The sequence below is a fragment of the Anomaloglossus baeobatrachus genome, unplaced genomic scaffold, assembly GCF_048569485.1.
Source record: "Anomaloglossus baeobatrachus isolate aAnoBae1 unplaced genomic scaffold, aAnoBae1.hap1 Scaffold_106, whole genome shotgun sequence".
In the NCBI taxonomy this organism is placed as follows: Eukaryota; Metazoa; Chordata; class Amphibia; order Anura; family Aromobatidae; genus Anomaloglossus; species Anomaloglossus baeobatrachus.
Genome location: NW_027441876.1, coordinates 586451 through 702500, shown reverse-complemented (window position 1 = coordinate 702500; position 116050 = coordinate 586451). Strand labels below are relative to the sequence as shown.

At 46.4% G+C, this 116050-nt stretch overlaps 1 protein-coding gene across 3 annotated transcripts; it reads left to right on the top strand.

Annotated features, from left to right (window-relative positions):
* The first annotated feature begins 19320 nt into the window (after positions 1-19320).
* LOC142260446 (uncharacterized) lies at positions 19321-70545 on the top strand. 3 transcript variants are annotated; one of them, XR_012728652.1, is made up of 2 exons: positions 19321-19416; positions 70332-70545. XR_012728652.1 is itself a non-coding variant. In XM_075331923.1 (2 exons), the coding sequence occupies exons 1-2, from the start codon at positions 19338-19340 to the stop codon at positions 26484-26486; spliced, it is 1407 nt and encodes a 468-aa protein (XP_075188038.1). In that variant the 5' UTR covers positions 19321-19337; the 3' UTR covers positions 26487-27048. The 3 variants fall into 3 exon arrangements, 1 of the variants encoding a protein (XP_075188038.1); XR_012728651.1 differs by lacking the exon at positions 70332-70545 and adding an exon at positions 47993-48877; XM_075331923.1 differs by lacking the exon at positions 70332-70545 and adding an exon at positions 25159-27048.
* The last annotated feature ends 45505 nt before the right edge of the window (positions 70546-116050 follow it).

The window sequence follows — 116050 nt, the reverse complement described above, 5'->3', positions numbered from 1 at the left end:
GAGCCCGGTGTGTGTGTGTGTGTGTGTGTAGGGGGTGCTGAGCCCGGTGTGTGTGTGTGTGTGGGGGGGGTGCTGAGCCCGATGTGTGTGTGTGGGGGGGGTGCTGAGCCCGATGTGTGTGTGTGTGGGGGGGGTGCTGAGCCCGATGTGTGTGTGTGTGGGGGGGGTGCTGAGCCCGATGTGTGTGTGTGTGGGGGGGGGTGCTGAGCCCGATGTGTGTGTGTGTGTGGGGGGGGTGCTGAGCCCGATGTGTGTGTGTGTGTGTGGGGGGTGCTGAGCCCGATGTTTGTGTGGTGGGGGGGGTGCTGAGCCCGATGTGTGTGCGGGGGGTGCTGAGCCCGATGTGTGTGTGTGTGGGGGGGTGCTGAGCCCGATGTTTGTGTGTGTGGGGGGGGTGCTGAGCCCGATATGTGTGTTTATGTGTGTGTGTGTGTGTGTGTGTGTGTGTGTGTGTGGGGGGGGGGTGCTGAGCCCGATGTGTGTGTGTGTGGGGTGTGCTGAGCCCGATGTGTGTGTGGGGGGGTGCTGAGCCCAATGTGTGTGTGGGGGGGTGCTGAGCCCAATGTGTGTGTGGGGGGGTGCTGAGCCCAATGTGTGTGTGGGGGGTGCTGAGCCCAATGTGTGTGGGGGGGGGTGCTGAGCCCGATGTGTGTGTGGGGGGGTGCTGAGCCCGATGTGTGTGTGTGGGGGGTGCTGAGCCCGATGTGTGTGTGTGTGGGGGGGGTGCTGAGCCCGATGTGTGTGTGTGGGGGGGTGCTGAGCCCGATTTGTGTGGGGGGGGGTGCTGAGCCCGATTTGTGTGTGTGGGGGGGGTGCTGAGCCCGATTGTGTGTGGGAGGTGCTGAGCCCGATGTGTGTGTGTGTGTGTGTGTGTGTGTGTGGGGGGGGGGTGCTGAGCCCGATGTGTGTGTGTGGGGGGTGCTGAGCCCGATGTGTGTGTGTGTGTATAGGGGGTGCTGAGCCCGATGTGTGTGTGTGTGTATAGGGGGTGCTGAGCCCGATGTGTGTGTGTGTGGGGGGTGCTGAGCCCGATGTGTGTGTGTGTGTGGGGGGGGGGGTGCTGAGCCCGATGTGTGTGTGTGTGGGGGTTGCTGAGCCCGATGTGTGTGTGTGTGGGGGTTGCTGAGCCCGATGTGTGTGTGTGTGGGGGGTGCTGAGCCCGATGTGTGTGTGTGGGGGGTGCTGAGCCCTATGTGTGGGGGGGGGTGCTGAGCCCGATGTGTGTGTGTGGGGGGGGGTGCTGAGCCCGATGTGTGTGTGTGGGGGGGGTGCTGAGCCCGATGTGTGTGTGTGGGGGGTGCTGAGCCCGATGTGTGTGTGTGTGGGGGGTGCTGAGCCCGATGTTTGTGTGGGGGGGGGGTGCTGAGCCCGATGTGTGTGCGGGGGGTGCTGAGCCCGATGTGTGTGTGTGGGGGGGGGTGCTGAGCCCGATGTGTGTGCGGGGGGTGCTGAGCCCGATTTGTGTGTGTGGGGGGGGTGCTGAGCCCGATTTGTGTGTGTGTGGGGGGGGGTGCTGAGCCCGATTTTGTGTGGGGGGTGCTGAGCCCGATGTGTGTGTGTGTGTGTGTGTGTGTGTGTGTGTGTGTGTGTGTGGGGGGGGGGTGCTGAGCCCGATGTGTGTGTGTGTCTGTGTGTATTGGGGGTGCTGAGCCCGATGTGTGTGTGGGGGGGTGCTGAGCCCGATGTGTGTGTGTGGGGGGGTGCTGAGCCCGATGTGTGTGTGTGTGTGTGGGGGGGGTGCTGAGCCCGATGTGTGTGTGGGGGGGGGTGCTGAGCCCGATTGTGTGTGTGTGTGTGGGGGGTGCTGAGCCCGATGTTTGTGTGTGGGGGGGGGTGCTGAGCCCGATTGTGTGTGTGTGTGTGTGTGGGGGGTGCTGAGCCCGATGTTTGTGTGTGGGGGGGGGGTGCTGAGCCCGATGTGTGTGCGGGGGGTGCTGAGCCCGATGTGTGTGTGTGGGGGGGTGCTGAGCCCGATTGTGTGTGTTGGGGGTGCTGAGCCCGATGTGTGTGTGTGTGGGGGGTGCTGAGCCCGATGTGTGTGTGTGTGTGTATAGGGGGGTGCTGAGCCCGATGTGTGTGTGCGGGGGGTGCTGAGCCCGATGTTTGTGTGTGTGAGGGGGGTGCAGAGCCCGATGTGTGTATGTGGGGGGGTGCTGATTCCGATGTGTGGGGGGGGTGCTGAGCCCGATGTGTGTGTATGTGTGTGGGGGGGGGTGCTGAGCCCGATGTGTGTGTGGGGGGTGCTGAGCCCGATGTGTGTGTATGTGTGTGTGTGGGGGTGCTGAGCCCGATGTGTGTGTGGGGGGGTGCCGAGCCCGGTGTGTGTGTGGGGGGTGCAGAGTCCGGTGTGTGTGTGGGGGGTGCTGAGCCCGATGTGTGTGTGGGGGGGTGCTGAGCCCGATGTGTGTGTGTGTGTGTGGGGGGGATGCAGAGCCCGATGTGTGTGGTGGATGCTGAGCCCAATGTGTGTGTGTGTGTGTGTGTGTGTGTGGGATGCAGAGCCCGATGTGTGGGGGGGTGCTGAGCCCGATGTGTGTGTGTGTGTGTGTAGGGGGTGCTGAGCCCGATGTTTGTGTGTGTGGGGGGTGCTGAGCCCGATGTGTGTGTGTGTGTGTGTGTGTGTGGGGGGTGCTGAGCCTGATGTGTGTGTGGGGGGTGCTTAGCCCGATTGTGTGTGGGGGGTGCTGAGCCCGATGTGTGTGTGTGGGGGGTGCTGAGCCCGATGTGTGTGTGTGTGGGGGGTGCTGAGCCCGATGTGTGTGTGGGGGGGGGGGTGCTGAGCCCGATGTGTGTGTGGGGGGGGGGGTGCTGAGCCCGATGTGTGTGTGTGGGGGGGGTGCTGAGCCCGATGTGTGTGTGGGGGGGGGGGTGCTGAGCCCGATGTGTGTGTGGGGGGGGGTGCTGAGCCCGATGTTTGTGTGTGGGGGGGGGTGCTGAGCCCGATGTGTGTGCGGGGGGTGGTGAGCCCGATGTGTGTGTGTGGGGGGGGGGTGCTGAGCCCGATGTGTGTGTGGGGGGTGCAGAGCCCGATGTGTGTATGTGGGGGGGGTGCTGATTCCGATGTGTGGGGGGGGGTGCTGAGCCCGATATGTGTGTATGTGTGTGGGGGGGGGGTGCTGAGCCCAATGTGTGTGTGGGGGGCTGCTGAGCCCAATGTGTGTGTGGGGGGCTGCTGAGCCCAATGTGTGTGTGGGGGGGTGCTGAGCCCAATGTGTGTGTGGGGGGGTGCTGAGCCCAATGTGTGTGTGTGGGGGTGCTGAGCCCAATGTGTGTGTGTGTGTGGGGGTGCTGAGCCCAATGTGTGTGTGTGGGGGTGCTGAGCCCAATGTGTGTGTGGGGGGGTGCTGAGCCCAATGTGTGTGTGGGGGGGTGCTGAGCCCAATGTGTGTGTGGGGGGGTGCTGAGCCCGATGTGTGTGTGTGTGTGGGGGGGTGCTGAGCCCGATGTGTGTGTGGGGGGGGTGCAGAGCCCGGTGTGTGTGTGGGGGGTGCAGAGCCCGGTGTGTGTGTGGGGGGTGCTGAGCCCGATGTGTGTGTGTGTGTGTGTGTGTGTGTGTGTGTGTGTGTGTGTGTGTGTGTGTGGGGGGGGGATGCAGAGCCCGATGTGTGTGGTGGATGCTGAGCCCAATGTGTGTGTGTGTGTGTGGGGGGGGGATGCAGAGCCCGATGTGTGGGGGGGTGCTGAGCCCGATGTGTGTGTGTGTGTGTAGGGGGTGCTGAGCCCGATGTGTGTGTGTGTGTGTAGGGGGTGCTGAGCCCGATGTTTGTGTGTGTGGGGGGTGCTGAGCCCGATGTGTGTGTGGGGGGGGTGCTGAGCCCGATGTTTGTGTGTGTGTGGGGGGAGTGCTGAGCCCGATGTGTGTGGGGGGGTGCTGAGCCCGATGTTTGTGTGTGTGTGTGTGGGGGGTGCTGAGCCCGATGTGTGTGTGTGTGTGTGGGGGGGGTGCTGAGCCCAATGTGTGTGTGGGGGGGGTGCTGAGCCCAATGTGTGTGTGGGGTGCTGAGCCCAATGTGTGTGTGTGGGGGGGGTGCTGAGCCCTGTGTGTGGGGGGGGGGGTGCTGAGCCCTGTGTGTGGGGGGGGGGGGTGCTGAGCCCGATGTTTGTGTGTGTGTGGGGGGTGCTGAGCTCGGTGTGTGTGTGTGTGTGTGTGGGGGGGGGGGCGGTGCTGAGCCCGATGTTTGTGTGTGGGGGGGAGCTGAGCCCAATGTGTGTTTTGGGGGGGGGGTGCTGTGCCCGATGTGTGTGGGGGGGGTGCTAAGCCCGAAGTGTGTGTGTGTGTGTGTGTGGGGGGGGGGGGGTGCTGAGCCCGATGTGTGTGTGTGTGTGTGGGGGGGGGTGCTGAGCCCGATGTGTGTTTTGGGGGGGGGGGGTGCTGAGCCCGAAGTGTGTGTGTGTGTGTGTGTGTATGTGGGGGGGTGCTGAGCCCGATGTGTGTGTGTGGGGGAGGGGGGTGCTGAGCCGGATGTGTGTGTGGGGGAGGGGGGTGCTGAGCCCGATGTGTGTGTGTTTGGGGGGTGCTGATGTTGAAGCCTTAAATTTAGATTGATGCCATTCATATGATACGCATCTATCCCTTTGACACCTGTATTCCAAATTAGTAATTAAAGACCTTTATCGCATGCGATATCTATATCTACACAAGTCAAAGACAACCAGTCATGACCGATGCAGAAGTCTGAATTTATTAAAGGAAGTGAAGGGGATAATATCCAAAGACCCTTGGCTGAGGGCCAGAGGTGCCTACTATATTCCTATTGGTTAACTTGCAAAAACAGCTTACATCGAGTAATATATATGTATGCATTTCATAATCTTATATTAAGCTAACTCAGCATGTATTAAAATAAAAGTATGTCTTATGATAAAGTGGAAAGTCCCATGTCTGAAATTACCAGACATGGGTGTGTTTAGATAGATCAAGCTAAATCAAATGCCATTTTATTAGTCCAGCATTTTCTTGATTATATTCAATATGTAGTAAATCCCATCCATAAAATCCCCCCCCTTTGAAAGATAACCAAAAAATCTTTTTCATAAAGTCCATCCATCAGTCCCGGTATGTTCCAGCGTGTCTTTGAGTATACATTATGCAGGGTGTTCCTAAGCTAACCCTATGACTGGGGACCCTGTACTATCCCTCATCCCGACGGTAAACCTAAAGGTGGTCAGGGCCGAGCCTCCAGCGTACCCCTATCTCCTAACAGACCCTGATCTGAAATCACCATACCATGATTCTAGGACTAGGCAAGACACGCTGTATATCAAAAGGACAAAACAAATAGACTTGTTCAGCAAATGATCAAAGGGGAAGTAGAAATCACAGGATGGCAGAAATAAATCACTTCCTGTCCCTTAGGTGTCCTCTTGGCCATGTTCCACAGTGGCATACAGGATCCGAGGTGAAGGGGGAGGAGTAGGAGGCGGTGGTGGTGGTCCTCTCATCAGTTCATACTCATCGGGGCTGGTTGCACTCAGAGCCTCATACTCCTCAGGCGGTGGTGGAAGATCATCAAAAGCGGCATGCATGGTCATCGTCTCATCCATGGATTTAGATATCATCCTCCTGATGCATGGAGCTACGCAGCACATGGTCAAGGCCAACACTGTCAAGACACAGATAAGAATTATTCCTAGTTTAATAAGCGCATCTTGCCACCCGCTCCACCACCCAAACCAAGTGTCCCATTGTTGTGTGCCTGAGTTTTTGGCCAGTTCCTCGGACAAATAAGTGAGGCCTTTTAGGGCTTTAGTTATGCTACCATCGGGGCCAGTATTATTGGGTATGTAAGTACAGCAGTTAGATCCTATCATTTTACAGACTCCCCCCTTTTCTGCCAGTATCATGTCGAGGGCCATCCTATTTTGAAAGGCCATAACTGAGGTGGGTCCTAGTTGTTCAACAATTCCTTTTAGGGCGTCTCTGGTGTAATTTACGAAGCGTTGTTGGTTGTAATACAGGTAGTTTATCCAATCTACATTTTTGTTTACCGTTATTATGGGGATGATTGATTCAAAACCGGCTGCTACTTGATTTCTTTCTTTAAATTCATCCGGCACTCCTCTAGGAACACCAATTGAATAGACATAAACATGGGGGTCAAAGGATCCTTTTATTTCTGATTCCCTTTTCTGTCTGTTTAGGGGCTGGCGTTCCTGAATGGCTTTGTTCACTTCAGGCAAATCAAATATGTGGAATGGCATGAGTACTTTTACTAGGGCACATTGCCCGGTCCAAGGTACTTGTAAACGGAGTCTTATTTTCATGTCTCCACAAAGCCAGTATACATCGGGTAATTGACTATGTTGATTGGTAAACAGGGAATCATCATAAGGGCCATTGTATATTTTTATGGTATTGTTACAGAAATTTGGTGGCAATTTACCTATTGCTAGTCCCTGGGCAGTGCGTTCAAAACAGGCATAATTTCCGGGATAGGGGGTGATCCCATGCCCAACAGGTTCGTTCCACTGGTAGGAAGGGTGGAAGGGTACATATGTGCTACATGTCGGCATCTTTTTAAAAGGGCTGTGGTGTTATTGAAAAGAGACAATATGCAATAAAAACCTTTTTCATCTGTTCTGGGATCTATGGGGAAAGGAACAGTACCCAAGTGAGGCCTAGCTGTGGCACACACAATACATGCTGACCTGTTGTTACTTGTTGCGGTGTACTTCAACCACTCTAACCAGAGATTTGAGTCTGAATACCCGGTTTCCAGAGCAAGTTTGTCTTCATAGGTCATGTCTGTCATGTATCTTGCTCCTCTTATCAGTTCCCTTATCTGTATACCCCAGGTGTGGTGTGAAGGCTTGTTCACTATATCTTTGAGCCAAAACTTTCCTGTCGCAATAGGTACAGGTATGTCCCCATATGTGCTTAGTACGTACAGTCCTTGGTCACCTTCAGAGGGATTCTCGATGTTTAAAAACATGGTCTTTCACCCGTCTATTGGACAGTGAATGTCTGTGTCTTCTCCACCTCTTATGTCCCTTTCTCTTCTGAATCTGCCTTTGGTCAGTGTCATGCGAGCCAGTAAGGTTTTCCCAAACTTGTCTTTGCGTTCTACAGCTTGAGTGGGCATGTATCCCCAGTTTACATTGCCAGTGGTCCACCCGACAAAGGACCATTTTTCACAATTTGAACCCTATCCGGTTTCAGCAGTGGTTATACATATGTAATGTGTACCCCGTTGGTGTAGAAGATATTGGTTAGTGGGAGTAGGGCATGTCACTATGTCGCAATAGTCAAACTGATATGAGGCAGAGGGAACGGACACATTAAACCAGAAAGTAACCACACCATTTTCTCTGGATATTGCCCCTTGGCCAGTCACCACCCCCAAGAAAATGGAATGTAGCAGACTTAGGTAGAAGAAGGGAGACAGCCGTCTCCTGCTCCTGGGTCCGGCATTTTTTGCAGTGAGATGCGTGGATCCATGTGGGTCTTCCTTCAACTTTGACAGTGGTAGTAGTCGTCAGAAGGACCTAGAATGGCCCGTCGTATCTGGGCTCAAGGGTACGTCTGGTGAATTTCCTGATGAGGACCCAGTCACCTGGTTGGATCTGGTGTGAGCCCTCTAGGTCCTGAGGATCTGGAATGGAAGAGAAAACTCGAGAATGTACTTTAGTCAAATGTTTAGCCAGCTTAACAACAAACTTAGTCAGAGTATCGTACTGCAAGGATAGCTGTTGTGGAAAGTACAACCCTAATCTGGGTGCGCTACCAAACAAGATCTCATAGGGGCTCAACTTGTGGGCTCCGGTTGGGGTGTGTCTGACACTGAACAATCCAAAGGGAAGACTCTCATGCCATGGCTTCCCTGTCTCCTGTGCTGCCTTAAGCATTTTTACTTTCAGTGTCCCATTTAACCTCTCAACTTTCCCACTACTCTGAGAGTGATACGGGGTGTGTAGAGCCAATTCAGTACCCAAGGCCTGCCATATCTCTTTGGTCAAGTTAGCAGTAAAAGCAGGCCCCTAGTCACTTTCTATGGTCTCCGGGAGTCCATATCTGCACACTATCTCCGTGAGAAGTTTCTTCATCGTTGTTTTCACGGATTGGTTTGTGACAGGAAACGCTTCAAGCCATCCGGAAAAGATATCTATCACCACCAAGACGTATTCGAATCCTCCTGAGTGAGGCATCTGGATGTGATCTATCTGTATGCGCTGGAAGGGGTACAAAGGCTTGGGTGTACACTTCTGAGGCGTCTTCTCCGTTTTCCCAGGGTTGCATCGGGCGCAGACCAGACATCCTTTCGTGTAGTTTGCTGCTGCAATGGAAAATCCAGGTGCATGATAGTATTCTCTCACAAGATTGTGCCTCTTCATCTTTGACTGATGTGTAATCCCATGGGCCCATCTGGCCACCATCGGGTAGAGAGCACGCGGAGCACTGTAGCCGCAAGTGACGAGCGGAAGAGAGATGTTTCGGCTGAGTCTGTGTCAGGATGGCAGTAATGTCATGCGGAGCCTTGATGTTCAACTGGTGACCTAAAACGATGTCAGAGGTCTTGTCCAACAGCAGGTGGGTTGCAAACACAGCTCTCATGCAGGATGGTGCTCCTCGGGCGACAGAATCCAGTCTGGCTGAGTAGTATCCAATGGGCCGCTGTCTTCCTCCATGGGACTGGGTCAAAACCCCCGTTGCATGTCCTGCTTTCTCCATGACGAACAGGCAGAATGGTTTTTGATAGTCCGGCAAACCCAGGGCTGGAGAGGAAGATATATTTTTCAGCTTGTAGAATGCATCTATAGCCTCCTTTGTTAAACTGAATGGCTGATTCTAAAAGCATTCATATAAAGGCTCCATCATCAGAGAGGCATCCATTATCCACGGTCGACAATATGACATCATCCCTAGGTAGGATTGCAGTTGAGTGTGATTTTGGGGAAGTGGTATTTGCTCAACGGCTGACTTCCTGTCTGCAGTCAGATGTTTAGTTTGATACGAGATGCAGTGTCCCAAGAACACGACTTTTTCCTGGCAGAACTGGAATTTGTTTTTGGAAGCTTTACATCCATTCAGTGCAAGGAATTGTAGTAGTGAGATTGAGTTTTCTTGGGCTTCCTCCAGGGAATCACAGCAGAGGAGAAGATCATCGACATATTGAAACAGGACTACATTGGGGTGAGTGATCCTCCATGGTTCTAATACATCAGTCATTGCTTGGCTGAACATGGATGGGCTGTTCTGGGCCCCTTGGGGCATCACTGTCCATGTATACTGCTGACCCTCATGGGTAAAAGCAAAAAGATGTTGACAATCTGCACTTAATGGGACACTGAAGAAAGCATTAGCTAGATCCACTACGGTGAAACAGGAGGCAGTAGATGGGATGCATGCCAGCAGAGTATGTGGGTTAGGCACTCTTGGAGTGTCCAGTACTGTGGCTTCATTAACTGCTCGCAAGTCTTGGACCATTCTGTAGGTGGCTGGTTCTCCCTTTCTTGTTTTCTTTTTTACTGGAAACAAGGGTGTGTTGCAGGGAGATTTGGTTGGTATGATTGTTCCATTCTTGAGATAGTATTCTAACTCATGAGAGATAGCAGCAGACTGTTGAATTGAGAGTGGGTATTGTGGCTTGCGGGGGAGTAAGGCTCCTGGTTTAAGCTTCACCTCCACTGGTTGGACTGGCAGTCTTCCAACATCTTCTGGACCTTGTGACCAGAGTATATCAGGGACCTGTGATAGCCAGGTGTCAGAGGTAGGCTTCACATCTTCGGATACACAGAAAAGACCGAACACTTGCGACACTTCATCCTGATCCAGGGGGGTAGTTAAAGGGAAGGTATCGCGGTTTTTTATTTTTGTATTAAAAATAGTGATTATGAAATCAAGTATTTCTAATACAAAATGAAAATCACAGCTTATTTAGTTCTTATGTAATTCTTATTTTACTGGAGGCACTGGGGGCTGCCATGCTGGATTTGCCTTGTGTGTAACGACAGTAACTCCTTCCTTTATGGCAGCCCCTGTGCATAGACTCTGATAGTCGGGCTCCGACCCCTTGCCATACGTTACAGTGGGCGTCTGCTGTGATGTGGACGCACCCCCTGGGCTGTCCAGAACACAATAGAGGGAGGAGACCAGCGTCATCATTGTGGAGCTCACAGCGTGTGCTGTTTGCTCCACTTTACCCCTGTCACCCGCCGAAATGTGTGAGTACGGGCCGCCTCCCCTCCCCTCCCCTCGTTACTGTCTCCGATGACATCCCATCCTTCCGTTCTCCCCAGCCCCTGCTCTGCCCCAGCTACTGCCGCCGCTGTTACCGTCTCCAATGACACCCCCCTCCCTCCGTTCTCCCAAGTCCCCGCTCTGCCCGCTGCCGCAGCTCACCCGGCTCTGCCCGCCGCTGGTTGTGTGTGTGTGTGTGTGTGTGTCACAAGGTCCCCATCAGGGGTGATTGTGAGTGTGTGTCGGCGCTTGCGATGCTGTGCAGTGAGCTTCCAGGACCTGCGAGAGGATCACATGGGAGGCATGTGATATCTCCGGATGCTGTGAGTGTGTGCGCGCGATTGTACAGGTATGTGCGATATCGTGAGTATGTGTGAGTGTATGCGATCGGATATGTGAAATGTCGGCCGGACGCAGGGGAGGATGGCATGCAGCACAGCTGCCTGGAGCGCCCACCGGAGGTCACAGGGAGGAATGATGTGAAAGGTGTGTGTGTGTGTGTGTGTGTGTGTGTGTGTGTGTGTGTGGCACAAGGTCCCCATCAGGGGTGATTGGTGTGTGTGCACGCGCGCGCCACTGCATGTGAGTACCTGTGTGTGTACCGGTGATACTGTCTGCAGGGTTGTGTATCTAATCCTATCCTGTGTGATACTATCTGCAGGGCTGTGTATCTAATCCTCTCCTGTGTGATGCTGTCTGCTGAGCCGTGTATCTAATCCTCTCCTGTGTGATACTGTCTGCTGAGCTGTGTATCTAATTCTCTCCTGTGTGATACTGTCTGCTGAGCTGTGTATCTAATCCTATCCTGTGTGATACTCCTGCTGTCCTTGGTGACACTTTAGGCATTTCTGGTCACCATGAAAATGGCTGTGCACTGTGTCCCTACATGTCATTCTCTGTTATCTGTTGTAAACACTCAGATTAGGAGGGGGGAGGCGTGCCATCCCACACAGGAGAGCAGACTCCGCCCACTTTACGGCAGGCTGTAATCTGAGCTTTTTATACAGTGGAAATTCAGTAGGATTTCAGAAGCTGCTCCCCCTAGTGTTTAACAGTGGAAAATATCAAACTTTTAAATTTTTTGCACAATTAAAAAAAAATAATAATAATATTTAAACAAAACATTTAAACATTATTACTTACATTTTTTTCAGTTATTATTTTATTTTTTTTTGACGATACCTTCCCTTTAGGCCCGTTTCACACGTCAGTGAAAAACACTGACGTTTTTCACTGGCGTGTAAAACACGCACATGTCCCTCCGTGTGCCGTGAATCACGGCACACGTGGGTTGTCTAAGTGCAATCCGGGCTCCGTTCTCCGTGGCCCGTGATTGCACTTAGTAATCAACTCACCTGCGCCCGCTCCCGCTCTCCATGGTGCTGATCGCTCCCGCGGTGCAGCATCCGGCCGGCGCTGACCCCCGCAGCAGCTGCTTCCGGGTCGGCTGTGTCGTGCATCATGAATATGCGCGACAATAATGAGCCGGCTCAGAAGCAGCAGGGAGAACGGGCTGCAGAGGACATCGCTGGACGCCGGGTGAGTAAAAATGATTGATTTTTATTTTAAAAGCACGTTTTTTTCTGGCACGTGTTTCACAGATCACACCACTGCGTGGTCCATGGAACATCAGTGATGCCAGAAAAAAATGGACATGTCTCCGTGCGGCAATCACGGACACGCGGGTACGCCGCACGGAGACATGGTCAGTGAAAAATCACTGATGTGTGAGCAGACCCATTCATTATAATGGGTCTGCGTATGTCAGTGATTCTGGTACGTTTAAAAAAAAGCACAAACGTACCAGAATCACTGACGTGTGAAAGGGGCCTTAAAGAGAGAAGGTCCATACACAGACATGGGTACAATCCTTTGTCTCTAGTCTCCGAGAGCCCATACGCAAACAACTGCAGCTAGTAACCCCTGATTACAGAGTAAAAGACCAAGACACCCTCTTTCAGGTAGCAAGAGGTGTTGAGATGAATCTAGCAGTGTCAAAGTCCACACCACGTACAAATGTGTTACTCGCACAGTCACCTGGAGAGGATCAGGGACGTAAGAAGTCTGACATCATCTGCTATAGATGTAAAAAACCTGGGCATATCAAAAGACATTGTAGGAAATTCTCTCAGCACAACGACCTACAGCAGCAATCACCAACTGATGTGCCACCTCCCCCTCCTCTCCAATAGGAGATTGGCAAGCTGGGTCCACCACCATCTTTTAACCTACTCTACAATCATACCCCCAAGCAAGCTAGCGGTCCTCCTCCTACCATACAGGTGGAAGTAGAAGGGAAATCCATTCCCTTTTTGGTGGATACCGGTGCAGCCAGAAGCGTCATTAGGTTTGCAGATTTACCTGACCCAGATTGTCTCACAGATGAAGTTGTCCCATGTGTGGGTATTGATGGAACCACCCAAAGTACTCCCATGACACGTCCTTTGAATCTCAGCCTGCAACCTACACACAGTATGCTTTCACAGCTCGTGGTATCCAATACATGTCCGGTGAATCTTTTAGGCACAGACCTGCTCAGGAAACTGCATGCTCTTATCTCTTTCAACAATGATGGTACCGTCTCCATAACACTGAGCCCAGTGTGTGTGTGTGTGTGTGTGTGTGTGTGTGTGTGTGTGGGGGGGGGGGGTGCTGAGCCCGATGTGTGTGTGTGTGTGGTGTGTGTGTTTGGGGGGTGCTGAGCCCGATGTGTGTGTGTGTGTGGGGGGTGCTGAGCCCGATATGTGTTTGGGGGGGGGTGCAGAGCCCGATGTGTGTGTGGGGGTGCAGAGCCCGATGTGTGTGGGGGTGCAGAGCCTGGTGTGTGTGTGTGTGTGTGTGTGGGGGTGCTGAGCCCGATGTGTGTGTGTGTGTGGTGTGCAGAGCCCAATGTGTGTGTGTGTGGGGGGGGGGTGCAGAGCCCGATGTGTGTGTGTGTGTGTGTGTGTGTGGGGGGGGGTGCAGAGCCCGATGTGTGTATGGGGGGTGAAGAGCCCGATGTGAGTGTGGGGGGGTGCAGAGCCCGATGTGTGTGTGTGTGGGGGGGGGGGTGCAGAGCCCGATGTGTGTGGTGGGGGGGTGCAGAGTCCGATGTGTGTGGTGGGTTGGTGCAGAGCCCGATGTGTGGGTGGGGGGGGGTGCAGAGCCCGATGTGTGTGGTGGGGGGGGTGCAGAGCCCGATGTGTGTGGTGGGGGGCGTGCAGAGCCCGATATGGGGCTGTTATTTCCAATGCTAGAGTGATAACAGTTCAGTGCTTTTTTTTTTTTTTACTGTTTATCCAGCGGCCGGCAATTATGAATGATCAGCTGATAGCTCACAGAAGGCGGCTGCCGGGTGATCAGCTGATCGCTCACAGAAGGCGGCTGCCGGGTGATCAGCTGATTGCTCACAGAAGGCGGCTGCCGGGTGATCAGCTGATCGCTCACAGTAGCCACCCACCGGGCGATCAGCTGATCGCTCACAGTAGTCGGCTGATGATTTCTTTGTACGCCTCTGTCCACCCTCTTAAAGGGGTTATCCGGCTTATTTTGCCTTTTTTTGTAATTACACTATTGGGCTACATTAGGGCAGGTAAGTAGACAGTAACTCCCTACCTGCCCTGCTGTCAGCCCCTCTCCCCCGGCTCAGAGCGGTCATGTGACCGCTGCTGCTGTGATTTTGCTGCTTCCTGTGGATGTCAGGACAACAAGTGCAGGAGCTTATGTTCTGCCTTGTCGACGGGCATCACAGTCGACGTCATGTAGCCTCCTTGCTGGGCAGGTACAGTGCGTGGAGTCCCCGCCCCCTTTCCTCCGCATCCTCCCACACAGTCCCCCGCACCCTCCCCACACTCCGTCCTCTCCCCTTCCACTGCTGGGGGCCCGTGAGCTGGGGGGAAGGCACCTGGTGGTGGCTACCGTGCGGTCACCTCCAGCACCGGGCCCCCTGCTCAGGATTGCACGTTCAAATGTATCGGCATCACAGATGTTAATACATTTGAAAGCACAGATGACAGGCAGCACCTCGCTGCTTCTCATCACTGTCCCACTGTCTGCTCTGACAGTTCAGGACAGCGGTGACGTCACTACTGTGCTGATATGTCCCGAGCACAGACAGTGGACGAACAAGGAGCAGCGGTAGGGACCGAGGAGAGGTAAGTATGTGTTCCCTTCACGGTGGGTGTGGGTATGCAGAGCACCATGTGGGGGGGGTGTGCAGAGCCCGATGTGTGGGGAGGGGTGCAGAGCCAGATGTGTAGGGGGAGTGCAGAGCCAGATGTGTAGGGGGGTTGCAGAGCCCTATGTGTGTAGGGGGGTTGCAGAGCCCTATGTGTGTAGGGGGGTTGCAGAGCCCTATGTGTGTAGGGGGGTTGCAGAGCCCTATGTGTGTAGGGGGGTTGCAGAGCCCTATGTGTGTAGGGGGGTTGCAGAGCCCTATGTGTGTAGGGGGGTTGCAGAGCCCTATGTGTGTAGGGGGGTTGCAGAGCCCTATGTGTGTGTGTGTGGGGGGTTGCAGAGCCCAATGTGTGTGTGTGGGGGGGAGCCCGATATGAGTGGGGGTGGTGTAGAGCCCGGTGTGTGTGGGGGGTGGTGCAGAGCCTGGTGTGTGTGTGGGGGGGTGGTAAAGAGCCCGGTGTGTGTGTGTTGGGGGGTGGTGCAGAGCCCGGTGTGTGTGGGGGGGGTGGTGCAGAGCCCGGTGTGTGGGGGGGGGGGTGCAGAGCCCGATGTGTGTGTGTGTGTGTGTGTGTGTGTGTGTGTGTGTGTGTGTGTGGGGGTGCAGAGCCCGATGTGTGTGTGTTGGGGGGGTGCAGAGCCCGATATGTGTGGGGGTGGTGCAGAGCCAGGTGTGTGTGTGTGGGGGTGTGTGTGTGTGTGTCTGTGTGTGTGTGTGTGTGTGTGTGTGTGTGGGGTGCAGAGCCCGGAGTATGTGTGTGTGTGTGTGTGTGGGTGCAGAGCCCGATGTGTGTGTGGGGGGTGCAGAGCCCGATGTGTGTGTGTGTGTGGAGGGGGGGTGCAGAGCCCGATGTGTGTGTGTGTGTGTGTGTGTGTGTGGGGGGGTGCAGAGCCCGATGTGTGTGGTGGGGGGGTGCAGAGCCCGATGTGTGTGGTGGGGGGGTGCAGAGCCCGATGTGTGTGGTGGGGGGGTGCAGAGCCCGATGTGTGTGGTGGGGGGGTGCAGAGCCCGATTGTGTGTGGGGAGTGCAGAGCCCGATATGGGGCTGTTATTTCCAATGCTAGAGTGATAACAGGTCAGTGCTGGCCTGAATACTGACAGCTAAGGCTATGTTCACACTTGCGTTGTTTTGCATCCGTCACAATCAGTTGTGTGACTGATGCAATGGATGCGTTGCAGATAGTGGCACAACTTTTTGTTGTTTTTTTTACTGTTTAACCAGCGGCCGGCTATTATGAATGATCAGCTGATCGCTCACAGAAGGCGGGTGATCAGTTGATCGCTCACTGAAGGCGGCTGCCGGGTGATCAGCTGATCGCTCACAGTAGCCGGCAGCCGGGTGATCAGCTGATCGTTCGGCCGCCGAGAGAGACGTTGGTTTGAATAATTAAACACAAAATTTGACCATGCGCAGTGAAATCAAAAGGATTCCGCTGCACAAAAACGTTAAATGCTGCGTTCCTGCTGCCCGACGTTCCACGACTGATCAGTCGCGCGGCAGATGCAACGCAATGGCATCAGTCACAATCCGCCACTTATACAAGTCTATGGGAAACAGCGGAATCCGCCAAACGGATTGCGTTGTTTATCAGCAGCAGAATGTGACGGATACTAAATAGCGGAAATGTGAACATAGCCTAATGAGTGTGCAGAGGGTGGGAAGAGGGCGGGGTTGGACAGTGAGGCCGGGTGGGGCCAGCTCTGACTGTGAGTTCGGCATAGGAAGTTTTCATGTTTGGTTGAGCTGAAGGTAAATAAACTGTCTGCAGAGAATGAAGGGATAATTCAAGAGGAAAAAAAGTTAAAAAAGAAAAAAAATGTGGGGGTGATTTAGGCTACATGCGCATGCTGCGTTTTTGTAGTGTTTTTGACGCGTTTTTTGGTGCAGTTTTGTTGGCAGAACTTTCTGACCTCTGACTTCCCAGCAAAGTCTATGAGAAGTCAGATTTGTAATGTGCACCTTGCAAGAAAGAATGAATATGCTGCATCTTTTTTTGTCACAAACTTTTGAAAAAAAAAAAACCGCTGACAAATAAACTGCGTTTGTTTTTGTCAACATTTGTCACCCATTGAAATCAATGAGGGCATCAAAAAGGCAAGGAAAATGCATGCTATCAAATTGGTGCATTTTGCATGCGTTTTACCTGCGGTTTTGTCAACAGAAACGCAGCTCACCAACTTAGTTCCAGAATGACAAAATTAATGCTGGAGTGAATTTGACATGTCGGTGGCTGTGTTGGTTTCTCTGTCTTTCTTGCGCTCTCTCTCTTTCTCCACAAGCAGTACATACTCACTGATCACGGCTGTCACACTGCTCCCCCGCCTCTCATCTTCTTTCGGACCCGCTCATTAGCCTCATACATTTTGACTCCTCCCCCTGTCTGTGATTGATTGGTTGCAGTCAGACGAGCCCCCATGCTGAGGGACAGCTGTCTAACTTCAACCAATCACAGCCGCGGTGGGCGTGTTTACATAGAGCGACTCTCTTCAGTGCTGTACTATCAGCAGAGGAGGACTCAAACTGTGACAGCAAACATCTGAGTGATGGCACCGCTGACACTCGGTTGGTTTTCTGTGACAGCTGGAGGACATCAGGCTTGAACCGCAGTGAACCTGTGATGTCATTGCTGCGACACCCGCTGTACTGCTGGAGCTGTAGCTGTGACGTCAGGAATTCACCCTAGTTCATTCTGATCGCTGCGGCTCTGTCCACACTCACAGCTGGCAGCCATGCTGTATGACTGCTATCTGTGACAGGACAGGGATGTAGCAGAGCGGGAAGCCTCGTGGGACCTCATGTGGATTACTTTGGACCTCGAGGGGTGTTTTGGGGGTTAATAAAGTGGTGAAAGAAGGTGGCTTTTTTTATGTGATGTGGGGTGTCTCATAGACGCATAACATCACTAACTATATAACTAATAACTAATAACTATCCCAATTTGGGATGTATTCCATCTGTCTAGATTTTGGCGGTTGGTGACTGTTCACATTAAGTCATCAGGCTTTGTCCACAGGCTATTTACTTCATGCAGCATTTGCTTGGACCTGTCCCGCCCACAGCCATGATTCAGTCATGGGTACGGGATTGAAATAGACCGGGTGAGTGCTGCTGAGAGCAGTTCTACTATTCATATGTGAGGCCGTATGGCACATTTTATAAAAATATTTTAGTGTAGGACTGCTTCAAATGAGATTTGCCGTGACGTGGCGAAGCAGCTCAAGAAATTGCAATTTTTTGCCAAAAATCTCAAAATTTTTTAAAATAAGTACAGTTTGGAATGTTTAGTGCTGTAGTGCACATTTGGTGCTGCTTTTTGTTTTTTCTTCATTGAATTGGTCGGTGGTTGACCTCCACCTTGCTTTGCACCCCAATTTGGGATGTATTCCATCTGTCTAGATTTTGGCGGTTGGTGACTGTTCACATTAAGTCATCAGGCTTTGTCCACAGGCTATTTACTTCATGCAGCATTTGCTTGGACCTGTCCCGCCCACAGCCATGATTCAGTCATGGGTACGGGATTGAAATAGACCGGGTGAGTGCTGCTGAGAGCAGTTCTACTATTCATATGTGAGGCCGTATGGCACATTTTATAAAAATATTTTAGTGTAGGACTGCTTCAAATGAGATTTGCCGTGACGTGGCGAAGCAGCTCAAGAAATTGCAATTTTTTGCCAAAAATCTCAAAATTTTTTAAAATAAGTACAGTTTGGAATGTTTAGTGCTGTAGTGCACATTTGGTGCTGCTTTTTGTTTTTTCTGCATAACATCACTAACCTAGGGCTTAGTGGCAGCTATGGTCTGCCATTAACCCCTTATTACCCCGATAGCTACCGCACCAGGGCAACGGGAAGAGCCGGGTCCAGCGCCAGAATTTGCGCATCTTATGGATATGCCACTTCTAGGGCGGCTGTGAGCTGCTATTGTTAGGCTGGAAAGGGCGAAATAACGATGGCCCTTTCCACCCTAATATTATCAGCCCCCAGTTGTCTGCTGCACCTGGGCTGGTATTAGAAAAATGAGGAGATCCCACGTCATTTTTTTTTTTTTTAATCAAATAATAAAAAAACGTGTGGGATCCCCTCTATTTTTCATAACTGGCCAAGGTACAGCAAAGAGCTGAGGGTTGCAGCTGCTGCGGTTCCTTTACTGTATCTGAAAAATGGGGGGATCCCATGTTGTTGTTTTTTTTTACCCCCCCCCCCCCCCAAACAAAACAAAAAAACAGCTAACCAAGCTAGCTATCCCTCTTTCAAGCTATTCTATTATTTCTTTCTATGTATTCTTTCTGTTCTTTCTTATTATCTAATCTATATGTTCTTATTATCTATCCATCTAGCTATTCTTTCTATTTTTTACTATTTATCATGTATTCTAGCTATCTATCTATTATCCTTTCCTATCATATTTCGTTTCTCCTTCAAAAAAACGCAATGACTAAAAACGCACTAAAAACGCACCTACATTACAAGCGTTTTTGGGACATTTCCAGGCTCACTCTGATAAGGTGCAGTTTTGGTTGCAGTTTGTGTGCAGAAAAAACTGCAGCGTGCGCATGTAGCCTTATATGACAATACAGCACAGAATAGCTTACAAAAAATGTTTGCGCTTATGTCGGACAACTTTAAAGAAAAAAAAATTGAATAAAACTAATGTACCTCAAAAAGAAAGCTTTCAAAAATACAACATTGTTGACTAAAACAATTATAAAATGACAGAAAAATAAGCATTAGGGCGTCCAAATTTTGAAGACAAAACAATGAAGGAAATCCCAATGTCATAATGTACCACACTAAGTGGACCCTGCCACGTCTGCTTCTATCCCTGCTGAACTGACTCTGGGGCAGCACGGGGGATATAGGAGGCGTAGAGGCCATGCATGGATTGGTCTCAGGGGCCACACGGCTCTGGTAGCAGAAGCGTCCATCTAGAACCTTCCACATCACTTTTCCTTCTGTCCGTGACTTTTACATTATTTATTTTACAGCTTTGAAATTCAGGGAAAAGATATGCAGAACGCTGCAGACACAATGGAAAAAGGAGGAATGGATGTGCGGAGTGATGAACGGAGTAGAGACCTTTCCACAGGTAACCCTCCTCAGTGAAGAGTCACCATTAAATAACAAGGAGAACAGTCACATTCCCAGCTGCAAAGAGAAAATAAAGTTATATTTTCCCTGCTGCCGCTCGTATACAGTCACTGATGCAGTGCGGGAAACAGTAACACTTACCGCTCACAGGCTGTCAGCCAAGGAACAAGAGGGCTGATTACTATGCACTCACTATGTAGTGAGTGGTGACTGTTGCAGTCACCAGCACAGTAGGAGAGGCTGAAAGTGAGCAGCTGCTGGGAGAATGTAACTGCATTTTCTCCTTGCAGACACTGTGTCACAATCTCTCCGTTGTCTTGGGCGCAGTGAGTGACAATTTTGCCTCTCTATGGAATCAGGGCCGTGCCAAGCTGTTAGTTTGTTGAGCGACAGCTCAACTGTCCAATCTGAGACTGGGAGTTGTTTGGTTTCTTCATGGGTTCCCTGTTCTGAGTGATTGATCAGTTACTTAGCTGAGTAGTTAATCCCAAAGCCAGGGTATCACAGAGGTGTCGGGGTAACTGGAGAAGAGACACCCCACCCTCCCCCGAAACAGGCCCTCAGACTAGGGACTTTGTGCTGTCCCTTATTCCAGGGGTAGGCTTGATGGTATCCAAGTCTGGACTGCCAGCGTAACACTAACTCCTGTCCAAAACCCTGATCTAACACCCCCTCTCCCCCCCACCGGGAGTGGAGATGCAAACCCCACAAAGGATCGCCACAAAGACCGGAATCACAGGAGCATAAACTGAAGGTATCATCTGCAGTAACAAGTAATATCTCAAACCTTAAATAGGGAGAAGACAGCTGAATAGAAATTAGCCCCCTGAGTCTCAAGGAGCCACAAACCACTCCACAGGACTGGAAAACAGTGTAAAACACTCAGCTGAAGCTGAGCAACTAATTTCAGGTTGCCTGTGAACAGAGTCCGTCGCCACCGCGGCTCCCTGCGAATGTGTGACTTGGTTATCGTGCTCTGATCTATAGCTCGGAGACCTTGGACCTCCTCTGACAATCCATTTGCCCATATCCGCTATCCTCCTGATATTCTGACCTCAGAGCTGACTATGCCTTTGTCTTTCCCCTTAGTTCACGGCATGCTCTCTTTGTATCTGACCCCGGAACGTTTGATAACCCTGCCTCACGGCTTGTCCATGCAGTGACTAGCGTCACACACTGTTCTAATAAACCAGATAGATATCATTTGAATGCCAGGTACTCAGATTACCACTATATCTGCAGGTAAATAATGTTTTTGTAGCTGCCAGGTTTTCTTTTAACTCCTTTTCGATATGTAACATATTATTACATCCTATTGCTTGCGGCTCAGAAGCTGAGTCTCCATTATTGCCAGCAGATGATGTCTATTCAGTGGAGGTAAGCTTCACCCACTGCTGTTAACTTTTCGACAGCAGCATTTGCAGCTCGCAGCCTATGGGGTACAATGTTCCACATATCCAACGCCCCCAGCAACATTTATCATTGGGTGCATATGGGTCGCCATAATAGCTGGGGGTCTTCTAAAGACCCCTTGCCCTATATAAGGGTACTCCTATGATCTCCACACCTAGATACATTACTTCAGTGGTGTAGATTTCAAAATGAGAATTTATGGGGTGTTTCCACTGTTTAGGCACATCAAGGGCTTTACAAACGTGACATGGCATCCTCTAGTTCAGCTAATTTTGTTCTCCAAAAGTCAAATTGTGCTCCTTCCCTTCCGAGCCCTGCCGTGGACCCAAGCAATAGTTTTACAGCATATATTGGGGTATCAGCGTACACATGAGAAATTGCACAACAGAATTATATGGTCCATTTTCTCATCTTACCCTTGGGAAAATGAAAATTTGTGGTTAAAGCAACACTTTTGTGGGAAAAATTAAAATCTTTATTTTTTTCCTTCCACATTGCTTTCATTTCTGTGACGCATCTAAAGTGTACTTTGGCATTGCATTACTGCTGTAGGAATATTACAAAAAAGGGATAAATACATTGCTAATGTGAAAAATGAGTAAAAAGACATAGGTATTGCATTACTGCTTCAGAGATATTTGCAAAGAGAGATTCTTAGCTTATGTATTGGCCAATCCATGTGAGCCCAATAACTTTGACAAGGTGATCTCATTATATTGGGAACCTAACCTTAAATGTTTCTGTGTGATTAAAAATCTGCATGTCTGCCTTCTGGCTAAATAAGATGGTGGACACACCCTGGCTATAGGGCAGAGTGCTTGGTCAGGTGCTTGTCAAGGTTATCGGGCTCACATGGATTGGTCAATACATAAACTAAAAAATTGTTTTAAAGAACTGAAGTCCTCATTGGTTGATACCTTTTTAATGGCTAACTGAAAAGATGGAACTAAAGACACTTCTGAAGAAACGTGCACAACTGGACAGTGACATATTTTTCTTATCCAAATGCAAAAAGGAGAATCTGATCCCCAAAGGACTCTGGATTACAAACCCAATTCTACATACATAAAATACCCATTATGCACAAAACCTTTGTCACAGGACTTCTGAGAGACTAAGGAACCACCTTTTGCATGTCTTCTACAGCATCAAGAGTAAAATCCAGAGGGAATTTGAAACACAAAGGAAGACGCTTCCAGAAAGCACAGAGCAAAAAGTACAACAATACTACTACAGACTACGAACTCTTCTGATCCACAACAAGGAAAAGAAACTACATTGACTGCGCCTCAATTCTGGACTTAATACAAACAGGTTGAGAACAAAGCCAAAACCTAACAACTTGGACAACCACTCCATTCAAGACACAAAAGGATCTGTTTTATCAATCTCTGGGATTATAAACCCAACAAAGTGGAATTTGCTGTGCTTTCTAGGGGACTCTCATTTTGTCCTACTAAAGCTCTAGACAAAACTGAACTCTGCAGTGACATGGAAGATTTCTTCAGGAGACTACGTCTGAGGGAATATTTTAACGATGCAGATGTTTGAGAATCCACCCAGACTAAAGGAAGACTGATCTTGACAACCAGGAAAATGTCAGATTGGACACCTCCACCAGGACGCAACCTTCATTTGGATAACTATATAGACACTTCCAGACATTTGGTAAAATCCACTATCCAGATATAGCAACATGTGAATCCACTATCCTAGACACACACGGGAGGCAACCATCCAACATCAGTGCCCAGGAGAGAAAGTCCATAAAATCTTTGAAAACCAACAAAGAAATCATCATTAAACCTGCAGAAAAAGGGGTGCAATAGTCATGATGAACAAATCAGACTACATGAATGAAGCAGACAACTGATGGACACACGCTACTATAAAAAATTGGAGTCTGACCCTACACAGGACTATTACAAGGAACTTAACAATTTGGTCTCTTGTCTGCCTGACATATCCTCAACAGCTGATGAACTGATACCGGTAAGTCCAAGAATAGGCACATTCTACATGCTTCCCAAAATTCACAAATCTGGAAACCCAGGAAGACCCATCATTTCATGTGTGGGCACTCTCACTGAACAAGTGTCTGGATGGGTAGAGGGTATCCTTAAACCCTTGGTAAGGGATACAACCAGCTACATCCAGGACACTACTGACCTATTGAAAAAACTATCAGCAATAGGTTCTCTACCAGAGGGAACCATCCTTGCCACCATGGATGTGGAATCCTTGTACTTTAATATTCCACACCAGGATAGATTGAATGCCTGCAAAGTCTTCCTGGAAAATACAGGAACTTATACCGATTCTGTAGGGAAGCTTACAAAATTCATCCTCACCCATAATTACTTTGCATTTGACAATAACATATATCTACAGGAGACTGGGACTGCAATGGGAAGCAAAATGGCACCACAATATGCAAATCTTTTCATGGCCAAGCTTGAGAGTGACTTTTTATCCTCTTGTCCTATCAGGCCTCTGGCGTACTACTGTTACATTGACGATATTTTAATCTTCTGTACAGAGTCTGAGGAGCAGCTGAAGACCTTCCATGAACACTTTAATCCGTTTCATCCCACCATCAACCTAACACTCAACTACTCCTGCACTGAAATCAACTTCTTGGACACCATCATTAAACTACGGAACAATGAAATAGAGACATCCCTGTACAAGAAGCCAATTGACCGTCCAACATACCTGAAATGGGACAGTTTTCATCCAAAACACAAACTCTATAGTGTACAGCCAGGTTATCGGGTACAATCGGATATGTTCCAACAGTACAGATAGAGACAATCACCTTGAGGGCCTCAGAAAGACCTTTCTAAATCAAGGCTACCACCCAAGAACAATTGAAAACCAGATTACAAGAGCCACCAGAATATCAAGAAACCATCTCCTACATTATAAAACTAAAGAAAACAACCGGGTCCCGCTTGCAATCACCTACAATCCACATCTGGAGGTGTTAAGAGGAGCTGCACGGAAACTACAACCATTACTGCAAAAGGATGCCCGGTTAAAATCTATCTTTCCAGATCCCCCCCCACTTCTGTGTTTTAGACAACCCCCAAATCTAAGAAGCTTCATTGTCAAAAGCTCCCTGTCCTCTCAAACAGGAACACTTCCCTGCAACCAGAAAAAATGTAAGACCTGTCCATTTATATTGACAACGGACAAGATAAAGATTCCCAGATCACATCAGGACTACAAGATCCCAGGTACCTTCAGTTGCACCACAACCAATGTGGTGTACTTAATTATATGTACCAAATCTCCAACTGGGGGTCTGTATATAGGGGAGACAGGACAACCACTCAGGACAAGAATGAATTCTCACCACCACACTATTAGAGAAAAAAGGATAGATCTACCTGTGGCCAAACATTTTTGTAACCTAGACCACAGCATCATGGACATGAAATTGCTGGTATTGAAAGGTAACCTCAAGTCCCAGAGAGAGAGGAGACTATGGGAGTACAAACTTATGATGACCTTTGAAACATTCAGAGGAGAAATGAATGTCTCATGGATTCATGTTTTTTTACATCAATTAAGAGATGTGCTCCTCAGACCATCCGGGGGCATCACAGCCCTGGACCAGACCTCAATCAGAGGTCACTAAAACTTTCACACTGAACTGCAGAAATATTTATGGCCACAACAGTTTGTCCTCTTGCCATAGTGATAGTTCTGCTTCACATAACTTTTTATTTACTGCCCCATTCTTTGTCCTGTTGTGTATAAATATGTGACTCTTCAGATTTTGTGTTATATTGAGCCTGAAGAAAAGAGCTGAGTAGTCTCGAAAGCTTGCTATTATTACCATCTTTTCAGTTAGCCATTAAAAGGTATCAACCACTGAGGACTTCAGTTCTTTTAAACAATTTTTTATCTCTACTGGCTAACACGGTACAAAGATATATTTTACCTGTGCATAAACTAAGAATCTCACTTTGCAAATATCTCTAAAGCGGTAATGCAATGCCTGTCGTTTTATTCATTTTTTCTCATTACCTATGTATTAGTCCCTTTTTTCTAATATTTCTACAGCAGTAATGCAATGCCAAAGTATCCATATATTATTGAGTGCCACTGGATATGCTTTTGTAGATATGTTTTATTGAATGTCGTTTTAAGCACTTCAAAGGGTGCAGTTTTTAAAATGTCATTTTGGGTGTCTTCTGCCGCATAGGCCTTTTTAAAGTAGAACACTACACACTTTGGAATTTGTATGGATTTATGTGTGTCTGTGTATGTTTGAGGTTATATTATTAAAAGCTTATAACTTCAATTTTATTTATGGCAGATGACGGTACCAGGAGTTCCACACAGAATGCTAAGGGAAGTGAAAGTAACACAGAAGCGAAGCCATATTCATGTTTAGAATGTGGGAAATGTTTTGCTGAGAAATCAAATCTCATTACACATGAGAGAATTCACACAGGAGAGAAGCCATATTCATGTGAAGAATGTGGGAAATGTTTTGCTCTGAAATCAAATCTCATTACACATGAGAGAATTCACACAGGAGAGAAGCCTTATTCATGTGCAGAATGTGGGAAATGTTTTGCTCGGAAATCAAATCTCATTACACATGAGAGAATTCACACAGGAGAGAAGCCTTATTCATGTGCAGAATGTGGGAAATGTTTTGCTCTGAAATCAAATCTCATTACACATGAGAGAATTCACATAGGAGAGAAGCCATATTCATGTTCAGAATGTGGGAAATGTTTTGCTCAGAAATCATATCTTGTTAAACATGAGAGAATTCACACAGGAGAGAAGCCATATTCATGTTCAGAATGTGGGAAATGTTTTGCTCAGAAATCAGACCTTGTTAAACATGAGAGAATTCACACAGGAGAGAAGCCATATTCATGTTCAGAATGTGAGAAATATTTTGCTTTGAAATCAGATCTTGTTAAACATGAGAGAATTCACACAGGAGAGAAGCCATATTCATGTTCAGAATGTGAGAAATATTTTGCTTTGAAATCAGATCTTGTTAAACATGAGAGAATTCACACAGGAGAGAAGCCATATTCATGTTCAGAATGTGGGAAATGTTTTGCTGTGAAATCACATCTCATTACACATGAGAGAATTCACACAGGAGAGAAGCCTTATTCATGTGCAGAATGTGGGAAATGTTTTGCTCTGAAATCACATCTCATTACACATGAGAGAATTCACACAGGAGAGAAGCCATATTCATGTTCAGAATGTGGGAAATGTTTTGCTCAGAAATCAGATGTCACTACACATGAGAAAATTCACACAGGAGTGAAGCCATATTCATGTTCAGAATGTGGGAAATGTTTTGCTCTGAAATCACATCTCATTACACATGAGAGAATTCACACAGGAGAGAAGCGATATTCATGTTCAGAATGTGGGAAATATTTTGCTGAGAAATCAGATCTTGTTAAACATGAGAGAATTCACACAGGAGAGAAGCCATATTCATGTTCAGAATGTGGGAAATGTTTTGCTCTGAAATCACATCTCAGTACACATGAGAAAATTCACACAGGAGTGAAGCCATATTCATGTTCAGAATGTGGGAAATGTTTTACTCTGAAATCACATCTCATTACACATGAGAAAATTCACACAGGAGTGAAGCCATAGTCATGAATAGAATCTCTGTTTTAGTATTTATTAATAGACTTTTAATATCTGTTGATAAAGAGTTCATTTTATGTCATTACGGTTGTGTACTTTTTATAATGGTTCATTTACAAATTATTCATCTTTTTACACATTTTTAATTTGGAGAATTTTTGTTTTTGTTATAGCCAAGTTGTACGCATTATTCATCCATTTGTATATTGCTTGAATGAGAGCAGAATCCATTTTGTTAAATCTACACTCCATTTTGTCTTTGTGTAATGGTCATGGTACACACGACAGCGACGACGACGTCGCTGCTAAGTCACCATTTTGTGTGATGTAGCAGCGACCTTGATAGCGATGTCGCTGTGTGTGACATCCAGCAACAACCTTGCCTCTGTTGTGAGGTCGCCGGTTGTTGCTGAATGTCCTGGACTATTTTTTTCATCGTTGCTCTCCCGCTGTGAAGCACACATCGCTGTGTGTGACAGTGAGAGAGCAACGAACTGAATGTGCAGGGAGCCGGCTTCTGCGGACGCTGGTGACCAAGGTAAATATCAGGTAACCAAGGTAAGCTCCTTGCTTGGTTACCCGATATTTACCTTGGTTACTAGCGTCCGCCGCCCTCACGCTGCCAGTGCCGGCTCCCTGCACACGTAGCTGGAGTACAGATCGGGTTAATAAGCAAAGCGGTTTGCTTATTAACCCGATGTATACTCTGGCTAGGAGTGCAGGGAGCCAGCTCTAAGCGGTGTGCGCTGGTAACCAAGGTAAATATCGGGTAACCAAGCGCTTGGTTACCCGATATTTACCTTAATTACCAAGTGCAGCATTGCTTCCACGCGTCGCTGCTGGCTGGGGGCTGTGAGAAACCAAGGGAAAAATTGTGAAAACATACCCTGTTGTAACTAAATAAAAGCATAGTGCATATAAACATAGGGTACTTAGTAAACACTGTTTTTGATCAAAAAAAGCATAAAGCTATCCCACCAACGCCAAGGTGTACCCAGTTGGGATAGTACTTACACTCTCTAATATTAAAACCTTACCATGGGTCTAAAATAGGCCTCAATGTGGCTAAGGGCTGAGAGCGACCGGGTCCCAACAGGACACACACAGTCAGGGGGATTCACAGAATGAAATGTCCAGCTCACCAAGAGGGAGGGCCACACCCCATTTGTACTGAATACAATATGTTTTTATGGCTGGGGGCTGTGTTGGGAATGTCAGTTATGCTTTGGCTGCTGTGAGGCTCCCTCTTGTGGCTAGGGATGTTTTGGACAGAGAGCAGGTGTGCTGAGCAATGGGCGTTTCCATTGCTAACTCTCTGCTTATTTAACACTAGAACTACTGAGGTAGTCATTTTGACTACTTTGCACCATGTATTTCTATATAGGTGTGACGAGTCCAGTAGTTCTAGTGTTAAACCCTGGTCTGATAGCAGGCTATGCCGGATGTCAGTTGTTCTTTGTTCACCAGCATGCTTCATCCTGCTCCTGACCACATCTACCCCAGATAAGTGCTTGGCTCTTTATTTGTTGTTTGGCTCTTTTGCTCTTATCTGAGTTTGTCATTTACTGTGGTTATTTTCAGTTTATTTGCAGGCAGGGATCTTCCCTCTCGGTTGCTTAGCTTGGAAGCTCCCTGCAGCTATGTTTGGATTATTGCTCTTATAAGTCCATGTGTTTGTGGCTTCTTGGATTTGTAATGGTTCCTGCTTTCTGTTCATTGGTATGAAAAGAGCGCCTGGTATAGGACGGAGTTCAGATCTAGCGATCTGAGGGGTTTTTTGTACTATCAGGAATTTGGAATTTTGTAGGGTTTTTCTCTGGCCACCATCAGCCCCTTTCCTATCCTGTCCTATTTAGTCAGTAGGGCCTCACCTTTTGCTAATCCTATCATCTATCTGTGTATTGTGTTTTCCTATATCACCGCAGTCTTTGAATGTGGGGGGCTTGCTATTCTTTATCTATTTTCTGAGGCAGAGAGTTATTCATCCTTCCTTCCTTTAGGATAGCTAGTTCTCCGGCTGGGTTCGCGGTGCACAGGATGTTAGTTCACTCCTCGGCTACTTCTAGTTGTGATGGTTAGTAAGGGGATGGTGGCCAGATTAGTTGCCAATGCTCTTGTCACCTTTTACCAATGATTTATGGTGGTCTTCCATGGTTCCGGATCATAACAGCACTGGTCGCTGGTGAGATCTGCCTGTTTGACAGCTCACCAGCGACCATGTAACAACGCAGCAGCGATCCTGATAAGGTCAAATTGTCGTCATGATCGCTGCTGCATCGCCACGTGTGACCTAGGCTTAAGAGCCTGTACTGTATCTCCTTTGGTGTAATGCAACAGAGACCCTCTGTTTACTTTAGATAAGGACTTGTATAGTATCAGTTTCTTTGTTAAAAGTGAAGTTCAGGAATGTGAAACTAAAACGTTTATATAGTCTTAAGCTGGGTTCACACTAAGCGACAACGACGTCGCTGTTACGTCACCATTTTCTGTGACGTAACAGCGACCTTGTAAGTCGCTGTTCTGATCGCTGCTTAGCTGTCAAACACAGCAGAAGCAGCAGCGATCATAACGTCGCTGTGCTACATGTGCAGAGAGCAGGGAGCCGCGCTTAGCGCTGGCTCCTTGCTCTCCTAGGTACAGTACACATCGGGTTAATTACCCGATGTGTGCTGCAGCTACATGTCACAGTGCAGAGAGCAGGGAGCCGCGCACACTGCTTAGTGCTGGCTCCTTGCTCTCCTTGCTACAGTATACATCGGGTTAATTACCTGATGTGTGCTGCAGCTACATGTCACAGTGCAGGGAGCCGCGCACACTGCTTAGCGCTGGCTCCTTGCTCTCCTTGCTACAGTATACATCGGGTTCATTACCCGATGTGTACTGCAGCCACATGTGCACAGAGCAGGAGCCGGCACTGGCAGCAAGGGCGGAGGCTGGTAACGAAGGTAAACATCGGGTAACCAGGGAAAGGGCTTCCCTTGCTTACCCGATGTTTACGCTGGTTACAGCTTACCGCAGCTGCCAGGCGCCGGCTCCTGCTCCCTGCTCGCTTCATTTCGTCGCTCTCTCGCTGTCACACACAGCGATGTGTGTGTCACAGCGGGAGAGTGACGACCAAAAAATGAAGCTGGACATTCAGCAACGACCGGCGACCTCACAGCAGGGGCCAGGTCGTTGCTGGATGTCACACACAGCGACAGCGACGGGACGTCGCTGCAACGTCACAGAAAATGGTGACGTAGCAGCGACGTCGTTGTCGCTGTGTGGCACACCAGCTTTATATAAATGAGTGATGATGATGTAATCTTTTATTTGTTTGAGACAAAGGGAGAGCTATATCTGATACTTTATTGTCTCAGAGGGGTGTCTCCTATATATACATACATACAAGATCTTTATAATTTAATTTAATTAGGACCACACACGCAAAATCTTATATGTCCCATGCTGATTGGCAACAATAAATCTTGTGCCTGAACAGCGACCCACTATTTCTGAGAACCGCTGATCCAACCGTCTTGCCTTCCTCAAAAAGGCAACTCAAGCTGTATCAAAAGGTAAGAAGCTGGGGGGGCGTGGCCTGGCAATGGCTCGGAGCAGACTTGTGTGCTGAAAGTTCCTGGCACCCACGGGGGAGTCTTACCCTGCAGAGGAGCTATTTCACCGGAGAAGGACTGTGCACGATCAGGGGTTAATGCTGGAGCTGCAGTGAGCTGCGGGGGCTGGTGGACAAGCATGATATGGGATCCCCAGGGAAGAGGTGAAGTGGAGCAGAGAGTCTGCAGGCTTGTGACCTAAGCAGGCCTGTACCTCGTGGTGGAGTCTGTGGCCTGCAGTCTGTAACGCTGGGAGAGCTGGTTGGTGCAGTCTGGAGTCCTCCATACAGGTACCAGTGAAGCTGAGCAGTGTGGATGCAACCTGTTATATTGCCGGCAGCTGAGCACATGTAGCTGAGAGAGGGGGGGGTGAAGTGCAGGCCCATAGCAAGGGAAAGAAGTTTGCAGGAAGCTTTTACAGGTGCTAAGTGTAGCTGTCATGAGGAAATATTTGCATTGTCCAGAGTGAAGAGATAACACTAACCCCCGGCATCCTGGAGCGCTGAGGCTGACTCCTCACAGACGTGTGGAAGAATCTGATTACTCTGACCCCCCTACTATACACCATAAGGCTATGTGCACAGGCTGCATTTTTTTGCGCGGCAAAAAACGCATGTGTTTTTACCGCGATTTGGTGCATTTTTGGCTGCGTTTTGCTGCGTTTTTGATCTCTGCGTTTTTCCAATGCATTGCATGGGGGGAAAACGCAGAAAAACGCAGGAAAGAACTGACGTCCATTTTTTTTTTTTTTAAAAGCTAAAAAACGCAGCTTAAAAAAAAAGTTGTGTGCAGACAGCAAAAATGAAAACTCAGACTTTGCTGGGGAAGCAAAGACATGCAGTTTTGAGGCCAAGAACGCACCCGAAAAACGAGCAAAAACGCCGCGAAAAACGTACTGTGCGAACTTACCCTAATATGCCTGGATTGAATTTATTACTTTCCCCATGGTGAAGAGAGGTTGAAAACTCACTGGCACCATCCCCAGCCCCAAGAGAGACCCAGATCACAGGCTCCCAGGAGAGCATCAAGACATTTTTTAAAGAAGGAAACACCCATCTTAAAGCTGCGGATCACAAAAAGTCGGCTGCAGCCCAATCTAACATTCCAGCAAATGCACAGAGGGAAGAACAAAATATGGGGCAGTCCTTGCCTATTGAAACCAATAATGCAGAAGATCATGTCAGCAGACCCTTCGCGCACCGGTCCCCCTGGCTATCCCAACTGTAGCACCCCAGAGACACCTGTTGCTTGTGTTTGAAGAGTTTAAAGATCTCAGATCCCAAATGATGAATTTTCCAACTAAAGCAGACATGAAGTGCTACATAGGGAGACTTGAGAATCTTTATAAAGCTGAAATACAGGCCCTGAATACTTCTGTGGCGCAGATGTCAGATCAGGTCACCCGACTGGAAGCAACTTTGACCTCATTGGCGGTGGAGCAGAAGACACAGGGTGATATCCTCACTCTTCACTCAAAACAATTTGACTTCCTCTTCGGTACAGTAGAAGAACCGTAACCGCCGCAATAATATTAGGATCCGAGGACTTACAGAGGCAACTCCTGCAGCGGAATTATTCTCTACCCTTAAAGGTATTTTCAATTCACTGCTCGGAAGGGAGCCCACAGAGGAGCTGCTGATTGATAGAGCCCATCAAGCTCTAAGGCCTCGTAACCAGGACTCTGACAACCCTAGAGATGTCATTTGCCGAATCCACTGCTTTACAGTAAAGGAAGAAATAATGTGACAAGCAAGGATCAAGAGTCCGTTTGATTTCGACGGAGCCCGCCTTATGTTTCTTGCAGACCTGTCTAGAACCACACTTTCTAAACGACGAGCCCTGAGACCGATTCTGGAGGCATTGAAAGAGAGAAATATTCCCTACTCTTGGGGGTTTCCGTTTCAACTGCAGGTCAGAGATCAAAGAGGTATGGTGACCTTGAAAGATCCAAGTGGCTTATTAGAGTTCTTAGAGCACCTTAATCTACCGCCAATACCAAATCTGGACTGGCCATCATTCCCATTGGCACCTCCTGAGAGGCCTACTACCCGCAGAAGAGCAGCACAGCAACAGTCGCGGCCAAGAAACGAAGAATCATCGATGATCCGCTGGTCTACACGTTCATCTGGACTGTGAATATGGGTTTCCTTTAGATTTAGAATTAGTGATGAGCGAGCATGCTTGTCACTACTCGGTACTCGCACGAGTATCACTGTACTCGGGCTGCTCGGCGGGGACCGAGTAATCTCGCGATACTCGTGCTTTACTCGTGGTCTTCATTTCTGCATGTTGGCGCTCTTTTGAGAGCCAGCCCTCATGCAGGGATTGGCTGGCAGACCACTGCAATGCCACAGCCCTGTTAGTTGTGGAATTGCAGTGATTGGCCGGCCTGCACAGCGTCACCGAGCCTTTATATAGGCCGGCGCGCTGTGCTCTGCTCACAGCTATTCTGACAGTGAGTGTAGGGAGAGTGTCGCTGATTCAGGGAAAGCTTTGCGGCCCTTTATAGTTAGTTCCGGAGCAGGGCTGCAAACAGTGTGACCAGAAGTCCTTCTCAGGACTATTCTAGTTGTATACAGGCAGGCAGGGTATAGCCAGGTCGGAGTACAGTAGCAGAGTCCTTCTCAGGACTATTGTTGCTATATACAGGCAGGGTATAGCCAGGTCGGAATACAGGCTAGTGACCAGAAGAGTCCTTGTCAGGACTATTGTAGCAGTATACAGGCAGGCAGGCAGGGTATATATAGCCATTCCTAGTGGTGACCGTATACCAGCCTTCATCATATCTGGGGCTGGTGTACACAGTGTAAAACAGTCCAGATAGTGTCAGACTTCTCAGTAATTGTCGCTCCTAAAAACCAGTTAGGTTCTTATTGCGTCCGTGCTTGCATTTAAAAACAGCACGTGTGTGGCAGTCGGTGGCAGGGTACAGGTGCGCGTTTTGCACAAACTATTATATAACGCACAAGTCTAGTGTATAATACACGTCAGTCAGCAGTGTCTGATAGTGTCAGACTTCTCAGTAATTGTCGCTCCTAAAAACCAGTTAGGTTCTTATTGCGTCCGTGCTTGCATTTAAAAACAGCACGTGTGTGGCAGTCGGTGGCAGGGTACAGGTGCGCGTTTTGCACAAACTATTATATAACGCACAAGTCTAGTGTATAATACACGTCAGTCAGCAGTGTCTGATAGTGTCAGACTTCTCAGTAATTGTCGCTCCTAAAAACCAGTTAGGTTCTTATTGCGTCCGTGCTTGCATTTAAAAACAGCACGTGTGTGGCAGTCGGTGTCAGGGTACAGGTGCGCGTTTTGCACAAACTATTATATAACGCACAAGTCTAGTGTATAATACACGTCAGTCAGCAGTGTCTGATAGTGTCAGACTTCTCAGTAATTGTCGCTCCTAAAAACCAGTTAGGTTCTTATTGCGTCCGTGCTTGCATTTAAAAACAGCACGTGTGTGGCAGTCGGTGGCAGGGTACAGGTGCGCGTTTTGCACAAACTATTATATAACGCACAAGTCTAGTGTATAATACACGTCAGTCAGCAGTGTCTGATAGTGTCAGACTTCTCAGTAATTGTCGCTCCTAAAAACCAGTTAGGTTCTTATTGCGTCCGTGCTTGCATTTAAAAACAGCACGTGTGTGGCAGTCGGTGTCAGGGTACAGGTGCGCGTTTTGCACAAACTATTATATAACGCACAAGTCTAGTGTATAATACACGTCAGTCAGCAGTGTCTGATAGTGTCAGACTTCTCAGTAATTGTCGCTCCTAAAAACCAGTTAGGTTCTTATTGCGTCCGTGCTTGCATTTAAAAACAGCACGTGTGTGGCAGTCGGTGGCAGGGTACAGGTGCGCGTTTTGCACAAACTATTATATAACGCACAAGTCTAGTGTATAATACACGTCAGTCAGCAGTGTCTGATAGTGTCAGACTTCTCAGTAATTGTCGCTCCTAAAAACCAGTTAGGTTCTTATTGCGTCCGTGCTTGCATTTAAAAACAGCACGTGTGTGGCAGTCGGTGGCAGGGTACAGGTGCGCGTTTTGCACAAACTATTATATAACGCACAAGTCTAGTGTATAATACACGTCAGTCAGCAGTGTCTGATAGTGTCAGACTTCTCAGTAATTGTCGCTCCTAAAAACCAGTTAGGTTCTTATTGCGTCCGTGCTTGCATTTAAAAACAGCACGTGTGTGGCAGTCGGTGGCAGGGTACAGGTGCGCGTTTTGCACAAACTATTATATAACGCACAAGTCTAGTGTATAATACACGTCAGTCAGCAGTGTCTGATAGTGTCAGACTTCTCAGTAATTGTCGCTCCTAAAAACCAGTTAGGTTCTTATTGCGTCCGTGCTTGCATTTAAAAACAGCACGTGTGTGGCAGTCGGTGGCAGGGTACAGGTGCGCGTTTTGCACAAACTATTATATAACGCACAAGTCTAGTGTATAATACACGTCAGTCAGCAGTGTCTGATAGTGTCAGACTTCTCAGTAATTGTCGCTCCTAAAAACCAGTTAGGTTCTTATTGCGTCCGTGCTTGCATTTAAAAACAGCACGTGTGTGGCAGTCGGTGGCAGGGTACAGGTGCGCGTTTTGCACAAACTATTATATAACGCACAAGTCTAGTGTATAATACACGTCAGTCAGCAGTGTCTGATAGTGTCAGACTTCTCAGTAATTGTCGCTCCTAAAAACCAGTTAGGTTCTTATTGCGTCCGTGCTTGCATTTAAAAACAGCACGTGTGTGGCAGTCGGTGGCAGCGTCAGGCTCCACGTTGTCCCTGGATAGAGACGTGCATGAGGGCCTCAAAACATTGTTCCCATTGCAAAGGAGTGGGTCTCCTGTCGTTGTAATGTCCATTCTGCAAAGAATGGGCGAAAAAATTTACCACTGGGGGTATACCTGAAACAAAGGCCTAAGTATTGCAATTTGTAACGGTCATCATCATGGTGGCGCATGAGGAGAAGGAGGAGCAGTCCAGCGATTAGCCAAACTCCAGAAGTGTGTACCCATGGGTGAGTGGAGGTACATGGCAAACTTTAAATTCCGCTCTCATTTGCTGGTGGTGTGGTGAAGTCTGGCCCAATCCAACCCTTGTTCATCTTGATCAGAGTCAGCTTGTCAGCATTTTCAGTTGACAGGCGGGTGCGTTTATCTGTAATGATTCCACCTGCGGCACTAAAAACACGCTCTGACAAAACGCTAGCAGCAGGGCAGGCCAGGCCTTCCAAGGCGTAGAGAGCCAATTCATGCCACGTGTCCAGCTTGGATACCCAATAATTGTAAGGCACAGAGGAATGTCGGAGTACAGTTGTTCGATCTGCAAGGTACTCCTTCAGCATCTGGGCAAACTTAGGATTTCTTGTGGCACTACCCCGCACCTCAGGGGCTGTGGTACGTGAGGGGCTGAGAAAACTGTCACACATCTTAAAGACTGTTCCCCTACCTCTGGCGGATTGGACTTGTGCCTCTCTCGGCTGTACGCCTCGGTTGTCCACTGATTCATGACCTATGCCGCTAGCGTTTTGTGAGGGGAATGCTTTGCCTACTTCCGTGACTATGGCCTTCTGGAACTGCTGCATTTTGCCTGACCTCTCCGCCTCGGGAATAAGAGACATAAAGTTCTCCTTTTAGCGTGGGTCTAACAGTGTTACCAACCAGTAATGATTGTCGGCCAAGATGTTCTTAACGCGAGGGTCACGAGACAGGCAGCTTACCATAAAGTCAGCCATGTGTGCCAGACTCTTAACAGCCATCACTTCAGTATCCTGACCGACACGATGACTGAACATGCTGTCCTCCTCCTCCTCATCATCTACCCTGTCCTCTGGCCAGCCACGCTGAACCGAGGATATGACTGCATGTCATATCCTCAATTTGGCCAGAGAGTTGCTCCATGTCTTCATCCTCCTCCTCGTCATAGTCCTCCACTGCACGTTGTGATGAGACGAGGCTGGGCTGTGTGTTATCATCACCCACACCCACTACTGTTTCTTGCTGAAACTCATCGCGCTCCGCCTGCAATGCATCATGTTTGTTTTCTGAGCAGAGACCATTTTAGAAGGCAGAGAAGCGGTATGGTGACGCTAATAATGTCGTCATCGCCGCTCACCATCTTGTTGTAGTCCTCAAAGTTTTGGCGGATGGTGCATAGGTCGGACATCCATCTCCACTCCTCAGGTGTTATGTGTGGAGTTTGACCCATTTCCCGACGGCTTAGGTGATGCAGGTACTCAACAACTGCCCTCTTCTGCTCACATATCCTGACCAACATGTGCAGAGTTGAATTCCAACGCGTGGGGACATCACACACCAGTCTGTGTGCCGGAAGATGCAAACGGCGTCTTAAGGCGGCAAGGCCGGCTGAAGCAGTAGGTGACTTTCGAAAATGTGCAGACAGGCGGCGAACTTTTACCAGCAGATCAGACAGCTCTGACTATGACTTTAGAAACCGCTGAACCTCGAGGTTGAGCACATGGGCCAAGCATGGAACATGTGTCAGCTGGCCTCGCCTCAAAGCCGCCACCAGGTTCCGGCCATTGTCACACACCACCTTTCCTGGCTTTAGGTTCAGAGTTGTGAGCCAGTGATCTGCCTGCTGTTTCAGAGCTGTCCACACCTCTTCTGCATTGTGGGGTTTGTCACCTATGCAGATTAGCTTCAGCACTGCCTGTTGCCGCTTCGCCGAGGCAGTGCTGCAGTGCTTCTGTGTCGCCCTGGACAAGCCAGGGGCCACAGAGCACAACACTTAAACACCCCACACTCCCTGCAGGCATATCATAGTCAAAACACAAAATCCTTGTTGCCTTCCCCAGGGGCTGTTGTCCACACCAGGGTGTGGAGCCAGGCGGTTGGTCTCCACCCACCGAGGAGGAGGGAAAACACAGGCAGTGAGAGTTAAGCTAAGGAAGTGGAAGGAGGAAAGTAGTAGAGAGGAGAAAAGTGACAGCAAAGAGCCTGAAGTTGGTCCGGGTGTGTGGCCTGGACAGGACAGCAAGGTTGGCAGGATGTGGTGACCGTCTGCAGTGGAGGCCGATTGGAGTCTGCCGTAAGGACCGTGGACGGGTGGTGACCCGGCCGTACCGGACCGGTATACAAAGCGAAGCCAGCACCATTGGCAGAGGACTTTCGGATCCCGGCAAGGCTTGGTGTCGCCGTGAATTTGCCAAATCCGTTATTGAAGGGGACCTCAGGGTTTCCAAACAGCCAAGTCCAGATAGAAGGCAACCGTACAACCGTGAAGGGGAGACACAGCCACCGGCAAGGGCAACCGTCTCCCAGGGCCAGCGCCTGTGGGCAAAAGGGGCTCCTCCGGCCCATATCCAGGTCAGGGAGCGGGTTACCGTTGGGAAACCATCACTACCAACACTTAACTTCGGTGCAGGGAGAGACAGTCATCACTAACCTGCAGGGAGGAACAACCGCAGCCGTCCGAGTGACCTGTCCATCCAGCCACTTGTTTTACCCTGAACTGTGTCATCATCATTGGGCTGAGTGAGTACCTCCGTGCCGTGCGGCACAGCGCTGCCCCTGCGACCATGCACTTCATCAGGCCCCGCAACCCGCCTGTCATCCATCTCTACCCCATCACCAGGCCCCGGGACAACCAACCCCCCTACCCACGTAGGGGAGAAATAACAACAAAGCTGCTCCCTGTCACAGGCTCCCGGGATCCCCGTCCAGAGCAGCGGTGGTGTCCACACAATCACCACAACCGTGGGTGGCGTCACGGACAATATCCCCAAAACCCAAACCACCCCTTTTCACTCACGGGCGAGTAGCGCCGCTCGAGTCCCCGGGATCCGGCCATCGCTCGAGCCAACGAGCAGCAGCAGCCGTAGAGCTGCGTCAGCCGGACCCGAGCAGTGGGAGAGCGCACCGTCCCCTCCTCCGCCAGCGACACTTACAGCTTGGGACTGGTGTGGAGGGTAAAGTGGATCAGGATGCGCAGGAGGAGGAGGAGGCTGAGGAGCATGACATTCCGGAGCTGTAGAGTGTGTGTGAAACCCTGACTGAGGTAGGGCCTGCAAAACTTGGTGTGTGAAGGACGTATTCCGTCCCTCGCTCAGACTGGGTCCCAGCTTGCACAATATTAACCCAGTGTGACGTCAACGAGATGTAGCGGCCTTGCCCACATGCACTTGTCCACGTGTCTGTGGTTAGGTGGACTTTGGCTGAAACAGCGTTGTTCCGGGCACGTGTGATGTTTTGTGACACGTGGTTAGTTATGCAATGCGGGGACGGCACACAGGGAGAAATAGTGGCGGCTGTGGACCGAGTAACGTGGGACAGCTGCCACCATCAGTTCGCGGAATGCTTCTGTCTCAACCAGCCTAAAAGGCAACATTTCCAGCGCAAGCAGTCGCGAAATGTTAGCATTTAGAACTGTGGCATGTGGGGTGTTGGCAGTGTATTTGCGCCTGCGCTCAAAGGTTTGCTGAATGGATAACTGAACGTTGCGCTGGGACAAGGACGTGCTTGATGATGGTGTTCTTTCTGCGTAGGCAACTGCAGGTGCAGGAGTGGAGGAGGCTTGTTCGCAGGCAGCATGGACAGGGGATTGGCTCGCATGCACAACCAGCGAAGACGTAGCAGTGACATCAGCAAGCACTGCTCCTCGACTCTGTTGTACTTCCCACAAAGTCGGGTGCTTGGCTGACATGTGCCTGATCATGCTGGTGGTGGTCAGGCTGCTAGTTTTGGTACCCCTGCTGATGCTGGCATGGCAGGTGTTGCAAATGGCCTTTTTAGAATCATCTGGAGCCAACTTAAAAAACTGCCAGTGTCAGAGTTCCTGGTTTTCCAGTTTTCTTTTGAAAGAGCTTGCCCTTTGTTAACATGGAGTTTTCTGTTATGTTGCCCTACTTCCTGTCCATCTGTTTAAAAGCCGCCCCTAAAGCTTAGTCCAGTGCCTGAGTATACTGCTTCCTGTGTGCTCCTGCCCTGCTGCTTTTGGTTCCTGATTGTTATTCGGATCCTCTTGGAAAACAACCGACACCGACTCTGGACTTCATCTGGTATCATCTAGCTGTACCTGGACTCCGTTTGCCGTCTTTGGTCGGAACTTCTGCCCGGTTCCTTCCGTTTAATACCACTCTGGACTCACATCACGTACAGACATTTTTCGACTTACCTATTGCCCTTTTGTGTCCCGGCTGCTGCGCATTTAGGGCTTCTGGGGTGATTGCCAGACAGTCCCTGTATAGGGGTTTGCTGTTGGTGGTCTCCCTGGGGGAGTCCGGTGCGCGGTACCGGGAATTCCCTTTCGCTCAGTCCCTGGAAGGTATTTCCTGTATTTATGTTCTACTGTGTTTTTGTTCCGTTTATGTACATATTTGCTGGTTGCATATTATAAATGTCTTGCACCAAGAACTCGTCTCTGGTTGTCATTGCCCTAACGCAATCGAAATCCTCAATACATACAATAGTATTACAGCCAGACTCGGGAAGACCTAACATTTGTACAGGCACCTTGTGTCGTGTTGTTCCGGGGAACAGTTGACTGACGTCTGCCTGGGGCCACCACTCTGCTTCTTACTGCCTGTTGTGATGCTACGCCTCCCTCCCCCTGTGCACTGCTGTCCTCGCTCTGCATATCCTCCTGCCAGGTTGGGTCAGTTACTGGATCATCCACCACGTCGTCTTCCTCTTCCGCACCCTGCTCCTCCTCCTGACTTCCTGACAATTGTGTCTCATCATCGGCCACCCCTTGTTGAGACACGTTGCCAACTTCGTGAGAACGTGGCTGCTCAAATATTTGTGCATCTGTACATACAATCTCGTCATGGCCCACTTCAACAGGAGCTGGCGAGAGGCCAGAATTTGTGAATGGAAACGTGAACGAACAGCTATTCCGAGTGTCCAAGTGTGGGATCAGTAATGTCCGTGGACGTGTACTCGGCCTGGTGGTAGGAAGGAGGATCAGGTTCTGAAATGTGCGGTGCAGTATCACGGCTACTGACACTTGACCGTGTGGAAGACAGAGTGTTTGTGGTGGTGCCAATCTGACTGGAAGCATTATCCGCTATCCAACTAACAACCTGTTGACACTGGTCTTGGTTCAAGAGGGGTGTACTGCTGCGGTCCCCAAGAATTTGGGACAGGACGTGCGAGCGACTAGATGTGGCCCTTTGTTGTGGCGAAATTAGAGCTTGCACACAACCTCGGTGTCTGCCTGCACCACCATCACGTCCACTTCCTTGTTCGTTGACAACGCCCTTGCGCATTTTGCAATGCTGTGCTGATGTGTATTCACTAGACTTGTGTGTTATATCCAAGTTTGTGCAAAACTCACACAAATGCAGCGGAAAGCTGCCACCAACAGGCACACACGTGCGGTTTTTAAATGCAAGCACGGAGGCACTAAGAACCTAACAGGTCTCTATCCAGGGACAACGTAGAGCCTCCCAATGTTTGGCTTCCCTGCCTAAGGGCTATACTATAATACACCCACTTCCTTCCAATGGGCACTTCAGGTTTACAGGCCTTCATGCACGTCTCTATCCAGGGACAACGTGGAGCCTCCCAATGTTTGGCTTCCCTGCCTAAGGGCTATACTATAATACACCCACTTCCTTCCAATGGGCACTTCAGGTTTACAGGCCTTCATGCACGTCTCTATCCAGGGACAACGTGGAGCCTCCCAATGTTTGGCTTCCCTGCCTAAGGGCTATACTATAATACACCCACTTCCTTCCAATGGGCACTTCAGGTTTACAGGCCTTCATGCACGTCTCTATCCAGGGACAACGTGGAGCCTCCCAATGTTTGGCTTCCCTGCCTAAGGGCTATACTATAATACACCCACTTCCTTCCAATGGGCACTTCAGGTTTACAGGCCTTCATGCACGTCTCTATCCAGGGACAACGTGGAGCCTCCCAATGTTTGGCTTCCCTGCCTAAGGGCTATACTATAATACACCCACTTCCTTCCAATGGGCACTTCAGGTTTACAGGCCTTCATGCACGTCTCTATCCAGGGACAACGTGGAGCCTCCCAATGTTTGGCTTCCCTGCCTAAGGGCTATACTATAATACACCCACTTCCTTCCAATGGGCACTTCAGGTTTACAGGCCTTCATGCACGTCTCTATCCAGGGACAACGTGGAGCCTCCCAATGTTTGGCTTCCCTGCCTAAGGGCTATACTATAATACACCCACTTCCTTCCAATGGGCACTTCAGGTTTACAGGCCTTCATGCACGTCTCTATCCAGGGACAACGTGGAGCCTCCCAATGTTTGGCTTCCCTGCCTAAGGGCTATACTATAATACACCCACTTCCTTCCAATGGGCACTTCAGGTTTACAGGCCTTCATGCACGTCTCTATCCAGGGACAACGTGGAGCCTCCCAATGTTTGGCTTCCCTGCCTAAGGGCTATACTATAATACACCCACTTCCTTCCAATGGGCACTTCAGGTTTACAGGCCTTCATGCACGTCTCTATCCAGGGACAACGTGGAGCCTCCCAATGTTTGGCTTCCCTGCCTAAGGGCTATACTATAATACACCCACTTCCTTCCAATGGGCACTTCAGGTTTACAGGCCCTCATGCACGTCTGTATGCAGGGGCATTGGTGAACCTCACAATTTAGGACTGCCCTGGCAAAGGAAAATACTACAAAGACTCACTTCCTCAAAATGGGCACATTAGACTCAAGAGGCCTTCATGTACGTCTCTTCTCAGGGACATCGGAGTGCCACACAATGTTTTCACGTAAAATCTTTCATGTATTGATCTCAAAAAGTAACATACACCAGCTCTATCTCACTATTGGGTATGTGCCCTTAACATTTCCGCCATGAAAAATCATTTTGGGGTCATTTTGGAAGGTTTTCTGGTGAGTCCGTAAAAATGGCGTAAAACGCGGACAAAATTGTTCACAGCTGTGACTTTTGAGTGATAAATGCTTCAAGGGGTCTTCCCCATGCTGTTGCCATGTCATTTGAGCACTCTTCTGAGACTTTTGTGACATTTTTAGGGTTTCTCCATGCTGCCGGGAGGTCATTTCACAAAAATACTCGGGTCTCCCATAGGATAACATTGGGCTCGTTGCTCGGGCCGAGTACACGAGTATCTTGGGAGGCTCGGCCCGAGCTTCGAGCACCCGAGCTTTTTAGTACTCGCTCATCACTATTTAGAATACTAGGTTGTGTGAGCTTTATTTGCTGGGCGGGAAGGCGGGGGTGACCCAATAGGTAAGCGGAGGGGCTGGAGATTTATCCCCTTTTTTAGGGGGGGGGTGGGCCCTCTTTCCTTTTTTTTTTTTCCCTGACCTTCTCCCAGTGGCCCCTCTGACCCTCCCCTCTCCTTTTGAGGGTTGGGGGTTGGAGGAGGGCATATGGTGGGGGATGAGGGTTGGGATGGATCTAGGGTCACCCGGCGTTTCCCTTTATGAAAACTAAAATGTTGGGATTGTTTTATCCCCAAGATACTTACTTAACTAGTTGGACTTCCTGACAGGATGTTTCATTCATGACATAAAATAATGGTTTCAGAGAGAGGGGATAGGTTATGAGTCATTACGGGTCCTTTTCTGTGTGTTTATACAGTACGTTATGTGATATTGTAGGGGATCCCCTGTGGGTGTTTGTTCTGGTTATTGAAAGACACCCCCCACTTACTAAACTTGTTTCAACAAGTAGTGGATCATCTACCCCACGCAAGTGGGTTGGATTCTCCATAAAACTTCTCCTTGACATAGTGTTAAGGAGTTTGCCTATTCTCTTTATAGGCTTGCTATTCTAGTCTTTTTTGTGGTACCTTTCTTTCTCACCTTTTTTCTTATCGTACCCCTTGTGTGTACCTTTCTCTACTTCCCAGTATCCTCTCCCTATCCTACCCAACAAGTCCCTTCCGTGAGGAGGAATAAAAAAATCAACATGTCAGCAATTAAGGTGGCCTCGCTCAATGTTAAGGGTTTCAATACCCCTCAGAAACGTGCAGAAATATTATATGGCATGCACAAGATGGGGGTACAGGTGTTATTTATTCAGGAAACACATTTTAAAAGCCAACACTTTCCAGAGGTCAAAAACAAATACTTTATGCAGTGGTACCATAGCTCCAACCCCGACTCCAGATCTAAAGGGGTGAGCATAGCGGTGCATAAGAATTTGCAACAAAATGTGCTAGGTATAGACCTGGATGAGCAGGGACAGTTTGTGTTTTTAAAAATTTCAGTGGAGGGTCAGACTTATACTTTTGCTAAATTATATTGTGGAGGTCGCCTGAGTTATAGCTTGTTTGTTCAAACGTAGTAAGAATATCTGTGTATATAAATAATCAAAATGTAGATGTAGTTGTATAATTATCTGTCTGTCTATGTAGCAATTGCACAGACCTATAGTATAATTCAAAGTTGTATAATCATGAACTAGTTAACCAAAGATGATGAAGCCAGAATGTGAAGCTGTAAAAGTGTTATCAGTAATGTTCACACAAAAGTAATGTACGGGAGAGCAGGCAATGTGATGTGAGAAATTGGGGAGTGAAAGCACTCCTTGTTCAGTTTCAAGGTTATTCATGCTTACTTACTGTATAATTGGATCTATCGAATTAAACTATCTCAGTTGATGACGCTGGCTGAAAGAGAGCATGTCTGTGTGTTCTTTGTCTTATATACATTGATATATATTGGCAATGATATACAGCTAATACAGAACCGTCTCTGGATATCCCAAACGAGGACTCCATTAGCAGTCTTCAACCAAATTCCTCCCTTGACAGTTTGGCGCACCAGCGTGGAGCTCCTTCAAGGACGCATTACCGACCTGCAAATACCGATCGTTTGGATGTCACGGACTGAGACCTCCCTCCGCTCCAACCAGGCTGATCCCCCTACAACCCTCGGGGAGTGTTACATATTTTGTATTCACTGCTGTTGTGGTTGTTCTTGGAGAGGAGGGAGTGACGGGCTGTGTGTCCTTATCGGTGTTAAAAGGTTCCTGATTGTGACTCAAGGGTAGTGCCCGCTGGAGCTCCAAGCACGATCCCAGCCCTGAGGTGTGGATCGAGTGTCACACGGGATCCAGAGGACGGTTGTTAGGGCAGGAAAGACGGTGGTGGCTGGATATAGCTAGTTAGACTGACCCGGTCTGTAATTAAAGATGCGGGGGGATTCCCGTGACTGAATATGGGGATTAGGACATTAAATTTGATACAGTTGACCAAGTCGGGAGGTCGGGACATTCTTGTATATGCATGTACATTTTTGTATGTCCTCCTTTCATGAGACAGATCCTCAGTGAAAGAAGATAGGGATTAGGACAATAAAAAAATATTGGTGCAGCTGATCAAGTCCAGAGGGAATACATTTTGTACCCCTCCTCCAAGCGCGGGATACCCTTATTACTATATAGTTGAGGAGTTGCCAGCTAGTGTAGAGGTGTGGCCTTAAGTTCCGGCCGGGCTTTAACGCTCACCGCATAGTCCTATATTAGTGTAATCCAGACACCACCAAGATAGCAAAAATGTTTAGACAGAAAGCTGAGAAGCCTGAAGGTAACAAGAGATTGTTGATTGATGCTGAATTGTTTAACAGAATAACGCAGATATTGCTATCGAAAGGATATATTGAGGTCAAAGAAGAGGATGAGCGAGGAGATGTGTTTTCCTATAGGTCACCCAAGTCTGAGGATGGTTTTAGGGGCACTCAAGAAGGTTGTTTTGTTGCTATTTCACAGTCCAATTCTGGACAAGTTCCGGAATTATTCACAGATGCTGCAGTCATTAGACAGCATCCCTTAACCCTTTCCACACCCATACCCCTGGTCCCTCCCATACCTGCAATGCCGTTTCTCCCCTTACCGGCCAATCTGGCGTCACGCTCCCCAGTTACCAATCCCCTCCCCTTGGATCCCCCTTTTTGCCCTGGGACGCATAGTGAGCCTTACCCCGAACCTACCGAGGAACAGCCCTCATTTAAATATGTCCCTTTCAACCCCATCCAGTCAGCGGCATTAATCCCCCTGCCTGCCAGATCCCGACATTAACACCATGCGATTTTATAGGAAGATGCTACAGGTCCACCAGTTATATTCAGCTGCTCGGAAGGACCTAATTAATCTCATCAAAGTAAAAGCAGGAGACAGTTTTTGGCCCTTAATGAAACACCATCTCACAATGCCCCCAGGCACTGATGACACCACTTTCCGAAGTGGACAACAGTATTGTGCCGCTTTAAAAAGATGATGGGCTCAAGATCAATTTGTGTATACAACCGCGCCGGTGCAGCCCCCACCACAGCCCATGCCCCGACAGGGCCCAAACCCCGTATACGTAGCTCCCAATCAACAAAACCAGCAGAGCCAGCAACAGAATTGTTGGCGTTGTGGTCAGCCCGGGCATTTCCGGAGAGGATGCAGTGGCCCACCATTCCAATCTCCTGTCCAAGGCCCCAAAACCAAAGCCAATCGCCCATAAATTTATACTGTAATGGTCAGATTAAATAAGAAGTATTGCAGGGGCCTCTTTCAAATTTATAGTTGACGCTGTTGTAACCAATTCCATTAATAAAGTGTCTGATATAACTCCCGACCATATTTTGCTATTTTTGCCCCAGTGGGAGTTGCTGGTTTATTTATTAAATAAATTAAAGGCCGCCATAAATTATGATGGAGAAGGAGGTATTACTCTTACCGTGACTAAATTATATTTCCCAGAAGGGTGTGGGGAGATTTGCCTCCTATGGGCATTTTCTACTGTGATGCTCTCTATCCCATGTGCTAATAAATCTGATGTGGACTATTATAGTCAAAAGGGCCTAATGTTGTGAGTAAATTCCCTGTAGATCCAGTAATGATCTACCTGAAGCCTGGTTGCTTTTTCCCAGAGTATCACAGTATCCCTTTAAATCAGTCCCAGGAGATCTCCCAAGATACTGCCCACAGTCCGGGCTACACCCACGAGTCTGCCCCAACCTTCCCTAGTGATACAGAGGGGAGCCCCGGACTGTTTGCTTTTTTTGCTGCAGTGATTTCCAGTCCCAAGCTACCTACCCGCTCTAATGATGTTCTCCATTCCACTCCATCAATCTTAAGGCTTCTGTAATATATGTCTCTGTAGTACTTTTGTTTTTGCTGGCTGACACGGTACAAAAATATATTTTATATATTCCTGTAATGAAAGTTCTGCCCATGGTTTTTTTTCTTGTATCTGTTTTTCCCACCAGCTGTTCTAACATCGCGTACTCTGAAGGACAAGGGGGGGGCATAAGCCTGCTAAGCCAGCAAAGATATGTGGGAGGGTGTACTTATTACAAGTTGTAAAAAAAAAAACTGACGAAGTAGAAAGAAAAAGGAAAAAAAAATGGTTTCTGCAGAGATTTGCAGGACTATATGTGTTTTATATACTAACAAGTGCTTTTTCCGGCTGGTGAAGTAGATTTTATTTAATCCTTAGGGGTACTTTGCACGCTGCGACATCGCAAGCCGATGCTGCGATGCCGAGCGCGATAGTCCCCGCCCCCGTCGCAGCTGCGATATCCTTGTGATAGCTGCCGTAGCGAACATCGCTACGGTAGCTTCACGTGGACTCGCCTGTCCTGCGATCGTCGCTCTGGCCGGCGACCCGCCTCCTTATTATGGGGGCGGGTCGTGCGGCGTCACTGCGATGTCACACGGCAGGCGGCCAATAGGAGCAGAGGGGCGGGGATGAGCAGGATGTAAACTTCCCGCCCACCTCCTTCCTTCCGCATAGCTGACGGGAGCTGTGGTGACGCAGGTAGTAGATATTCCTCGCTCCTGCAGCTTCACACACAGCGATGTGTGCTGCCGCAGGAACGAGGAACAACATCGGACCGTCGCGTCAGCGTAATTATGGATTACGCCGATGCTACACCGATGATACGATTACGACGCTTTTGCGCTCGTTAATCGTATCATCTAGCCTTTACACACTACGATATCGCCTGCGATGCCGGATGTGCGCCACTTTCAATTTGACCCCACCGACATCGCACCTGCGATATCGTAGTGTGCAAAGTACCCCTTAGAGTTCAAAATTTGACAAGAAATTATCAATAGTATAATGCTAATACCTAAATAATTAAATTAATTTTGCAGGGAAAAGTATATTTCTTAAAATATACACATTTAGGTTTTTTTGTTTTTATCGTTATGTTTTTGTTTTGTATTATTTTTGCATACAAACTGCCAATATTGATTACTTTCCTTTTTTTTGTAGATACAGAATATCTATGAACCGTGTTTATAAGGTTTCAAAATTCCCCAGTAAAGTATAAGTTATATTTATCGGTTGTTTTATTATATTGTCTTCTGTTATAAACATAAGTTTTGTCAAAGCAGTATATAAAAACAAAACACGAAAAGGGGGGGGGGGAAGTAGATATCTATTATATTTTTCCAGCAGTAAAACGCACAGCAGACATATTGGATAGGCTTTAAAGCTGGCCTTTCTTTTGCAACAGTTATGTCATGTTTATTGGACTACTATAAAACATGTCTATTATAAGAATGATCTCATGCATATTTCTTTTAGTTTTTGTTTTTATATATGGAATCAAATGGTGGTCGATTCTGCACTGGATATTCTACGGTTTGCACGACATGAATTGGTCTAAATTTAGGCCACTCCCTCCTCTCCTATCGGTACAGGAGGAAGTGACGTAAGTGCCTCTCTAGATGGGTGGAGCAGAGGTAGTTAAGATAGTCAAAATGTATGTAGCATGTAGATCTTTCCTGTTGTCAAATGAGCTAGGTACGCCGAAAAGAAAGTCTAGATCTGAGCTGATGGAATCAGATGGAGATCCCCGCACAGCTGCAGCTGACCAAGAAGCAGTGAACGGGCCTAGAGTTGAGGAGTCCTTTACCATGCACAAAGACCATGCCTCGGTGACATTTGTCACGTCAGTGACTTCTGTCAATCCTTGTGTTCTTAAATCCCTACAGGATCAAGTGAACCAATAAGGAGTGGAGTGCAAGACGCAGGGAGCCGGCTGACTGAGGAAGGTCTGTGGATGAAGAGCGGTAAGCTTTCTCTGCCATGAGATCTCTTCTTAATGATGGCCCAAGTAACATGGACTAACATCTGTGAAAGTTGGATATCAGTGTGCGCTTTGGTGACGCCAGGGTTCAGTACCCAGGTAGGCAAATTCACCCAGTCTTGTGAAGCACGTTCTTAAAACAATGAGGGAAAAACTGTAAAGAGTCCGTAGAAATACCCTGCACCTGCTCTACCCATTCTTACAGACTGCAAACTGATTATAGATGTTTATCATGAGCACATTGTATGCAAGTCTGTGTGTGTTGTGTAGATTTCTTTCCAAGTCTGGTCAGAGGCTTTCCAGTGCAGAAAACTATGTCATTGCTGAAAATCCACATAATGCAAGTGGTATGTAAAAAAACAAACTAATAAGTTGTAAATCAATGCGTGTTGTGTTTCTCCTTAGTGTGTGTTGTGTTTCTCTTTAGTAATAAACAGGTTTCAATGTAAAATGTTTTTTTTTTGGTCTAGCGCAAAGCACGTATAATTTTCATATGATTGACTAATTAGAGAAATAAACAAGTGTATTTTCTAATTTCAGATCCTAAATCAGAGTTAGTAGTATATGGTTTTCGGTCAGGAGACTGATTAATCCTAAAATGACACAGAAATTTCGATTAAAGCTCAACGGCAGGACAACATGGATTCACGCCCCGCATTGCAGAAGGGTTGATCCACCGGAGCTGCACTAAGCGTCCTCCTCATATTTATCCTTTACAAAAAGACCTGTACAGTCCCAAACCATCATTGCCAAAACAGTTAGAAGAGAGGACTTAAGGGTACTTTACACGCTGCGACATCGCTAGCGATCTCGTTAGCGATGTGAAATTCTAGATCACAAGTGCGATCTTTCGAGGTCGCACATAGGTCATTTTACGCATGTGCGATCTCAAAAGATCGCACTTGCGATCTAGAATTTCACATCGCTAACGAGATCGCTAGCGATGTCGCAGCGTGTAAAGTACCCTTTAGAGAACCTTGAGACATGGGAAAGTCCAACTACAAAGGGTGAGGACTCGCTTAGGGGTCCTTGGTCTCAAACCGGTGAAGAAATCCCATTCCCCTTTCCACCCATGCCTCAACGTTCAGTCAGGCAGGTTTTCCAACAGATCTTTCTTCCTCTTTTCCTAAGGGAACACGGTACCCTTAGTATTTGGAAATGGCAGAAGTGAGTCAAAGGGGGGACTGTTGAGGGTACGAATTGAGTAATCTAAAATACTTAATTCAGCCATTTCATAGACCCAAAAATGTGGTTTGGTTACTGTAATCTAACCATTTACAAATGTTTTTGTCACCTACTAACTCATATGAATATATTCAGTGATTTTCCTTAATATAAAATACTAGCTATAGATTCTTTCATTTCGGGAAAAGGTTTGGAGGAGCCTATCCCATCAGGCTGATGTCTCCCCGGCCTAGTCTGCTGAGCACTGGCAGTGACACAAGAGTTGACGTCACATCTCAGAAACCAATGGACCCGTCGCAACCGAAGCAGAAAGCTGCCGCTATTCTACCCATTATCACAGAAGGTTTTTTCCAAGTCTGTGCCACAAACTGTATACATGAAGTTTCATCATGTTTTGTTGTTTTTTTTTATCAAGAGCAGATTATCCAGGTTCACAAAGTGGCCCTAAGTGGACTAGCACTGACCAAGTATCTTCCTTTTTGTTTTATATCTGGAAAGAAGAACCATGGACAATTTGTAGCAAATGTTCTTTTGTTTTTTGTTTTTTTTAATTATGTGCTAATTTTTAAATAAATTTTAGATTCAATCTTTGATAATCAGGATAATGTGCCCTCATAAGAGTAATAACGTCAATTCTAATAGCCCCTATAGATCAAAAAGTTATTTTTAATGTATAAAATGAGTACTTAAGGGGGGAGTTAAAGTCTGTAGTGTTAAATTAAACCGATCTCATGAAAAGCCCGCATATATAGATATTTATATAATTAAAGTCCCAAGGGCAATAAGTCACAAATAATAAAATATATCTCAATGGTAAAAAATTTAACGTTAATAATAATCACAGATATTTTATTAAGGGGGGACTGTAGAGGTCGCCTGAGTTATAGCTTGTTTGTTCAAACGTATTAAGAATATCTGTGTATATAAATAATCAAAATGTAGATGTAGTTGTCTGTCTGTTTTTTTTAAATCAGATCTTTTTTATTAAACAACTAAGAATCAATACAGAGAGAATATATTGCATCTTATATAACTAGTAAAAGCGTACATTGAAAAAACATATGTTGTCTATAAATTAGGTTCTTCCTCTATATAAAAAAAAAAAAGAAAAAAGGATTCTTAGATCAGTTATATAAATTGAGCCTACAAACAATATGGCTCCACAGATAATAAAAAGTTTAAATTATGCAATAATACCTCAGTCTAATAGAAAAGTCTCCTCCATCAGCCGTGTCGCTGTGCATCATATTTCCATACCCGCTTGCCTTTCTCTCCCCGTTTAGTCATTAATCACACCCTTCCGGCCCTCTCCCACAGCGCCGCTCAAAGTGCACTTCGCCACTTAAAACACTAGTTTTAACTTTTACTCCCCAAACATTCCATTCACTGCAAGCACAACAGTTACTGGTCCAACATTGCATTCTGCACTAGTGCCCCAGAGGGGAGACCCGGCGACTCCATCCATGGCTGTCAGATTTTGTAAAACTTTCTCAGTGTTTTTCTCTTTAAATAAACTCCCCTTTCCAATCTAATGACGTTATTTAATTTATTTTTAAGCTCTGATAACGGTGGTAGAGGATCTAACCAATGGTATGCCAGTATCTTCTTTGCTTGATACAGGATACGTGCTATTCACAGGGCTGTTGGAGAGTCCGGATCTACTCCTCCCTCCCACAGACTCAACAAACATAAACAAGGTGACGGCTGTATTGTGATATGATATATTTGGTCTATGAGTCCCAGGGTTTGTTTCCAGAAATCACCAATGTTTCCACACTCCCACATAACATGCATCAAATGGGCATCATCCTGTCCACACCTAACACATTGTGCATTTGGTCTAAGTCCCATTCTGAATGGGACTGGGAGTTTTATATACCCTGTGGATGAGATTATACTTGAGAAAGCCCTTGGCACTCAGACCGCCAGTTTAGGGACCTGTTCTAGAATGTCAGACCATTGGTCTTCCGTCAGGGGACCAACGTCCCGTTCCTATTTACTTTTAACAGTCAGTGGATATGTCTCCAGATGGGCAGGTAGTAATCTTTTGTATAGTTCGGAAATAAGGCCTTTAGAGGACTCGGATGTAAGTAGCATATGTAATGTTTGATTAGGTGTCACTGTCACCGGATTTGTCCTCCCCTGTCTTTCCAGTGCGTGCCTCAGCTGTAAATGCTGATAAAAGAAGACATGCGGGAGGTGAAACTCCGTTCTCAATTGCTCAAAACTCTTAAGAATATTATTTTGAAGTACTTGTGACACTAAATGGATCCCTTTATCTTCCCATCCTCTGAACCCCACTAATTTTTTTAATTTCTGGCAAATCCGGGTTCCGCCACAGTGGCCAGAACTCCGTAGGCCCATTTATCTTCAAAAGAAACTTACCTCTGTCCCATACCCGAAATATCATAGCCAATGTAGGATATTGTGCCCCATTAAGGCTGCTTTCACACTACGTCTTTTTAACATGCGTCCTGAACGGTTTTTTGCTGCAAAAGCGGATCCTGCTTTTACAGCAAAAAATGCATGCAAACGCATGTGTTACTTTGCAGGATCCTGTCACTGGATGTTTAGGGGCGGGCATTGGAGTCATGTGATCGGGAGTGAGGGGAACTAAACGTGCCAGACTGGGAGCCGGCATCTGACAGCTGCGAGGCTCGTAACCAAGGTAAACATTGGGTATACTTGCTTGGATACACGATATTTACTTTGGTTACGAGCGTCTGCAGCTGCTAGGAGCCGGGCTCCCTGCACACGTAACCAACGTAAACATCGGGTAACTAAGATAAGTGGTTACCCGATATTTACCTTGGTTACGAGTGTCCTCAGCTCTCAGGTGGGGGAGAGGGAGGGGGAGAGACAGAGAGGGAGGAGTGAGAGGCGGAGAGAGATAGAGGGAGGAGAGAGAGAGACTGATCACGGGCTGGTTTCTGGGCATGCTCAGTAGAGCAAGCAGGATCCTGCCTATCAGCATGCCAGCGTTCACCTGCGTTTGCGTGCTGTTTAGTCAGGATCCAGCAATTTGCAGAAGTTGGACGCAGCTCAAAAACGCTACAAGTAGCGTTTTTGAAAGATGTTAAAAAACTGCAAGTCGCTGGATCCTCACTATAACGCACGCAAACGCATGTGAACGCATGTTAACGCAAGTCCATTACAAATGCATTGAAATGAAAATGCATTTGCAATGGATCCGTTTTTGCATTAAAAAAACGTTCAGGACGCATGTTAAAAAGACGTAGTGTGAAAGCAGCCTTATCTGTCTTTGTCTCACATCCAACTGGCAACACGGATATTTCCATACCGATCCCTCTCTCACTATATCACCACTATTATCATACGCTCCTTCTTTGCCCCAACCCCTAAGATGTTGCATTTGGGAGGCTGTATAGAATATAAATGGGTTTGGTACCGCCAGTCCTCCCTCCTCCTTTCCCCGCTGTAGCACTTCCAGTTGAATCCTAGCCTGTTTTTTTTCTTCCAGATAAGTTCCCGGAATAATGTATTAATTTTTGGAAAAAATTCCCTACGTATCCACACTGGAGAATTATGTATGCGATATAGTAATTGTGGCATCATTACCATTTTGATTAAGTTGCATCTACCGATATTTGATAGCGGGAAGCGACACCAGGTGTGTACCTTTGCTCTGAACAACTGCAACAGGGGTTCCAGATTTAGGGCCTGGAAATCCTTCGGATTTGGGCTAACAGTTACACCCAGATACTTAAACTCTCGGACTACAGGAACTGGTATCTGCAAGTCCGAGAAATCCACCGGGAGAGGGTCTATCGCCATTAAAGCCGATTTGGACCAATTAATCCGAAGGCCAGACCTCCGCCCAAATTCTTGAATGATATCCATTGCCGGCAAAATCGAGGAATGTACCCTGTCTAAATATAAAAGTAGGTCATCCGCATTATAATGATATTTTCTGCTCCACACCTAAATCCCGTTATCTCCCTGGACATCCGTATTGCAACTGCCAATGGCTCCACTGCAGTAGCAAGTAGCAAGGATGAGAGCGGGCACCCCTGTCTAGTACCTCTTCTGAGAGGAAAAGACTCCGAGACCCTGCCATTAGCCCTAACCTTCGCCACCGGTGAGTCATATAGCAGCTTCACCCAATTTATAAATCTGTGTCCAAAACCCATTTTCCGAAGTACCGCCCACAAATACCCCCATCTGTCTGTCTATGTAGCAATTGCACAGACCTATAGTATAATTCAAAGTTGTATAATCATGAAGGAGTTAACCAAAGATGATGAAGCCAGAATGTAAAGCTGTAAAAGTGTTATCAGTAATGTTCACACAAAAGGAATGTACGGGAGGGCAGGCAATGTGATGTGAGAAATTGGGGAGTGAAAGCACTCCTTGTTCAGTTTCAAGGTTATTCATGCTTACTTACTGTATAATTGGATCTATCGAATTAAACTAGCTCAGTTGATGACGCTGGCTGAAAGAGAGCATGTCTGTGTTCTTTGTCTTATATACATTGATATATATTGGCACTGATATACAGCTAATACGGCACTGTCTCTGGATATCCCAAACGAGGGCTCCAATAGCAGTCTTCAACCAAATTCCTCCCTTGACAATATCTCCCAAACAAAGAACAGGTTAAGTCTTGCCGGAGATATCTGCGTCGACTGGAAAGCTTTTTGGAAGGATTCTTAATATTAGGAGGAGACTTCAACTTGGTCATGGATAAGGAGATGGATTCTTCCTCTGTAAGTCAGCAATTCCCCCCTCGCAACTATCCGCTTTGAAATCCCACTTGACCCGGTTACAAGTAGTTGACATTTGGCGAGCCCTTCACCTGAAGGAGAGAGATTACACTTACTATTCACCCATCCATAACACATATAGCAGAATTGATAATTTCCTCATCTCTCATCTTCTCGGATGGAACCCAACCACTTCCATTGGCACCATGACCTGGTCGGATCATGCCCCAATCTTTGTCTTTCCAACCACCCGGTCATGGTGCCAAGGCCTGGAACTGGCCCCTGAATACCAATCTTTTACAAAATGAACCCACGGTAACTGCAATTAAACAAACGATTGAGGAGTTCTTACTTATCCATGAGCATGATGAAACTTCACGTCCTACCCAGTGGGAAGCCCTGAAATGTGTGATAAGAGGTATTTTCATAAGAGAAGGAACCAGACTAAAAAAATAAAGATCTGCACATATATTTCCAAGCTTCTGGATCAGATTAGGGAGCTTGAAGGGTTACATAAACGCAATCCAACGAATGATGTTTTGGCTACATTGAGTAAAATGAGAGATGATCTAAAGCAACTCATTGACCAAAGATTGATATATTTCAGCCTGGGAAAAAATGCAGGGCTTTTTCTATGAGTTCGCAGACAAATGCGGGGGACCCATGGCAAGACACTTACATCCAAGGGCACCTAACACCTACATCCCAAAGATTAGAAACACTGGAGGGAATGAAGTTCATGAATCGGGTAAAATAGCTCAGGCATTTAAAGAATATTATGAATCTCTTTACAATATCAAAGGTAAATATGCAGATATGTCTCCAGCACGACAGCAGTTGAAAATTAATCAAAATATTCACAAAACAGCGTTACCTCAGCTATCGGAGGAGACTAGTGACGAATTGGACCAACCGATAACATTAGAAGTAAATGAGGCAATTTCATTGGCTCCACTGAACAAATGCCCAGGCCCAGATGGGTTCTCGGACAAATTTTATAAACTCCTGTCCCCGACCTTGGCACCCTTCCTGGTTAAAGTGTTTAATGAGGTCTCTTCAACTTGTACGTTCCCCAAACAAACATTAGAAGCACACACATCCCTTATTCCTAAAACTGGGAAGGACCCAAACTTATGCCCCAGCTATAGACCTATTTCTTTAACCTGGATATAAAATTGTTTTCCAAAATTATAGCATTAAGATTAGCTAGTCATTTTTTGCCATACTTGATTCACAAAGACCAAGTAGGTTTTCTTCCAAGAGAGGCCAGAGACAATACTATAAAAACCCTTTTGCTTATGTCTCATGTTAAATCTAAACAAATACCTTCATGCATTTTATCTATCGATGCTGAAAAAGCATTCGACCGTGTGAGTTGGTCTTTTCTACAGCGCGCCCTAAAGCAGATTAATATTGGCCCGAAGCTGCTTGATAAAATAATGTCTCTATATCAGATCCCATCAGCAAGGGTTAGATGTAACGGGATGCACTCGAGCCCCTTCGGGATCGCAAATGGGACCAGACAGGGATGCCCCTTGTCCCCATTACTGTACGCTATAGTGATGTAGAATTTAGCGGTAGCCTTGAGAAATAATCCTGACATTGGGGGCATCTGTCGGTCAGCACAGCTATAAGTTGTTATTATACGCAGATGACTTATTGTATGTCACAAATCCAAGAGTGTCTATGCCAGCGATCCTGAGGGAGTTCGACATGTACAGTGACATGAGCAATTTTAAAGTTAACCTAACGAAATCTGAATTTTTAAATATCAATTTACCATCCTTGGAACAGATTGCTCTACAAAAAGTGTTTCCTTTTAAGTGGTGCTCTACTTCAATGCAGTATCTGGGGGTACGATTGACAGCAGACCCCACACAACTCTCCCGACTGAACTACAAACCGATCCTTGACAAAATTATGACTGACATCCAGAGGTAGAAAGGGGCGAAATTATCGTGGTTCGGGAAGATTAATGCCATTAAGATGGATATCCTCCCGAAGCTGCTTTATATTTTCCAGGCGGTCCCAATAAAAATACCAAACAATTTTTTTGAACAACTCAATACAGTATGTTCCAGCTTTGGGGGCAAAAGAGACCACGATTGGCCCGTAGATTTTTATGTAGACATAAAAGTAAAGGGGGGACGGGTCTCCCGGACTTTCAAGGCTATCACAGAGCGGCAGTATTGATAAGGATTGTAGACTGGTTCCATGGGGAAGCTGGAAAGGAGTGGGTCTCCCTTGAGAAAGACATGTCACCAGTCTCTTTAACCTCACTACCTTGGATCTCTAAAAAAAAAAAAACCCGTCAAAATGTCTCACTTACTGTTTCTTTAACTCGGGATTCATAGAAAATAAATATCCAGCGGATCCAGGCTTTTTTTCTTTAAAACTTTACCTTTATTTAGTGCATATAAAAATTCTTCAGGAGACAGGTATCAAACAGATAAAGATTGTTCATTACATCCAAAACGTTTCAACAGAAATATGTCATAATGTCTTATTCATGGATACTTTTACAACAGACAGCTTTAAATACCTCTTAAAAACCCCATAATGCATCAGGTTTAGTGCTACCACACCCAATGAAACACAGGTGCATGCATATAAAATGTCCTACAAAGACAGAATTGGTAGCATACACCACCTATATACTCGTACAAAAAATAGAAATAAAAACATTTTCACATGAACAAACATGATAGACCACTTCAATTAATCCCTGGTGTAATTCCATGTATATTTTCTCTCTTATCAATATAGCATGATTTCATAACACACACATAAAGGGCAGGATACTGATAATGGTAAACCATGAAAAAATTCCAGAAGTCAACTTCTATGATGGGAATGATTACATTTTTCTATAACCCTATATACAATATTAACTTAAGGAATCTTCCCTGGTCTGCACCATATATCAGCAATATCCACATAGCCTTTATCCCAGCGTGATACAGCTATTGTTCTCTGTTAGCAACTTCAACTGCATGGGGAAAAAAAAAAAAAATTGGTATTAGATAGCTCCAATCACTCAGTTATATTGCATTATCATGTCCTGTCTGATGTTTAAACCATCTGGCACTCTTGTGCCTTGTTTAAACATCCAGAATGTCTCACGGTTTAATAATTTTCTATGAAAGTCTTCCCCTCCCCCCCCTTGGGGGCTTACTCACCTTTTCAATTGCTTTAAAGCTGAAACTTCTAAGATCACCCTGGTGTATAGTAGTGAAATGCCTGGATACCGCTGAAGAACCACACATAAGCTTCTTCCCCACATCTGACATGTGACGTCTTATACGGTTCTTCAGCGGTCCTCCCGTACAACCTACATATTGTTTCATGCAGATAGTACAGTCAACAAGATAGATTACCCCTTCGCTGTTACAATTTAGATGCCGGTCTATGAGATACTTTTGTTTCTTTTTCTAATTAAACATCGGATTACTTTTATCTACATATTGACATGCCTTGCAAGGGTGATGTCCACATTTGAAAAAACCTTTGTATGTTAACCACGTACTCTCACTTTTCCCTGTCTCACGTGTAACATTACTAGGACTGGAGTATATTCCCCAAGGTTTTTGCCCTCATAGAAACAAAACGTATAGAGTTAGATTTAATAACCTTAGAAAGAATGTTATTTTCATTTAGAATAGGCAAATATTTTTTTAGAATTTTTACTATATTAGAATATTGAGGGCTATACCTAGTAGAAAAGGTGATCGGTGCAATATAACCAGCTTTCCTATCTTGAGTAATTTCTTTATCTGATAATAATTTATCCCTATTTATATATTTGTCCTTGTTAATAGCTTTATGTATGGTCCATTTAGGATAACCCCTATGGGAAAGGCGATCACATACTTTTTCTTGCTCTATTCTAAATTTTTTACTGTCACTGGTGTTCCTTTTTATGCTAATTAATTCGCCTATAGGGATGTTCTGTATAATATGGGCAGGATGACAGGAGCTACCATGCAATATTGAATTGCTATCTGTAGGTTTCCGATAAGGACAAATCTCTACCTCACCCCCTTCATCATAGCCTATAAATGTAATGTCCAAAAAATTAATATTTTTCTGGAGATTATAGGTAAACTTTAAATTAAATTTATTCTTATTGACTTACGACATGAAGAGCCTGCATTGTTCTTCCCCTCCCTGCCACACAAAGATCATATCATCTATATACCGCCCATAAATTATATTATCACGAAACAGATTTTCTTCATTAAAAATATATTTTTCTTCCCACATTGCTACCACTATATTTGCTAACGAGGGTGAATATTTTCCTCCCATGCTTACTCCTTGTTTCTGTAAATAACATTTCTCATCAAACTGAAAATAATTGTGTTTCAATAAATATTTGACCGAAAAATACAAAAAATCTTTTATGGGTTGAATATAACAGCTATATTTATCCAAAATTTTTTTTTAGGCTATCCATAATTATTGTATGTGGGAGAGAGCGGTACAGGCTCTCAATGTCGCACGCCAACCACCTATAGTTCTCTTTCCAAAGAAAACCATCAAATCCCTTCATAATACTTTTTGTGTCCCTAATATATCTAGGCACTGTACATACTAAAGGTTGAAGATATAGATCTACCCATGATCCTAATTTTTCGTTTACCGACCCTATCCCTGCAATAATTGGCCTAAAAGGAGGAGGAAATGTGTTTTTATGAATCTTGGGCATGGCATGATAGGTCGGAATGACCGGATGTTCTACCATAATGTATTTTTTTATATTCTCATTTATAGCTCCCATGTCAATACCCTCTTGCAATACATTTTCTAGTTCTTCTTTAAATTTAATAGTGGGATCTCCCTCTATCAAATGGTAGATATCACTATTCCTCAGAATTTCATTGTTGCACTTAAAGTACAATTCTACATCTAAAACTACAATTCCTCCTCCCTTATCAGCTTTCCTTATTGTAATATTTTTACTAGATTTTAATTCCTCAATGGCTACTTTTTCTAATTTGGTAAGGTTAGGTTTATCATGTATATGGGTTTGATCTAATACCTTTAATTCTTTTTCAATAAGATCTTGAAATTGATCCAAAATAGCTGGTCTTTACCGTGTTTTTCCAAAAATAAGACCTCCCCCAAAAATAAGCCCTAGCAGGGATTTTCAGCATTTTCGGAGAAAGGCTTAAATATAAGCCCTCCCCCGAAAATAAGCCCTACTCCCGGATCAATAATGAAGTGTCCGTGCAGCTAAAAATACAGATACTGCAGGACACTTCATTATACACAGCGGCACCCGGCAATTACACTCACCCGACACTGAGCGGCAGGAGCTGCAGTGATCACACACCCACACACATCAGCTCTCTCACACACACACACACCAGATCTCACACACAAACATCGGATCGCACACTGTCAGATCGCACACACAAACCTCGGATCACACGCAAACATCAAATCACACACACAAACATCGGATCGCACACACATCAGATCGCATACATACTCACCTCATCCAGAGACACCGATCTCTTCTCCTGAGAGGCAGTACAGTGGAGCGCAAGGAACAGGACCTGCGGCCAGATACGTGACTTGCTCTCATTCTCTGCGGCCGTAAGTGCTGGATGTGATGTGATGTGTGTGTGTGTGTGTGTGTGTCTGCGAACGGCTGTGTTTTTCTGCGATCGGCTGTGTGTGTCTGCGATCGGATGTGTGTATCTGTGATTGGCTTTTGTGTGCCTGCGATCGGATGTGTGTGATCTGCTGTGTATATCTGCGATCTGCTGTGTGTGTGTGTGTGTGATCTGCTGTGTCTGTGATCGGCTGTGTGTGTGTGTGATCTGCTGTGTCTGTGATCGGCTGTGTGTGTCTGTGATCGGATGTGTGTATCTGCGATCGGCTGTGTGTATCTATGATCGGCTTTGTGTGCCTGTGATCGGCTGTGAGTGCCTGCGATCTGCTGTGTGTGATCTGCTGTGTATATCTGCGATCTGCTGTGTGTGTGATCTGCTGTGTTTGTGATCTGTGTGCCTGCGATCTGCTGGGTGTGATCTGCTGTGTATATCTGCGATCTGCTGTGTCGTGTGTGTGTGTGTGTGTGTGTGTGTGTGTGTGAGATCTACTGTGTGTGATCTGCTGTGTTTGTGTGATCTGCTGTGTGTGCCTGTGATCTGCGTGTGTCAGCGTGTCAGCCAGCAGCAGGGTAGGACGGCGTGCAGCACCGACCGGAGATCACAGGAGGACCTTGGAATCACACAGACGTCCTGGTCTGGTGAGTATGAGTCTCCTGGGAAGTGGGGGGGGGTCTGCTTTTTTGGGGGGTAAACTTACCCTCAACCGTGTTTCTCCAAGAATAAGACCTCCTCCAAAAATATGCCCTAGTGCTTTTTTGGGGGGCAAAAAAAAATATAAGACAGTGTCTTATTTTTGGAAAAACACAGTATTTCAATGGATAATAGTAAGGGTTTGTAATAGAAAAGCATTTCTTCAAATCAACATCATTTACAAGGCTTTCAGATTGTAAAGATCTTAGGGTAGATAGGTTACACAAATCTTTAAATTCTAACATTTCCACGTTTTTTTGAATATCAAACATTTTTCAGTATCAATATTTGGTGTTTCAGTCCCCACATCGAAATGACATCTCAGGGTCAGGTTTCTGGCCAATTTGTTGACATCCAAAATAGTTTGAAAAAAATCAAATTTTTTTATTGGTGAAAAACCTAGACCCTTTGACAGCACTCCGATGTGATCCGCTGTTAACACCTGTGCAGACAGAATGACAGGGCAATTCCATTATTTTTTTGTCTTGGTGAACTCCTGGTGACTCCTATGTTTCCTCCCCGCCCTCCTCCTGTGTTTTTTGAACGGTAATTGGAGGAAAGCGGGGGGAAATTTTTTTTCATATGTATTTTCTCTTGAATCCATGCTGTCTTCAGGTTGTTCCTCTGATGAAACCGAAGAGATATCTGAAAAGCTTACTTTTCTTCTTTCTTGATTGCCATATTTAAGAATGGATTTTTTGGTACGAATTATTTTCCAAGTATAAACGTTATTCAACTCATAGTCCTTAATGTCTCTTTCAAATTTTTTTCTTTATGTCCACAATTTTTTCTTCAAGCTTTTTTACATTAATGTCCATTTTTTCTTTAAGCTTATTAATTTCTTCTGTTTGATCATGTAGTTCTATTTTATTTTTAATATCCAATATCTCAGTATCAATTTTACTTAATTCCATTTTATCATATTTAATTAAGAGTTTCATCAATTTATATGAGCATGAAGACAAAACATCATTCCACTCCTGTATGAATGTCTCGGGGTATTGTGAGGTAGCAACTTTGTTTAAACGAAGTCTCCTTGGGATCATGCTTCTATCAACATATGATTGAAGGGTTGTAGAATTCCACCAGAGTCTGCTTTCTTTCATTTTTAGGGTTTCAAGATTTTTATATTATATAGAAATGTCATTTTTACCTTTTTATCCGTGGATCCGGAATTTCCACCTGGAGTGTCTCTATTAAAGATAGATGCTAATAATCCAAGCCTGTTGCTGTGGTCGTCCATCTTGTGAGTGAAAGATTACTTGCCTTGTTCCATCAATATAAGATGAATGCAGGAGCACGGTGAAACCTCCATTGATATATGCACATAAAAAACCGGCTCTACTGCTTGCAGTATACTCAGGACTCTTTGACCACACTGATCCTGCATGGAAATTCCAGGTCAGGATAGGCACAATTCATAGAAAATAAATATCCAGCGGATCCAGGCTTTTTTTCTTTAAAACTTTACCTTTATTTAGTGCATATAAAAATTCTTCAGGAGACAGGTATCCAACAGATAAAGGTTGTTCATTACATCCAAAACGTTTCAACAGAAATATGTCATAATGTCTTATTCATGGATACTTTTACAACAGACAGCTTTAAATACCTCTTAAAAACCCCATAATGCATCAGGTTTAGTGCTACCACACCCAATGAAACACAGGTGCATGCATATAAAATGTCCTACATAGACAGAATTGGTAGCATACACCACCTAATACTAAAAATAGAAATAAAAACATTTTCACATGAACAAACATGATAGACCACTTCAATTAATCCCTGGTGTAATTCCATGTATATTTTCTCTCTTATCAATATAGCATGATTTCATAACACACACATAAAGGGCAGGATACTGATAATGGTAAACCATGAAAAAATTCCAGAAGCCAACTTCTATGATGGGAATGATTACATTTGTCTATAACCCTATATACAATATTAACTTAAGGAATCTTCCCTGGTCTGCACCATATATCAGCATTATCCACATAGCCTTTATCCCAGCGTGATACAGCTATTGTTCTCTGTTAGCAACTTCAACTGAATGGGAAAAGAAAGGTGCTATTAGACGGCCCCAATCACTCAATTATATTGTATGTGTGTGTATGAAAAGCAGAGGGGAGTTATCCATAGAAGAAAACCAATGCAGGACACACATATTGGTAAATCATGAAAAAAATCCAAAAATTTACTTCCATGATGGAGATGATTCTATTTTTCTTTAACCATATATACAATATTAATTTAAGGAATTTTCCCTGGTCCACACTATATATTAGCAATATCCACATAGCCTTTATCCCAGCGTGATACAGCTATTGTTCTCGGTTAGCAACTTCAACTGCATGGGGGAAAAAAAATTGCTATTAGATAGCTCCAATCACTCAATTATATTGCATTATCATGTCCCGTCTGATGTTTAAACCATCTGGCACTCTTGTGCCTTGTTTAAACATCCAGAATGTCTCACGGTTTAATCATTTTCTATGAAAGTCTTCCCCTCCCCCCCCCCCTTGGGGGCTTACTCACCTTTTCAATTGCGTAAAGCTGAAACCTCTAAGATCACCCTGGTGTATAGTAGTGAAATGCCTGGACACCGCTGAAGAACCGCACATAAGCTTCTTCCCCACATCTGACACGTGACGTCTTATACGGTTCTTCAGCGGTCCTCCCGTACAACCTACATATTGTTTCATGCAGATAGTACAGTCAACAAGATAGATTACCCCTTCGCTGTTACAATTTAGATGCCGGTCTATGAGATACTTTTGTTTCTTTTTCTAATAAAACATCGGATTACTTTTATCTACATATTGACATGCCTTGCAAGGGTGATGTCCACATTTGAAAAAACCTTTGTATGTTAACCACGTACTCTCACTTTTCCCTGTCTCACGTGTAACATTACTAGGACTGAGTATATTCGCCAAGGTTTTTGCCCTCCTAGAAACAAAACGTATAGATTTAGATTTAATAACCTTAGAAAGAATGTTATTTTCATTTAGAATAGGCAAATTTTTTTTTTTTCCAATTTAAAAGTTTTATTGAGTTTATAATAAGAAAATAAAGAAAATATACATCCATGCTTTGACAAATGAAATAGATCAAAGGTCTAAACGACACAACACCATCGTAGACCTGAAGGCAGAATGTAAATGATTAACATAGTACATGGGAATTCAATTGAAACCATGAGAGAAATAAAAAGAAATAATGAAACAGAAAGGGAAGATGAAGAAGAGCAGCAGTCATGATATTTAGAGAAGGAGGGATAAGACAGCAAAACAAGAAGAGATAGAGGAAGAAAAAGTGTGTCGGCCGGGTCTGATACATAGTCCGTTGGACCAAAATTTGTCGGATGGGTGGAGTATGATAACAGGGGGAAAAGGGCCAAAGTACCCAGTCACCGGAGATTAAATTAGGTCAAGAAATTTTCCGCCAGATAGGAATGATTCCCACTGAAACCATTTAGTGGCCATCCCTACTGTCTGTCCACGTGACTGGGCCATCACCATCTCCATACGGTGAATCACATTCACTTCCAATACCCACTCATCTAACGTGGGGGGAGTAGGGTCCTTCCAACGCCTCGGGATCAACGTCTTGGCTGCCTGAAGGAGGTGACCCAGGAGGGATTTTTTGTAGATCTTTTCTGGTACATTAAAGATGTACAATAAGACTGCCTCTGGACGACCAGGGACTGTGATCCCGGTGACCTCCCGTATGGCTGTTAGTACTTTGTTCCAAAAGACCGCTAGGCTCGGGCAATACCACCAGATGTGGGACATGGTGCCCCCCTGCGCTCCACAACGCCAGTAGGTATCAGGTACTTCTGGACACCAAGCATGCAAAAATGCTGGGACCCTGTACCACCTGGAAAGTATTTTATAACTAGTTTCTTGCATCCTGGTGGCAACCACGGACCTGTGTGTCAGACGGAAACAGCGCTCCCACTGATCCCCCCCAAACGTCTGATTGAGCTCCTCCTCCCAAGCCGTACAAAAGCGGGGAAGAGATACCTCTGTCGCGCTTGTCATGAGTTTGTACACTTTTGATATTGCATGACGTGTATCGGAGGAAACCGCGCAGAGGTTTTCAAAACATGTCGGAAGCGAGGGATGGGCCATAACACTGTCTTGTGAGGTTATAAAATGTTTAAGTTGACCGTATTCAAAATGGAACCGCAATTTAAAAGTACGATTCTCTACAATCTTCAAGAGTGGTAGGAGGGAACCCTCCGGGGCTACCTGGTTCAGTCTCAAAGGGTTTTGTTTTGAGCTGCCCAGAAAGTTGTTGGATGATGCCCCTGGTATAAACTCTGGGTTATCCGTTAGGGGCATGAGGGGACCCCTGGGCTGGATCAGGCGATCGCGAAGTGGTGTAGCGTGTATAGATTTCAGTGTTTGTTTGGTGCTATAAGACATGTTAATCTTATGTTTAGTAAGGAGTGGCCAGGTCCACGGCAGGGTCGGCTCTGATAAAGGGCATAGATCCTGTGCCAGACTAACCCAAAGCTTGGAACTAGAGTTATGTAACAGGTCTAAAACTCTGGCGTAAGCGGTTGCCAGATAATACCGCCTACAGTCGGGCAACCCTGCCCCACCCGCGTTCTTGGTCCTAGACAGGACGCTACTCCTTAGACGGGCGCGTTTCTTCGACCAAACAAATTGATTGAATAAGCGCTGTATCCTGGCCCAATATGCCGCCGGAACATAAACCGGGACCGTTTGTATCAAATATAACAGTCTTGGCAGGGCCGTCATCCGGAGAGCACTAATCCTGCCGAACCAAGAAAGAGTACCCCTTTGCCAGGAAACTAAGTCTCCCTCAAGTTTTGACAGAAAAGTTTGATAATTCAGTGCGAAGAGCCTGGTCAGATCGGATGGGATATGAATGCCCAAGTAACCAATACTGCCGTGGGGTGGCCATCTAAAGGGGAAATTTGGTTTTATAGCATCTATAGTTGTTTGAGGCAAGGAAATATTTAGGGCCTCTGATTTTTCAAAATTGATTTTGAAGTTGGACCACCTGCTAAAGCGGTTTAGTTCCAACATTAGTGACGGGAGAGATTTAAGGGGATTGCACAGATAAACGAGGAGATCGTCGGCAAAAGCGGCACACTTATGCTCCCGATTGGCGATATTGATTCCCTGTATATCTGGATTATTCCTAATGGCGGATAGCAAATGTTCCATGACCAGGATGTACAACAAAGGTGACAGAGGACACCCCTGTCGGGTCCCATTATGGATGGAGAAGGGTCTCGACAGAGTGCCATTGATCTTAAGGTGTGCCGTCGGAGAATGGTATGAGGCCATAATCCTGGACGAGAACACCGGCCCCAAGCCTATATGCTCCAATGTCTGAGAAAGTGACTGCCAGGAGACTGTCGAAAGCCTTCTCAGCATCCAGAGACAACAACATCAGGGAAAGCTTTTTGGTGTGTGCATGATGGATCAGGTCCAGGGTCTTTATGGTGTTATCCCTTGCCTCCCTACCCGGGACAAAACCGACCTGATCCAAATGAATCAGGTCAGGCAGCAGAGGGCTGAGTCTGTTTGCCAGGAGCTTGGCATAAATTTTTAAATCTACGTTAAGGAGAGATATAGGTCTAAAGCTACTACACACCGTGTGGTCTTTTCCAGTCTTAAGGAGTAGAGAAATATGGACCGTGGTGGAGTGAGGTGGGAAAGGGACTAAATCTGAAGTCGAGTTAAAGGAGAGAAGCATTAAGGGTGCTAGCTGTTCTGAAAAGGATTTGTAAAACTTGGCGGGAAACCCGTCGGGACCAGGGCTCTTGTTGCCAGGTGTGTCGCGGATCACCGCCAATAAATCCTCCAATGAAAAAGGACTCTCCAGGTCTTCAACTACAGAGCTGTCGAGTTGCCTAAATGGCGAGGGCATGGGGGGGCGCCCCTCACCTAACTCAGGAGGTCCAACAGGTAAATTGTATAGTCTAGAATAAAAGTCGTGGAAAGTATTTGAGATGTCAGGGGTGGCATAAAGTAGCTCATCATGTGAGTTCTTGATGCATGGAATGAGAGTATGAGCTCTCCTATCTCTCAGCGCATTGGCCAGCAGTCTGCCTGGCTTATCCCCAAACTCATAAAACCTCCCCTTACCCACCTGTAATAGTCGTTTATAAGAAGAGTCCAGCAGCTTTTTAACCTCAATCCTAGCGTGTAATAGGGCCTGTAGAATAGGGGCCGATAAGGCACGTTTGTGGATGAGCTCCAGTTCCGAAACCCTATGAAGAGCTTTTACTATGTCTTGGGCCCTTTCTTTTTTAATGCGGGACCCATGTTTAATAAAAATGCCTCGTAGAACGCACTTCAATGCTTCCCACTTATAGGTGGGGGCAGTGTCGTCCACTGAGTGGTCCTCTATGAACCTAGTAATAGAGGTCTGAACATCCGTAACACAGAGCTCATCCAGCAGCAACGACTCGTTCAGCCGCCATGACCCTCTAGGGGTCGAGAGAGAGGGAATTTCGATCGTACAATAGACCGGCGCGTGATCAGACCATAGTATGTTACCCATCTCGGTATGTCGTATCCAAGGGAGGGCATTATGCTGTAGAAATATATAGTCGATACGACTATATGAGTCCTGCGTGTGGGAATAGAAACTATAATCTCTGTCGGATGGGTGTTGTAGTCTCCAAGTATCGAACATTTGGATACGAAATAAAGCTTTTTTGATACGTTTAATGGTAGAGTAAGCAATGCTGGATTTCCCCCTGGAGTTATCCAATGTGGGGTCCAGGGTGACATTAAGGTCGCCGCATAAAATTACGGTACCTTGTATCAAAGGGATCGCAACGTCTACCAGCCGTGCAACAAAGCTATCCTGCCTTAAATTTGGGGCGTATGCATTGATTATTGTAAGTGTTTGGTCCCCCACCTTCAGTGACAGGATAATATATCTTCCAAGGCTATCCGTCGTGCACTTTAAGATTTGATGGGGAAGGGATTTATGAATGGCTATCGCTACACCTTTAGAACGGGAGTCCGGATTGTCTGAGGTTACCCATGTCTGATAGTATTTATTCTTGAGGGTTGGGGAGTGTCCCTGTTTGAAATGGGTCTCCTGGAAACATACTATTCTCACCTTTCGTTTATGAAGGTGGTAAAGTATCTGCGACCTTTTCTCCGGGACATTGAGGCCTTTGGCGTTGAGAGAAGCTATGGTGAGGTCCGCCATCTATAGGGGAATGAGACATTAGAAATATATGAAAAAAGAAATCGGGCGTGATCAGCCCGGCCGCCAAAGACAGAAAGAAGAAAAGTCTTGAGATTAGAAGAAGAATGTAGAAGGGAGAGGAAAAAAAATAACAGCAGGCATAAAAACCTTGCACAATAAACTAAGACCGAACAAACGTTCCTAGGGAACATATCCGCCATTACTCGGCAGGACAGGGGATCCCAACCTATTTGGGGAAAAAAGCTGTCAGACATAACCGAACAGAGCTCCATATATACTTGCAACAATAAAGTTAACCATAAACACTGGCAAAAGTATCAGATGTTTGTGCAATACGGGCGATAACTAGACTTGAGGTCAGAATGAAAAAGACCTTTATCTCAGGTAACGGAAAGTAATGCAGGTCCTGGAGGCATGCACAACCTCCAAGCTTGTCTATGTCTGCTGCCGAGGGCGGCCCGATCTGCGGCCCCTATCTCCTCTAGGTGGCAGCCCTCTACTGGAATCACTATGTAGGATCGGCCTGGTGGTGCTGGCTTTTCCCCCAGGAACCCAAGGCTGTAGCAGCGTTGTAGGCCATTCTGAGACGGAAATGGTGGGAAGGCCAAGGTTCTCGACGAATGCCGGAAAGTCCTCAGGGGAACGTAAGATCCACCACCGTGAGTCCTTCTGTACCGATAGGGAGAAGGGGAATCCCCATCGGAACGGCAGGCCCTTCTCTTTTAAGACATCCAGAAGAGGCTTAAGGGTAGCACGCTGGGCCAGAGTGTGCCGCGAGAGGTCAGGCATTATGCGGATGGCTGAACCATTATATGATAAGTTCTGTTTCCTCCGAGCGGCAAGCAAGATGGCCTCCTTGGCGGCAAAAAAATGCACCCTACATACAACATCTCTTGGCCGAGGGTCCTTTGGGTCTGGGGGACGTAGGGCCCGATGAGCTCTGTCAAGTTCAAGAGAAGCTCCTGGTGGTCTCTTTAGTAAGCTATTAAAGATTGAACAGAGAACTACAGGGATATCCGGGGCGGCAATGGACTCAGGCAATCCCCTAACCCGTAGATTGTTTCGTCTGTTTCTGTTCTCCAGATCATCTACATGCTGTTGGAGGGCAAATAATTGTTTGGACTGGATCTTCACTGTCTCTTGGATAGATTGAATAGAGACCTGAGAATTTGATTGACGCTCATCAAGGGTATCTACCCTATGGGAGAGTGAGGAAAGTTCAGACCGCAATTGGGTGAATTCCTGTTTACATTCCGCCACTACTTGGTTGGCTAATGCTGCAATATCATTCTTGGTGGGCATCGCTTGTAACAGCAAGCGCAAATCTGCTAAGGATGCCGGACGATCCTCACCCCTCGGGGCATCAGTATGGGGTATGTTGGCATATGCCCGAAAAGAGTCCTGAAACGCCGGACCATATATCACTTTCTGAGTACCCTGGGGGTTAGTCATGCCTCCCCACGCTTGTGGCATTAATGCATGTTGGAGTGGGGGAGATCCCAGCACCTGTAGCCCACTATTCATGGGCATCAGAGTGCCCCTCCTTGGTTCTTCACCTGGGCTTGCCAGGCTTTCTGCCCAGGAGGAACCTGTGGACCAGCTCTCTGAATGGGTGGGGGATGTCTCCCCCTGGGGAATTCCCCAGGATTCATTTGCAGCCACCAGGGGATTATATGGACCCTCTCCTTCCCCAATGCTCTCCAGGGGCCCTTTAATCTCTGGTAGGGGAGAGGTGCATGTAATACCACCGCAGTCTCTGGTTAGGGCTCCCCTTGCTGAGCCCTCACGCAGACCCAGCATCTGTGAACTGCAGGCAGGCAACTTATCAGGGTTAGCAGAGTGAATTGCAGCCGTTTTCAACCCCCCCTCCACAGCACCTGTGTGCAAGGATGGTGTGTTCATCTCCTCCGCTACACAACGCGGCGACATCTTCTCCCGTGCACGGGCCTGCAGTGGTGAATCATCGCTTGTGCCTGGATGCACGTGCGCCCCGCTCTCCTCGGCCGCAGCTCCCAGCTTCCCATGCGCACCGACCACACGCGAGCTGTGTGAACTCACCGGATCCTGCAGCTTTGCAATGGGACGCGTAGCAGGTAAGGCACTGGCTGTGGGTGTCCTGACCTCCACTACTGAACCGCCGGTTTGTTCCCTCCGTGCGCGGCCGCCATCTTGAAATGGCGCCGCAGGCTTTGCTGTCTCTCTCAGCGTCGGGCTTCCCCTGTTAGCCACCGCAGTTATGGCTCCCGCTGTGGGTTCTTCTATGGCACGAGAACTCCCGGCCGCTGCTCCCATCTTCCGGGCTTCTGAAGGTGCCGTGATTTTAGGCAACGAGCCTGGTAAAGGATCATGGTCTGCAGGCCTCAGCTCCCGTCCTGGCTGTGGTGCTGTCCCAGGCTCCCGGGAGCGGGTGAGGTAGGATCCAATATTGCTCTGGGATGAAGGTGGCCGCTTCATGGTGCTGGGCTTAGCCTTTTTGTTAGAGGATTTGCCCATTTTAGCAGTAAAAACCAGTTTTATGGGGGATTACAGTGAGGAGCTCAGAGGGAAAGCGTCCTTACACAGTCATGTCCGGCTCCGCCCCCCCGGCAAATTTTTTTTATAATTTTTACTATATTAGAATATTGAGGGAAATACTTAGTAGAAAAGGTGATCGGTGCAATATAACCAGCTTTCCTATCTTGAGTAATTTCTTTATCTGATAATAATTTTGTAGATTCAAAATGGAGTAGAGAAAGGGTTAAAGCCGCGCATCAGCCAAAATGAAGATGTAGAGATGTTGATGATAATAAACTATCTATTTATTCCATAGGTCTATGCGTTTTGAGGTGAAAACCTCTTCCTCAGGACCAGTACATCAACAGAAGTAAAACCTAGATCAAACTGACATATATAAACATCTGGTACAAGAGAACCGCCTACTACAAGAAAAAAAAATCAGCGGGCAATCCCTCTGTCTACATGACTTAGCAAATTCTTAATAGTATGTCAAAATTGCAAAACAATGACATTAACATATCATTACATAGTTCATAAGTGTTAAGGATAAGAAATTTAGGAAAATATATAACGAAAAAAATGAACAATAAAAATAAAAAAATAAAAAAACAAAGTGTGTGTGTGTGTGTGTGTGTATTAAAGTGACCCGAACCTTTGGGGCAGTAACCATCTGTTACAATTCAAGCATTTAGTGGTAAACGCTATTCCTGATAGCATGGGAATATCCAAGAAAAAAGAAAAGAAAAAACGAGAAAAAAATCAAAAACAGAGACGAAAAAATAGTGATCGCTAGTTTTTAGATTTTATTACTAAAAGCCCAGAATGTGATTGGAACTCCGGGAATGAACAGAATACTAACCGGAGGTGTGTGCCGTCTAAGTGATAGGCGCCACATGGAGAATACATCCATGTGTGTAGAAAATATGTGTAATACGTGTAAAAATGTAAATCTATGTACAAATATGTGATAACAAGTGGGTAATTAATAGAGATGAGCGAACCGGTCCCGGTTCGGCTCGAGGCGGTTTGCCGAACGGAGGTCCCGTTCGAGTTCGGTTCGTCGAACGTTCGACGAACCGAACTCGAACTGCATAGGAAACAATGGCAGGCATTCACAAACACATAAAAACACCTAGAAAACACCCTCAAAGGGGTCCAAAAGGTGACAAACAACTCAAACACATGGGAAAGTGACAAGGACATATACTCATGCGAAAACAAAAGAGCTGGACAAGGAAAAAGAGGAGGACACACAGATATATGAGTATATGCAAGGAAACATCGATTCCATTATTGTGCAACTTGAGCCCTGCTCATTTTAGGCTTCCAATCTAGATAAATTGCATGAGCTCCCCACGTATGCCTTGGGGATCTTGTCGTGTCCTGCAGCCAGCGTTCTCTCAGAACCTGTCTTCAGTGCTGCTGGGGGTCTGCTGGCAGATAAGCACACGTGTCTGTCCACTGACAATGTGGACATGGCTCTCAGAGGACTTTTCTTCCCCTGGGTCAGCCAGGGGACGGGAAAGGCACGCGTATTTTTGAGAGTGCTTCATGCAAAGCATCTTTTTCATCTTGAAAATTAGGTCAACTGATGCCAGTCAAGTGGGGTGTGTGTGGCCCAGTTAGTGGAAACGAGGGAGACTGTGGTTGGAGTCCCCTCGCTGTGTTTCTAAAAGAACCAAGATGAACAAGTCATGGCTCTCAGAGGACTTTTCTTCCCCTGGGTCAGCCAGGGGACGGGAAAGGCACGCGTATTTTTGAGAGTGCTTCATGCAAAGCATCTTTTTCTTTTTCAAAAGGGGGGGTCAACCGATGCCAGTCAAGTGGGGTGTGTGTGGCCCAGTTAGTGGAAACGAGGGAGACTGTGGTTGGAGTCCCCTCGCTGTGTTTCTAAAAGAACCAAGATGAACAAGTCATGGCTCTCAGAGGACTTTTCTTCCCCTGGGTCAGCCAGGGGACGGGAAAGGCACGCGTATTTTTGAGAGTGCTTCATGCAAAGCATCTTTTTCTTTTTCAAAAGGGGGCTCAACCGATGCCAGTCAAGTGGGGTGTGTGTGGCCCAGCTAGTGGCAACGAGGGAGACTGTGGTTGGAGTCCCCTCGCTGTGTTTCTAAAAGAACCAAGATGAACAAGTCATGGCTCTCAGAGGACTTTTCTTCCCCTGGGTCATCCAGGGGACGGGAAAGGCACGCGTATTTTTGAGAGTGCTTCATGCAAAGCATCTTTTTCTTTTTCAAAAGGGGGCTCAACCGATGCCAGTCAAGTGGGGTGTGCGTGGCCCAGTTAGTGGCAACGAGGGAGACTGTGGTTGGAGTCCCCTCGCTGTGTTTCTAAAAGAACCAAGATGAACAAGTCATGGCTCTCAGAGGACTTTTCTTCCCCTGGGTCATCCAGGGGACGGGAAAGGCACGCGTATTTTTGAGAGTGCTTCATGCAAAACATCTTTTTCTTTTTCAAAAGGGGGCTCAACCGATGCCAGTCAAGTGGGGTGTGTGTGGCCCAGTTAGTGGCAACGAGGGAGACTGTGGTTGGAGTCCCCTCGCTGTGTTTCTAAAAGAACCAAGATGAACAAGTCATGGCTCTCAGAGGACTTTTCTTCCCCTGGGTCAGCCAGGGGACGTGAAAGGCACGCGTATTTTTGAGAGTGCTTCATGCAAAGCATCTTTTTCTTTTTCAAAATGGGGCTCAACCGATGCCAGTCAAGTGGGGTGTGTGTGGCCCAGTTAGTGGCAACGAGGGAGACTGTGGTTGGAGTCCCCTCGCTGTGTTTCTAAAAGAACCAAGATTAACAAGTCATGGCTCTCAGAGGACTTTTCTTCCCCTGGGTCATCCAGGGGACGGGAAAGGCACGCGTATTTTTGAGAGTGCTTCATGCAAAGCATCTTTTTCTTTTTCAAAAGGGGGCTCAACCGATGCCAGTCAAGTGGGGTGTGTGTGGCCCAGTTAGTGGCAACGAGAGAGACTGTGGTTGGAGTCCCCTCGCTGTGTTTCTAAAAGAACCAAGATGAACAAGTCATGGCTCTCAGAGGACTTTTCTTCCCCTGGGTCATCCAGGGGACGGGAAAGGCACGCGTATTTTTGAGAGTGCTTCATGCAAAGCATCTTTTTCTTTTTCAAAAGGGGGCTCAACCGATGCCAGTCAAGTGGGGTGTGTGTGGCCCAGTTAGTGGCAACGAGGGAGACTGTGGTTGGAGTCCCCTCGCTGTGTTTCTAAAAGAACCAAGATGAACAAGTCATGGCTCTCAGAGGACTTTTCTTCCCCTGGGTCAGCCAGTGGACGTGAAAGGCACGCGTATTTTTGAGAGTGCTTCATGCAAAGCATCTTTTTCTTTTTCAAAAGGGGGGGGTCAACCGATGCCAGTCAAGTGAGGTGTGTGTGGCCCAGTTAGTGGCAACGAGGGAGACTGTGGTTGGAGTCCCCTCGCTGTGTTTCTAAAAGAACCAAGATGAACAAGTCATGGCTCTCAGAGGACTTTTCTTCCCCTGGGTCAGCCAGGGGACGGGAAAGGCACGCGTATTTTTGAGAGTGCTTCATGCAAAGCATCTTTTTCTTTTTCAAAAGGGGGGGTCAACCGATGCCAGTCAAGTGGGGTGTGTGTGGCCCAGTTAGTGGCAACGAGGGAGACTGTGGTTGGAGTCCCCTCGATATGTTTTACATGATTTTCGAACGGCATGACATGCCTAAGAGGTTGAGTTTCATCATCTGCAACTTGTTGGCAAAAGAAAGGCTGCCTTTACACCCTTTTGAGACCGAGGATTTTCGAGACCTTATGCCCATTGCAGTGCCCCAAGAGCCGATGGCCAGTCGTCACTCCTTCTCCAAGACAGGCGTGCCCGCGCTACCACAGTAGGTCCCACACAACCTCACCGATTCCTTGAGAAACTCTGTGTGTGACAGGGTGCATTTCAACACAGATACTTGGACCAGAAAGCATGGACAGGGGAGTTACATGTTGCTGACTGGGCACTGGGTAACTATGGTGAGAGATGGAGAAGGGTTTGCTGTACAAGTCTTGCCATCCCCACGACTTGTGTGTCAATCCTTCCTCTGTATGTACAAGTTCCTCCACTGCGTCTGCCTCCTCAACCTCGTGTGGGTCCTCCACCTCAGCCCAAACCCAGTGTGGTCAGGCCACCCTTCCTTGTAACTGCGCCCAAGGAATCCCACACACCTCCTTACTATGCTGGCAGCAGAGCTCAAGGCCATCATGCGGTAAAATGTTTACTTTGAAATGTAGGGGAAATGTGAGACACCGCTGAGGAATTGTGGACGGTTAGCTCTGGAGAGTGAGACCGAGTTTCATCAATGGTTGTCTACAGTCAACCAGCAGTCAGGGAAGGTCGGGTGCGACAATGATGCAAACCAGTATGCGACCCTTCTTCAGGGCAATGTGACACACGTGCCTTGTATGGCTCACGTGTTGAACCTGGTTGTCCAGCAATTTTTAAAACACTATCCCTGCCTACATGGCCTTCTGCAGAGGGCACGGTGTAACGCCTGCCTGGATCGACACACTCAGATGGGCTGTAAAGGATAGGCTATAGGCAAGCCACTCACCAAGCTGGACACCCAGAACCCTGAAACCCTTTAACCCCTATACAGTGATTTGGAATTACACAGGGCCCACGTTGATCAATAGCTGTGGAAGGCTGCAGTTCCAGAGACTAGTAGTCATGCAGGTTCAAAAACATTAATTGAGGAAGAGGAACAGAATGGGATGGCCAGGACTTAATCAGAAAACAAGCAGAGGTGAAATGCGGATCGGCCAACGAGGTACATAAACAGCAAGCAGGAAAAGTAGTCAGGTAACAAGCACACAAACTCATAAAACTGAACTGGGGGTAACAGTAACAAGAGGTTCATAGCTTTGTCTGGCAGTGGTCTGCAGACAGGAGGGGCCTAAAAAAGGGTGTGGTGTCTTCCCATTGGGACCAGAGTACAAATTGATTGAGTGGACTACGTTGGTGACTTAAAAGCCGTGTGCGGCAATGATGCAAACCTGTCTGCGGCCCTTCGTCAGGGCAATGTGACACACGGGCCTTGTATGGCTCACGTGTTGAATCTGATTCTCCAGCAATTTTTAAAATACCATCCCGGCCTACATGGCCTTGTGCAGCGGGCACGCTGCTATGTGGTCACTTTCATCCTTCGCACCCAGCAGCTCAACAACTTTCATCGCTCCGGAAGTCTTAGGGTCTGGCAGTTAAACGCCGGAAATGCGATGTTCCGACACGCAGGAATTGGAATCTGCACATGTTGCAGCGTGTGTGGCAGCACCGCAGAGCCCTGCTGAAATACGGTATGACGTATACCCTGGGCTAACTTGATCCAGAGGTGGTGCAGATCATGCTGCTGGAGTGGTGTCAGATCAAGGACCTATGCACCCTTCTACACAGTTTCCAAATGTCGACGAAGATGTTTAGCACTGGCAATGCCATTCTCAGCGTGACAATTCTGGTCACCTACATGATGGAGCAAACTGTAAGCATTATTCGGAGTCAGGTATTGGTCCAAGAGGAAGGTGAGGAAGTACAGGAGGAGTCATATGCAGAAGGGATAATAAGATCTACAAGGTCCATACGGTAAGCGGCACCTAGGCAGCAGTTATGGTGGGGGATAGGGATTAACAAGGGCGCATAGTAATAGCAAAAATTGTTGAGGAAGGTGCAGGAGCCATGAAGAAATGGAGGACGAACTTGCGATGGGCATGGAAGACTCAGCAGATGAGTGAGAGCTTGCTCACATTTCGGTTGTGCGAGGTTGGGGGGACAGGGCAGAGGAAGGAGGCACGATTCTCACCTCTCTGCCACCAACACACCAAGGACTTGGTCCTCCTGGATGCACAAGACACATGAGCGTCTTCTTGCTGCACTACCTACAACATGACCCTCGGATTGTAGGAATTCAAAGTAATGCTAACTACTGGGTTGCCACACTGTTAGATCCCCGGTACAAGACAAAATTTGGCGAAATAATTCCTGCCATATAAAGGGACGCACGTGTACAGGAGTATCTTCAGAAGGTGTTACGCAATCTTCGATCTGCTTTTCCACTAAACACCAGTGCTGCACAGAGTGAATCTCAACGGTTTGTCATGGATAGGAGGAAATGGTCTTTTACTTGTCCACATCTGAGGGACCGAGGGCTGGCTGTTGTGCTGAGATGCCATTGAGTACGGTGTCCCTGCAGAGTTGCACTTTTGGTCATATACAAAATGAGTTGAAAAAGGACAGATGCGGGTGAAAAGGGGAACAGGTGTGTTGGAAAGGGGAAAAAAGTTTTGGTCCGTGGGTTTGGTGGTTAAGCAAAAGTAACATTTGATGAAGAAACACCATCTGTTACGGTGGGACTGGCAGATTTGGATAAGGTGGTATATACTATGTTACCGCTATATAACGAAAATTAATAAGAAAAGAAAGAGAAAGGTATATATCCCCATCAGCAGTCAGTGTCCACCGTGCTCCCAGATGGAAAAGGAGAGGTTGGCAACTGGAAGGTTCGGTGGAGGATACAGAGCTGTGTGGCTATGAAACTAATAGTAGCCTGAACCAAGTTAGACGCCACTCGGATCTTGAGACTGGGAGCCCTGTTAGCGTAACAGGGTCCACACGCCCACCCAGCCCAGGAACTCACTGTTAACATCACAGGGGCCATTCAGGACGCTGACCGTGTGCATTGGGGCCACACCTGTGAACAGCAGGCGCATCAGCAGCAGCAGGCCTGTTAATGCCACTGGGCTGCACAAGCAGGACTTGTAGGACAGGTCTTAACCGTTCTGCGTTACCAACTGTGGTGGCGGCCTGCATCGACGCCCTATCCCTGCCTACCTCTGGCCTAAAGCCGCAATGGGTTCAACACATGGAGGTGTGCTCTTTCGGAGCATAATAGAAGACTGCGCACCTCCTTGTTGTCTCCAGCCCCTTTTATAACCTGGGTCCGCCACAAACCAGGGTGGACCACAATGCACCTCCTGGAGACAAAAGCAGAGTGATACGTCATGAGTGGCATAACTAGCGTCCTATTTGGAACCGCAACTTCAATGATGACCTCATGGCTGTCATGACCCAAACACCTCACCAGTCATCGTCTGACCATCAATAATGAGGTGACAAGTCATAGGGGCGGGCCTCTGCAAGCCATTTGGGAGTGGCCTGGCCACATCGTCAGGACACCTGATGCCCTGTGGTCTAAATGGGCCCCCCACATCAGGGGCAGGGCCAAAGAGTTCATTACCGGACCTAGTTTCTGATGCAGTAAGTGCCTGACCATGGTCAGTTGCATGAAATACAGTCTCTGAAAAAAAGACTATCAGCTTTAGCATGGTGTCTATGCACAACACAGGACTTAGACCCGGCACGGAGTGCAAGTACCTGTGCAAAGAGGCTTTTCGCACTAAATGTGGGAGCATGCGCTGTAGCCCGAAATGAAGACTTAGCCTCAGGAATGGCACAGTCAGGCTGAGCATACTCACTAGGCGAAACACTGGAGTTAGGCTGCGGCTGGGGTAAATCGGCACACGCATGCGCACTAGCTGCCTCTCCACACTTAGACGTGGAGGAGAAAGCAGCCAGCTGGACAACCCGAGGCACAGGCCTAAATGGCAGCTGATGCCTGGGCGCAACTGAAACCGCAGCAGGCTGCTTGCGTTTAAGGCGTCACCGTTTTGTAACAACAAATAACATCAAAAAGAACAGGTGTACTTCTTCCCATGGATAATCTGTTATGATCCCTTTTTTCATGGACACGACCATCGCTAACAAATGTAGATGAGGCCAAATCAGCAGCTGCTTCAATGGATCTGAATTGCTCCATAAAGTGGCCTCTCCTCCACCCCAATTTCAAGATCCCAAAGACTCCATTCCTCTGTGGTGTCAATCCAATCGCACTTGCTTCCTAACAGCTCTCAAGTTTCCACCAGCCCTGCTGAGTATGGGGTGACAGAGATGGTTGAGTTTGCATAGCTGTTCAGTCGCACTATAGCCTGGGAATCAGAGGTCTGCTCCAAAGCTGCAATGAGTACAGACAAGGAAGTTATTATTATTTTTATTATTATTGATTTATAGAGCACCATTGATTCCATGGTGCTGTACATGAGAAGGGGGTTACATACAGAATACATATACAAGTAACTATAGACAGACTGGTACAGAGGGAAGAGGGCCCTGCCCTTGCGGGATTACATTCTAAAGGATTTTTGGGAGGAGACAGTAGGAGTTGTTTAGGTTGAGCATCAAGTACGTATGGTGGTGGTGTCATTGAAGGTTATAATCATTTCTGAACAGATGAGTTTTCAGATTCAGTTTGAAGCTTGCGTGTGTAGCATATAATCTAACGTGTTGAGGTAGCGAGTTCCATGAGACAGGGGAAATGATCTGCGCAGATAGCCTGAAGCTTTGTGACTGGGATCCAGGCCCCGAAGAAGAAGGTGCTGTGCCTAATGTACACCCTCATTTCCAAAAATTAAATCCTCCTGGTGGAGACAATGGGGAACATGATGAGGAGCACAGATACCTGATTGGAAGGACAACTTTACTATTCGGTCAGGGCAGGAAGAGGTTGTCTCGGAGCAATGAGGACGAGGGGAATGAAAACACACAGGGTTATTGATGAGGTTGGAGACAACACTTACTGTCAAACCAAAGTCAGCCAGTCGATGAGGTCAGCAGAGGAGGTGGAGGAGGATGCTACTGACGACGAGGTTACGTTGCGTCTTCCTGGCCAGAGACAAAGTACTGGAAGCACGTCAACAACTGAATCCTGGACCACAACTTTGACTCTGAGCAGATGTCGTGTTGGCTATGCAGGTCGCATGGGCTGTAAGCCTTTCCTAGCCTGTGAATTTTTGGACATCGCAAAGGATCACCAAAGTCATGTAATCTGTAAGATTTGTCAACAATCTGTAAGTAGAAGGCAAAAACTCACACTTTTGAGTACTTCCTCCATGAAGTATCACATGGATATGAATTGACAGCGTGAAGGTGTATTGCTCAGCTTTAGCAACTGTCAACGCAATATGCTTATTTGCCGTTCATTGCATGCATTGTTGCAGACTACACACAAGGGGCTGCTGTTTTTTTGGATCTGCCTTTGGTCACTGAAGCAATATAAAATTGCTCTTCGGGTGTGGACTTGGAGATGCTGTCTATGAACAGAAGGAAAAGCTAAAGGTGTGTGTTACAGTAAGGAGCCACCGCGGAAACAGTTCGTTCAATTGTGAGGGGAGTTGTGTTGTACTTTGATGATGAGCACTGTAACGTCAGTGAGCAGCATCCTGTGCCACAGACCAACATTCTTACGGTGCTGTCTATACTGTTTACCGAGAGAGGAGCGTAAAGTCTGTATTTCTGGCAACTGGACATCACAGTACCCGGGTACGGTAGGCTGTGCCCAGACAATAATGCGGGCACGCAACACTTTGTTTTATTAGCAAAACACATATCTGTTCTGGGTAGGCCGACTATATAGACAATAAGACTTGCTGCCTCTGCACTGTCAAATTGTCACGTACAGTTTAAATCATAGAGGGACAGCAACACATGTTTGCATTGACTGTTGCTTTTCAAGATTTCCATGACTGTGTTGCAGAGCTGTGTGGTTTGCATTCACACTTTTATCATCTGCAATATCTGTGAGGCTTCAGCTAACAAGGGTATTCAGGGGGGGTCATGTGTTTTGTCTATGTTTAGGTAGATAACTTGTAAGCTCTTGTGATGCGCCACTGGTAAGTCGTGTTCGCACACACACACACACACACACACACACACACACACACACACACACAAACACACAATTACTGCTACACAGAGGGATTAGCAGGTAGTAGGCAACAGAATACATTGTTCAATTATTTAAATTGTATGCATGCTTCTTATTGTTTGTTTTGGTAAAGTTAAACAATCATTTATCAACCCAACTGCCTAGAGTCCTTTTCCTGTTGCCTGGTTTTGCTGCATACTGGGGAGCCCACCCTGTACACGACTTAAAATGAAGCATAAGTCGCAATGTGAATTTCACTGTGCTACAATGCGGCCTAGCGTGCCTGTGCAACCACCGCCTGCCCCATCAAGTGCATCTGCGTGCTCTTCATCCTCTGTGACTGTGGGGACAGCAGTCACACATGGTTTTTCACACTGAACTTCCACTCCATTACCCGCAACAGGGAGTGTGATTGGCAGGTCATCACTTGTTTTGGAAGTGGAAACAGAAGGTATTGTTGAGCTGTCAGACATCGAGAGAACCATCATTGGATGCAGGCTACATTATATCCACGCCTGCACCTTCGTCACAGATTGCCTGGACTACCTGCAGTTAATAATTGCATTCCAGAAATGGAAAGGAGTGTAGAATGCACATGTGTTGTACCTTGCTTGGCAGCAAAGGAACACTAACTTAGTATTCCAGACAATTTTAGGATGGCAGAAAAAGAGTCAGCTCTTTGGGCAAATTAAATAGCGTGGCAAAAGTGGACAGATGGGTACAGTGGCCGTGTTCTGTGGGTACCAGGACAGTAAAAGAAGCCTCACTTTCTATCCCTCCGAATGATCAAATGCAGCAAGGAATTCCCTGAGTTTGCTATAAAATTAGCATAGCTAAATGTGCAGGAGGGTGTCATGCAGAGGTGCTAGAAATAGCTTGTCACCAGTGGGGCACTAATGGAATACAACAGCCAGTTCTATGATGCCACTAAATGGCAGTATTTTTGGCTATCATTATAGCTTATTAAAAACAGAGCAGGAGGGTGTCATGCAGAGGTGCTGCACATAGATTTGCACCAGTGGGGCACTAATGGAGTACAACAGCCACTTCTTGTATGCCACTAGGTACACTGAGTGTTTGCTAGTATAATGGCTTAGTTAAAAAGAGTTTGAGTGTGCAATGCAGGCAGAGGTGCTGCAAATATCTTTGCACTAGTTTGACTACACAAAAGTACAATAGCCACGTTTAGGATGCCACTAGGTACACTGACTGTTTGCTAGTATAATGGCTTAGTTATAATGAGTTGGAGTGTGCAATGCAGGTAGAGGTGCTGCAAATGTCTTTGCACTAGTGGGACTATAGCAAAGTCCAATAGCCACGTTTAGGATGCCACTAAGTACAATGACTGTTTGCTAGTATAATGGCTTAGTTAAAAAAAGTTTGAGTGTGCAATGCAGGCAGACGTGCTGCAAATATCTTTGCACTAGTTTGACTAGACAAAAGTACAATAGCCACGTTTAGGATGCCACTAGGTACACTGACTGTTTGCTAGTATAATGGCTTAGTTAAAAAGAGTTTGAGTGTGCAATGCAGGCAGACGTGTTGCAAATATCTTTGCACTAGTGTGACTAGACAAAAGTACAATAGCCACGTTTAGGATGCCACTAGGTACACTGACTGTTTGCTAGTATAATGGCTTAGTTAAAAAGAGTTTGAGTGTGCAATGCAGGTAGAGGTGCTGCAAATGTCTTTGCACTAGTGGGACTATAGCAAAGTCCAATAGCCACGTTTAGGATGCCACTAGATACACTGACTGTTTGCTAGTATAATGGCTTAGTTAAAAAGAGTTTGAGTGTGCAATGCAGGCAGACATGCTGCAAATATCTTTCCACTAGTTTGACTACACAAAAGTACAATAGCCACGTTTAGGATGCCACTAAGTACAATGACTGTTTGCTAGTATAATGGCTTAGTTAAAAAGAGTTTGAGTGTGCAATGCAGGCAGACGTGCTGCAAATATCTTTGCACTAGTTTGACTAGACAAAAGTACAATAGCCACGTTTAGGATGCCACTAGGTACACTGACTGTTTGCTAGTATAATGGCTTAGTTAAAAAGAGTTTGAGTGTGCAATGCAGGCAGACGTGCTGCAAATATCTTTGCACTAGTTTGACTAGACAAAAGTACAATAGCCACGTTTAGGATGCCACTAAGTACACTGACTGTTTGCTAGTATAATGGCTTAGTTATTATAAGGAGTTGGAGTGTGCAGAGGACAGGAGGGTACAGTGCCAGGATTGTGGGGCTCTGGGTAGAGGAATGGAAGCCTGCCTTTCTATTCCCTCCTAATGGGGAAATGCAGCGACGAAATCCCTGACCTACTCTGTTTTCAGGACCTGTCACCTATGGCTCTGAGTCTCTGACCCTGCCCGTACGAGCCCTTAAAAGGACTTATAGAAAGTGCTCTCCCTAAGCTGTCCAGCGCTGTGTATACAGCAGTATCGGCGATAGGACTCAGTCAGGACGGAGCTGCGACAGTGATGTCTGACACCAAGGACGCAGAAGGCAGATAATGGCGTGCTGGAGGAAAATGTCCGGTTTTATAATGCAGGGACATGTGACATGGACATCCTATCACACATGCCGTTGCTTCTCTGGCTAAAAGTCCACTTAGCTGTGTGTGTGTCTGGGATTGGCTGACATGCTGGCCCGCCCCACAAGACGCGCGCGCTTAGGGAAGGAAGACAAGGAAAAAAAAAAAAATGGCGATCGCCATTATACAAACAGGAGTGATCTGAAGGCGCTGTTCACGCACAGTATACACTGAAATGTCATAATAGTGTGAGTCACAGAGTGACTTACACTATTACAGCGGAAAGCAGCTAGGAATTAGCTGTTTTTTTGCTGCTAGAACCGTTCTCGAACGTTTCTAGAACTATCGAGCTTTTGCAAAAAGCTCGAGTTCTAGTTCGATCTAGAACAGGCCCCAAAATCACTCGAGCCTAGAACTGGAGAACCTCGAACCGCGCTCAACTCTAGTAATTAAATAAAAAAATCATATTTGCTGAAAAATGTATACAATCAAGATAAGCATGTCAGAAAAAAAAAATATATATATATTATAGTACTGTACGCAAAGACATTATGTTTATACTAAAAGACAGTAAAAATGGTTACAAATCTTTAATGAAAGAAACTTTTATTCAAAAATGAAAAGTGTTTGTATTTAAAAACCGTAAGAATAAAAGGGGTGTATGATCTACATGAAGGAAGAGAATAGCAGTGTATAACAGAGTCTGTGTTATACTAAAAGCTCCGGAGCAGGACCTACAACGGAGCACATGTAGAGGTCAGATAAGTTCAGACCGTGGGAAACAAAGACAGTGCGCATATCCCGCAAGGTAACTCGAGTGCAAACTTCCACTGAGTTCAAACCGTGGGAAAAAAACGCAAGTATGAATGTCCTACAAGGGAAAAAATAGCTCAGTATTTCCAAACTGATGTCCTTAAGAGTTGAAAAAACCTCAGAGTAAAAAGAAGAAAAAATTAGATGAAGTTATTAATATTAAACAGGCTAGAAAATGGAGAATCACTAATATCAAAAATATATAAAGATATTAAATTATAGGGGGCGTGGCTTGAGCATGGTGGCAGGCAGAAGTACATACTGAAAGCTCTGTAGGTTGAGGCGGCAAAACATAGCTTTAAAGTCACCTGGCACACCCAAATATGCCAGGGAAGAGGAGCACAGGACCACAGAGCGGACCCCCGGCCCTGAGAAGTAGCAGAGCGGCGGTGGATCGCCTGTTCCAGGGAGGTAAACTATCCCCAGTCTCCAGGCCTGCTCCTGTAATGGCGACGGTTGTCATGAGGCAGGCACCTGCTGCAGCTGCAAAGGACAGCAGAGGTGCTGAAAAACAAGCAGAGGCGACACGTGGGAGCCAGAAACAGAGCAATACTGCTCCAGAGCAGATGGAAACAAGGTCCCTGATAATATCTCAGATGCTGGCAGTGCAGGAGTGTACAGGAGCAGGATCTGAGAAGCAGAGTACACAGGAATATGGCAGCGGCAGTGTCCCATCCACACAGCAGACCATGAGGTGTCAGGTTAGTGAAGAGAGCGGTGGTCCTGACATGGATGGGCTTAACCCTGGAGGCAATAAAAGCAGAGTGTCCTTGGTGGAGCAGGGGCTTGCAGGGATTCATGGTCACCATCCCCCTAACAGCCAGGGGAAACAAATTGGAAGCCAGAGTGCACATGGAGTTAACCCTGTGGGTGCTATTGTGGACACAGACCGTATTTTGCAATTGCTGTCTGCACTCCCCACTAAAAATGACCTGGACAATTTAGTCACCAAAATGGAGGCGGCACATGAGAGGGCTCTGTCCATTGTGAGAGGGGATATAGAGGCTCTTGATACACGCACTATAGCAGTGGAGAAGGATGTATTTACACTATTTGAAAGAGTTAACACACTGGAGCAAGATCTATCCAACTCCAGAACACATCTGCAAAATGTCGCCATCCTGTTAGACGATCAAGAGAATAGGGGAAGGCGAAATAATATACGCCTGAAAGCCATTTCAGAAAAGATCGCTGCTACGGCTCTTCTTAAAACTGTAACCTCAATCTTTAACAAGGTGATGGGAGCTGCTGATGACACCACTTTTGTGATTGACAGAGTCCACAGAGTATATCGCCAGGGCCCTGGGGATAATGCTCAGCCGAGAGATGTCCTATGCAGACTGCACTATTATACTGATAAAGAAGCCATACTACGAAATGCATGGACACACGGGACTGTCATATATGAAGGGTCTGAAGTTAAGCTTTTTCCTGATGTTTCTTCTAGAACCCTCTACATGAGGCGCCAACTTATGCCTTTACTGCAAAAAATCAAGGAAAAAGGTGCATCATACAGATGGGGACACCCATTTCACCTTATAGTCCGGCATAATGGGGTCCAATACCTGCTGAAACGCCCGGAGGAGGCGGAGGGTCTTTTCCAGTTCCTTGAAACCCCTGCAGTAGCAATCCCTAACTGGCTACATCTAGACAGATCCGATGGATTACCCCAAAGACAAAGAGGAAATAAACGCGGATTTGCAAGACCCCAGAGGAGCTCCAAGGATTCCAGGCCAATGGAAGAATTCTCCCGGGAGGAGCCAGACTGATGACGCGAGATCGGAGGTGGTTCCTTATTCAGAGGTGGGAGGTGCGGGTTGAGGAGGAAGATCTGGGAGTCCCTGTAGGATTATTGGACTTGAGAAGGACACTATTATGATGGGTCACTGATGTGGGTTATATCTGTGTCTTTCTCCTCACTGACAGGGGGGGGGGGGGTCTGTTTCCCCTTCCCCTTCCCCCCCCCTTTTTTTTTCCCTCTCTCTCTCTCTTCTCCTCTTCTTCCTTTTTGGGGAGTCACAGGGTCCCTTAATACTGTGTTACTGTGTTGATAGTTTGACATACAAGTTTAAGAATTGTGCCTCTCACCGTTCGGTCTCCGATCGGGAGGTGAGATGTGAGTTTTTAGCCTAGTAGGATAATGTCATTAATGCCTATAGATTGCTCAGCTGTCACCCTTGGTTTTCCACGCACCCCAAGGGTGGTTCTCCTGATTGGAGGTCACCAGGTCTCCAAATTTCGTGAGACTGTAAAGTTTTATAGTGTGTTATTTACTGGTCGTTCTTTTAGGCCAGCTGGTTTGTTTACTTTCCCTTCTTGTCGAATACTTTCTGTATCCCTTTTCTAACTCACTTCTTCAGCTCATTTCATCCTTTTCTACTGCTCTTTTCTACCTACCCGATTTTCGCTCTAAAAGACTGTGCCGTCTCTCTTTTTTTCGGCACTCTTAACCTCTTTTATCCACCTAGTCCCTAACCTTTTTTCCCTTACCCCGTTCTCCTTGGTAGGGGGTTAATAACGGTCTTGGGCTCAACATGCATAATTCAGGGGTCTCGGAGGAGAAATGTGGGACGTTAAATGTAAAAGGCTTACATAGTCCGGGTAAGAGGTCTATCCTGTCAAACACGTTAAAAAAAAGCTGGGGTCCAAATTGCTTTTCTGCAAGAAACGCATTTGAGCAAAGGCAAATTGTTCAAATTGACTTCACGTTGGTTCCCGGAGGCATACCATAGCTTCTCACCTGACTCGAAGTCCCGAGGAACTAGCGTCCTCATCTCGCGCTCAATCCCTTGGGAGTTCATGGACTCTCACAGTGATGACATAGGCAGACTATTAATGGTGAAGGGAAGGATCGCCACACATATCTATACGCTGGTATCCATATACCTCCCTAATGTAGGGAAAATTGATGCCCTGTCGGGCTTTTTGGAAAGGATAGAAGACTTTTCGGAGGGGACACTCATCTTAGGGGGGATCTTAATATCGCTCTGAACCCGGCTCAGGACACCTCATCAGGGGCTTCAGTACATCTCAGGTCAGCTCTCCGCAAGCTGCGGTGCATATTACATGAGCAGCAGCTTGTGGACACATGGAGGCTACTGCACCCGTCTGACAAGGATTACTCATTCTACTCAAATGCACATGGAGTATATTCTAGACTGGACTACTTTTTTGTACAACATAAAGATCTTGAGAGGATCGCACAAGCTCAGATAGATAGCATAACTTTCTCTGACCACGCACTCTGTACGGTGTCCGTGGTATTGCAGTCTCCGATCCCACAGCAGTGGCAGTGGAAAATGAACACTTCTCTGTTGAAGGACCCCGAAAGCCTGCAAATAGTACAGAATTCCCTGACAGAATATTTTTCAGTAAACGGGACTGGAGACACTACTCCAACAACGGTCTGGGAGGCTCATAAGTGTGTCATCAGAGGGGTTTTCATACAGCAAGGGGCAAGACGAAAGAGGGAAAGGGAAATGGAGGTTACCAGGTTACTAACACAACTCAGAGACTTGGAGACACGGCATAAGCAGATGCCCTCAGCGGAGTTGGGGGGTACCCTATTCAAAGTTCGGGACGAATTACGGAAATTACTGAATAGTAAGGCAAAAGGGGTTCTTAATAGATGCCGTAGACATTTTTACGAACACGGGAACAAGTGTAGTAAGATGTTAGCAAGAGCACTCAGGCAGCAGCAGGCGACAACTTTTATACCAAAAATATCTCCTGCACATCCTCAGGGCTCCATACTTCACTCTTCGACAGAAATTGCTGAGATGTTCCAAAAATTTTATGAATCATTATATAACTTAGAAACAAATAATCCCCAAACACCAAAATCATCCCTAAAAAGGAAAATCTTAGAATATATCAGAGAAGCAAAAATGCCGAGGTTGGAGGACTCTGAGATAGCAGCACTGGAAACTCCAATTTTAATTCAAGAACTAGTTGATGCAATTGGGTCGTCTAAAACAGGAAAGGCACCTGGGCCAGATGGTTTCCCCCTTGTATATTATAAAAAACTTAAAGAAATATTATCCCCGCACCTACTGTCAGCATTCAACTCCAGGGCGTCAGGAACCCCGAACCCTAATGCAGACTCGTTGAGAGCGCACATTACGGTCATACCTAAATCAGGGAAAGATCCAAAACAATGTGCGAGCTACCGCCCGATCGCCTTGTTAAATGTGGACACAAAGCTATTTGCGAAAATTCTAGCAAATAGGCTGGCTCCTCTACTTTCACGAATAATTCATCCAGACCAGACAGGCTTTATGGTGGGTCGTGAGGCACGGGATAATACAGTTAAGGCCATTAATTTAATACATAAAGCCAAAACTGGGGGCATACCATCCATGCTGCTGTCAACAGATGCCGAGAAGGCGTTCGATAGAGTGGGATGGACTTTCATGGAAGCCACGCTCGGGTGTCTGGGGTTGGGACATGAAATGATGGGTCGGATTATGTCTCTGTACTCGGTACCCTCGGCTAGGGTCCGAGTGAATGGGATCCTGTCGGACCCATTTAAAATATCTAATGGCACCCGTCAAGGGTGCCCGCTATCACCCTTAATCTTCATCCTGACGGACGCTTGAGCCCTTCCTCAGACACGTACGAGCCAACCCAGATATTGCAGGTATAGGAGTGCTTCAAGACACGCATAAAGTAGCGGCATACGCTGATGACCTCCTGTTTTTTGTCAGCCCCCAAAATCTCTCTTCCCAACTTAATGAAGGAATTTCAGAGATATTCCAGTTTATCTAATTTTAAGATAAATTTTTCAAAATCGGAGGCTTTGAACATCAACCTCCCATCCAAAGAAGTAGAAGACCTGAAAATCGCGTTTAGCTTCCGATGGGCAACCCAGTCCCTAAGCTATTTGGGGATACGGCTGACCGGGGACCTGAGTCTCCTTTACGCTCAGAATTTCCCGTCATTGTTAGCCTCTATTAGGAAAGATTGCGACAGATGGGGTAAATCACTGTTCTCCTGGTTTGGTAGATGCCAGATATACAAAATGAATGTCCTACCCAGAATCCTGTATTTGTTACAGGCACTCCCAGTTAAAATACCTTCGGGATTTTTCAAATCACTAGAATCAATTCAGTCCTCGTTCGTCTGGGCAGGTAAATCGGCATGTATAAAAAGAGCCATCTTGCACAGGACCAAAGGTGGGGGGGGGGGATTGGGCTGCCAGACTTGAGAAGATATCATTTGGCGGGACATCTTACTAGAATGATTGATTGGTGCCGGAACGGGTCTCAGAAGAAGTGGATACAAATTGAGCAGTCCTTCTCCCCAATACCCCTTAATAAATTGCCGTGGGTGCTCTCAGAGGTCCCTGCAGGATTGAAAACACATCCAACCATCGGCCCAACCGTGACATATTGCAACATCGGGAGAGTACAGTCAGAAATGATTCCCAGGAACTCCAGCCTAATGCCTATCTTGAGCCATCCCGCCTTTGAACCTGGTAGGGTGGATCCGATCTTCCGGATGTGGATTAGAGGTGGGGTGGATCGAGTGGAGGAGTTTGGAGACTGGGGATCCTGGCCTTCGGCAGCTAGTTTGGCAGTTAGACAAGATCCTACCCCGCTTGGCCAGTGGAGATGCCTACAATTGGCGCACTTTCAGTAGTCTTCCCACCAGGTCCCACTTTCAGCGACCTAAGACACAGTTTGAATAATTATGTATGGGATCAGGCATAATACGTCACTCACTGTCGGCGGTATATTCGCTTTTATCTTCACCTTCAGATCAACAACTACCCCCCTTCGCTACACAGTGGGAAAGGGATTTGGGAATTCAGTTGACACCAGCACAATGGGAAAGGATCTTCAGATTGGCCCACACGTCTTCCATTAGTTCCAGGTTCCAGGAGGCTAGCTACAAACTTTTATCTAGATGGTACAGAGTTCCCTCCAAGCTACATGTCATGTTTCCGTCAATAGACCCTATATGTTGGAGGTGTGGTAAGGCAGAGGGCAACATTCTACATGTGTTCTGGGGGTGTGAAATGATCCAGCCCTTCTGGAAGGGAGTGTCCGACACTATCCGACGGGTTACTGACAAGGATGAGGAATTGGGGCCGGCGGAGGCCCTGTTGCATCACTGCGAGATTCCCGAAAAAAGATATAAGAATTCCCTGAGGAAATTCCTCATTACGGCAGCGAGAGTATGCATACCAGAAAAATGGAGGAGTACGTCATCTCCCACGTTAGTTCAATGGATCAACAAGGTCAATGACCTCATGCTCATGGAGGATTTAACCTCATCACTATACGATTCATATGAGAAATTCTGGGCGACGTGGCGGGAATGGCTGGATTTCCAGCATTCCGAGGACTATGATGTTCTAGTGGGGGCGCAATGGGCGCTGAGGAAACCGCAGAAGGCAACACATAGCCGCACTCCCTACCTCCCTCCCCACCCCATACCTTCCACCCCACCCCCTTCACCTCCCCCACTACTCCCCCCCTTTTCCCCTGGTATTCATTCCTCTATTCTTTCTAACTAGCTTGCTCCTTCTTCCTCTGCTCTCTTTCCCTTCCTCTTACTAAGCACTCTTGCTGATTACTTATGGTTATTTGTTTAATATGTACTTATTTATGAAACAGTTCAGTGGAACCTGAAGTCTTGGTCGCCTAAGTGAGGGTATTTGCGGGAATACTGCCTGATAGTATATAAATATGTAAATTTTGCTTTATACCCAATCCGAGGCATATGGAATGTACTTGCAAAAAGGCCGATATGGTCCTAACAAATGTACTTAGTTATGATGCTGGTTCCCTTTGGAAAATTTGGAAAATAAAGAATTAAAAAAAATATATATATATATTAAATTATAATATAGTATAAAAATATAAGTATAAATATAAAAATATGTATATAAAAAAATATATATATAAAATATACATATAAAATTTAATAGAATAAATCAGTCACTTCATTAAGACCCATAGTTAGTAATATCAAACAGGCTAGAAAATGGAGACACACTGATATTAAAAATATAAAAAAAAAAAAAAAGTATAAATATATGTATATAAATATATATAAAATATAAAATTTAATAGAATAAATAAGTCACTTCATTGAGACCCATAGGTTTCAAGGTGTTCAACTTGTAAATCCAGAAAGTCTCCTTCTTGCTTAGCATTTCATGTCTATTGGGAATATCGGTGGAGATTTGTTCAATGGGAGTAATGGTAAAGTTACCCTTTCTCTCATGTTCAATCGTACAATGTCGGGAGAGTCCATGGAGAAGGAAGCCCTTATTTATATTGTGTCTGTGTGAATTCAGACGATTATGTAATGCCTGTATCGTCCTTCCTACATATTGTTTCCCGCATTGACGGTGAATCAAATACACCACAAAGTCCGATTGACATGTCATATGTCCCTTTATAGTAAACAGTTTTGGCTCTCCAGTAGGGCCAAACCTTTTTCTCCTGTATCTGATAGAAACACAGCACAAACATTTGTTCAAAAAACATTTATAGGAACCTGGTAGGTCGACTATTTTATTAGTAGTAGGTGTCTTAAGTCTACTGGGTGCCACCATATTCCGGATAGTGGGTGCCCTTCTGTACGTGATACCTGGGTAGCAAGGAATATTATTTCTCAGGATCGGATCATTCATAAGAATATTCCAATGTTTGGTTAAAATTCTTTTGATGGAAATATTATCCTGACTGAAAGTAGTAATAAAATTCGAAGTAAAATCATTTTCTAGGGCCGATAAGGGTTTTTTCAAAGTGGGTAAAATCAAACGTTCCTGTTTAATATCTCGTGTTTCCTTAAAAGCATTTTTTAAAAGTTTCTTTGGATAATCTTTCTCCATAAAGCGATCCAATAAAATCTTAGCCTATATTTCAAAATCCTCATCAAGAGTGCAATTTTTTCTGATTCTTGTGGATTGGTTTTTAGGTATATTTAAAAGCCATTTATTATAATGGCCACTACTATAATGTATATAACCATTTGTATCAACCTTCTAGAAAAAAGTCTTTGTTATTATAAGATTATCCCTGTGGGAGATGGTAAGATCCAAAAAAATCAATGGTTAAATTGTCCATCAACGGTGAAAAAACTAAACCCCAATTATTATTATTGATATGTGTTATAAAATCAGATATATTATCATCCCTATTGTCCCAAATAATGAAGAGGTCGCAGTTCGGCTCGAGTCGGTTCACCGAACGGAGGCCGCGTTCGAGTTCGGTTCGGTGAACCGTTCGACGAACCACTCGAACCCCATAGGAAACAATGGGAGGCAATCACAAACACATAAAAACACCTAGAAACACCCTCAAAGGTGTCCAAAAGGTGACAAACAACTCATAAGACAACACAAATACATAGGAAAGTGACAAGAACAAATTCTCATGCGAAAACAAAACAGCTTGAAGAGGAAAAAGAGGACGAGACACAGATATACGCATGGTATGCCCTTCTAAAATCATGCAAAACACCGCAAGGGGACTCCAAGCGGAGTCTCCCTTTTTTCCAAAAATTGGGCCACACAGACATCCCTTCAGTGGCAGCACTTGTGCCCCAGTTGTACACTTCACAGGTACATTTGCATCAAGCACATTCAAAAATACGCCATCCTTAACTGTCCCCAGGATGGCACCAGGGTAGATAGCAAAAAGTCTTTGCTGATCCCAGATCTGTTCATCTTGGATCATTTTTAGAACCACTGCAAGCAAGGGTTACTCCAAGCGGAGTCTCCCTTTTTTCCAAAAATTGTGCCACACAGACACCCCTTCAGTGGCAGCACTTGTGCCCCAGTTGTACACTTCACAGGTACATTTGCATCAAGCACATTTAAAAATACACCATCCTTAACTGTCCACAGGATGGCACCGGGGTAGGTAGCAAAGTCTTTGCTGATCCCAGATCTGTTCATCTTGGATCATTTTTAGAAACACTGTAAGCAAGGGTTACTCCAAGCGAAGTCTCCCTTTTTTTTCCAAAAATTGGGCCCCACAGACACCCCTTCAGTGGCAGCACTTGTGCCCCAGTTGTAAACTTGACAGGTACATTTCCATCAATCACATTCCAAATCCACAAGCATTTACTCTCCACAGGATGACACAAGGGTAGTAAAGTCCTTGCGGATCTATGACTTGTTCATCTTGATGAACGTTAGTCTGTCCACATTGTCACTGGACAGACGCATGTGCTTATCTGTCAGCACACACCCAGCCGCACGGAAGACACGTTCTGAGACAACGCTGGCAGCTGGACACGACAAGATCTCCAAGGCGGAAGTGGAGAGCTCTGGCCATTTTTCAAGATTTGAAGCCCAAAATGAGCAAGGCTCCAGTTGCAAAGTCATGGCATCGATGTTCATTTGGAGATACTCCTGTATCATCCTTTCCAGCTGTTGACTGTGTCAGACTTCTTGTCTCTTATGGCCTTGCAAAGGATGGTCTAAAAAAAATTATGAAATGATTCAATAAAATTGCTGTTACCAGCACCAGATACGGTGCTGCTGGTACGGTTAGACTGTTGATGACGAGACAGTCCCATGTTTGTCAAGTTACAACTGGGAGATTCACTCCGTGCACCACGGGGGTTTTTTTGGAAAAGCCGAGCTAAGATCAAGTAACAGCTTCTGCTGATACTCCTGCATACGTGCGACCCTTTCTATGGCTGGAATTATTTCACAAAATTTGGATTTGTATCGGGGATCTAATAGTGTGGCAACCTAGTAGTCATCATCACTTTTAATTTTTACAATCCGAGGGTCATGTTGCAGGTAGTGCAGCAAGAAGGCGCTCATGTGTCTTGCGCATCCATGCGGACCAAGTTCACGCTGTGTTTGTGGCATAGAGGTGCTAACCGTGCTTTCTTCCTCTGACATCTCCCCCAACCTCTTTCAACTGAAATTTGACCAAGGTCTCCCTCATCTGCTGAGTCTTCCATGTCCATGGACAGTTCGTCCTCCAATTCTTCATGTTCTCCTGCATCTTCCTCCACATTTTGCGCCCTTGTTGATCCCTCTTCCCCACCGTCCCATGCCTGCCGCCTTGGTGATGATGAAGGTCTGGACCTTGTAGATGTTGGTATCCCTCGCGCATATGAATCCTCCTGTACTTCCTCCCCTTCCTGTTGTCCCACCCCCTGACTCCGAATAGTGTTTAGCGTGTGCTCCAGCATGTAAATGACTGGAATTGTCATGCTGATAATGGCATTGTCAGCGCTAAACATATTCATCGCCATGTCGAAACTTTGCAGAAGGGTGCATAGGTCATTGATCTGAGACCCTCCATCTCCATCAGGGTGATCTGCCCCACCTCTGCATCTCATTGGCCCAGGCTATACGTCATGACGTATTGCACCAGTGCTCGGCGGTGCTGCCACAGTCGCTGTCACATGTGGAGAGTCGAATTCCAGCGTGTCGGCACATCGCATTTCAGGCGATGAACCGGCAGGCCGAAAGACTTCTGGAGCGATGCAAGTCAGTCAGCTGCGGCGCTTGAACGGCGGAAGTGAGCAGACAGTTTTCATGCCCTGTGCAGAAGGCCATCTAGGCCGGGATAGTGGGTTAAAAATTGCTGAACAACATGGTTCAACACGTGAGCCATACAAGGCACGTGTGTCACCTTGCCCAGGCGAAGGGCCGCACCCAGGTTTGCAGCATTGTTGCACACTGCCTTACCTGGCTGCAGGTTGACTGGAGACAACTATTTACCAAACTTGGTCTCCAGAGCTGCCCACAACTCAGCCGCTGTGTGACTCTTATTTCCAAGACATTTCAAGCTAAAGACCGCCTGATGCCGTTGTGCGCTGCTGCCAGCATAGTAATGAGGTGTGCGGGATTCCTTGTGCGCAGTAACAACGCTGGTGGCCTGAGCAGGCAGGCTTGGGGCGGCGGTGGAGGACCCAGACGAGGTTGAGGAGGCAGAAGCGTTGGAAGAACTAAAACAGAAAGAGGATTGACGCACAAGTCGTGGGGACGGCAAGACTTGTTCAGCAGACCCTTCTCCATCTAGCACCATAGTTACCCAGTGCCCAGTCAACGACATGTAACGTCCCTGTCCATGCTTACTGGTCCAAGTATCGGTGGTGAAATGCACACGTTTACACACAGAGTTGCTCAAGGAAGCAGTGATGTTGTGTGCGACATGCTGGTGTAGCGCAGGCACACCTTTCTTGGAGAAGTATTGGCGACTGGGCATCTGGTACTGGGGTACAGCGACGGACATAAGGTCTCGAAAATCCGCTGTGTCTACCAGGCGGAAAGGCAGCATTTCGGTAGCCAAGAGCTTACAGAGGGATAAAGTCAACCTCTTAGCTTTGTCGTGGGTTGGAGGAAATGACCTTTTATTTGTCCACATCTGAGGGACAGAGATCTGGCTGCTGTGTGAAGACGGTGGTGAGTAGTGTGTCCCTGGAAAAATGCAGGTTTGTGAGGAAAGTGCAGGCGGAGACATGATGTTGCCTTCATCCAACGTTGGTGCTATTGATGTCTGAGAGAGCTGTACACCCGCACTTGTTTCCCTTTCAAAACCAAGTGACGACCTGCGAAGCAAACTGCCTCTTGTGGTTAAAGAGGTGGAAGGTCTGCGTGGAAGAACAGATGTGACAGCTGTCCCCACAGTCATAGAAGATGAAGAGCGCGCGGATGCACTGGAAGGGTCAGGCGGTGGTTGGCCCGCTACGCTAGGCCGAATTGCAGCACAGTGAGCTTCCCACTGGGACTTATGATAGTTATTCATGTGACGATTCATGGAAGAAGTTGTCAAACAGCTGAGGTTTTTGCCTCTACTTACAGATTCCCGACAAATTTTACAGATCACATGATTTGGGCGATCCTTTGCAAGGTCAAAAAAGGACCAGGCTAGGCAAGGCTTAGAGGACATGCGACCTGCTGAGCCACCCCGTCTGGTGCTCAGAGGCAGAGTGGTGGCTGAGGATGCAGTTGTAGACGTGCTACCAGTACTCCTCCTCTGTCCAGGAAGGCGCAAGGTAACTTCGTCGTCAGTTGCATCCTTTTCCACCGCCTCTGTTGACCTCGAGTGGCTGACTGTGGGTTGACAGTAGGTGAGATCTAGAACTTCATCATCAAGAGTTGTGTTTGCACTCCCCTCGCCCTCAGACCTAGCCTTTTCCTGCCCTGACCGAATATTTAAGTTGTCATCACAATCTGGTATCTGTGTCTCATCGTCATCAGTATGCTCCTCATTGTCTCCACCAACAGGTGTTACAGTTTGGGAATGAGGGTCTACATTATGCTCAGAAACATGGTCATCAGGGCCTGAATCTGAGTCACAAAGCTTCTGTGCATCACTTTAGACCATTTCCTGGTCTGTACTCACTGTAGCTTGGGAGCAGACCTCTGATTCCCAGCCTATAGTGTGACTGAACAGTTCTGCAGACTCAGCCATCTCTGTTACACCATACTCTGCAGGGCGGGGGGAGACTTGAGAGCTGGGAGATAGCAAGTGCGATTGGCATGACAAATCAGAGGACTGTTGTTTTTTGGATTTAGAAGTTGAGGTGGAGAAGAGGTCACTTGTTAGAGCACTTGAGATCCATTCAAGCATGTGCTTTTTCTGTGCATCATCTACCTTCCAGTTGTTTTGTTCCGTTAAAAGGGAGCACATCGCGGATTGTCCACAGAAAGTAGTAGACATCTTACTTTTGCTGGAAGATGGCCTATGTTCAGCAGATGTTAATGTAGCTTTCCCACCTTCCCCACGGACACAAACTTTTTTCCTTTTACAACACGCCTGTTCCCCTTTCCACCAGCATCTGTCCTTTTGCCACTCATTTTGTTAGCGACAAGATTGGCCACTTAAAATGTGGTAGCATAAATTGAGAGGTGGTGTAGATTGTAGACGTGGTCTAGCTTTATTGACAGCTAAAGAAACAACACTGACTATCCCAGACAATGCAACTATAGCCCTACAACTGGCAGCACTCTTTGCTATTAAAATAGCTTTTCAAAAAAGGGCAGGAGGGTACAATGCAGAGGTGGTGGGACTTGCTTGGCACAAGTGAGACACAAATGGAGCATAGCAGCCACTTTTTGGATGGCACTACCTGGCAGCACTCCCTGATAGCACAAAGCTATTAAAATAGCTTTGCAAAAAAGGGCAGCAGGGTACAATGCAGAGGTGGCGGGACTTGCTTGGCACAAGTGGGGCACAAATGGAGTACAGCAGCCACTTTTTGGATGGCACTAACTGGCAGCACTCTTTGCTATTAACCCCTTCACCCCCGGCCACTAAAACACCCTAATGACAGGGACATTCTTTGCAATTCTGACCAGTGTGACTTTGACAGGTTATAACTCTGGAACGCTTCAACGGATCCTGGCGATTCTGAGATTGTTTTTTCGTGACATACAGTTAGGTCCAGAAATATTTGGACAGTGGCACAATTTTCGCGAGTTGGGCTCTGCATGCCACCACATTGGATTTGAAATGAAACCTCTACAACAGAATTCAAGTGCAGATTGTAACGTTTAATTTGAAGGTTTGAACAAAAATATCTGATAGAAATTGTAGGAATTGTACACATTTCTTTACAAACACTCCACATTTTAGGAGGTCAAAAGTAATTGTCAAATAAACCAAACCCCAAAAAAATATTTTTATTTTCAATATTTTGTTGCGAATCCTTTGGAGGCAATCACTGCCTTAAGACTGGAACCCATGGACATCACAAAACGCTGGGTTTCCTCCTTCTTAATGCTTTGCCAGGCCTTTACAGCCGCAGCCTTCAGGTCTTGCTTGTTTGTGGGTCTTTCCGTCTTAAGTCTGGATTTGAGCAAGTGAATTGCATGCTCAATTGGGTTAAGATCTGGTGATTGACTTGGCCATTGCAGAATGTTCCACTTTTTTGCACTCATGAACTCCTGGGTAGCTTTGGCTGTATGCATGGGGTCATTGGCCATCTGTACTATGAAGCGCCGTCCGATCAACTTTGCGGCATTTGGCTGAATCTGGGCTGAAAGTATATCCCGGTACACTTCAGAATTCATCCGGCTACTCTTGTCTGCTGTTATGTCATCAATAAACACAAGTGACCCAGTGCCATTGAAAGCCATGCATGCCCATGCCATCATGTTGCCTCCACCATGTTTTACAGAGGATGTGGTGTGCCTTGGATCATGTGCCGTTCCCTTTCTTCTCCAAACTTTTTTCTTCCCATCATTCTGGTACAGGTTGATCTTTGTCTCATCTGTCCATAGAATACTTTTACAGAACTGAGCTGGCTTCATGAGGTGTTTTTCAGCAAATTTAACTCTGGCCTGTCTATTTTTGGAATTGATGAATGGTTTGCATCTAGATGTGAACCCTTTTGTATTTACTTTCATGGAGTCTTCTCTTTACAGGTTAACGAGGGAGATGCATTCAGAGTTAATTGCAGCCCTTAGAGTCCCTTGTCCAATTACTTTTGGTCCCTTGAAAAAGAGGAGGCTATGCATTACAGAGCTATGATTCCTAAACCCTTTCTCCGATTTGGATGTGAAAACTCTCATATTGCAGCTGGGAGTGTGCACTTTCAGCCCATATTATATATATAATTGTATTTCTGAACATGTTTTTGTAAACAGCTAAAATAACAAAACTTGTGTCACTGTCCAAATATTTGTGGACCTAACTGTATTGTACTTCATGACAGTGGTAAATTTAGGCCGATATTTTTTGCATTTATTTGTGAAAATTTAGGAAATTTTGCGAAAATTTCGCAATTTTCAAACTTTGAAAATTTATGCCCATAAATCTGAGAGATATGTCACACAAAATAGTTACTACATAAAATTTCCCACATGTTTACTTTACACCAGCGCAATATTTGAAACAATTTTTTTTTTTCGTTAGGAAGTTAGAAGGGGTCAAAGTTCATCAGCAATTTCTCATTTTTCCAACAAAATAATTTTTTTTTAGGGACCACATCTCATTTGAAGTGACTTTGAGAGGCCGAGGTGACAGAAAATACCCAAAAGTGACCCCATTCTAAAAACTGCACCCTTCACACTGCTCAAAACCACATCCAAGAAGTTTATTAATCCTTTAGGTGCTTCACAGGAACCAAAGCAATGTGGAAGGAAAAAATGAAAATTTTTCTTTTTAACACAAAAATGTTTCTTTAGCCATATAATTTTCATTTTCACAAGCAAGAAAAGAGAAAGTGCACCATACAATCTATTGTGCATTTTCTCCTGAGTACGCTGATACCCCATATGTGGTAAAAATCATTGTTTGGGTGCACAGCAGAGCTCGGAAGGGAAGGAGCGCCATTTGAATTTTTGAACGCAAAATTAGCTGGACTCATTAGCGGACGCCATGTCGGGTTTGAAGACCCCCTGAGGTGCCTAAACAATGGAGCTCCCCCACAAGTGACCTCATTTTGGAAACTAGAGCCCTCAAATAATTTTTCTAGATGTTTGGTGAGCCCTTTGAACCCCTGGGGGCTTCACAGAAGTTTATAACGTTGAGCCGTGAAAAGAAAAAAATAAAAATTTTATCACAAAACTGTTGCTTCAACTAGGTAGCTTTATTTTCACAAGGGTATCAGGAAAAAATGCACCATGAAATTTATAGTGCATTTTTTCCTGAGTACGACGATACCTCATATGTGGTGGAAAGTAATTGTTTGGGCGCATGGTGGGGCTCAGAAGAGAAGGAGCACCATTTGACAGCAAAATTGGTTGGAATCATTAGCTGACGTAATGTTGCATTTGGAGACCCCCTGAGGTACCTAAACAATGGAGCTCCCCCACAAGTGACCTCATTTTGGAAACTAGAGCCCTCAAATAATTTTTCTAGATGTTTGGTGAGCCTCAATGGGCTCCACAGAAGTTCATAATGTTGAGCCATGAATACACTTTTTTTTATTTTCACCACAAACCTGTTACTTGAACCAGGTAGCATTTTTTTTTCACAAGGGTATCAGGAAAAAATGCACCATAAAACGTATTGTGCAATTTCTCCTGAGTACGCAGATACCTCACATGTGGTGGAAAGTAATTGTTTGGGCACATGGCGGGGCTCAGAAGAGAAGGAGCACCATTTGACAGCAAAATTGGTTGGAATCATTAGCGGACGCCATGTCACGTTTGGAGACCCCCTATGGTGCCTAAACAGTGGAGCTCCCCCACAAATAACCCCAATTTTGGAACTAGACCCCTCAAGGAATTTATCTAGATGTTTGGTGAGCCCCTTGTACCCCCAGGGGCTCCACAGAAGTTGAGAACGTTGAATCGTGAAATTTTTGTTTTTTTTTTTACCACAAAATTTTTGCATCAATCAGGTAGCTTTTTTTTTTTTTTTTACAACGGTGTCAGGAAAAATGCACTATAAAACGTATTGTGCAATTTTTCCTGAGTACGCAGATACCTCATATGTGGTGGAAATCAATTGTTTGGGCGCATAGCGGGGCTCAGAAGAGAAGGAACGCCATTTGACTTTTCAAACGCACAGACGCGGTGCACTGATCGGCCACTGCAGGACGCACGGTCGGATGAAATACAAAAAGCGTCGGGGATACGGAAAAAAAAACCAGTCACGCCAAAAATTGAGCAGGGATGCCGATCCGTTATATGCATCCCTGATCAGCGCTCGGTGGGACGCACGGACAGATGCGATACAAAAAGCGTCAGGGATACAGAAGAAAAGTCACGCCAAAAATTGACCATGGATGCAGATACGTTATGTGCATCCCTGATCAGCGCTCGGCGGGACGCACGGACAGATGCGATACAAAAAGCGTCAGGGATACAGAAGAAAAGTCACGCCAAAAATTGACCATGGATGCCGATACGTTATGTGCATCCCTGATCAGCGCTTGGCTGGACGCACAGACAGATGCGATACATAAAGCGTCGGGGATACGGAAAAAAAAAAAGTCAAGCCAAAAATTGAGCAGGGATGCAGATCCATTATGTGCATCCCTGATCAGCGCTCGACGGGACACACGGACGGATGAGATACAAAAAGCGTCGGAGATACGAGAGAAAAAAAGTCCCGCCGAAAACTGACCACGGATGCAGATACGTTATCTGCATCCCTGATCAGTGCTCGGTGGGACGCATGGACGGATGAGGTGTAAAAATGGACATGGGATACAGAAAGAAAAAAAAAAAAAAAAGAAAAAAGTTATACTCACAGTACCCAGAGAATTAGCAGGAGGATCACTTACCAGAAGAACTGCAGGAGGAACAGAAGGCAAGCGAGATGGACAGCTTTACAGGAGCAGCAGGCAGGACGTTGGACAGCTCTGCAGAATACCCAGGAAGGACCCAGCAATGGAGGCAGATGTGATCGGGCCAGTGAAGACCTCGGACGACCCGGTGAAGACAGGTAAGAGGACGTCGGGGGGACAGCAGAGGGGGAGTGGGGAGAGCAGAGGGGGAGTGGGATATCGGAGGAGCTGCAGAAGCAGAATAGAGATCATGGGGGAGGCAGGCAGATCGCGGGGGGAGCAGATCGGGATGTCGGGGGGCAGATCGGGGCGTGGGGGGGCAGATCGCAGGGGTACGGGTAGGGGCCATCACGGGAGTGCGCAGGGGGTGTCACGGGAGTGTGCAGGGGGCATCACAGGAGCGCGCACGGGCTGCAAGGTGAGCACAATACTCACGTGGAGCAGGAGCAGTGACATCAGCAGAGGTGGCAGCAGCAACGGTGGCGTGGTACCACAAGTACCAGCCAGTCCACACTGCAGACATGTTGGGGGAGGGCTTCCCAGACTAGCACAGGCCTGGGGAGGGCAGCCACCTGCAGATCAGACAGCCCCACTGCACACTGATTGGAGCAATTGCGCGTCATAGCACGATCGCTCCAATCAGTGTTGCAGGGGCTGGGGGCGACATGTTTGAGGTCCACCTATGATCTGCTGCAGCTGCTACGGCATCTCATAGCTGGATCTCACAGTATCGCACTAATTCAGGCATTATTTTTGCCGAAATTAGTGCGAACGATGTGGTTGGCGGTCCAGATTTGAACAGCCACATCGATCGTCGATGGGGTGTGGCGATGCCACCCCCCCTGGGGTCAAGCAAAGGTCAAGCAGGGGACATCATTTGAAAGCCGTTGCTATGGCCACGGCAATCAAATGAACTTTAGGCAGTAAAGTTACGTCCCTGGTCGTTAAGTCACGTTAAAATAGGACGTCATTTTACTGCCCGCGGTCGTGAAGCGGTTAAAATAGCTTTGCAAAAAAGGGCAGCAGGGTACAATGCAGAAATGCTGGAAAATGCTTGGCACCAGAAGGACACTAATGGAGTATAGCAGCCACTTTTTGGATGGCACTAACTGGCAGCACTCTTTGCTATTAAGATAGCTTTGCAAAAAAGGGCAGCAGGGTACAATGCAGAGGTGGTGGGACTTGCTTGGCACAAGTGGGACACAAATGGAGTATATCAGCCACTTTTTGGATGGCACTAACTGGCAGCACTCTTTGCTATTAAAATAGCTTTGCAAAAATGGGCAGGAGGGTACAGTGGCCGGGTTGTGGGTCAGTGTAGAGGAAAGGAAGCCTCACTTTCTATCCCTCCTAATGGTGAAATGCAGCAAGGAATTCCCTGAGCTTAGGTACACAGACGCTGTTATCTGTAGCTGTACACAGCGTTTCCACGGACCTGACTGTCACCTATGGCTCTGAGCCCGAGAAAATGAGCCATGAAAAGGGCTGAAATAAACTTCTGTCCCTATTCTGTAAAGCACTGTGTGTATAGCGTACACAGCAGCACCGGCGGCAGGAGCTGCGTGAGCGGTGACTGTCACCCAGACGCAGAAGGCAGATAATGGCGCCATGAGGGTAAATGGCCGTATTTATAATGCAAGGACATGTGACATTCACAACCTATGACACATGCCCTTGCTTGTCTGGCAAAAAGTCCACTTACCTGTGTGTGTGTCCGGGATTGGCTGACATGCTGGCCCACCCCACTACACGCGCGCTTAGGGAAGAAAAAAAAAATGGCGATCGGCATTCTCTCAGCAACACAGATCTAAACCCCGTCCCCCCCGCACACTATACGTTGAAATTTGATAATAGTGTGAATCACAGAGTGACTCACACTATCACAGTGAAAAGCCAGCTAGTAATTAGCTAGGCTTTTTGCTGATAGAACCGTTCTCGAACGTAACTCGAGCTGCCGAACTTTTAGCAAAAAGCTCGAGTTCTAGTTCGATCTAGAACACCCCCCAAAATCACTCGAACATGAAATTGGCGAACCTCGAACCACGCTCAACTCTAGTTATAAATAAATATAGACTCAAAAACGCCCATGAATAGATTTGCGTATGTAGGTGCTATTTTACTGCCCATCGCAGTCCCGAGGGTCTGCTGATATAAAACATCCAAAAAAGTAAAAAAATTATTCCTTAGGATAAAATTCATACCCTGCAGAATAAATTTTTTTTGTAAAAACAGGAGTCTCGGATCATTGTCAATAAATAGTGAAAAACACTCCAGATTAAGTTTGTGGTCGATATTTGAATAAAGGGCAGAAACATTCATAGTTAAAAAATAATCCAATCCTTCCATTGGACATCTTTAATTAATGTAATCAATTGTGCTGAGTCTCTTAGATAGCTGGTAAGATTTAGTACGTGGACATGCATTATTTCGTCAAGATATGCTGCCAAATTGGACGCAAGTGCGTCAATCCCAGATATTATGGGTCTTTCCGGTGGATTGACAAGATCTTTGTGGATTTTGGGAAGGTGGTACATAAATGCCATTTTGGGATTTTTAATCTGCAAGAATTTTTTCTCCTTATCATTTATAATGTTATTGTCAGTGGCTTCCGATATGAAATCATTGTATTCCAAACATGCCTTATCATATAGTAACTTATTACTCTTGCAGTATTGTAGGGGATTAGACAGGATCTTAAATGCTTCATTCGTGTAATCATCCCTATTTTGGACAACAATACCACCTCGCTTCTCAGCTGAACGTATCACAATGTCTGTATTCCTCTTCAATGAAATGAGGGAAACTTTCTCCCCCTTACTAAGATTGAATTTTCTATTTTTTCTAGTCTTATCCAAATCTAAATGTTTAAAATCATTTAAAACCAGGTCACAAGAAGTCTTAATATGATGACCTTTACTAGGTGTAGGATAAAAAGAAGATTTTGCCCTTACATTGGTATGTAGGAAACCTTCAGCGGGACCAGGGGAATTGTAATTTTCCAAAGAGGCACGGATATTTGTCCGTCCTATATCATCCTTATTATCAACATCTTTTTTCATTAAAAAATGTCTTTTCAAGGTGAGCTTCCAAATGAAGGCTTGAAAGTCCAGATAAAGATCAAAATCCTTGGAAAGTGAGGTGGGACAAAAAGACCTTTATTGAGGACCGAAATTTCATGTTTGGTGAGATTATATTCAGGAAGATTAAAAATGTTTCCCATATTTTTTATATGGTTATCTTTCCTTTTTTGCTTATGTTTAACTCCTGCTCTATTTCCTCTCGTACATTTTTTCTTTTTGTGGATTTTGGGGTGGGTAGATGCGTTCTCAAATCCCTGTTGTTATCTGTGGCTGATGGTAAAAAAGGCACAGAAGGGGCCTTTTTGTTACTATTATCAATGGTGATCAAATTTTTATTCTAATTGTTTTGTCCCATTTCAGTATTTGTTTTGGTCACAACTGGTTGTGAATCTTCCATAACATTGGTAGTAATTTGAGATGTAGGGAGAGGTATAGGATCCTCATGTACCGTTAGGTCCAATAAATCTATAAAATCTCTATCAATTTCTGTATCCTCAAAAACTGGTAGAGGTTCAGGTAAAGTCAAAGCAATGGTAGATCTTTTTTGCCTGATTTTTTCAATTTGATTTTTGTAGGACATTTTATATGCATGCACCTGTGTTTCATTGGGTGTGGTAGCACTAAACCTGATGCATTATGGGGTTTTTAAGAGGTATTTAAAGCTGTCTGTTGTAAAAGTATCCATGAATAAGACATTATGACATATTTCTGTTGAAACGCATTGGTGTAATGAACAACCTTTATCTGTTGGGTACCTGTCTCCTGAAGAAATGTTTATATGCACTAAATAAAGGTAAAGTTTTAAAGAAAAAAAGCCTGGATCCGCTGGATATTTATTTTCTATGAATTGTGCCTATCCTGACCTGGAATTTCCATGCAGGATCAGTGTGGTCAAAGAGTCCTGAGTATACTGCAAGCAGTAGAGCCGTTTTTTTATGTGCATATATCAATGGAGGTTTCACCGTGCACCTGCATTCATCTTATATTGATGGAACAAGGCAAGTAATCTTTCACTCACAAGATGGACGACCACAGCAACAGGCTTGGATTATTGGCATCTATCTTTAATAGAGACACTCCAGGTGGAAATTCCGGATCCACGGATAAAAGGTAAAAATGACATTTCTATATAATATAAAAATCTTGAAACCTCAAAAATGAAAGAAACCAGACTCTGGTGGAATTCTACAACCCTTCAATCATATGTTGATAGAAGCATGATCCCAAGGAGACTTCGTTTAAACAAAGTTGCTACCTCACAATACCCTGAGACATTCATACTGGAGTGGAATGATGTTTTGTCTTCATGCTCATATAAATTGATGAAACTCTTGATTAAATATGATAAGATGGAATTAAGTAAAATTGATACTGAGATATTTGATATTAAAAATTAAATAGAACTACATGATCAAACAGAAGAAATTAATAAGCTTAAAGAAAAAATGGACATTAATGTAAAAAAGCTTGAAGAAAAAATTGTGGACATAAAGAAAAAGAAATTTGAAAGAGACATTAAGGACTATGAGTTTGAATAACGTTTATACTTGGAAAAAAGTTCGTACCAAAAAATCCATTCTTAAAGGGGTTATCCGGCTTATTTTGAGTTTTTTTTATTATTACACTATTGGGCTACATTGGAGCAGGTAAGTAGATAGTAAGCCCTTACCTTCCCTGCTGTCAGCCCCTCTCCCCCGGCTCAGAGAGGTCATGTGACCGCTCCTGCCACGATTTTGACGCTTCTGGTCATTTCATGTCAACATAGGCAGGGCCATGTTGACATGCAAATCTGGAACAGCATGTTGCCGCCCTGCTGGGCTGTACAGTGCGTGGAGTACCCGCCCCCCCTTCCCTGCACCCTCCCACACATTCCCCCGCACCCCGTACTCTCTTCGCAACCTCCCACACACTCCGTAGTCTCCCTCCCCCGCCTCCTGTGACCAGCTACGTGCACCCTGAATTCCAGCCGATTCAGTGTCCAGTTCAATAAGGTAAGAAACAAGAAAGTTGCCCACTTGCTTTCAGATACACTGTCAGCACTGTGTCCCCAGCGCTTTATCATGTTTACTGCCTGATGTCTGGGGAACTGTCTCCCCCCACCTCCCCCGTGCGCGCTGTCTGTGTCATCTGTGTCTGTGCATCAGTCTGTGTCCCGCTCCCTGCCAGCCCCGCAGCTGCCCGCACTGCAATGTCAGTGTCTGCCCGCAGTATCATCAGCTTCTCACGCTGCAGTGCTGGCAGTTGCGGGGCTGGCAGGGAGCGGGACACTGCTGCTGAGGTTAGATGAGATTATTACCTGCGGTGACGATCTCCTGCCTCCTGACGTCACCGCGGTCACTGCTGTCTATGCCCGTCTCTCGTGCGGCCCGAGAATGTCACTAGCGGTGACGTCACGGGCTCTTGCGATACTGCTGACAACGCGGCGGGCATAGAAGTCAGTGACAGCGCTGATGGCAAGACTGCAGGAGATCATCACAGCAGGTAATGATCTCATCTATTCTCCTGACAGCAGCGCTCAGCATCCCCTGCAGTGACCTGGGCTGACCTATTGATGTTAGCTCAGGTCACTGCATTGCTCTCCCACCCAATGGGGAACATTCTGTTCTTCATTGACTGGGACAGGGACTATGGTATGGATCGCCGTGGGAACCCCTTATTGGATGACAACGGACCCGGATTTGATTGTTCTTTTCAATAAATTGGTGAAAGAGGGAATGTTTTGGGGAGTGTTTTTTCAAATAAAACTTTTTTTGTCTATTTTTTTTCTTACTGACTGGGTTGGTAATGTCTGGTATCTGATAGACGCGTGACATCACAAACCCCAGGGCTTGATGCCAGGTGACATTACACATCTAGCATCAACCCCATATATTACCCCGTTTGCTACTGCACCAGGGCAACGGGATGAGTTGGGGCAAAGCGCCAGGATTGGCACATCCAATGGATGCAGCACTTCTGAGGCAGCTGTAGCCTGCTATTTTTAGACTGGGGAGTGTCCAATAATGGTGGACCTCCCTAGTCTGAGAATACCAAACCACAGCTGTCTGCTTTACCTTGGCTGGTGATGCAATTTGGGAGGGACCCCACGTTTTTTGTTTTAAATTATTTAATTTTAAATAACAGTGTGGGGTGCCCTCTGTTTTGGATTACCAGCCAACGTGAAGCTGCCAGCTGTGGTTTGCAGGCTGCAGCCGTCTGCTTTACCCTAGCTGGATACAAAAGATAGCGGGGACCTCACATCGTTTTTTTTTTTTAAATTATTTATTTATTTTTTGGCTAAATACAAGGCTAAGCACCCTTTAGTGCCACATGAAAGGCACTAAAGGGTGCCAGCTTAGAATATGCAGGGGGGGGTAGGACATTATATAGGTCTTTCTCATCTATTATCTATCTATCCCTCTATCTATCCCTTCATTCATTCATTCATCCATCCCTCTATGTATCTGTCTATCTATCCCTCTATCTATCTAGCTGCTTCCGTTTTTTTTGCAGTATGAAAAAAATAGGAAGGTACGCAGATGACACACGGACCATAAACGGAACGGATGCCACACAGTTGCATCCGTGAAAAAACATGACCATTTTTTGCGGACCGCAAAAGCGGGGCAGTCACATGAATGTAGCCTAATCAAGAGGCTTATGAGGGTGATGTATTTAATTAAAAATAACTTTTTTTCATGGTGCATGTGTTTATTTACTGTTAGTTACAGATTACTAATGGGGGGGTCTCATAGACCCTAACGATTAATATCTGGCTTAGTGGAAGCTGTGGGCTGTGATTAACCTCTTATTAGCCTGATTGCTACCGCCCCAGAGCAACCAGGAAGAGCCAGGTAAAGTGCTGGGATTGTCACATCTAATGGATGTGACAATCCTCAGCGGCTGCAGGCTGCTATTTTTAGGCAGGGGGCGGCTCAATAAATAGGGGTCTCCCCAGCCTGACAATACCAGCCCCCAGCTGTTGTGGTTTATCATGCCTGGGTATCAAAATTCAGGGGGACTGAATTTCGTTTATTTTTGTAACTCAAGAAAAAAAGCCGCATGCAGTTCCTCTTATTTGGATACACAGCCAAGATAAGCGCACGGCTGGGGGCTGCAGACTGTAGCCATATGCTTTTTGTGTTCTTGGTGTTATAATATGGGAGAAAAACACACTAAAAAATAGTATGTATTTTATACCACAATACTGATCCGCAGAGTTGAATTGATTTCCCGCTGTGACGGGGTGTACAGCAGAGCAAGGAGAGACAACAGGCCAAGGATGATCCAACAGGTTTACTAACAGGAATACAGGAACAGCACACGACAAGTCCAAATAAAACAGATTCGGGGGCACCTCCCGATAATCCAAAGTGCCAGATCACGACGTAATAGTCCTTTTAAGAGTCCCAGAAATCCCACACAATCCATTGGACGGCGAGATCTGTCCGCAGAATCAGATCTCGCTCCCTTCCTCTTCAAAACTCAGCTCCCAACTGCACTTAGAAACAGGAGTGTATTGTCTGAGCTCGTGGGCCCGCCCCTCAAGGGTAGGGGTCTATGGTTGGGCCCACTAGAAGATTCTAGAAGGTTGGCTCCGAGATGTCTACAGGTTTGTGTAGTTGGCATTATCCACTGCTTACGAAACAATGGGAAGTTCCCCTGGCTGTGTGGACAAGAGATAATTGCATTATGGGCCCAGAGACACAGGAGATGGGGGGAAGGTATGGTTACTTACATCCCAAGACATTTCAAAGTGTTCAGTGAGTACAACCAAAGGAAAGTGACATCACATCCTGACATAGTATTACAGCAAATACAGTGAGAAAGTAAAATACATCACATGGCATCTTATACAAAAAATATGGGATGGAGAAAAGTACATACATCATGACAATCCCTTCCCCTCCCAACTTGTGGACGTACTAAGGACCTCTATAGGTCGCTGATTAAGTACACGCAGGCATGGCTGACAGGACTCAAGGCTCCTCTTGCCTGGACAGTCCATCTGCATTTTGGTGTTGGCTGCCTCTTCTATACTGTATGGTAAAGTTATAGGGCTGCAGAGCCAGGCTCCATCGTAGTAAGTGTCCATTGTCCCCAGAGACTCTGTTCAGCCAGGTGAGGGGATTGTGATCAGTAACCACAGTGAATTCTCGCCCATACAGATACGGCCTTAGTTTCCTTAGGGCCCACACAACAGCCAGACATTCTTTTTCAACAGTTGCATAGGCCACTTCTCAGTCCAGCAGTTTCCGGCTGAGATAGGCGATGGGGTGTTCGTCCCCAGCTGCATTCACCTGGCTGAGGACAGCTCCCAGTCCATAAGCAGAGGCGTCCGTTTGCACAATGAATCTCCTCTTGTAGTCTGGAGCAGCCAGGACAGGATCGCAGATCAGAGCATCCTTCAGCCGGTTAAAAGCCTCATCACAGGCTGGAGTCCAGATCAGCAGCCGGGGCATTGTTTTCTTGGTCAGGTCGGTAAGAGGCTTGGCCACAGTGCTGAAATGAGCAACAAATTTTCGGTAATAACTGGCAGTGCCCAGAAAAGCCATAACTTGTTTCTTAGTTTGGGGTACAGGCCAGTCTCTAATAGCCTGGATTTTGGCAGGCTCAGGACGGAGCTTCCCTCCTCCCACTCTATGCCCTAGGTACTGGACTTCCCCCATCCACAATTGGCATTTATCAGGTCGAATGGTTAGGCCGGCTGCAAGAATCAGGTCCAGAATAACGGCTACTTGATTCAGATGTTCCTCCCACGTCTGGGTGAAGATGGCGATATCATCCAAGTAGGCACAAGCAAAGTCACCTCATCCCCGGAGGATCTGGTCCACCATTCTCTGGAAGGTGGCCGGGGCATTTTTCATTCCAAAAGGCATGCTTAGAAATTCATACAGACCAAAGGGGGTTATAAAAGCAGACCGTTCTCTCCCTTCCTCCGTTAGAGGCTTCTGCCAGTATCCCTTACTGAGATCCAAGGTAGTGACATATCGGGACCCAGCCAGTCGGTCTAGAAGTTCGTCAATACGAGGCACTGGGTAAGGATCGCTGACGGTATGGTCGTTTAGTCGCTGATAGTCCACACAAAATCGAGTACTCCCATCCTTCTTGGGTACTAACACCACAGGGGAGGCCCAAGGGCTATGGGAGGCCTGGATTACCTCAAGCTGTAACATCTCCTCCAGTTCGTGCTGCATGGTGTTTCGAACTGATTCAGGTACCCGGTAAGGAGCCTGTTGTATGGGACGGATGCCCTGAGTGTCCACATGATGTTGGGTGACGGTGGTTCAACCTGGTTGGGATGAGAAAGCAGCCCGTCTCTGTTGAAGCACTTCCAGCATCTGGATTTTCTGTAAGGAATCCATGTGATGTCCCAGGAGAACCTGTTCCACAATGGATGGGGCTCTCGCTGCTTCCACGAGATCAGGTAGAGAGTCCTCATCCTCTTGACCATCTTCTGAAGCCAACTGACAGCTTGCTATCATTGGAATGTTCCGGTTATGGTACTCCTTAATCATATTCACATGGACAGTCTTTTGTCTTAGCCCCTGATCATCTAAAGCAAGAAGGTAATTGGTATCATTCAGTTTTCTGAGAACCCAGAAGGGACCCTCCCATGTGGTCTGCAGTTTATTCTGCCGATGGGGAACAATCATTAAGACTTGTTGTCCTTCTACAAACTCCCGATAGCGTGCTTTACGGTCATACCATGTCTTCTGTCTGGTTTGAGCCATACGCAAATGACTCTGGGCAAAACTAGCAACTTGGGCCAGGGTTTCTCGCAGCTTTAGAACATAAGGGACAACAGGGGCTCCTGTATCTTCAACTTGCCCCTCCCAGTATTCCTTGAGCAGGGTTAAGGGTCCTCGGACCTTTCTTCCATAGAGTAGTTCAAAGGGGGAGAACCCAGTGGACTCCTGGGGAACTTCCCGATAGGCAAACAAGAGATGGGGTAGGTACTTCTCTCCCAGTCTGAATCTCGGTCCATGAAGGCCCTCAGCATATTCTTCAGAGTGCCATTGAATCGTTCACAAAGTCCATTTGTTTGGGGATGATACGGGGTCGTTCGGATCGCTCGTACTCCACAGGTGCGCCACAGACACTGGACCAACTCTGACATGAACTGGGAACCTTGGTCCGACAAGATTTCACTGGGGAATCCTACTCTGGTAAAAATAATAACCAAGTCCTCGGCCACCTTGGCTGCAGAAATACTTGACAAGGCCACGGCTTCTGGATATCGGGTGGCATAGTCCACAACAGTGAGAATGTACTGCTTTCCAGATTTACTTGGTTTAGCCAGAGGTCCAATGATATCAACAGCTACTCTTTGAAAGGGTTCTTCTATTATAGGGAGCGGTTGCAGGGGTGCCTTTGGGTGATCTCCGGGTCGCCCTCTACGCTGACATATGTCACAAGTTCAGCAGAAATGTGCCACTGCTTGGGAAATCCCCGGCCAATAAAAAGTTTGAGTCTCTCGGAGCGGGTTTTGCCTTGATGGCCAGCAGTAGGAATGTCATGAGCCAGGTGTAATACGGGAATTCTGTATTTCTGAGGAACAATCAGCTGTTTGCTATAAGTCCAGGGCTTATCTAAGGAGTCGGCATTGGCAACCCGATACAGAAGTCCATTTTCTCTGATAATTCTTTCTCTGTTCTCCCCTAGCTGCCCTATTTCAGCTCGAGCTCTAAAACTAGCAAGGGTGGGGTCAGTCTCTACTTCTTGTCTGAACTGAACTTTATCCCAAGTAACATTCATATTATCCCCACAAGAAGAATCATTCACCGGCTGTAATGGCAGTTCTGGTGGCCTCATTTTCATGGATGGGTTGTACACGTCCACATGGGCTGCTCTCTTGGCTTGACTTCTGGTTACCGCACCGACAAAGTGGCAATGAAGAGTCCCCACATCAGGCACAGAATCCAGCTTTTCTCCTGGTGAAGGTGTCTGTAGATAATGAACAGGCAAAGGCGGTCTGTAGCTGTTCTGCCTCCGAACACCTGGACATTGGAATTGCATGTGCCCAGGCTGCCCACATCCATAACATCTGCGCTCTGGGATTCTTCTTCCACGTCGTATTCCCAAAGGTGGATCAGGAGTAATGCGAGGCACAGTCACACGAAGGTCCCCATGAGTTGATGGTCTAGGGTGATGGTGAACATTGGGGCCAGAAGGACCAGGGGCCGCCAGCGTTGGGGGGCTGGTGGTTTTTTTCTCGCTGAGTAGTAGTTTTTTCCACTGAGGCTTGATGGTGAGAGCCTCATCAGCTAGAGCTGCAGCTTCCTCCACAGTGGCTGGTCTCCTTTCATGCACCCATTCCCGGATCTCAGCGGGGCACTTGAAGTAAAACTGCTCTTTTAGGAGGACCTGGAGGACGGTCTCCAAGGTTAAGGCCTCCTCTGCCTCCAGCCAATGATGCCACAGATGTTTGAGTTTGTGGGCATACATCTTGAAAGACACTTCCTCATCACATGCTAAAGTACGGAACTGAGTCCTGTAAGTGTCTGGCGTTAGAGCATAATGTTCTAGAATAGTCTGTTTAATATCCGCATACTCACAGTTCCACCGAGGGTCCATAGCTCTATAGGCTGCGGCAGCTCCACCCTCTAAGAGCCCAACCAGATGCCGGACGCGCTCCCTTTCTGGGACTTCCATTAATCGACACTGATGCTCAAAGTCCTGGAAGAAGTCCTCAATGTCACCAGCAGCCTCATTAAACTGCTTGAAGTCTTTGCGGGACACTCTGGGAAATTCCCTCATGGTGGGTGCTGGGGTTACAGTCTGTCTGGAACCTCTAGCGGCTTCCACAGCGAGCTGCTTATCCAGCAATGCCATCTCCTCCATCCTGCGCTCCTTCTCTTTAGCTCCACGCATGACCTCCATCTTATATTCTATGGTGGTCTCCTCTCCCAGCAAGGCCATCTCCTCCTCGTACCACACAACCCACTGACTTTTTTGGGTATTTACCTCCGGCTGCCATCTTTCTTCCGTTTGCTGGGAGGATCCTTCCTCAGCGTCATTTTGTGAGCAAACTCCTTCCAACGCCTCAATCAGCTGCTCCTTGGAGAGTCCCTTGTAGCTGACTCCCAGTTCACGGGCCTTTGTTTGTAGGTTCACCGCAGTCCAGTTCTTGTACTCTAAGGTTCTGGTTCCAGCTGTTGATGGGCAGTTGTCCTCCATTCCTTCTGCTCTGATCCCACCGCTGCCAACCAGTTTGTGACGGGGTGTACAGCAGAGCAAGGAGAGACAACAGGCCGAGGATGATCCAACAGGTTTACTAACAGGAATACAGGAACAGCACACGACAAGTCCAAATAAAACAGATTCGGGGGCACCTCCCGATAATCCAAAGTGCCAGATCACGACGTAATAGTCCTTTTCAGAGTCCCAGAAATCCCACACAATCCACTGGATGGCGAGATCTGTCCGCAGAATCAGATCTCGCTCCCTTCCTCTTCAAAACTCAGCTCCCAACTGCACTTAGAAACAGGAGTGTATTGTCTGAGCTCATGGGCCCGCCCCTCAAGGGTAGGGGTCTATGGTTGGGCCCACTAGAAGATTCTAGAAGGTTGGCTCCGAGATGTCTACAGGTTTGTGTAGTTGGCGTTATCCACTGCTTACGAAACAATGGGAAGTTCCCCTGGCTGTGTGGACAAGAGATAATTGCATTATGGGCCCAGAGACACAGGAGATGGGGGGAAGGTATGGTTACTTACATCCCAAGACATTTCAAAGTGTTCAGTAAGTACAACCAAAGGAAAGTAACATCACATCCTGACATAGTATTACAGCAAATACAGTGAGAAGGTAAAATACATCACATGGCATCTTATACAAAAAATATGGGATGGAGAAAAGCACATACATCATGACACCCACTCATCGACCGTCTTGACGCCCATGATTGGTTGTAGGCAGAAGCTGTCACATACGCTAAGGGTGCGTCTGACTGCAACCAATCACAGGAGACAGGACAGCCAGAGGCCGGGGAAAGCAGTGCATATGAATGAGCAATAATTAGCGGCCCAGGAAGTGAAGGAGAGGCCACGGGAGCAGTGTACAGCTGCAACGGAGCCTCGGTCAGTATAAAGTGCTTTCTTCTTTTTTTTTTTTTTACTTTACTATTATTTTTTAATTTCACAAGTGCCTGATCCGGATCACACATCCGGAATCCAGGTCCTGGTTCTGCCCAACAATAGCCTCTGATTCTCTGAAAACATGACGCAAAGTGTCATGAACCTCCATCATCAACAACCCAGAAAGTACAGTTTCATCAACACAGTATGATAGCCCCGACACAACCCACCACATTTTAGAATGGCTCACACACAGTATAATGCGCTTCATATAGACATCCAAATACTATAATGTCCCCCTCATACAGCCCAGCAAACTATATTTTGGCCCATACACAGATCAAAACAGTATAATGGCTGCCCCACCTAATGATTAAAAAAATTACTCATCTCTCCCCATTCCCCCGCTGCTCCAATCTTCGCAGCAGGTGTCCTGAATGTTCGGCACTGGTCTTCATAGGGTGCGTTGAAGTGACATCATTGTGCCCTCTGCACATCAGAGCTCATAAGCACAGGGAGAAAAATGGAGGAGGGAGCCGTCAGATCATTGCTTTCAATTGTATTGGCATTTATCGTTCAGTTGAACGTGCAATACAGGACGAAGGAGGTTCCAGAGCAGGCCCTGGAACTGGGCCCCCTGACTCACAGGTCCCTTAGTAGCAACGTGGTCTGCCGCCATGAGCGGTACACAACTGTATATCTTTCAATTTTAAATTTATATATACATATATATATATATATAAATAAAAGTATGTATATGTGTATATATATATATATATATATATATATATATATGTGTTATTACTAGTCAAAAAAGTATCTGCTGTATCATATGTATGTAAAATATATACAGTGTTTATACAATACTGTCCAGAATGCTTATTCAGTATATTTGTTCATTGTATTTTTTTTTTCATAATGGAAAATACAAAAAGAAAGGATAAACCGACATGGGAACCAAAGATGTAACTAGTGGTTCAGCTCAAGGTGGGGCAGGGGATCTGAACATCTGAGCAGGCCCCTAACAAGTTAATTATGATTACCATCATGGTGGCACCGTACAATCGCAGGTATAGAAGATGATCAGCAGATGACCGACCGCGCAGTTACTGTAAATAAATCTCTAAACAAAGACAAACGCACTGATATTACCGCCATATGGTGACCTATAGTTGTAGATACCAGTTTCAGTTACTGAGATGTCTGCAACCAAATGTTCAAAGACGGAATCTAATATATAAGGCTGTGTGTGTGTGTGTGTGTGTGTGTGTGTGTGTGTGTGTGTGTGTGTGTATGTCCGCAAAAGGAATCAGCACTATCTCATTTACAATCACGATTTTTTGCACAGACGACCCATGTGACCCAGGGAATGTCATAGCCTATGGTTTCACAGGAAAATTTAACGCTGTGCTTTACAGTTACTCTCCAAAAAACATGCCTCCATTAAAGTGAATGGAGCCTGGAACTACAGTTTATTAATCTCAGCTGTGATTGGTTACTATAGTAACAAACGACAGTGTTCGTATAAGAGGTAATAAGATGTCAGTGGGGAGACGGATAGAGAGAGACAGACAGGGAAAGAAAAGGAGACAGACAGACAGAGACAGACGGTGAACGAGACAGACTGTGAACGAGACAGACGGTGAGACAGCGACACACAGAGACTGGGAGAGAGACAGAGACAGTTACTATCCCTGATAATACCCGGGTACTACAGCTAGTTTACTATAAAGCTAATTTTATAGACATTAAAAACAATTTTTAATAATTGTATTATGCCTTGTTGGATACTTGTAAGCAATCTTTTATAACTGTTTGTAATTTAAATTTTCATATTTTTTATTGAAGCTTTTTATGTTGTTAATTTCTTTCTAATAAAACTCTTATTGTTTTAGAATGCCATCTTGCATTGTAAAAGGCTGCACATCCGGTGGTAGGAAACGTGATCCCTCCATCAGTCTCCATGTGTTTCCACGGCAGCCAGAGAGAATTTGTCAGTGGATAATTAAAATGGGGCAACACCAGTTGAATGTTGACCAAATGGTCCAAAACATTTTGGATGGCAAGGTTTCAGAAAAATACCGTATTTGCTCATTACATTTTCCCACTGATGATTACACCTATACTGAAGGTCGACGCATTCTCAGAACAGATGCAGTTCCTACAATCTTCCCAATAGAAAGAACATTGCTACTTCGGAGTTCCCGTGAACAATCAGTTCATCTACCTGTCATACAAGTCTCAACATCTACTGGGCAAGTCGTGCCGATTGTGACAACAAACACTGCTACTACTAATACGGTTTCCTTTACAGTTACATCAACTGTCACAAGTACAACAAGTGCTGTAAGCAGTTATTTTATGATGGTTGAACAACAGCAAGCAAACGCGTTTGCTCATTTGCCTGTAACACTGAACATGAAAAATTTCAAGTATCTCGTCAGACTCAAACACACTTTAAACAAAAACACACACGTACGATGGTCAAACCTAAAAGTAGGCATCCAGAAGAAGAGGATCCAGAGGTTACAATGAGCCTTTCAGATCCAGCTCAATTGCTTTGTGAGTCAAGTTCTGACTCTGAGGTGGATTTGAATTATTCACCAAAAAAAAAACGGTCTGCAAA

What these genes read in the sequence shown, in the direction of transcription:
- LOC142260446 (XM_075331923.1), top strand. Translation starts at nt 19,338, where the DNA reads ATGCAGAACGCTGCAGACACAATGGAAAAAGGAGGAATGGATGTGCGG. An exon ending in GAGTAGAGACCTTTCCACAG is followed by an intron (nt 19,417 to 25,158) that starts GTAACCCTCCTC and finishes TATTTATGGCAG; the next exon opens with ATGACGGTACCAGGAGTTCC.